At 33.9% G+C, this 144179-nt stretch overlaps 12 protein-coding genes across 18 annotated transcripts in view; 3 read left to right on the plus strand and 9 right to left on the minus strand.

Moving 5' to 3' along the window:
• Positions 1-10477: 10477 nt before the first annotated feature.
• On the plus strand, positions 10478-11731 carry LOC140889983 (uncharacterized). Its single transcript, XM_073297728.1, has one exon. The coding sequence runs from the start codon at positions 10478-10480 to the stop codon at positions 11729-11731; it is 1254 nt and encodes a 417-aa protein (XP_073153829.1).
• An 11593-nt stretch (positions 11732-23324) lies between these two features.
• LOC140888291 (uncharacterized) lies at positions 23325-28837 on the minus strand. The gene is made up of 10 exons (XM_073295976.1): positions 28697-28837; positions 28237-28278; positions 27939-28076; positions 27696-27854; positions 26717-26808; positions 26136-26200; positions 24319-24356; positions 23996-24124; positions 23721-23908; positions 23325-23596 (listed from the first exon to the last, which is right to left on the minus strand). The coding sequence occupies exons 2-10, from the start codon at positions 28264-28266 to the stop codon at positions 23590-23592; spliced, it is 846 nt and encodes a 281-aa protein (XP_073152077.1). The 5' UTR covers positions 28267-28278; positions 28697-28837; the 3' UTR covers positions 23325-23589.
• A 4189-nt stretch (positions 28838-33026) lies between these two features.
• LOC140889502 (uncharacterized) lies at positions 33027-38538 on the minus strand. Its single transcript, XM_073297219.1, has 10 exons — positions 38398-38538; positions 37938-37979; positions 37640-37777; positions 37397-37555; positions 36416-36507; positions 35837-35901; positions 34021-34058; positions 33698-33826; positions 33423-33610; positions 33027-33298 (listed from the first exon to the last, which is right to left on the minus strand). Exons 2-10 carry the CDS (start codon positions 37965-37967, stop codon positions 33292-33294), a joined length of 846 nt encoding a protein of 281 aa, XP_073153320.1. The 5' UTR covers positions 37968-37979; positions 38398-38538; the 3' UTR covers positions 33027-33291.
• Positions 38539-42725: 4187 nt separating this feature from the next.
• Positions 42726-48240, minus strand: LOC140890200 (uncharacterized). The gene is made up of 10 exons (XM_073297957.1): positions 48100-48240; positions 47640-47681; positions 47342-47479; positions 47099-47257; positions 46119-46210; positions 45538-45602; positions 43720-43757; positions 43397-43525; positions 43122-43309; positions 42726-42997 (listed from the first exon to the last, which is right to left on the minus strand). Exons 2-10 carry the CDS (start codon positions 47667-47669, stop codon positions 42991-42993), a joined length of 846 nt encoding a protein of 281 aa, XP_073154058.1. The 5' UTR covers positions 47670-47681; positions 48100-48240; the 3' UTR covers positions 42726-42990.
• A 4189-nt stretch (positions 48241-52429) lies between these two features.
• Positions 52430-57943, minus strand: LOC140888903 (uncharacterized). Its single transcript, XM_073296605.1, has 10 exons — positions 57803-57943; positions 57343-57384; positions 57045-57182; positions 56802-56960; positions 55822-55913; positions 55241-55305; positions 53424-53461; positions 53101-53229; positions 52826-53013; positions 52430-52701 (listed from the first exon to the last, which is right to left on the minus strand). The coding sequence occupies exons 2-10, from the start codon at positions 57370-57372 to the stop codon at positions 52695-52697; spliced, it is 846 nt and encodes a 281-aa protein (XP_073152706.1). The 5' UTR covers positions 57373-57384; positions 57803-57943; the 3' UTR covers positions 52430-52694.
• Positions 57944-62127: 4184 nt separating this feature from the next.
• LOC140887940 (uncharacterized) lies at positions 62128-67640 on the minus strand. Its single transcript, XM_073295559.1, has 10 exons — positions 67500-67640; positions 67040-67081; positions 66742-66879; positions 66499-66657; positions 65520-65611; positions 64939-65003; positions 63122-63159; positions 62799-62927; positions 62524-62711; positions 62128-62399 (listed from the first exon to the last, which is right to left on the minus strand). The coding sequence occupies exons 2-10, from the start codon at positions 67067-67069 to the stop codon at positions 62393-62395; spliced, it is 846 nt and encodes a 281-aa protein (XP_073151660.1). The 5' UTR covers positions 67070-67081; positions 67500-67640; the 3' UTR covers positions 62128-62392.
• A 4741-nt stretch (positions 67641-72381) lies between these two features.
• LOC140892248 (ycf3-interacting protein 1, chloroplastic) lies at positions 72382-75233 on the minus strand. 2 transcript variants are annotated; one of them, XM_073301083.1, is made up of 7 exons: positions 75085-75233; positions 74570-74852; positions 74430-74474; positions 74095-74208; positions 73550-73630; positions 72856-73017; positions 72382-72573 (listed from the first exon to the last, which is right to left on the minus strand). In XM_073301083.1, exons 2-7 carry the CDS (start codon positions 74843-74845, stop codon positions 72484-72486), a joined length of 768 nt encoding a protein of 255 aa, XP_073157184.1. In that variant the 5' UTR covers positions 74846-74852; positions 75085-75233; the 3' UTR covers positions 72382-72483. The 2 variants fall into 2 exon arrangements, with proteins under 2 accessions (XP_073157184.1, XP_073157183.1); XM_073301082.1 differs by lacking the exon at positions 75085-75233 and having other exon boundaries at positions 74570-75001.
• Positions 75234-75422: 189 nt separating this feature from the next.
• On the minus strand, positions 75423-80600 carry LOC140892247 (probable purine permease 4). 3 transcript variants are annotated; one of them, XM_073301081.1, is made up of 3 exons: positions 80470-80600; positions 76613-77821; positions 75423-75567 (listed from the first exon to the last, which is right to left on the minus strand). In XM_073301081.1, exons 2-3 carry the CDS (start codon positions 77796-77798, stop codon positions 75518-75520), a joined length of 1236 nt encoding a protein of 411 aa, XP_073157182.1. In that variant the 5' UTR covers positions 77799-77821; positions 80470-80600; the 3' UTR covers positions 75423-75517. The 3 variants fall into 3 exon arrangements, with proteins under 3 accessions (XP_073157182.1, XP_073157180.1, XP_073157179.1); XM_073301079.1 differs by lacking the exon at positions 80470-80600 and adding an exon at positions 79441-79585; XM_073301078.1 differs by lacking the exon at positions 80470-80600 and adding an exon at positions 78457-78958.
• A 4940-nt stretch (positions 80601-85540) lies between these two features.
• Positions 85541-87134, minus strand: LOC140889984 (probable purine permease 4). The gene is made up of 2 exons (XM_073297730.1): positions 87080-87134; positions 85541-86760 (listed from the first exon to the last, which is right to left on the minus strand). Exons 1-2 carry the CDS (start codon positions 87093-87095, stop codon positions 85541-85543), a joined length of 1236 nt encoding a protein of 411 aa, XP_073153831.1. The 5' UTR covers positions 87096-87134.
• Positions 87135-94196: 7062 nt separating this feature from the next.
• On the minus strand, positions 94197-101145 carry LOC140886535 (uncharacterized). Of its 2 annotated transcripts, XM_073293141.1 has the most exons (21): positions 100872-101138; positions 100411-100490; positions 99928-100014; positions 99755-99805; positions 99559-99676; positions 99410-99466; positions 99236-99300; positions 99068-99151; positions 98634-98684; positions 98469-98531; positions 98340-98386; positions 98167-98236; positions 98020-98082; positions 96916-97005; positions 96766-96804; positions 96424-96651; positions 96236-96321; positions 95189-95237; positions 95015-95095; positions 94823-94916; positions 94197-94646 (listed from the first exon to the last, which is right to left on the minus strand). In XM_073293141.1, the coding sequence occupies exons 1-21, from the start codon at positions 100987-100989 to the stop codon at positions 94459-94461; spliced, it is 1809 nt and encodes a 602-aa protein (XP_073149242.1). In that variant the 5' UTR covers positions 100990-101138; the 3' UTR covers positions 94197-94458. The 2 variants fall into 2 exon arrangements, with proteins under 2 accessions (XP_073149242.1, XP_073149241.1); XM_073293140.1 differs by having other exon boundaries at positions 98020-98236; positions 100872-101145.
• Positions 101146-130420: 29275 nt separating this feature from the next.
• LOC140893236 (uncharacterized) lies at positions 130421-137020 on the plus strand. The gene is made up of 3 exons (XM_073302301.1): positions 130421-130652; positions 131152-131357; positions 136554-137020. Exons 1-3 carry the CDS (start codon positions 130563-130565, stop codon positions 136810-136812), a joined length of 555 nt encoding a protein of 184 aa, XP_073158402.1. The 5' UTR covers positions 130421-130562; the 3' UTR covers positions 136813-137020.
• Positions 137021-139001: 1981 nt separating this feature from the next.
• The window catches only part of LOC140887408 (uncharacterized), a 5778-nt gene continuing 600 nt past the window's right edge, over positions 139002-144179 (plus strand). The window contains exons 1-7 of one of the 3 annotated variants that reach the window (XM_073294639.1): positions 139002-140849; positions 141708-141798; positions 142500-142657; positions 142781-142832; positions 142919-143001; positions 143199-143292; positions 143803-144179. The exon at positions 143803-144179 is cut by the window's right edge and continues 51 nt beyond it. In XM_073294639.1, the coding sequence (XP_073150740.1) occupies positions 139281-140849; positions 141708-141798; positions 142500-142657; positions 142781-142832; positions 142919-143001; positions 143199-143292; positions 143803-144179 (2424 nt within the window). In that variant the 5' untranslated portion in view covers positions 139002-139280. Of the gene's footprint in view, positions 140850-141707; positions 141799-142499; positions 142658-142780; positions 142833-142918; positions 143002-143198; positions 143293-143614 lie in introns of all 3 variants that reach the window. The other 2 variants (XM_073294640.1, XM_073294638.1) reach the window with 2 other exon arrangements.

A 144179-nucleotide genomic window follows, 5' to 3' on the forward strand; every position in this document is an offset into this window, starting at 1 on the left:
TAAATAAAATAAATAAAATGTGTGCATGCACTAAAATATTTAATAAAATATTCCAACAACCTCAACCACTAAAAATATTAAAATATTTCATGACACTCATGCACGGTGACTCAGAAGCTGTCACGGTCACGGGGCTACTGCAGCGCTGCTCATACGTCCTCACCAACGGTAGGAGTAACCTGCTCCTCTACGTACTCACCTGCACCATATCTGTGTAGTGAGCCTAGAGGCCCAACATGCATACTAACAAGGGTTCAAAATAATTTAAAACACTTTAATACTAATACATACATATACATGAATGAGCATGCTTAAAAATTACATAACATAACTTACATAAATAAACATACATAACATACATAATATCATACATACTAGAGTTGTTGAGCATTTATTTTCTTAACATCGAATGGTCCTATCCGTAAGTGTGACCCATACTTATAGTGCGACTGATCAGTCTAAGAAACCATCGTACGAGGCTGGTGGCGAACCACCCATACATAAATGGCAGAAACTGCCCATACATAAATGGCAGAAAACTGCCCATAAATGGCCACACTACTTCAATTTTCACCTAAAATATTTTATTTGCTCAACCATAGAAATTCAATCATAGCATAAAAATTGATTTCATGAATGCATGTACTTAAATAAATTGTGTGTCCTTCATATATTTAATTTAATTTTCTTACTAACATATAAATATTAAAATAACTTAAATGCATAAAAATAATTAAATATATAATCAGGACACGTGCAATTTTCTCATGGATGGTTCTGGACTGCTGGCCCTACACTCAAGCCCATTAACTTAAATCTGGCCCATTAACATACTTAAGCCCAATATCTTAAACTTTAAGCCCAATTAATTAATCTAAGCCCAATTAAATTAATTAAGCCCATTAAATTTACACTAAGCCCAATAACACTGAAACTGGCCCATTGGGCCCAAAAACCCAAAGACTGGCCCAATAACTTTCATGAGCCCAAAAGCCCATAAAATTAATGGACTAACTTAATTAAAATTTTAAAAGTCCAAATAAAATTATTTGGGAGTCCAAATAATTTTATTTCAATTAAATTGTCTCAAAAACCCATTAATTTATAAAATATTTTAAAAATAAAAAGACTCGAGCCCGGCCCACCAAACTCGGACCCGGACCCACCCGACTTGACCCACTACTTCCTAGACCCAACCCAGGCCCTTGAACCGACCCGGATCAGCCCCCCCAAAGCCCAACCCGATCACCCTCTTCCCTGCACTGCTGCGGCCACGAGCAGTTGCAAAGAACGCCGGCGGCCGCCATGCTCCGGCCACCCACCGGCCGGAGAACCACCCCTAGGACCTAGCCCACATCTAGACCTTTCTAACAAGCCAAGAACCAGCCCAATCCGTTGTCCATAGAGGGAGAACGAAGCTTGGCAAACCAGCCTACCCGCAGCTCGCGCACAGACAGGAGTAGCGGTGGAGTTTTGCTTCGTTCTCGAGACACGGACCACCTAAAATCGTGAAACCACTTGCAAAACTCAGAAAACTTCAAGGGGGTTCTAACCCAACCGACCTTACCCAAAATAGTGGCCTGAGGAAGAAGATCTCAGCCTTCTTCCCCAGAACCCTAAACCTGCGCGACAGGAGCATCAGAAGTGAAGCACTTCGTTTCCTGCCTTCCTTAGCCTCAAGCCCTGACTTGACTCGATTCTTAGGCACCCTAGGACCTTACCTGACCGAACCCTCAGCCCCGAACCAAGCATGGAGAGGAAAAACGTGAGTTATGCATATGAAATCGAAGCACAAGGCACAAACAACATCATAAAAATCGATTTTCTGAAAAATACTTAAAGGATTTGAATGTCTACCATAATTTACATGATATATACACTGATACGGCGTAAAAGTAAGAAAAAGATCATGCCTTTCACCGTAGATATAGATTTAACGCGTGTAGGAAGGACTTCGGGACGACGGGGCGACGACGGGATGCCTTGGCTTGCTTGGAACCTTGAAACCGACCTCCTATGGAGTTCCTAGGGTTGAAGATCGATGAAGAAGAAGGTGGAATGAAGGTGACGGCTGATGGGGGAGGAAAAGTGATCGGCTAGTTGTGTTTTAGGTAGATTAGGGTTTAATTTTTTGGTGTTAATTAAATATAGGTTAAATAATAAAGATAAAAAGGTTTTAAATAATTAATATACAACTTAAACTCTTAATTGAACATTTAAAAATCTGATAACATAAAATAAATCTCGAATTATTAATTTAGGGGAATTTTAAAAATACTAAAAAGTCAATATTTTGACTAATTTTGGATAAAAATGACCCCTAAAATTAAATAAAATTAAATACTTAAAATTTTGAGATAATAAAACTCAAAATAATATTTTAAGGCTCCAAAAAGGCTCATAAAATAATTTGGATGGAAAGTCGTCATCTCGTCCGTCCACGGTCCCGTCTACGCGATTAAATAATAAAAATACTAAAAATCATAAAAAATTACTAATTATGGGTTAAATGCTTAAAATAAATTTAAATCATGCATAAATAATTCACATAATTATTTAACCCATAAATCATAAATTTAAATAATTAAATATCCTAATTATGCAGGCGGATTTATGTAATTAAAAATACCGGGTGTTACAGATAGCCTCAACACAAACACTTGCCTTCGCACGCAAGTGCTTACAACGATAGAACAACACACTTGGCTTCACACCCAAGTGTTTACAACAATAGCACAACCAACTCACAAACTATTTTTACAAACACTCTCAAATATATCACACAAACACTTTGATAGTGAGAAATTGCTTGCAAAGGAGAGAAGAGATGAGTTGAGATGTCTCCAAATGAGCTTGGATAGCCTCTATTTATAGTTGGCAAAGATTTGAATCTGATTTGAGTGCATGGAGCATGTGTTGAGAAGTCAAGGAGTGACAAAAAGTGTTCGGCGCCGCTGCCTACTTTTTCCCAGCACTGAGCGGATTTTGTGGAAAAATCATATATCATAATGAAACCGTTGGATTGATCTGAAATTTACACAGAAGCTTTAAAACATCTGGATATTCATTCTGAACGGTAAAGATTTGATTTTATCAAGTCAAACATTTCCAGTAATTTTTGGAAGTTGCTTCATCAAGTTTTCGAACTTGTTCTGTGCAACAAATTTGAAAAATTTATATCTCCATATCCATTCGTTGGATTGATCTGAAATTTGGACATAGGTTTTAAACCATCCTAAATTGGAATCCAATAGGTGGAGATTTGATTTTGATGTCTCAATCATTCCCAGTTATTTTTTGAATTTGATTCTTCATCATTTGCTTCATGTTCTGTAGAAATAGGTACTGTGCAACATTTGTGGAAAAATCATAGCTCCATATCTAGTCGTTGGATTGATATGAAATTTTGATATAAGTTTGAAAACATCGTGATATTGATTTGGATTGGTGGAGGTTTGATTTGGATGTCTCAAGAACTTCCAGTAATTTTCATAAGTTGATTCTTCATCTTTCGCTTCAAGTTTTGCAGAAATAGGTACTGCACAACTTTTTTGGAAAAATCATACCTCCATATCTAGCCGTTGGATTGCTCTCAAATTTGGATAGTACATGTAAAAATTTCTCATCAAGATTATGACCGGTGGAGATTGGATTTCAATGCCTAGAAAATGCCCAGTAATTTTTGGAAGTTACTGCTTCATACTTTGGCTTCTTCTTGTCCCTTTCTTCATATCCTCATAACAATGTTTCATGGCATCCACATAACATTGTGTCCATTATATGAGCAATATGAGACTTCATAAATACATTGATAGCTTCAAAATAACTTCTAATAATTTATTTGTCAATAAATTTAATCTGCAAAATCTCACTTTAAATGGTTAGTAACAATTAACCGAGTTTTGTAATCATCAAAACATAATATTATAAGACTTGTTAATGCATTAAAAACATTAATCTCATCACACGAGATTTGTATGCGTTTAAGGCGTAACAGCTCCGTTGTTTATTCCCGCCTTATACTTATTCTCAAACTCATAACCCATCAATTTCGCCAACCAGTGTTTTTGGTTGAGTGTGGTGATTCGTTGATGTAGCAATGATAGCAACGATTTATGATCAGTCATAACCACGAACTTGCGACCCAACAGGTAGGGACGTCAATGTTGAATAGCCAATACCAAAGCAATCATTTCTTTTTCATATATGGATTTGGCTAGGGCTCTTTCAGCTAATGCTTTACTGTAAAAAGCTAGGGGTTTCCCCTCTTGGGATAGCACAGCCCCAATACCCCTCCCAGAAGCATCACATTCTATTATAAAGTCCTTGTCAAAGTTAGGTAACTATAGGACAGGAGCAGAACTGAGTACCGCCTTCAATTCTTCAAAAGCATTCTCGGCCTCCGTGTTCCATCTGAAATTATTTTTTTTGAGTAGCTCTGTCAGGGGTTTAGCTATCTTACCATAATTCCTGATGAATTTTCGATAGTACCCTGTTAACCCTAAAAATCCTCGCACTCCTTCACATTCACGGGTCGAGGCCAAGTGCAAATACTCTCTATTTTCCGGGGATCAACCGCAACGCCCAAAGCTGAGATAAGATAACCCAAGTACTCCACTTCCTGAAGCCTTAACCCACACTTTTTCATGTTCAATAGTAGCTTCTCTGCCAACATTACCTCCAACACCACTTCGAGATGACTCAAATGCTCCTCCCATCCCTTGCTGTAAATTAGTATGTCATCGAAAAAAACCAATACGAACTTCCGCAAATATGGGTGCAGTACCTCATTCATAGTGGCTTGAAACGTTGAAGGAGCATTTTTAAGCCCGAAGGGCATCACGAGGAATTCGTAATGTCCCATATGAATGCGAAATGTTGTTTTTAGCACATCGGAGGGTTGTACCCTGATTTGATGGTAACCAGATCGCAAATCCAATTTTGAAAAGTAGGCAGCCCCATGCAATTCATCCATCAGTTCGTCGATCACCGGAATGGGAAATTTATCAGAAATGGTGATATCATTGAGTGCTCTGTAATCCACGCAAAACCTCCAACTCCCATCTTTCTTTTTTACGAGGAGTACAGGGCTGGAGTAGGGGCTCTGGCTTGGTCGTATCACCCCTGCTGCCAGCATTTCTGCCACGAGCTTCTCGATCTCATCTTTTTAGCAGTGTGCGTATCTATAAGGCGCACTTGAATTGGCCCATATCCCTCCTTAATTCGAATGGCATGGCTTTGGCTCCTCTCTGGGGGTAGCTCTCTAGGGAAGTCAAACACCGTCGCGTACTTCTGTAAGAGGCTTTGGACCATTGCTGGCCCGGCAGATCCTGATTCGTCCATTGTTGCCTCCGTCTCTGTGTTTTGTAGAGAGTACAAAACAGCACAGAACTCAACATCCATGGTCTTAGCGAGTGAGCGAAGAGAGACCAATGATCGTTGAAGGGTTGGGTCCCCTTGTAAAACCACCTCTTTCCCATCCTGCTGAAACTTAATCCGCATCTTCCCCCAACCCACAGTAACTTCTCCCAAGGTCCGCAGCCAGTCCACGCCCAATATCACATCCACACTGCCCAGTTCAAATAAATACCCCACGATTGACAACTTGCACATACCTAAATCCACCCCCAGCTGAGGACAAATACCTTGGCAAGCAACCCGGCACCCATCACCTAGCAGCACCCCAAATCGCACTGAATTATCAATTTGGAGTCCTAATTTCTCGAGCAGCTGCCTCGAGACAAAGTTGTGGCTAGCACTACTGTCAATCATCACCACTACATGTTCATTGGCCACTGTTCCCCGTAACTTCATCGTTTGGGGATGGGAGAACCCGTTCAAAGAAAAAATGGTAACTCCAAAGTCCCATACTCTTTGCTAGGTTCTCCCCCAACCTCACTTCCGTCGGCGCCAGCCCGCTGTTGGTCGTCGCCTAACTCGTCGTCTTCATCCTCGGCCAATAATGTAACACGTAGGGATTTGTGAGTACATTTATGGAGGGGATGAAATGGTTCGCCACATCTGAAGCAAAGCCCCTTCTCACGACGATGCATATACTCCTGGTGTGAAACAATTTTACCGTGATTGTCCGCCTTTTGAACAGAACCACGATCGACGATTACACTCCCACCATCCGATGATGATTGTCGAGAGACGGTGTGAGAGAATTGGGGCTGCGGTAATGGATTTAACGCTCCAGGCCCCTTTTCATATTTTGGGCCCGGGCCCAAAGTGGGACTAAAAAAAGAGTTGGGTTTAGGCCTGTTTTTATCCCAAGTGTTGGAACGGCCTGAAGGCCCATTCCATGACTCCCCACTTCTGTTCCAACGGGAGCCCATTGCCGGCAACCAGACGCGATGGTTCCCCTGATATCCAAACACCTCTCTTCAATGGCCCTTGACAAATCCATCGCCTTCAGGATGGTGCGAGGGTCGAGGATGCCGATCCGCCTATGGATTTCCTCTCGCAACCCTGACAGGAAATATCCTAGGCATTGATCCTCCGGAAGATCACCCACCTGAGCAAGTAACATCTCAAATTGCTCAATGTAAGCATCAACCGATTGGGTATCTTGTTTTAGGGACGATAGTAAAACAAAAGGGTTCGCCGATTTTCTCCCTCCGTATCGGCGAGTCAATTCTTCTGAAAATCTTTCCCAAGTGAGGTTTGGAATCTTCAGGCGAAGCCACTGGAATCAGTGATAAGCGGGCCGTTCCATGTGAATGAGAGCCAATTTGAGGCGATTTTGCATCGGTGTGTCATGAAGCTCGAAATATAATTCTGCCCGGCCGAGCCAAGCCCGAGGATCAATCCCCTCGAATCCAGGAATGTCCACTTTCCGCAACGCCATACGCATTTCATAATACACAAATCCTTTGGTTTCACCACAAGAGCCACGAGCTTCCTCCTCGTGCACCCCTCCATCGTCCTCTCTCATTTTCTGCTGTTTCTCAGGGATAAAGGAGACGTCGCGATCCTCTATGGTCTTCGCTAACACCCACTGCTCCAATTGGGTATGTGAGTCGGCCATTTTTGCTTGTGATTCTGCGATCATGGCCACCGCTTTCATAAGGGAACTAATACTCTCCTGTATGTCGAGCACCGATTTCTCAAGAACTTCAATTCGGCCATCTCTTCAAGGGCTGGTCGGACCAATTGTTAGGCTGGTTCTCTGGATTCCAACAATAAAAATAAAGAGAAGAGATGGAGCGATAATGAAAAGATTGTATTAACTGAAATAATTTTGAAGAACAAAGAACTCCCAGATTTTGGAATCTGTAACCCCCTAGCCAAGCTAGTAGTACAATGAAAAAATACTGATAACTAACTCAACGCAATCCTCATGTTGACTTTTATATTTCCTCCTATACACGTGTTAACTAAATGGGCTTTTTATGCCGTCTGGAATAAACAAACTTGACATTGGGCTTGGGTTGGTCCTCCAGGCCTCTAACACGTTGAAGAAAGGTAAAGTGGTATAACTGTGACTGTGGGTGTTGCCTTTTTTAAATTCTAGAAGATATCGTGCTGTACTGCTGGACTCACCTGGGCATAGAGATTTTGTTCCGAACATGATATATGGAGCAAGCCAGGCATATGCCGCCATCTTGTAGTAGAATCTTCAATGGGTTCCTTTGAAGCAGGTGTAGATGTTACTGGGGGGGCAAACAAGTGAACACGCACAGCTAATTAGAAGCTTTGGTGTGAAGACCGTAATTTTTCCTTAAGGTTAAGATTTTATTTTAATTATTATTTTGTCTTGTGTTGATTATTAATGTATTTTTAATAATTAGTATTAGATATTGTTGGAGATAGAATATAATTTTGGGTATCTTGATAAAATATTATTAAGATAGGTAATCAAGATCTAGGTGTGGTCAAATCTTGGGAGATAGATTCCTATTCAAAATTTGAAAGGCATGATCCTAGTCTATCATTATTTATTTTGTGTGCCTATAAATACAGACTCAAACTTCACGATATTCACGTTCAGAAATCTGCCAAATCCTTCTCTCTGTTTTCGACACTGGAGCCTAATTTTTCCTCCATATTATTTTCGTCAGATAGCCTAGCAACTTTGATCTGTATTTTCGTCCAAAAATTTAGTCCCTTTACCTTGATTTTCTCGAAGTTATCTTAGTCCAAAATGTTAGTGTTCCAAATTATGTCAGAAGGATTCCCAAAAGCAATTTGTGTCAGAGGGATTTCCAAAAGCAATTTAAAGATTTGGGTCATTCTTCTTACACCTTCACGTGACTTACAAGGAAATTGTTGGGAAATTGGTAGTAGAGTACGCCCAATCAGATCAGCCTAGTTCGAGAGTTTGCTTCGGAATTATTTTTGGTTCAAGCCTTGCCCAATTCAAGTATTTGATTCCGTACAAGTTATTCGGTAAGTGGGCTTGTGTTTTAAAATTATATGTATGTTTTACAAAATTCGATCGCTCATGTTAATCGTTGGAATTTTGTTATTTAATATTGTTCATGATGATGATTTGCTAAAAATATATTTTGACACTGTTATGACTCGAATTAGGAGTGGAAATGGAATTTCCGAACCATGTTATGTTATGGCCCTAATACGGTGGGTATAATAACCGTTCTATGACCTCACCCCTTAGAGGGATTACATATATGAGACTGATAAGTTAGCCACGAATAATGAGAGGAATTTCAGTGTCTTGTCAAAAATTATGTTATGCCATGTACAATATGTTATGATATTGTTTATGCTATGCTATGTTGAGACATGATATAAAATGTTTATGATTTGAATTAATTTATGAGTTTTAATATAAATATATATATGTATATATTTTGGTATGATCGATTGGCCCCCACTTGCTGAGTGTTTCCCAAAACACTCACCCCCTTACTTTTCCCTCCCAGATGATGATGCAGATGATGATTTAGAAGAACGTAAACAAGATATGTTTTGGGGATGGTGATAGAAGAATTTTTAAGAGTTTATTTGGTTATTTTATTTTGGGATTAATACATTAATATTTTGTTATTTAAGTTTATAGACGCTTCCGCAATTTTTATTAGTTTTGGATTATCGAGTTGTAAAGACAATATTTTTGGAGCATTTATTTATGATAAAAGACTGGTTTGCATATACTGTACTACGAGACTTGTTGTTTTATAATTTGTGTGAATTTGAAACAACGCCGGTGGCACGTCTCGGTCTCGGGGCGTGACATTTTAGTGGTATCAGAGCCCGCCAGGTTCATAATCCGGATGGGTTTCGTCCCGAAAAATTTGACGTTGTCAAATTTTGATCCAAGCCCAATGTATCCTAAGCCTTTCCATTTGTACTTTCAGGAAATGACACTAAGTTTTCCTCGTACTTGTTCCCATGCCATCTTTCGCATGAGGCAGCGTGTCATTGATAATCAGAAGCTAAAGATCACCCGACTTTATGTTAAATTGGCGGACGCTAGACGTGAGCATAAGGATTGGGAGAAAAAGGCCAACAGATACTTCAACGTCTTGGAACAAGTGAGGGGTGATAACCTTTACCTCCGAGATGACCTAGATTTCAATCACTTCCAACAGGAGGCTCTGCGTAACCAGGTGTCTAAATCTGAGACGGAGCATGGAAAGACAAAAGAAAGGATGGAGACGTTTGTAGTAGAGCACAAGAAGTTAGAAGAAAGGATGGCGGCATCGCATAACACCATATATGAACTCATCGGTGTTGTGAGTCACTTGACAAAACAGGCGGATCATAAGAAGCGCAAGAGGCCGCAGTTCGATGCTGAGCAGGTGCTGGTCCGTCAACAAATGCGAGTTCGCATCCAACAATTAGAGGTTCAAGTCCAGCAACTACAGGACACTGTGGCCGGCTTGAACACTCAAAATTCTATACTACTCAATGCTGTTAACTAGCTGCAAGTAGATGACCCGGAAGAAGATCCGGATGAAGAACCGGAAGAGGATCCGGAGGAAGCAGAGATTGAAGGCCCGGTGGAAGCCGTGGAGAAGGAAGAAATTATAGCTTAGGCAGTCATCTAGCTTAGTTATTCAGCATTGTTTTGATAATTTTGTTTAGCATGAATATTTTGGTATTTTGATTTGATATTTGGTTTCTTTCATGTTCATTTTTTAGAATCAATGAAATAAATTATTCTTTTGGTAAATTATTGATTTGTTTGTTCCGCTATTTCCTTCCTTCATTAAATATCCTATTTCGACAAACTCTTAGAACTCCTTTATTGTAGGAAATGGCCGGAGCACCCCTTAGAACTCGCAACAACAACAACAACAACAACAACAACCAGGGGGATAATTCGAACCCACCTCCAAGAATCAATCTTACTAGAGAAGATCTTGCGGCTATTGCAGCAATAGTTGCGACAACTAAACAAGGGATGGGAAACATTAACGGAAATGTCAATGGCAATCCGCCACCTCCACCATCTACCCAGAATGGAGTCAAATTTCATTACGAGGCTTTTCTCAAGAACTGAACTGAAATGTTCAAGGGGGATGCCGATCCAGAAGTGGGGCGAAATTGGATGAAGAAGATGGAGGACCAACTTCGTTTACTTGAAGTTCCTGAAGCACTGAAAGTAGAGGTGACGATTCCTTTCCTGGAGGACAAAGCAAGGAAATGGTGGGAAGCCGTTTCACCTGCTATGTTAGCTGTGGGAGCAATCACATGGCAGCAGTTTTGTACCGCATTTCTGAAGCAGTACTTTCCAGCTGAAGTTAAAATGCAAAAGCTGAGCGATTTTGATAATCTCACGCAAACACCAGACATGATAGTGAAGGATTACACTTCCAAGTTTAATGAGCTTAGGTCCTATGCCCCAACAATTATGGGAGATGATGATCTAAAGTTGCATCGTTTCAAGAAGGGGTTGAATAGCCATATACAGTCGACATTAGCAGTTTATCAGCCTGCCAACTTCGCGGATTTGATGGGAGCGGCCATCCGAGCTGAATCGGATATTAAGCGTCGTGATGGTGAATTCAAGAACAAACGACCACCGATCAACCAATCTCCTCAAAATGGTCAAAATTCCAAGCGCCCAAACCTGTCTGGCGGAAATTCCAAGGGAACTTACTCTGCTCCAAGTCGACCACTGATCAAACCGTGTCCTACCTGCAATTTCCGTCATGAAGGGGAATGTCATCGGAAAACTGGCGCCTGTTTCAATTATGGGAAGTTGGGGCACCGAATGACTGATTGTCCTGGACCAGTAAAGCCAAGGATCGGGCCGAATGCTAGTACTGCGCAGGCCCAACCTAAAGAGACAAAGCCCAACGCCCGTGTGTTTGATATCACACAAGAAGAGGCTGATGATGCGAATGAAGTCGTGGCAGGTACCATTCTAATCAATACTAAGCCTGCATATGTTTTATTTGATTGTGGTGCCACTCATTCGTTTATATCTAAGAGGTTTGCTAAAAAGATAGGGCTTATCTCTAAGAAACTAACTGAACCACTGAGAGTAGCAACCCCTACTAACAAGATAATTGAGACACTCAAGATACATAGAAAATGTAAGATGTGTGTCTGTGAACAAATCTTTGATGCTGATTTGGTAGAACTCAACATGATAGAATTTGATGTCATCCTTGGGATGGATTGGTTGTCTAGAAATCATGCAGTGGTTAACTGTCGGGATAAGAATGTTAAACTTCGAACCACAAACCACGAAGAAATTTCATTCCAAGGTAAGACCAAGTCGAGGAAACCTCTCTTGTCGGCTTCCCAAGCTTGAAAGGCGATGAAGAATGGCGAAGAAGTTTATCTGGCTATGGTAAACGAAGTGAAGGAAGAAGTGGAGCTTAAAATGGAGGACATTCCGATTGTACGAGAGTTTTCGGATGTCTTTCCAGAGGAACTACCCGGAATGGTTCCAGACCGAGAGATTGAATTTGAGATTCAGCTAGAACCTGGAGCTACTCCGATTTCGAAAGCTCCTTACCGAATGGCACCAACGAAACTCAAGGAATTGAAAGAGCAACTACAAGAGCTGCTGGACAAGAAGCAAATTAGACCGAGTGCATCCCCGTGGGAAGCCCCAGTCTTATTTGTCAAGAAAAAGGATGGAAGCATGAGAATGTGTATAGATTACAGAGAGCTCAACAAGATCACAATCAAGAACAAGTATCATCTTCCAAGGATAGATGACTTGTTCGATCAACTTAAAGGAGCTACTGTTTTCTTCAAACTAGATCTGCGGTCGGGCTATCACTAGTTAAAGGTCAAGACAGAAGATATTCCAAAGACGGCTTTTCTAACAAGATATGGGCACTACGAATTTTTAGTAATGTCGTTCGGCTTGACAAATGCCCCTGCAGCATTTATGGACCTCATGAACCGAGTTTTCAAAAAGTTTCTTGATAGGTTGGTGGTGGTTTTTATTGATGATATCCTCGTATACTCACCTAGTGAAGAGGATCACAAAGAACATCTCCGTATTATACTGCAAACCTTAAGGGAGAATAAACTCTATGCCAAATTCAAGAAGTGTGAATTTTGGTTGAGAAGCGTGGCATTCTTGGGACACATTATCTCAGCAGCCGGAGTCTCGGTAGATCCCTAGAAAGTTGAAGCAATAACAGACTGGCCCAGACCCAAGTCAGTGACTGAAATTCGAAGCTTCCTAGGGTTGGCTGGCTATTATCGAAAATTTGTCGAAGGATTTTCCTCAATAGCTATACCTCTTACGAAACTCACCCAAAAGAACGTAAAGTTCGATTGGAACAAGGACTGTGAAAAGAGTTTCGGAGTCCTGAAGGAAAGGTTAGCATCTACACCAATACTAGTGCTACCCGAGGGAGGAAAAGATTTTGCAATTTATAGTGATGCATCAAAGGAAGGTTTGGGATGTGTGCTAATACAAGAAGGGAGAGTGATCGCCTACGTCTAGACAGCTGAAACCTAATGAGCAAAACTACCCCACTCATGATCTTGAGTTAGCAGCAGTGGTGTTCGCACTAAAAATTTGGAGACATTACCTCTACGGTGCAAAGTGTGAAATTTTCACTGATCACCAAAGTTTCAAGTATTTATTCACGCAAAAGGAGCTGAATATGAGACAAAGAAGATGGATCGAACTCTTAAAAGATTACGATCTAATCATAAGCTACCATCCAGGTAAGGCAAATAAAGTGGCCGATTCCTTGAGTCGAAAGAACATGAGCAAGAATATTCTAGCTTCATTAACGGCACAACCTTGTCTTCGTGAAACAGTCAAGTTGAACCAAGACCTAGATCCGTCGTTGGCTAAGTTCAAGGAGCAAATCAAGGAGGGTAAGTTACCAGACTTTCAAGTGGATGATAAAGGAATCCTATGGATGAAAGGACGTTTATGGGTACCTGACGTCAATGATCTTCGGAATGAATTCATGTCTGAAGCACACAAGTCAAAGTTTTCAGTACATCCGGGGAGTACAAAGATGTATAGAGATCTAAAAGGGAATTTTTGGTGGAATGGAATGAAGAAGGATGTCGCAGAATTCGTCTCTAAGTGTCAGGTATGCCAACAGGTTAAAGCAGAACATCAGCAACCTGGAGGGCTACTCCAACCATTAAAAATCCTGGAATGGAAATGGGAGCACATTTTCATGGATTTTGTAGTGGGACTCCCTGAATCAAAGCAGAGGCATGATGGTATTTGGGTGATCGTAGATAGACTCACAAAATCTGCGCATTTCCTACCGGTACGCATGAAATATAGTTTGGACAAATTAGCTACGCTATATATGGATAATATAGTACGGCTACATGGGGTTCCAGTCAGTATCTTGTCTGACCGAGATCCAAGATTTGTATCGCACTTTTGGAAGAACTTTCAGCAAGCTATGGGGAGTAAAGTCACACTCAGTACGGCTTATCACCCTCAAACTGATGGCCAAACTGAGAGGCCAATCCAAACCCTTGAAGATATGCTGCGGGCATGTGCCCTGGATTTCAGCAGCAATTGGAGCGAACATTTACCTTTAATTGAGTTTTCTTACAACAACAGCTACCATAGCAGCATTGGAATGGCTCCGTATGAAGCACTGTATGGGAGAAAATGTCGTTCTCCTCTTTATTGGGATGAAGTCGGAGAGAAGGCTGTTATCGGACCCAAAATTATTCAGGAGACAGTGGGAAAGGTTGCAATAATCAAGGAGAAACTTAAAGCTGCTCAAGATCGCCAGAAAAGTTGGGCAGACCTGAAAAGAAGACCTGTCGCATTTGAAGTTGGCGACAAAGTTTATGTCAAACTTTCGCCTATGAAAGGAGTCGTACGTTTCTGCAGAGCTGGAAAATTAAACCCGAGATATGCGGGACCATTTGAAATTCTCGACAAAGTGGGGACATTGGCATATCGATTAGCTCTACCACCTGCTATGTCAAGGGTCCACAATGTGTTTCATGTATCACAGCTACGAAAATACATTCCCAATCCAAGTCATATTTTGGAAGCTGAACCATTAGTGTCTGATGGTAATCTGAATGAAGAACTAAAGTATGAAGAAGTTTCTATTCGAATAGTGGATACCATGGATCAAGTCCTTAGGCGAAGGACTATTCCTTACGTCAAAGTGCAATGGTCAAATCACACTGAAAGAGAAGCTACATGGGAGTTGGAGGAGAAGATGCGGGAGAAGTATCCATACTTATTCGAAGAACAATCTGATTCAAGTTTCGAGAACGAAACTTCCAATAAGGAGGGAAGGATGTGAAGACCGTAATTTTTCCTTAAGGTTAAGATTTTATTTTAATTATTATTTTGTCTTGTGTTGATTATTAATGTATTTTTAATAATTAGTATTAGATATTGTTGGAGATAGAATATAATTTTGGGTATCTTGATAAAATATTATTAAGTTAGGTGATCAAGATCTAGGTGTGGTCAAATCTTGGGAGATAGATTCCTATTCAAAATTTGAAAGACATGATCCTAGTCTATCATTATTTATTTTGTGTGCCTATAAATACAGACTCAAACTTCACGATATTCATGTTCAGAAATCTGCCAAATCCTTCTCTCTGTTTTCGACACTGGAGCCTACTTTTTCCTCCATATTATTTTCGTCAGATAGCCTAGCAACTTTGATCTGTATTTTTTTCGTCCAAAAATTTAGTCCCTTTACCTTGATTTTCTCGAAGTTATCTTAGTCCAAAAGGTTAGTGTTCCAAATTGTGTCAGAAGGATTCCCAAAAGCAATTTGTGTCAAAGGGATTTCCAAAAGCAATTTAAAGATTTGGGTCATTCTTCTTACACCTTCACGTGACTTACAAGGAAATTGTTGAGAAATTGGTAGTAGAGTACGCCCAATCAGATCAGCCTAGTTCGAGAGTTTGCTTCGGAATTATTTTCGGTTCAAGCCTTGCCCAATTCAAATATTTGATTTCGTACAAGTTATTCGATAAGTGGGCTTATGTTTTAAAATTATATGTATGTTTTACAAAATTCGATCGCTCATGTTAATCATTGGAATTTTGTTATTTAATATTGTTCATGATGATGATTTGCTAAAAATATGTTTTGACACTGTTATGACTCGAATTACGAGTGGAAAGGGAATTTCCGAACCATTCTATGTTATGACCCTGATACGGTGGGTATAATAACCATTCTATGATCAGTTAGCCACGAATAATGAGAGGAATTTCAGTGTCTTGTCAAAAATTATGTTATGTCATGTACAATATGTTATGATATTGTTTATGATATGCTATGTTGAGACATGATATAAAATGTTTATGATTTGAATTAATTTATGAGTTTTGATATAAATATATATATGTATATATTTTGGTATGATCGATCGGCCCCCACTTGCTGAGTGTTTCCCAAAACACTCACCCCCTTACTTTTCCCTCCCAGATGATGATTTAGAAGAGCGTGAACAAGATATGTTTTGGGATGGTGATAGAAGAATTTTTAAGAGTTTATTTGGTTATTTTATTTTGGGATTAATACATTAATATTTTGTTATTTAAGTTTATAGACGCTTCCGCAATTTTTATTAGTTTTGGATTATCGAGTTGTAAAGACTATTTTTGGAGCATTTATTTATGAGAAAAGACTGGTTTGCATTACGAGGCTTGTTGTTTTATAATTTGTGTGAATTTGAAACAACGTCGGTGGCACGTCTCGGTCTCGGGGCGTGACATTTGGGGTCGATCAAATTATAGTCACTGTTAACAAAATGGATGTTCTTCACTATTCCAAAGAAAGATTTGATGTGGTAAAGCAGAAACTTGGAACAGTTCTCTGCTCTTGTTGTTTTAGAGATTCCTCCATATCTTGAATTCCAGTGAGTGCCTTGGAAAACCAAAACTTAATAAATCCTGATCTTGGTTAGTAACCTGAATCGCTGCTATTTCAATTGTGTTTTTTGTTTTTTTGTTTTTTGCTTTTTGGTTTCTTCTTTGCTGTTATTGTTACGGTGTTACCCATAAGGTGCACATATTTTGGCACCCCCAACTTGTCATGCTATGAAACATGAGAATTAAGGCTTGTGTTTATGATTGACTCAGATTTTCTTCACACTTTGATCCATGCATATATTGGAGGAATAACTTTGTATGCCATGTTAAATCTCAAAGTGCATTTATCCTGGCATTTAAGTTCTGTTCAAATGTTAATATTGAAGAATATTTTGCTGTCAACTATGCAAATGAAAAGTAAGCCTTTATATATTCGGTATCCTTGTAATCTATATTACTCTCCTGACATGAAAAGTAAGCTTTTGTGTATTTTGTGTCCCTGTAACGTGGTGATATCATGAGCTCTCCATCTTCTATGTCATGCATCTGCTTTGATAACTGTCATGTGTGGATGAGGAAAGAAAGTTCAAGATGATATGATAGATTGCTTTGTTTATGAAGCAAAGATTGGACATGCCTGCACATATATTCTGTCACAATTGAATGGAAAAACTACCTCACCAGTTTGCGTCTATCTATTATTATGCTAAACCATTGTAAAATTTATGCATTACAGGCTTATTTAACTCGCGGATCGGAAGTGTAATCGAAAACACGTACATAATATGCTTCCTGAAAGGGGCAATCTCTGCACGTGTCTTCTTTGGTTGCAGGTACTGATCATGCCTTCACGAGAAACAGCGACCATCCGGTCTATGGAACGAGACTCCCAGGTTTGCAACATCGGTAGAGCTGGTGACAATGTGACTGTAACTCTGCAAGGTATCGCGGGCAATCATCTCACAACTGGAGGTGTTATGTGCCATCCTGATTTCCCAGTTCCAGTTGCGAACCACTTGGAACTAAGGTATTTTTGAGCTGGATATATCCACTCCAATACTAATTGGCTCTCAGGTTTAATAGCATGAATGTGGAGTCAAAATTTCAGAGTTTATACTCCTAAGATGTAATGTTTACATTTTTATATTGATACATGCAGTTGGAAAGGTTGTAAAGAAGCTCCCAAGATGTCTTCTAGCTAAGCAGAAGGCAGTGGTAGAGGTTAGTGCACGATTCTTGGATTCTTCCTCTCGATGTTCTCATGATCATTTTCAAGTTGTCGGAATCATTTTTCGGTTCCATGGATGAAAATTGTTGATAAATGCATTGGTGTTTTTTCCTTGATTTGCAGGTGGTTGTGCAGGAGTCCATTTGTGTGGAAGAATATAGTAAATGTAGAGCTCTGGGAAGAGTATCGGAGCTAGTGTCAGGAAGGACTATTGCTCTTGGTGTTGTAACTAAAATAATTGATAATACAAGCGAGGAATGACAAATGAAATAATTACTAATCAAGCATATGTATTTATTTATTTATTAACTTCTCTTTCCCCTTCTTCTAATATAAAATTAAAAATGATTCCAAACCACTTGGATAAATTAATTTGATATATATTAGTTAATATCTATATATTATTATTAGTAAGTACGAGACTTTAGAATAACTATTTTTGAGGTTACGATATATTTTTAACAGGAATATCACTCTCAAATTCCGAAAATATTTTATTTAATAAAAATTATTTATCATAATTATCATATCTTATAATTTAATATATATATATTATCTAAATGTTTTACTTTAGACAGAAATTATCTTACCACAAAATTTAAAATACGTACAAGGATCTATGGATGGACCTAAATGGGCTCCATCTAGGCCCAATCCATATAGAGTACATACACCTAAATGGGGCCCGATGTATCTTGGCCCAATCCATATAGAATTACACAGATTTCGGTTATATATAATTTGGGCTTTCCTTATTTTTATTTATTTTATTTTTTAGTGAATTCGTGGAAAACTCAATTTGAGTTGAACTCTAAGGCCCTGTTTGGTTTCAAAAGTCAGGCCAAAAAAGCACTTTTTTAAGTGCTTTTCATTTAATAAAGTGTTTGACTGACCAGAAAAGTGCTTAAATAAACACTTTTTTAAGTCAAAATTAGAGCTTTTTCAAAAGCAAAAAATTAGCTTAAAAAAGTGCTTTTTTTTAAAAAATGTCTATCAAATCCAAACGGGGCCTAAGTGGTGTAGAGAGTAAGAAATAATATTATAAATATAAATAATAAGTATATACAAATAAGAGTATTTAACTATTCTAGAATAATGAACCTCATTTATCAAGTAAATTAATTATTTTGTCATGAAATATATACATTAAGTAGACAAATTAAACAGATATATTTAAGTGACATACTAATTACACACTTTAAAATAAAGATATTTCTTTATCATTCTTTAATAATTTGAAAATGGATGAATCATTTAAATTTTGATACTGCAGTAAGATATATATATATATATATGAGTTTTGATATTGTGAGCACCTATCATGTGCACTTATGTGTGCACCTGCTGATGTGGCGTTCAGGTATTGGATGTAGAAGATGACACGTCAGCGGTGCACACATAAGTGCACATCATAGGTGCTCACAATATCAAATCTAATATATAACTAGAAAAAAAAAAAAAAAACTTAAAAAAAATGATTTTGAGGCATGGGGTCCACAAAATCTGAGTCCGTTACGTAGCAGAACAATGTCCAACGTCCCGACCTTTTTAGCTTCAGGTCGATGCTATAGCGCCTGCAGAGGCCCGTCCAACAAGCTGAGGTATCTCCACATTTTTAGCTTATTTTCTCATTATCTCTTTTTTGATTAATTCTAATATGCATGCATCCGCCATTTCAGTACATTCGGAAGCTCCATTTCATTCAGAGAAGTTAGCAGTGCCTCTTCGCTCCGGAGTTTGAAGCTTGAGGTATCTCGACCTTTTTAGCTTACTTTCATCTGTAGAAGATGATCTCTTTTTATTCTAATGCATCCGCCATTTGAGCAGATTCCGTTTCATTTAGAGAAGTCGCATGCAGCGCCTCTTCGATTCGGATCGAATTTGAAGTTCAAGGTATATATATGCTTCGAGAACTTGGTTACATCGCACGAGTCTTTTTGTCATTATACATTTAACGTACAATGAATAGAGTTGCTGCGATTCTATGGTTTCCCAGACTGCTTGCTTTATGAAATAGAACCAAATTAGAGATCGATCAACCTTAGAATTTTTTAGTTGATTTCAGAATTGTTGTGGAAATGTAAAGTAACCGAACATTTGCTTTCCTTTTCGCTGCTGTTAGATTGACGTGTAAAACGTGAATGTTTCGACATTTTTTGATCCTTAACTAATTAGGTTTTGATTGGGTTTAACTGAGACTACTTTGAATGTGTTTTCTACCAAGAAACTCACACATTAAGGAGTTTGGGTGGCATTGCCATTGGCTGTGATTTGTTACAATGGACGACAGATTTCCAATGGATAGACAGAGGTAATAGAAAATTTCTTTTTTTTTTAAATCAGTGATTTATTTTATTTGTGTGTGCATGTCTTGTATTATTGTTTTCAGGCTATACACGCACCTGCAACAATATGTTAGCAACTATGGGAAGAGTATTCAATCCTTTTATTTTTTAAGCGACTATCTATCCCCCGTAAGAGATCAAAGAAATGGTGGACAGTGTGCATTTGTGGCGACCATAACATCTGTGGAGATGATATTCAGGATGTCAGCAATCCAAATCTCTGGTTGGTCAGGCCCTTATTTTTTCGACATAGATGATGTGTACAACAATTTCTACGATGTGTATCCAAATCTGCCCAGAGCAAAAAAGAAGAAGCAAGATGTAAAGGGAAAGGAAGGCACGAGAATCAACTTTATCCTCGACTTTGTTAGAGATAAAGGTCTACTGCCGACCAGTTGTTGCTATGATCCAAGATTCAAAAATTTGCTCTCTCAATTCGACAAGAAGGTAAACTATCTTGATTACAGTTTAGATTTATTTAAACGTCTTTATAATTATAAATTGTGAATAAGTGTCACGGTAATCCTAAGTGTTGGTCAATACTAGAGGTAGCTAGCCACTTAAATAATCTTATTGGAAGTTATTGGGGATCAAGATTGTTCCATCAGTTAGCAAGCTGGTATGGTGGTTATCAACTGCCTTTGTTTCACTTTCTATAAAAGGAGAATGCACCTCTAAACAAATCGTGCTCTCTCGCTCTGTAATTACGAAAGTATTTTGATCACTCTGTGAGTTGCTACTGGAGAATCGTTGAACAATGCAAAAGAATTCTGGAGAGTTATTTTTGTTGATCATCGAAGAATGATTGTGCGAATTAGAGTGATTTGTTCTTGCATCTCAAACAACTGGCTAGTATTGAATCAATATTGATAGTGTCTCGGTGAATGTAGGCATCTGTTTTGGCCGAGCGACCTTAAGTCTTCGAGTTCTTTATTCTTCTTGATTGGTTCTTACTGCTGTGGGTGATTGCACGTTGGATTTCTGCACATTGCTTGATATATCTATTTTAGATTTGGTTCCTATAAACACCACACCGAAGAGGCAAATTTCACTACATAAATTATCTTCTTTTGTAGGCTACAAGATGTCAAATTGATTCCTATGAGAAGTTGAGATTGCACGAGGTGGTAGCATGTGCCAAGGTTTCTCCGGTTATTTTCGTCATGGTTTCCTACGTGAGCTTTCTTAAATGCAAAACGGTATGTACACTCCATGCAATTATTTTTAACTAATATTGAACTTTTGTCCATAATTTGCTACTTTTTGCATAGATCATATATGAGGGACCGACCAAGGGTGAAAAATTAATTCCAGAAGAGCTTATAGGATACCATGCGGCGGTAATTGTCGGGAGTGTTGAGATTGTAGCTCCAGGCCAATGTGAGGAATTCGTACTTGTGCAAAATAGTCATGGAGATCCATTTGGCTTCGAAGGATTCACTTTAATGAAACTTGATTATCCCGGTGTATTTAAAGAATTTTGGAAGCCGAAAAAGAACGTCGCGGTACGTGCTTTTTAGAACAATTTATTTTAAATTGTTAGCCCTGTCATTTTCTTTCCACATTAACATAGTATAATAAATCATTATTGAAGCTGACTCGTAAGCGCAAATTTGGGGGGACTTCGCCGTGTCCTTGAGTATGTGTCTTCTAAACATTCTTTCGTTATTTATTATTCTTTTGAGATAGGATGTACTTTGATCATAATTACGTGCACATAATTGATTAAAGGGCTCTTGGAATCTCGGATGCTCAGCAAGGCCTTTGAAATTCTTGGCACTCTGGAATTAAAAGGATGTTTTTCGGATCTGGTTCTATGTAATGTACTGATTGATTGCCTCTTTAAGATTGGATGGTACAATGTAGCATTTAAAGTCTACTCTGAGATGAGAGATCTAAGACTGGCACCTGATGTTTATACTTCATCTTCTCTCTGTCTACCATTTGTTTGTCTAAACAGTATGTGCTTCTACCTTTACTCATCGGTGGACTTGCCATACAACCTGACTTGGTTGTTTGCAATTGTTTTCTATTTTATTTCTGCAAAGCTGGCTATCCATTTGGTGTTGTTGAGTATTATAATGACATGATATATAGATGATTTTGCTGGATTGTTGAGTGCTTTGTGCATATTAGGTAAGACACACGAGGCACTTAATGTTTACCAGGGAATTATTCATATCAATTCAGGTGTAGATGCTCATGTTCATACTTAATGATTCATCGGTAATTTATAATTCAGTCTGTCAAAAAAAAATTTTGTTTAAACTCTCTGGACCCACATGTTTTGTTTCGGATGAAATTTGGTACAAAACATGAAAAATATGGTACAAATACATGATATTTGAGTATAAAATGTGTTAGATCTAGTATAAATATATGATTTTCGAGTACTAAAAAATATTGATATTAATAACACATTTATCTTATTTGGATGAAAATCGGTACAAAACATTGAAAATATGGTACAAATATATGATTTTTGAGTACCCAATATGTTAGATCTGGTACAAATATCTGATTTTTGAATACTCAAACACATGTTGCAAGTTCACATTAATAAAGATGTTTGGATTTTATACTCAAAATTATATTTTTTGTACTCGATCTTGAACAATTAGTGCTCAAATATCTTGTATTTCTACCATATTTTCAATGTTTCGTACTTAATTTTATCCAAAAAAAATAATGTAAGCCCAGGGAGTGCAAACAAATTTTTTTTGACAAAGTACTAATTCTTAATTTGCTTTTGAATTTAAGGACAGTACATCAATTCACCCATGATTCATGACCTTATAAAGTCAGGTTGCTTTAATAAAGCTATTGGATTGGCCAAAAAAGCTGCTGCTGAGAATTTTTCTTGCTTACCTTAGTCAGGGAAAAAACATTAATAACAATTTAGTGTTATTGTACTTTACATTCTAGATTTCAACATGATTTTTAGTATACATCACTATGCAAAGTGCAAACAAAACTCCGAACAATTGTCACCATGGCATCATACAATCTCTATTAATTGAATTATATTAAATGATCCATAAATATTCGATTTTCAATCCTAACTATTTCAGTTTCAGGTTTGATATGGTTAGGTTTTAAATTTAATTTCAGATGTAAAATTAAAGTTGACATCAATTTGAATTTCAAATTAGTCTGACTAATAAAAATTAAAAAGTAAATGTGTTGTAACCGAACTGTGAATGAATCAAAAAGTTAGAGAAATATTATTTAGTAAGAAAAAAAGTAGAGATACAAATGTGCAGTGAATTATAAAGCTAGTTTAGGTACTATCTATTCCCCACCCCTCATTGTATCCCGACAAAATGCATTTCCTCAAAATATATGCAAGGAAATTGTGAAAATAATATTCTGTGCCGAGCTTTAAAATTGTGGTTGAGAAGCAATACTTCAAAAATAACCTATAGTTTTTGGGTTTTGATCTATCATTAATATGATACAAGTTGGTGGCATTCAAAATATTTGAGAACAATTCGTCAAATAACAAGAAAGGATTTCACCCACTCAAAAAAAACAAAACAAAAAAGGCTTTCACAAACATAACATAAATTTTACAATTAGGTTAAATCCAATATAATAGCATCTAAATACAATGCTTAATAACCACTCTCACCAATTTCATACTAGCACCTGCAACCCTATTTTGGACAACAGTAGAATTTAATATTTCAAACTCTCCTCAGCAGCACCAGAACCAACAGCAAGGCCACAATTCATATCAACAGAACCAACTGCGAAGCCAACTCAAAGATGATTTTTCCCATCACTTTCGGGTCAGGGGCTGGGGGAAAGAAAGAAAGAAAGGATTAAGAAAATACCACACAAGCAGTGCTGGAACATAAAAATGACTTGATCAATGACAACAATATAGGTGGATGGTACATTAATCACACACAAAGCAATACCTCATCTTCATCCCATCCTCATCCTCATCCTCATCATACTCATCCTCATCCTCACCCTTAACGCAAACAACGGCTCGAAACAGACGACACTCATCACTTCTACAGTCCCGTGCCCAGAATGTCATGCAGTAAGATGGAGGGAAAATAGCGTAGAGCTTCTCAACCTTTATGAGATTGAAATTCTTCTGCTGTTATTTGCCCAAAAATATGCAGAACAAAGTTAGAAAATATCCTACAATATCGGGGCTGCAAAATAGCTAAATAATACGTCTAACTTCTTTCTGATTGTAGATTTTTATGGCCAATTCCGCGTATTTTTTGACCCAGCCACAGCAGTTGGCATTCACCGCTGTCATCATTCCACAGTTCTTATACAAACAAGGGTCCAAATAGTCATCACATATCTGTCAACAAATTTAAATAAAGTTGAGTTTTTCACATTCAGCAATACAGATTGTTCCGCCAAGTAACAGATCCAATATGTTGGATCCAATTCACGAGTCAAAATTATGGGTCAAAAGAACAATATGATGGTAAGAAACTTGCAATAAGATACAAAGAATATTACCGCTGGAGTAAAAGGAAGAAATTTGCGTACCTTAAGATATGACAATTTATCTCCCATCACATGAAACACTGCAAAATTAGCACAGCAATGAATCTGAATCTAATTTCTTTTGTCAGTACTCGAGTTATATTCACAAATAATCAGATATTTTTTTCGCTGACAAAACAATAATTAATTTGTTTGCTTACAACTAAAATACAACAAGTATGCACAGATCTATACATATAAGGGGCATAATGTGTGCATATAATTTCAGTGAATAACAATAGAGTAATACCTCTGTGTCAATGATTTCAACAAAATATGATGCTAAGAAAGAAACGCACATGCATATATATACATGTGAATGCAGTGTGAGTGTGAGTGCGCGCATGTGTAACAACACGACTATTAGAATAATACATAAGGGATTTAGAGTTAGGATTTTTTGTTTACGACAGGAGAATATGGAAGCGAATGCTTTAGATGCCATGTTGAGCATTAAAGATTGATGCATTTTCTTCAAACAAATTAAATAATTACCATACATATTTGATGGTTTAATGCTCATATTACTCTAAACAAAGTGATCTTTGCATGAGGATTGAGCATCCAACAAATCAATCATACTTCCAAAAGTATTACTATCAGATTTAATTTCAAGAAGAAATTCTTGCACGTCATAATCTTATAGAAGAAAAGGGAAAAAAACCTCAGTGGTATTGACAAAATGATAGCACTCCAGTCTTTATTTGAAGTTAATTATCATATTACAACCTCAATTAAAAATCAAAAGCTGTATGATATTTCTCATTTTCTTTCCTTCGATGTTACGTTTGTGTCTTTGTTTCCCAGTGTGATGCATGTTTTTTTTAGAACACATGTAAAGGGCTTTTAAGAAATGAAGAGTGGCAGGGACATGTTTTTTTGAAAGTTTTATGCTGATGTTGTGTATGTACTAATTTGACTGATTTTGTGCACAAAGATCAAATCAAATACAAATGACAAATATGTGACTGGAATAGAAATTTTATTTTGCGAATAGAACATTCATCATGCAAAAGGGGTATGTCCTCATAAATGATTTTACATCATCAATTATTCAATCTTGATATCCGTCAACAAATATACAGTTTTGTTTTTTTTTTCCTATTTCATCCTCATGAAAAAAATATGTAAGCTTCGTAGCAATGCTAGATATACTTCATCAGGACTTTGTTATAATTTTTTTTCAAAATTTTCATCATCACTCACTCTTCATCAATTTAATAATTTTTTTTGCTTTAATCAAAATTCAATGATGAGAAACCTATCTTTTCCATATGACAACATTTTTGTCGCAAACATGGTAATCATATAGTCATTCCCATGTCCAACATATTGGTTTTATACCAAACATTTAATATAGTTGAAATTCTATTCCATCAATAATCGATCATGAATACCAACAAGCACATGCTTTGATATTGTAACAAATAGTTTGTCAGTTGGTTTTAAAAATATTTCAGATCAACAAACCAGACAAAAAATGATGAATAATTTTATCTGTGAAGTCATATGGCATTTGATTAATTTAAATTATATTGCTATGCAAAGATTCAATTCTTAATCCAAAATATTGTAGTTTTCATGATTATTTAGTTTTTATCTGAGTTTGATCCATCACCAATAAGATACTGGTCCTATGGCATCGAAAAATTTGAGAACAATTCTATCAAACATAAGAAAGAGCTTCACACATATTCAAACGATACAGAACTAAAGGGATGAGCAGGATATAGCAGCACACTTAAAGTTCTTAATTACGCTGAAACTAGCAAATAAAAATTAAATGTAATGAAACACAAATATTCACTACAAATTCTTACTAGTAGGTGAGACAAGAATTACACCATCAGAACCAGCATCATAGCCATCTCCAAGGTCATTTTTACTGGTTTCACATATGAAAAAAGAAAAAGGAAAAAAAAGCTAGTAAGAAATGTTGTACAATCATGAAACTAATCTTAAAAATATAAACACATTTCAATTAAAAGAGAATTTTCATGGAACCAAGATACACCCTAAAGTTATAAAATAAAAGAGAGAGACCAATATATTTGTAAAAAGAAACATTTATTGAACATTTAGTCTTCAGTCATTAATAAAAAAAATGGTAGATCATGAAAATAGGATCGGTAGCACAATGAACACCCCAAAAATAGAGACTAAATAAAGGTGTTTCGATCAATCTGACAACACGGTTCTCATTAATAATATCTGGAAGCAAATAAAGTAAAACTTTATGATTATCAGGCCCAATTAATTACATAGCACCTTCATGAATAGATATAAATACCCTAACAACTAAGATAATCTTAAAGGTAGAAGTTAGAACATACAAATACTCAAATCAATGGCAAAGGAATACAGGAACATGTTAAAACGTAATTTCTAGATAAACTTGTACCATGTGTTAGAGGGCTGATCTTCGCCACTTTCACCGAGTTTTTGGAAATATTCGTCCACATGGTCAATCCGAATTGACATTTCATCATCATTCTAAAAGATAAGACAAAAATCAAACTTCATGCTTCTTCTTCTTCTTCTTTTTTTTTTTTTTTGATAAGAAACGATAATATATTATATATGTGAGAAATAATTACAAAAGGCGGACAAGAGATTCGCAAACGATAAAAGAAACGTTCGATAAAAAAAAAAGAAACCTTCAAGCTTCGTAGTCAATAACAAGTAATAATAAGGATAAAAGGCACAAATTTTTATGGCAAATTTATTCCTCTTTCGCCTATTTAAAATATACTCCAAATTTTACACTTCAAGGATGTTGACATTTATGTCACGCTCCATTTTAGGTTTCACTCCAGCTCAGAGCCTCAGACCATTGCAGCAGAACGCAACAGCCAGAAAATCGAGAAAAGATTTCAAGCATTCACTTAAATCCACCCTGACATAAGCATAGAACTCCATTTGGCAGGCTACATTTAGAACTTGCTAACCAGCATGCACCATATCTCTACTTTGTCTTCATAAAACCTCTCCCCCATTTCATATCTTATGGCTATGGACTTTGAGAGTTGAAAATTTAACAAAAAACAAAAAAATACACGCTACTATCATACAGTTAAAATGACCCAACAACCCGTAGTTAAAAAGCTAAAATCAACTAACTTGTACATCCAAACTTCTTCATGACAGATTGAGAATTTTATTTTGTTTAAGTTGATTTGAATCGGCGTGCCAAGCCTTTGTGCCTTTGCCGACGATGGAATTTTTAATACTGTTGACAAAAAGATTTGGTTTGACACGGATGCATCCAGACAGCACACCACACAAACCATCGAACATTCATATATACCAATAACAAAGATTACAAAAACTCTAATAAAATATGCACCAAAGTAACTAATACATCATGGCGAGGATGGTACCTTGATCTCACAAAGGTATACCTTCTCCTTCACTGCACAAACAACAGCCCGAAAAATATGGTGCTGATCGCTTACATCATCCTGTGCCCACAAAGTCATGTTGTAATATGTACCTATTCTGTTGAGCTTCACAACCTTCACGAGATGGAATTTCTTTTGCTGAAAAAAAAAAAAATTGCACAATAAGATTTTTATGTGCATTAAATAATCAGGGCTGCCAGTAGATCAAATAATTTGTCTAACTTTTTTCTTTTCGTAGAAGTCCAAGGCTAGATTGGAGTACTCGTCGACTTTAAATATTTTGGTGTTGATGTTCACATGTGTTCTACCAGCACCGACATCAATTTCGTGTGGGTCATACCCAAGATAATCATCACACCCCTGCCAGTGTCCGAGGAAATGGTGTCAGATATGAATAATACAGGACATACTGCAATTCCCAATCAATGAGTCCAATATTTTTAGATCCAATTCACGAGTCTATAAATTGCGGGTCAAAAAAAATAATACAAAGCTAGCAGCTAAGGATGAAACAACATACATTACGAAGCAGTGACAGATTATAGGCCATCAGATGAAAGCCCTGCACAAATTAAATTCGCAATTCAATTTATTTTATCACCTGCACAAATAGCAGAACTTTTTCCACAGAACAATGCCTAATTCATTTTAGCTTACAACAGAAACATACTACATATATACAAATAAATGTACATTGCTCAAAAAATAATAATAAATCTATACGTAAAGTGAGCAAGTGTGGGAACATAGAAGAAGATAATGATTCTGCCCACATTTTTTACAGAATACCAATTCTTCCTTGCACTAATCCAGAAAATTGTAAAACCTCCCTGTAGAGAATGAGAGCCCAAAACAACAGCTAAACAAAAAACTGAGACCAGAACCCTAACCACCCGCGCCCTGATCCTTCCGGCAACCATCGACGCCGCTCTCATCCAATATGGAACTTGTAAAGTAAGCATCATCTAAAAATTGATTACCTTGAATAAAATCGTGATCGCTCTTTCGGATGCTTTTCTTCTCCTCTCCTCTCCTCTCCGCGTCGCTTTATAAATCCTTCGCTCTTTGGTTCGTCTCCTTTTGGATGAAAGACAATTTATACGAGAAGGCCTATCGGATGAAATCTATGTTATTGTTAATTGTACGTGATTAATAATTAGAATTCGTTTATATATGTGTTTGACTAATTATTTAATCTAATATAATCAATATATTCAAATTTTAAATATTATATTATTATTATAAAAATATTTATATCATTTGGTACAAAACTAAGCTCAGCTGCAGAAATATTATATTCGATATATTTCGTCATCAATTTGTTTTTTTTTCAATTATATTCGATATTTTCAAATATTATTTAAAAAAATTAAAATCATATATTATTTTATCAATTAAAATTTTAAAAAATAAATTAATATTTTTTTAAAATATAAATTATAGTATTTACTATAAAAAAAAATTTAATTATAATTTTAAACATGTTAAAAATATTTGCATTAAATTAAGACGACGACGACGACAATAACAATAATAATCTCTTTACGAACAATCAATATATCGTAAATTCACGATGAAGCTCTACACTAACAAATTGAAAAACATAATATCATATACAAATGCATGTTAAAAGATATTTAATAATTTGGAGAATAATGAGAACAAAAAATATAAATGTAACATAAAAAAAAGCATAACCAAAATTAAATAAAATGATATAATACAACTTAAATGTAGTGTATGTCTTTCGAAGACATCATAATCAAATTTGAATTTTAAGAAAGAAATTAAAAAATTTCACGTTTTCTGTTACTTGTTTATTTGTTATTTATTTTAAATATATAGGAATAATATAAAATTTAAAGATGCCTGAAATAAATAAAATAATATAATCAACCATTTAAATTTAATTTATGTTTTCAAATAACGTTGTATCAAAATTTGATTTAATTTTTTTTTAAAAAAAACTTCTTATTTTTTTTAATTATGTATTTATTTGTTATTTGTTTTAAATATATAGAAATAATATAAAATTTAAAGATATCTGAAATAAATAAAATAATATAATCAATCATTTAAATGTAATTTATGTTTTCAAATAACTTGGTATCGAAATTTGATTTAATTTTTATACGAGAAGGCCTATCGGATGAAATCTATGTTATTGTTATTGTACGTGATTAATAATTATTATAATGAATATATTCAAAATTTAAATATTATATTATTAATTCTAAAAAAGATATATTATATTATTATAAAAATATTTATATCATTTGATATAAAGTTAAGCTTTGCTGCAGAAATATTATATTCGATATCTTTTGTCATCAATTTGTTTTTTTTCAATTATATTCGATATCTTCAAATATTGTACCCTAAAGTTCAGATTTGGCATACCTCGGACAGCATCATATTTACACAAATTCTTCAATGTCTTGAAGTTTGCATGTCCCAACTTTTGATGTCATAAATCATGATCATTCTCTTTCCTGTGTTTGCAGACAATATCTTTTTCAAGTTGATATAAGTTATCCACATATCTTTTACGTGAAATAACACATGAATTATTTTTATCAAATACTTCACAAAGATTCTTATCAAATTTAACATAGAGATTATCATCACAAAGTTGGCTAATGCTAATAAGATTAGCGTTTAATCCTTCAACATGTAGAACATTGTGAAGATTGGGCAGTCCTTCGACATTCAAATTGTTTTTTCCAACAATCTTTCTATTTGTTCCTCCTCCATATGTCATTTTTCATTTATCCTGTTCAACATAGTCTAAGAGATACTTCTTCAACCCTGTCATGTGGCGTGAACTGCCACTGTCGAAGTACCAATGACCTGCAACATTAATATTCAAGGAAGTATAAACAACATTACAGTTGGATTTAGCTTTTGGTACCCAAAACTTTTTCTCAATTTTTTTTCTCCTGACAGTGTTCTGGTTCAGTGTTGGCAACACTAATGGCAACACTTGCCTGGTATTCCAGTACATATAGTCATACCTGAGCTTAAAACAATAAGGCTTGATGTGACCTTGCTTGTGACAGTAATGACAAACAAACCTACGCTTCTTTTCTTTGGTTCTCTGAACATGAGATTGTGCTTTTGATGGAATTGGTTTTTTCTTAGGAGTTGCACTTGGAACACTAGCAGAGTTACTGTTCTCCTTGACAAAAACAGCTTTTGACGACTCCCCTACTTCAAACTTCTTGTTCTCAAAGCCTAGACCAGCTCTGTCCCTCATCCCTCTAAGATAATCACCAAACTTTCTGGTAAGCAAGACTATGGATTCATCCCCTAAATCAAAATCATTGACATCCTGCGTCAATTCAACAAGTTCATCCTGTCAAAACACAAAAACCAGAATCACACTTAGTATCGTCAAGTGAATGTCTCTGATGCCACTTGTAAAGGTTTTGACAGTTTCGATTACCAGAAATACCAGAAATAAACTTCAGAGTAAGTGTTATCTCTCAGTGCTGTCAACACTTCAAGACATATGTTACGCCTTAAACGCATACAAATCTCGTGTTATGAGATTAATGTTTTTAATGCATTAACAAGTCTCATAATATTATGGTTTGATGATTACAAAACTCGGTTAATTGTTACTAACCATATAAAGTGAGATTTTACAGATTAGATTTATTGATGATTAAATTCTTGGAAGCTATTTTGAAGCTATACATGTATTTATAAAGTCTTGTATTGCTCATTGAATGGATGGAACATTGATTAAGAGATATGAAGAAAAAGACAAGAAGAAGCCAAAGTATGGAGCAACAACTTCCGAAAATTACTAGGCATTTTTTAGGCATTTAAATCCAATCTTCACCGGTCATAATATTTATGAGGAAGTTTTACATGTAATATCCAAATTTTAGAGCAATCCAACGGCTAGATATGGAGTTATGATTTTTTCACAAAAGTTGTGCAGTACCTATTTCTGCAGAACTTAAAGCGAAGGATGAAGAATCAAATTATGAAAATTACTGGACGTGCTTGAGACATCCAAATCAAATCTCCACCGATCAACATCAAGATCAGGATGTTTTCAAACTTATATCAAAATTTCATATCAATCCAACGGCTAGATATGGAGTTATGATTTTTCCACAAAGGTTGCACAGTACCTATTTCTGCAGAACATGAAGCAAATGATGAAGAATCAAATTCAAAAAGTAACTGGGAATGATTGAGACATCCAAATCAAATCTTCACCAATCCAATTCAGATTTAGGATGTTTTACAACCTCTGTCCAAATTTCAGAGCAATCCAATTAGGCTCGCAGAAACAGAACCCACAAACACATGTTGCAAGTTCACATTAATAAAAATGTTTAGATTTTATACTCAAAATTATATTTTTTGTACTCGATCTTGAACAATTAGTGCTCAAATATCTTGTATTTCTACCATATTTTCAATGTTTCGTACTTAATTTTATCCGAAAAAAATAATGTAGGCCCAAGGAGTGCAAACAAATTTTTTTTGACAAAGTACTAATTCTTAATTTGCTTTTGAATTTAAGGACAGTACATCAATTCACTCATGATTCATGAACTTATAAAGTCAGGTTGCTTTAATAAAGCTATTGGATTGGCCAAAAAAGCTGCTGCTGAGAATTTTTCTTGCTTACCTTAGTCAGGGAAAAAACATTAATAACCATTTAGTGTTATTGTACTTTACATTCTAGATTTCAACATGATTTTTAGTATACATCACTATGCAAAGTGCAAACAAAACTCCGAACAATTGTCACCATGGCATCATACAATCTCTATTAATTGAATTATATTAAATGATCCATAAATATTCGATTTTCAATCCTAACTATTTCAGTTTCAGGTTTGATATGGTTAGGTTTTAAATTTAATTTCAGATGTAAAATTAAAGTTGACATCAATTTGAATTTCAAATTAGTCTGACTAATAAAAATTAAAAAGTAAATGTGTTGTAACCGAACTGTGAATGAATCAAAAAGTTAGAGAAATATTATTTAGTAAGAAAAAAAGTAGAGATACAAATGTGCAGTGAATTATAAAGCTAGTTTAGGTACTATCTATTCCCCACCCCTCATTGTATCCCGACAAAATGCATTTCCTCAAAATATATGCAAGGAAATTGTGAAAATAATATTCTGTGCCGAGCTTTAAAATTGTGGTTGAGAAGCAATACTTCAAAAATAACCTATAGTTTTTGGGTTTTGATCTATCATTAATATGATACAAGTTGGTGGCATTCAAAATATTTGAGAACAATTCGTCAAATAACAAGAAAGGATTTCACCCACTCAAAAAAAACAAAACAAAAAAGGCTTTCACAAACATAACATAAATTTTACAATTAGGTTAAATCCAATATAATAGCATCTAAATACAATGCTTAATAACCACTCTCACCAATTTCATACTAGCACCTGCAACCCTATTTTGGACAACAGTAGAATTTAATATTTCAAACTCTCCTCAGCAGCACCAGAACCAACAGCAAGGCCACAATTCATATCAACAGAACCAACTGCGAAGCCAACTCAAAGATGATTTTTCCCATCACTTTCGGGTCAGGGGCTGGGGGAAAGAAAGAAAGAAAGGATTAAGAAAATACCACACAAGCAGTGCTGGAACATAAAAATGACTTGATCAATGACAACAATATAGGTGGATGGTACATTAATCACACACAAAGCAATACCTCATCTTCATCCCATCCTCATCCTCATCCTCATCATACTCATCCTCATCCTCACCCTTAACGCAAACAACGGCTCGAAACAGACGACACTCATCACTTCTACAGTCCCGTGCCCAGAATGTCATGCAGTAAGATGGAGGGAAAATAGCGTAGAGCTTCTCAACCTTTATGAGATTGAAATTCTTCTGCTGTTATTTGCCCAAAAATATGCAGAACAAAGTTAGAAAATATCCTACAATATCGGGGCTGCAAAATAGCTAAATAATACGTCTAACTTCTTTCTGATTGTAGATTTTTATGGCCAATTCCGCGTATTTTTTGACCCAGCCACAGCAGTTGGCATTCACCGCTGTCATCATTCCACAGTTCTTATACAAACAAGGGTCCAAATAGTCATCACATATCTGTCAACAAATTTAAATAAAGTTGAGTTTTTCACATTCAGCAATACAGATTGTTCCGCCAAGTAACAGATCCAATATGTTGGATCCAATTCACGAGTCAAAATTATGGGTCAAAAGAACAATATGATGGTAAGAAACTTGCAATAAGATACAAAGAATATTACCGCTGGAGTAAAAGGAAGAAATTTGCGTACCTTAAGATATGACAATTTATCTCCCATCACATGAAACACTGCAAAATTAGCACAGCAATGAATCTGAATCTAATTTCTTTTGTCAGTACTCGAGTTATATTCACAAATAATCAGATATTTTTTTCGCTGACAAAACAATAATTAATTTGTTTGCTTACAACTAAAATACAACAAGTATGCACAGATCTATACATATAAGGGGCATAATGTGTGCATATAATTTCAGTGAATAACAATAGAGTAATACCTCTGTGTCAATGATTTCAACAAAATATGATGCTAAGAAAGAAACGCACATGCATATATATACATGTGAATGCAGTGTGAGTGTGAGTGCGCGCATGTGTAACAACACGACTATTAGAATAATACATAAGGGATTTAGAGTTAGGATTTTTTGTTTACGACAGGAGAATATGGAAGCGAATGCTTTAGATGCCATGTTGAGCATTAAAGATTGATGCATTTTCTTCAAACAAATTAAATAATTACCATACATATTTGATGGTTTAATGCTCATATTACTCTAAACAAAGTGATCTTTGCATGAGGATTGAGCATCCAACAAATCAATCATACTTCCAAAAGTATTACTATCAGATTTAATTTCAAGAAGAAATTCTTGCACGTCATAATCTTATAGAAGAAAAGGGAAAAAAACCTCAGTGGTATTGACAAAATGATAGCACTCCAGTCTTTATTTGAAGTTAATTATCATATTACAACCTCAATTAAAAATCAAAAGCTGTATGATATTTCTCATTTTCTTTCCTTCGATGTTACGTTTGTGTCTTTGTTTCCCAGTGTGATGCATGTTTTTTTTAGAACACATGTAAAGGGCTTTTAAGAAATGAAGAGTGGCAGGGACATGTTTTTTTGAAAGTTTTATGCTGATGTTGTGTATGTACTAATTTGACTGATTTTGTGCACAAAGATCAAATCAAATACAAATTACAAATATGTGACTGGAATAGAAATTTTATTTTGCGAATAGAACATTCATCATGCAAAAGGGGTATGTCCTCATAAATGATTTTACATCATCAATTATTCAATCTTGATATCCGTCAACAAATATACAGTTTTGTTTTTTTTTTCCTATTTCATCCTCATGAAAAAAATATGTAAGCTTCGTAGCAATGCTAGATATACTTCATCAGGACTTTGTTATAATTTTTTTTCAAAATTTTCATCATCACTCACTCTTCATCAATTTAATAATTTTTTTGCTTTAATCAAAATTCAATGATGAGAAACCTATCTTTTCCATATGACAACATTTTTGTCGCAAACATGGTAATCATATAGTCATTCCCATGTCCAACATATTGGTTTTATACCAAACATTTAATATAGTTGAAATTCTATTCCATCAATAATCGATCATGAATACCAACAAGCACATGCTTTGATATTGTAACAAATAGTTTGCCAGTTGGTTTTAAAAATATTTCAGATCAACAAACCAGACAAAAAATGATGAATAATTTTATCTGTGAAGTCATATGGCATTTGATTAATTTAAATTATATTGCTATGCAAAGATTCAATTCTTAATCCAAAATATTGTAGTTTTCATGATTATTTAGTTTTTATCTGAGTTTGATCCATCACCAATAAGATACTGGTCCTATGGCATCGAAAAATTTGAGAACAATTCTATCAAACATAAGAAAGAGCTTCACACATATTCAAACGATACAGAACTAAAGGGATGAGCAGGATATAGCAGCACACTTAAAGTTCTTAATTACGCTGAAACTAGCAAATAAAAATTAAATGTAATGAAACACAAATATTCACTACAAATTCTTACTAGTAGGTGAGACAAGAATTACACCATCAGAACCAGCATCATAGCCATCTCCAAGGTCATTTTTACTGGTTTCACATATGAAAAAAGAAAAAGGAAAAAAAAGCTAGTAAGAAATGTTGTACAATCATGAAACTAATCTTAAAAATATAAACACATTTCAATTAAAAGAGAATTTTCATGGAACCAAGATACACCCTAAAGTTATAAAATAAAAGAGAGACCAATATATTTGTAAAAAGAAACATTTATTGAACATTTAGTCTTCAGTCATTAATAAAAAAAATGGTAGATCATGAAAATAGGATCGGTAGCACAATGAACACCCCAAAAATAGAGACTAAATAAAGGTGTTTCGATCAATCTGACAACACGGTTCTCATTAATAATATCTGGAAGCAAATAAAGTAAAACTTTATGATTATCAGGCCCAATTAATTACATAGCACCTTCATGAATAGATATAAATACCCTAACAACTAAGATAATCTTAAAGGTAGAAGTTAGAACATACAAATACTCAAATCAATGGCAAAGGAATACAGGAACATGTTAAAACGTAATTTCTAGATAAACTTGTACCATGTGTTAGAGGGCTGATCTTCGCCACTTTCACCGAGTTTTTGGAAATAATCGTCCACATGGTCAATCCGAATTGACATTTCATCATCATTCTAAAAGATAAGACAAAAATCAAACTTCATGCTTCTTCTTCTTCTTCTTTTTTTTTTTTTTTTGGATAAGAAACGATAATATATTATATATGTGAGAAATAATTACAAAAGGCGGACAAGAGATTCGCAAACGATAAAAGAAACGTCCGATAAAAAAAAAAGAAACCTTCAAGCTTCGTAGTCAATAACAAGTAATAATAAGGATAAAAGGCACAAATTTTTATGGCAAATTTATTCCTCTTTCGCCTATTTAAAATATACTCCAAATTTTACACTTCAAGGATGTTGACATTTATGTCACGCTCCATTTTAGGTTTCACTCCAGCTCAGAGCCTCAGACCATTGCAGCAGAACGCAACAGCCAGAAAATCGAGAAAAGATTTCAAGCATTCACTTAAATCCACCCTGACATAAGCATAGAACTCCATTTGGCAGGCTACATTTAGAACTTGCTAACCAGCATGCACCATATCTCTACTTTGTCTTCATAAAACCTCTCCCCCATTTCATATCTTATGGCTATGGACTTTGAGAGTTGAAAATTTAACAAAAAACAAAAAAATACACGCTACTATCATACAGTTAAAATGACCCAACAACCCGTAGTTAAAAAGCTAAAATCAACTAACTTGTACATCCAAACTTCTTCATGACAGATTGAGAATTTTATTTTGTTTAAGTTGATTTGAATCGGCGTGCCAAGCCTTTGTGCCTTTGCCGACGATGGAATTTTTAATACTGTTGACAAAAAGATTTGGTTTGACACGGATGCATCCAGACAGCACACCACACAAACCATCGAACATTCATATATACCAATAACAAAGATTACAAAAACTCTAATAAAATATGCACCAAAGTAACTAATACATCATGGCGAGGATGGTACCTTGATCTCACAAAGGTATACCTTCTCCTTCACTGCACAAACAACAGCCCGAAAAATATGGTGCTGATCGCTTACATCATCCTGTGCCCACAAAGTCATGTTGTAATATGTACCTATTCTGTTGAGCTTCACAACCTTCACGAGATGGAATTTCTTTTGCTGAAAAAAAAAAAAATTGCACAATAAGATTTTTATGTGCATTAAATAATCAGGGCTGCCAGTAGATCAAATAATTTGTCTAACTTTTTTCTTTTCGTAGAAGTCCAAGGCTAGATTGGAGTACTCGTCGACTTTAAATATTTTGGTGTTGATGTTCACATGTGTTCTACCAGCACCGACATCAATTTCGTGTGGGTCATACCCAAGATAATCATCACACCCCTGCCAGTGTCCGAGGAAATGGTGTCAGATATGAATAATACAGGACATACTGCAATTCCCAATCAATGAGTCCAATATTTTTAGATCCAATTCACGAGTCTATAAATTGCGGGTCAAAAAAAATAATACAAAGCTAGCAGCTAAGGATGAAACAACATACATTACGAAGCAGTGACAGATTATAGGCCATCAGATGAAAGCCCTGCACAAATTAAATTCGCAATTCAATTTATTTTATCACCTGCACAAATAGCAGAACTTTTTCCACAGAACAATGCCTAATTCATTTTAGCTTACAACAGAAACATACTACATATATACAAATAAATGTACATTGCTCAAAAAATAATAATAAATCTATACGTAAAGTGAGCAAGTGTGGGAACATAGAAGAAGATAATGATTCTGCCCACATTTTTTACAGAATACCAATTCTTCCTTGCACTAATCCAGAAAATTGTAAAACCTCCCTGTAGAGAATGAGAGCCCAAAACAACAGCTAAACAAAAAACTGAGACCAGAACCCTAACCACCCGCGCCCTGATCCTTCCGGCAACCATCGACGCCGCTCTCATCCAATATGGAACTTGTAAAGTAAGCATCATCTAAAAATTGATTACCTTGAATAAAATCGTGATCGCTCTTTCGGATGCTTTTCTTCTCCTCTCCTCTCCTCTCCGCGTCGCTTTATAAATCCTTCGCTCTTTGGTTCGTCTCCTTTTGGATGAAAGACAATTTATACGAGAAGGCCTATCGGATGAAATCTATGTTATTGTTAATTGTACGTGATTAATAATTAGAATTCGTTTATATATGTGTTTGACTAATTATTTAATCTAATATAATCAATATATTCAAATTTTAAATATTATATTATTATTATAAAAATATTTATATCATTTGGTACAAAACTAAGCTCAGCTGCAGAAATATTATATTCGATATATTTCGTCATCAATTTGTTTTTTTTTTCAATTATATTCGATATTTTCAAATATTATTTAAAAAAATTAAAATCATATATTATTTTATCAATTAAAATTTTAAAAAATAAATTAATATTTTTTTAAAATATAAATTATAGTATTTACTATAAAAAAAAATTTAATTATAATTTTAAACATGTTAAAAATATTTGCATTAAATTAAGACGACGACGACGACAATAACAATAATAATCTCTTTACGAACAATCAATATATCGTAAATTCACGATGAAGCTCTACACTAACAAATTGAAAAACATAATATCATATACAAATGCATGTTAAAAGATATTTAATAATTTGGAGAATAATGAGAACAAAAAATATAAATGTAACATAAAAAAAAAGCATAACCAAAATTAAATAAAATGATATAATACAACTTAAATGTAGTGTATGTCTTTCGAAGACATCATAATCAAATTTGAATTTTAAGAAAGAAATTAAAAAATTTCACGTTTTCTGTTACTTGTTTATTTGTTATTTATTTTAAATATATAGGAATAATATAAAATTTAAAGATGCCTGAAATAAATAAAATAATATAATCAACCATTTAAATTTAATTTATGTTTTCAAATAACGTTGTATCAAAATTTGATTTAATTTTTTTTAAAAAAAAACTTCTTATTTTTTTTAATTATGTATTTATTTGTTATTTGTTTTAAATATATAGAAATAATATAAAATTTAAAGATATCTGAAATAAATAAAATAATATAATCAATCATTTAAATGTAATTTATGTTTTCAAATAACTTGGTATCGAAATTTGATTTAATTTTTATACGAGAAGGCCTATCGGATGAAATCTATGTTATTGTTATTGTACGTGATTAATAATTATAATGAATATATTCAAAATTTAAATATTATATTATTAATTCTAAAAAAGATATATTATATTATTATAAAAATATTTATATCATTTGATATAAAGTTAAGCTTTGCTGCAGAAATATTATATTCGATATCTTTTGTCATCAATTTGTTTTTTTTCAATTATATTCGATATCTTCAAATATTGTACCCTAAAGTTCAGATTTGGCATACCTCGGACAGCATCATATTTACACAAATTCTTCAATGTCTTGAAGTTTGCATGTCCCAACTTTTGATGTCATAAATCATGATCATTCTCTTTCCTGTGTTTGCAGACAATATCTTTTTCAAGTTGATATAAGTTATCCACATATCTTTTACGTGAAATAACACATGAATTATTTTTATCAAATACTTCACAAAGATTCTTATCAAATTTAACATAGAGATTATCATCACAAAGTTGGCTAATGCTAATAAGATTAGCGTTTAATCCTTCAACATGTAGAACATTGTGAAGATTGGGCAGTCCTTCGACATTCAAATTGTTTTTTCCAACAATCTTTCTATTTGTTCCTCCTCCATATGTCATTTTTCATTTATCCTGTTCAACATAGTCTAAGAGATACTTCTTCAACCCTGTCATGTGGCGTGAACTGCCACTGTCGAAGTACCAATGACCTGCAACATTAATATTCAAGGAAGTATAAACAACATTACAGTTGGATTTAGCTTTTGGTACCCAAAACTTTTTCTCAATTTTTTTTCTCCTGACAGTGTTCTGGTTCAGTGTTGGCAACACTAATGGCAACACTTGCCTGGTATTCCAGTACATATAGTCATACCTGAGCTTAAAACAATAAGGCTTGATGTGACCTTGCTTGTGACAGTAATGACAAACAAACCTACGCTTCTTTTCTTTGGTTCTCTGAACATGAGATTGTGCTTTTGATGGAATTGGTTTTTTCTTAGGAGTTGCACTTGGAACACTAGCAGAGTTACTGTTCTCCTTGACAAAAACAGCTTTTGACGACTCCCCTACTTCAAACTTCTTGTTCTCAAAGCCTAGACCAGCTCTGTCCCTCATCCCTCTAAGATAATCACCAAACTTTCTGGTAAGCAAGACTATGGATTCATCCCCTAAATCAAAATCATTGACATCCTGCGTCAATTCAACAAGTTCATCCTGTCAAAACACAAAAACCAGAATCACACTTAGTATCGTCAAGTGAATGTCTCTGATGCCACTTGTAAAGGTTTTGACAGTTTCGATTACCAGAAATACCAGAAATAAACTTCAGAGTAAGTGTTATCTCTCAGTGCTGTCAACACTTCAAGACATATGTTACGCCTTAAACGCATACAAATCTCGTGTTATGAGATTAATGTTTTTAATGCATTAACAAGTCTCATAATATTATGTTTTGATGATTACAAAACTCGGTTAATTGTTACTAACCATATAAAGTGAGATTTTACAGATTAGATTTATTGATGATTAAATTCTTGGAAGCTATTTTGAAGCTATACATGTATTTATAAAGTCTTGTATTGCTCATTGAATGGATGGAACATTGATTAAGAGATATGAAGAAAAAGACAAGAAGAAGCCAAAGTATGGAGCAACAACTTCCGAAAATTACTAGGCATTTTTTAGGCATTTAAATCCAATCTTCACCGGTCATAATATTTATGAGGAAGTTTTACATGTAATATCCAAATTTTAGAGCAATCCAACGGCTAGATATGGAGTTATGATTTTTTCACAAAAGTTGTGCAGTACCTATTTCTGCAGAACTTAAAGCGAAGGATGAAGAATCAAATTATGAAAATTACTGGACGTGCTTGAGACATCCAAATCAAATCTCCACCGATCAACATCAAGATCAGGATGTTTTCAAACTTATATCAAAATTTCATATCAATCCAACGGCTAGATATGGAGTTATGATTTTTCCACAAAGGTTGCACAGTACCTATTTCTGCAGAACATGAAGCAAATGATGAAGAATCAAATTCAAAAAGTAACTGGGAATGATTGAGACATCCAAATCAAATCTTCACCAATCCAATTCAGATTTAGGATGTTTTACAACCTCTGTCCAAATTTCAGAGCAATCCAATTAGGCTCGCAGAAACAGAACCCACAAACACATGTTGCAAGTTCACATTAATAAAAATGTTTAGATTTTATACTCAAAATTATATTTTTTGTACTCGATCTTGAACAATTAGTGCTCAAATATCTTGTATTTCTACCATATTTTCAATGTTTCGTACTTAATTTTATCCGAAAAAAATAATGTAGGCCCAAGGAGTGCAAACAAATTTTTTTTGACAAAGTACTAATTCTTAATTTGCTTTTGAATTTAAGGACAGTACATCAATTCACTCATGATTCATGAACTTATAAAGTCAGGTTGCTTTAATAAAGCTATTGGATTGGCCAAAAAAGCTGCTGCTGAGAATTTTTCTTGCTTACCTTAGTCAGGAAAAAACATTAATAACCATTTAGTGTTATTGTACTTTACATTCTAGATTTCAACATGATTTTTAGTATACATCACTATGCAAAGTGCAAACAAAACTCCGAACAATTGTCACCATGGCATCATACAATCTCTATTAATTGAATTATATTAAATGATCCATAAATATTCGATTTTCAATCCTAACTATTTCAGTTTCAGGTTTGATATGGTTAGGTTTTAAATTTAATTTCAGATGTAAAATTAAAGTTGACATCAATTTGAATTTCAAATTAGTCTGACTAATAAAAATTAAAAAGTAAATGTGTTGTAACCGAACTGTGAATGAATCAAAAAGTTAGAGAAATATTATTTAGTAAGAAAAAAAGTAGAGATACAAATGTGCAGTGAATTATAAAGCTAGTTTAGGTACTATCTATTCCCCACCCCTCATTGTATCCCGACAAAATGCATTTCCTCAAAATATATGCAAGGAAATTGTGAAAATAATATTCTGTGCCGAGCTTTAAAATTGTGGTTGAGAAGCAATACTTCAAAAATAACCTATAGTTTTTGGGTTTTGATCTATCATTAATATGATACAAGTTGGTGGCATTCAAAATATTTGAGAACAATTCGTCAAATAACAAGAAAGGATTTCACCCACTCAAAAAAAACAAAACAAAAAAGGCTTTCACAAACATAACATAAATTTTACAATTAGGTTAAATCCAATATAATAGCATCTAAATACAATGCTTAATAACCACTCTCACCAATTTCATACTAGCACCTGCAACCCTATTTTGGACAACAGTAGAATTTAATATTTCAAACTCTCCTCAGCAGCACCAGAACCAACAGCAAGGCCACAATTCATATCAACAGAACCAACTGCGAAGCCAACTCAAAGATGATTTTTCCCATCACTTTCGGGTCAGGGGCTGGGGGAAAGAAAGAAAGAAAGGATTAAGAAAATACCACACAAGCAGTGCTGGAACATAAAAATGACTTGATCAATGACAACAATATAGGTGGATGGTACATTAATCACACACAAAGCAATACCTCATCTTCATCCCATCCTCATCCTCATCCTCATCATACTCATCCTCATCCTCACCCTTAACGCAAACAACGGCTCGAAACAGACGACACTCATCACTTCTACAGTCCCGTGCCCAGAATGTCATGCAGTAAGATGGAGGGAAAATAGCGTAGAGCTTCTCAACCTTTATGAGATTGAAATTCTTCTGCTGTTATTTGCCCAAAAATATGCAGAACAAAGTTAGAAAATATCCTACAATATCGGGGCTGCAAAATAGCTAAATAATACGTCTAACTTCTTTCTGATTGTAGATTTTTATGGCCAATTCCGCGTATTTTTTGACCCAGCCACAGCAGTTGGCATTCACCGCTGTCATCATTCCACAGTTCTTATACAAACAAGGGTCCAAATAGTCATCACATATCTGTCAACAAATTTAAATAAAGTTGAGTTTTTCACATTCAGCAATACAGATTGTTCCGCCAAGTAACAGATCCAATATGTTGGATCCAATTCACGAGTCAAAATTATGGGTCAAAAGAACAATATGATGGTAAGAAACTTGCAATAAGATACAAAGAATATTACCGCTGGAGTAAAAGGAAGAAATTTGCGTACCTTAAGATATGACAATTTATCTCCCATCACATGAAACACTGCAAAATTAGCACAGCAATGAATCTGAATCTAATTTCTTTTGTCAGTACTCGAGTTATATTCACAAATAATCAGATATTTTTTTCGCTGACAAAACAATAATTAATTTGTTTGCTTACAACTAAAATACAACAAGTATGCACAGATCTATACATATAAGGGGCATAATGTGTGCATATAATTTCAGTGAATAACAATAGAGTAATACCTCTGTGTCAATGATTTCAACAAAATATGATGCTAAGAAAGAAACGCACATGCATATATATACATGTGAATGCAGTGTGAGTGTGAGTGCGCGCATGTGTAACAACACGACTATTAGAATAATACATAAGGGATTTAGAGTTAGGATTTTTTGTTTACGACAGGAGAATATGGAAGCGAATGCTTTAGATGCCATGTTGAGCATTAAAGATTGATGCATTTTCTTCAAACAAATTAAATAATTACCATACATATTTGATGGTTTAATGCTCATATTACTCTAAACAAAGTGATCTTTGCATGAGGATTGAGCATCCAACAAATCAATCATACTTCCAAAAGTATTACTATCAGATTTAATTTCAAGAAGAAATTCTTGCACGTCATAATCTTATAGAAGAAAAGGGAAAAAAACCTCAGTGGTATTGACAAAATGATAGCACTCCAGTCTTTATTTGAAGTTAATTATCATATTACAACCTCAATTAAAAATCAAAAGCTGTATGATATTTCTCATTTTCTTTCCTTCGATGTTACGTTTGTGTCTTTGTTTCCCAGTGTGATGCATGTTTTTTTTAGAACACATGTAAAGGGCTTTTAAGAAATGAAGAGTGGCAGGGACATGTTTTTTTGAAAGTTTTATGCTGATGTTGTGTATGTACTAATTTGACTGATTTTGTGCACAAAGATCAAATCAAATACAAATTACAAATATGTGACTGGAATAGAAATTTTATTTTGCGAATAGAACATTCATCATGCAAAAGGGGTATGTCCTCATAAATGATTTTACATCATCAATTATTCAATCTTGATATCCGTCAACAAATATACAGTTTTGTTTTTTTTTTCCTATTTCATCCTCATGAAAAAAATATGTAAGCTTCGTAGCAATGCTAGATATACTTCATCAGGACTTTGTTATAATTTTTTTTCAAAATTTTCATCATCACTCACTCTTCATCAATTTAATAATTTTTTTGCTTTAATCAAAATTCAATGATGAGAAACCTATCTTTTCCATATGACAACATTTTTGTCGCAAACATGGTAATCATATAGTCATTCCCATGTCCAACATATTGGTTTTATACCAAACATTTAATATAGTTGAAATTCTATTCCATCAATAATCGATCATGAATACCAACAAGCACATGCTTTGATATTGTAACAAATAGTTTGCCAGTTGGTTTTAAAAATATTTCAGATCAACAAACCAGACAAAAAATGATGAATAATTTTATCTGTGAAGTCATATGGCATTTGATTAATTTAAATTATATTGCTATGCAAAGATTCAATTCTTAATCCAAAATATTGTAGTTTTCATGATTATTTAGTTTTTATCTGAGTTTGATCCATCACCAATAAGATACTGGTCCTATGGCATCGAAAAATTTGAGAACAATTCTATCAAACATAAGAAAGAGCTTCACACACATATTCAAACGATACAGAACTAAAGGGATGAGCAGGATATAGCAGCACACTTAAAGTTCTTAATTACGCTGAAACTAGCAAATAAAAATTAAATGTAATGAAACACAAATATTCACTACAAATTCTTACTAGTAGGTGAGACAAGAATTACACCATCAGAACCAGCATCATAGCCATCTCCAAGGTCATTTTTACTGGTTTCACATATGAAAAAAGAAAAAGGAAAAAAAAGCTAGTAAGAAATGTTGTACAATCATGAAACTAATCTTAAAAATATAAACACATTTCAATTAAAAGAGAATTTTCATGGAACCAAGATACACCCTAAAGTTATAAAATAAAAGAGAGAGACCAATATATTTGTAAAAAGAAACATTTATTGAACATTTAGTCTTCAGTCATTAATAAAAAAAATGGTAGATCATGAAAATAGGATCGGTAGCACAATGAACACCCCAAAAATAGAGACTAAATAAAGGTGTTTCGATCAATCTGACAACACGGTTCTCATTAATAATATCTGGAAGCAAATAAAGTAAAACTTTATGATTATCAGGCCCAATTAATTACATAGCACCTTCATGAATAGATATAAATACCCTAACAACTAAGATAATCTTAAAGGTAGAAGTTAGAACATACAAATACTCAAATCAATGGCAAAGGAATACAGGAACATGTTAAAACGTAATTTCTAGATAAACTTGTACCATGTGTTAGAGGGCTGATCTTCGCCACTTTCACCGAGTTTTTGGAAATAATCGTCCACATGGTCAATCCGAATTGACATTTCATCATCATTCTAAAAGATAAGACAAAAATCAAACTTCATGCTTCTTCTTCTTCTTCTTTTTTTTTTTTTTTTGATAAGAAACGATAATATATTATATATGTGAGAAATAATTACAAAAGGCGGACAAGAGATTCGCAAACGATAAAAGAAACGTCCGATAAAAAAAAAAGAAACCTTCAAGCTTCGTAGTCAATAACAAGTAATAATAAGGATAAAAGGCACAAATTTTTATGGCAAATTTATTCCTCTTTCGCCTATTTAAAATATACTCCAAATTTTACACTTCAAGGATGTTGACATTTATGTCACGCTCCATTTTAGGTTTCACTCCAGCTCAGAGCCTCAGACCATTGCAGCAGAACGCAACAGCCAGAAAATCGAGAAAAGATTTCAAGCATTCACTTAAATCCACCCTGACATAAGCATAGAACTCCATTTGGCAGGCTACATTTAGAACTTGCTAACCAGCATGCACCATATCTCTACTTTGTCTTCATAAAACCTCTCCCCCATTTCATATCTTATGGCTATGGACTTTGAGAGTTGAAAATTTAACAAAAAACAAAAAAATACACGCTACTATCATACAGTTAAAATGACCCAACAACCCGTAGTTAAAAAGCTAAAATCAACTAACTTGTACATCCAAACTTCTTCATGACAGATTGAGAATTTTATTTTGTTTAAGTTGATTTGAATCGGCGTGCCAAGCCTTTGTGCCTTTGCCGACGATGGAATTTTTAATACTGTTGACAAAAAGATTTGGTTTGACACGGATGCATCCAGACAGCACACCACACAAACCATCGAACATTCATATATACCAATAACAAAGATTACAAAAACTCTAATAAAATATGCACCAAAGTAACTAATACATCATGGCGAGGATGGTACCTTGATCTCACAAAGGTATACCTTCTCCTTCACTGCACAAACAACAGCCCGAAAAATATGGTGCTGATCGCTTACATCATCCTGTGCCCACAAAGTCATGTTGTAATATGTACCTATTCTGTTGAGCTTCACAACCTTCACGAGATGGAATTTCTTTTGCTGAAAAAAAAAAAAATTGCACAATAAGATTTTTATGTGCATTAAATAATCAGGGCTGCCAGTAGATCAAATAATTTGTCTAACTTTTTTCTTTTCGTAGAAGTCCAAGGCTAGATTGGAGTACTCGTCGACTTTAAATATTTTGGTGTTGATGTTCACATGTGTTCTACCAGCACCGACATCAATTTCGTGTGGGTCATACCCAAGATAATCATCACACCCCTGCCAGTGTCCGAGGAAATGGTGTCAGATATGAATAATACAGGACATACTGCAATTCCCAATCAATGAGTCCAATATTTTTAGATCCAATTCACGAGTCTATAAATTGCGGGTCAAAAAAAATAATACAAAGCTAGCAGCTAAGGATGAAACAACATACATTACGAAGCAGTGACAGATTATAGGCCATCAGATGAAAGCCCTGCACAAATTAAATTCGCAATTCAATTTATTTTATCACCTGCACAAATAGCAGAACTTTTTCCACAGAACAATGCCTAATTCATTTTAGCTTACAACAGAAACATACTACATATATACAAATAAATGTACATTGCTCAAAAAATAATAATAAATCTATACGTAAAGTGAGCAAGTGTGGGAACATAGAAGAAGATAATGATTCTGCCCACATTTTTTACAGAATACCAATTCTTCCTTGCACTAATCCAGAAAATTGTAAAACCTCCCTGTAGAGAATGAGAGCCCAAAACAACAGCTAAACAAAAAACTGAGACCAGAACCCTAACCACCCGCGCCCTGATCCTTCCGGCAACCATCGACGCCGCTCTCATCCAATATGGAACTTGTAAAGTAAGCATCATCTAAAAATTGATTACCTTGAATAAAATCGTGATCGCTCTTTCGGATGCTTTTCTTCTCCTCTCCTCTCCTCTCCGCGTCGCTTTATAAATCCTTCGCTCTTTGGTTCGTCTCCTTTTGGATGAAAGACAATTTATACGAGAAGGCCTATCGGATGAAATCTATGTTATTGTTAATTGTACGTGATTAATAATTAGAATTCGTTTATATATGTGTTTGACTAATTATTTAATCTAATATAATCAATATATTCAAATTTTAAATATTATATTATTATTATAAAAATATTTATATCATTTGGTACAAAACTAAGCTCAGCTGCAGAAATATTATATTCGATATATTTCGTCATCAATTTGTTTTTTTTTCAATTATATTCGATATTTTCAAATATTATTTAAAAAAATTAAAATCATATATTATTTTATCAATTAAAATTTTAAAAAATAAATTAATATTTTTTTAAAATATAAATTATAGTATTTACTATAAAAAAAAATTTAATTATAATTTTAAACATGTTAAAAATATTTGCATTAAATTAAGACGACGACGACGACAATAACAATAATAATCTCTTTACGAACAATCAATATATCGTAAATTCACGATGAAGCTCTACACTAACAAATTGAAAAACATAATATCATATACAAATGCATGTTAAAAGATATTTAATAATTTGGAGAATAATGAGAACAAAAAATATAAATGTAACATAAAAAAAAGCATAACCAAAATTAAATAAAATGATATAATACAACTTAAATGTAGTGTATGTCTTTCGAAGACATCATAATCAAATTTGAATTTTAAGAAAGAAATTAAAAAATTTCACGTTTTTTGTTACTTGTTTATTTGTTATTTATTTTAAATATATAGGAATAATATAAAATTTAAAGATGCCTGAAATAAATAAAATAATATAATCAACCATTTAAATTTAATTTATGTTTTCAAATAACGTTGTATCAAAATTTGATTTAATTTTTTTTTTAAAAAAAACTTCTTATTTTTTTTAATTATGTATTTATTTGTTATTTGTTTTAAATATATAGAAATAATATAAAATTTAAAGATATCTGAAATAAATAAAATAATATAATCAATCATTTAAATGTAATTTATGTTTTCAAATAACTTGGTATCGAAATTTGATTTAATTTTTATACGAGAAGGCCTATCGGATGAAATCTATGTTATTGTTATTGTACGTGATTAATAATTATTATAATGAATATATTCAAAATTTAAATATTATATTATTAATTCTAAAAAAGATATATTATATTATTATAAAAATATTTATATCATTTGATATAAAGTTAAGCTTTGCTGCAGAAATATTATATTCGATATCTTTTGTCATCAATTTGTTTTTTTTCAATTATATTCGATATCTTCAAATATTGTACCCTAAAGTTCAGATTTGGCATACCTCGGACAGCATCATATTTACACAAATTCTTCAATGTCTTGAAGTTTGCATGTCCCAACTTTTGATGTCATAAATCATGATCATTCTCTTTCCTGTGTTTGCAGACAATATCTTTTTCAAGTTGATATAAGTTATCCACATATCTTTTACGTGAAATAACACATGAATTATTTTTATCAAATACTTCACAAAGATTCTTATCAAATTTAACATAGAGATTATCATCACAAAGTTGGCTAATGCTAATAAGATTAGCGTTTAATCCTTCAACATGTAGAACATTGTGAAGATTGGGCAGTCCTTCGACATTCAAATTGTTTTTTCCAACAATCTTTCTATTTGTTCCTCCTCCATATGTCATTTTTCATTTATCCTGTTCAACATAGTCTAAGAGATACTTCTTCAACCCTGTCATGTGGCGTGAACTGCCACTGTCGAAGTACCAATGACCTGCAACATTAATATTCAAGGAAGTATAAACAACATTACAGTTGGATTTAGCTTTTGGTACCCAAAACTTTTTCTCAATTTTTTTTCTCCTGACAGTGTTCTGGTTCAGTGTTGGCAACACTAATGGCAACACTTGCCTGGTATTCCAGTACATATAGTCATACCTGAGCTTAAAACAATAAGGCTTGATGTGACCTTGCTTGTGACAGTAATGACAAACAAACCTACGCTTCTTTTCTTTGGTTCTCTGAACATGAGATTGTGCTTTTGATGGAATTGGTTTTTTCTTAGGAGTTGCACTTGGAACACTAGCAGAGTTACTGTTCTCCTTGACAAAAACAGCTTTTGACGACTCCCCTACTTCAAACTTCTTGTTCTCAAAGCCTAGACCAGCTCTGTCCCTCATCCCTCTAAGATAATCACCAAACTTTCTGGTAAGCAAGACTATGGATTCATCCCCTAAATCAAAATCATTGACATCCTGCGTCAATTCAACAAGTTCATCCTGTCAAAACACAAAAACCAGAATCACACTTAGTATCGTCAAGTGAATGTCTCTGATGCCACTTGTAAAGGTTTTGACAGTTTCGATTACCAGAAATACCAGAAATAAACTTCAGAGTAAGTGTTATCTCTCAGTGCTATCAACACTTCAAGACATATGTTACGCGTTAAACGCATACAAATCTCGTGTTATGAGATTAATGTTTTTAATGCATTAACAAGTCTCATAATATTATGTTTTGATGATTACAAAACTCGGTTAATTGTTACTAACCATATAAAGTGAGATTTTACAGATTAGATTTATTGATGATTAAATTCTTGGAAGCTATTTTGAAGCTATACATGTATTTATAAAGTCTTGTATTGCTCATTGAATGGATGGAACATTGATTAAGAGATATGAAGAAAAAGACAAGAAGAAGCCAAAGTATGGAGCAACAACTTCCGAAAATTACTAGGCATTTTTTAGGCATTTAAATCCAATCTTCACCGGTCATATATTTATGAGGAAGTTTTACATGTAATATCCAAATTTTAGAGCAATCCAACGGCTAGATATGGAGTTATGATTTTTTCACAAAAGTTGTGCAGTACCTATTTCTGCAGAACTTAAAGCGAAGGATGAAGAATCAAATTATGAAAATTACTGGACGTGCTTGAGACATCCAAATCAAATCTCCACCGATCAACATCAAGATCAGGATGTTTTCAAACTTATATCAAAATTTCATATCAATCCAACGGCTAGATATGGAGTTATGATTTTTCCACAAAGGTTGCACAGTACCTATTTCTGCAGAACATGAAGCAAATGATGAAGAATCAAATTCAAAAAGTAACTGGGAATGATTGAGACATCCAAATCAAATCTTCACCAATCCAATTCAGATTTAGGATGTTTTACAACCTCTGTCCAAATTTCAGAGCAATCCAATTAGGCTCGCAGAAACAGAACCCACAAACACATGTTGCAAGTTCACATTAATAAAAATGTTTAGATTTTATACTCAAAATTATATTTTTTGTACTCGATCTTGAACAATTAGTGCTCAAATATCTTGTATTTCTACCATATTTTCAATGTTTCGTACTTAATTTTATCCGAAAAAAATAATGTAGGCCCAAGGAGTGCAAACAAATTTTTTTTGACAAAGTACTAATTCTTAATTTGCTTTTGAATTTAAGGACAGTACATCAATTCACTCATGATTCATGAACTTATAAAGTCAGGTTGCTTTAATAAAGCTATTGGATTGGCCAAAAAAGCTGCTGCTGAGAATTTTTCTTGCTTACCTTAGTCAGGAAAAAAACATTAATAACAATTTAGTGTTATTGTACTTTACATTCTAGATTTCAACATGATTTTTAGTATACATCACTATGCAAAGTGCAAACAAAACTCCGAACAATTGTCACCATGGCATCATACAATCTCTATTAATTGAATTATATTAAATGATCCATAAATATTCGATTTTCAATCCTAACTATTTCAGTTTCAGGTTTGATATGGTTAGGTTTTAAATTTAATTTCAGATGTAAAATTAAAGTTGACATCAATTTGAATTTCAAATTAGTCTGACTAATAAAAATTAAAAAGTAAATGTGTTGTAACCGAACTGTGAATGAATCAAAAAGTTAGAGAAATATTATTTAGTAAGAAAAAAAGTAGAGATACAAATGTGCAGTGAATTATAAAGCTAGTTTAGGTACTATCTATCCCCCACCCCCCATTGTATCCCGACAAAATGCATTTCCTCAAAATATATGCAAGGAAATTGTGAAAATAATATTCTGTGCGGAGCTTTAAAATTGTGGTTGAGAAGCAATACTTCAAAAATAACCTATAGTTTTTGGGTTTTGATCTATCATTAATATGATACAAGTTGGTGGCATTCAAAATATTTGAGAACAATTCGTCAAATAACAAGAAAGGATTTCACCCACTCAAAAAAAACAAAACAAAAAAGGCTTTCACAAACATAACATAAATTTTACAATTAGGTTAAATCCAATATAATAGCATCTAAATACAATGCTTAATAACCACTCTCACCAATTTCATACTAGCACCTGCAACCCTATTTTGGACAACAGTAGAATTTAATATTTCAAACTCTCCTCAGCAGCACCAGAACCAACAGCAAGGCCACAATTCATATCAACAGAACCAACTGCGAAGCCAACTCAAAGATGATTTTTCCCATCACTTTCGGGTCAGGGGCTGGGGGAAAGAAAGAAAGAAAGGATTAAGAAAATACCACACAAGCAGTGCTGGAACATAAAAATGACTTGATCAATGACAACAATATAGGTGGATGGTACATTAATCACACACAAAGCAATACCTCATCTTCATCCCATCCTCATCCTCATCCTCATCATACTCATCCTCATCCTCACCCTTAACGCAAACAACGGCTCGAAACAGACGACACTCATCACTTCTACAGTCCCGTGCCCAGAATGTCATGCAGTAAGATGGAGGGAAAATAGCGTAGAGCTTCTCAACCTTTATGAGATTGAAATTCTTCTGCTGTTATTTGCCCAAAAATATGCAGAACAAAGTTAGAAAATATCCTACAATATCGGGGCTGCAAAATAGCTAAATAATACGTCTAACTTCTTTCTGATTGTAGATTTTTATGGCCAATTCCGCGTATTTTTTGACCCAGCCACAGCAGTTGGCATTCACCGCTGTCATCATTCCACAGTTCTTATACAAACAAGGGTCCAAATAGTCATCACATATCTGTCAACAAATTTAAATAAAGTTGAGTTTTTCACATTCAGCAATACAGATTGTTCCGCCAAGTAACAGATCCAATATGTTGGATCCAATTCACGAGTCAAAATTATGGGTCAAAAGAACAATATGATGGTAAGAAACTTGCAATAAGATACAAAGAATATTACCGCTGGAGTAAAAGGAAGAAATTTGCGTACCTTAAGATATGACAATTTATCTCCCATCACATGAAACACTGCAAAATTAGCACAGCAATGAATCTGAATCTAATTTCTTTTGTCAGTACTCGAGTTATATTCACAAATAATCAGATATTTTTTTCGCTGACAAAACAATAATTAATTTGTTTGCTTACAACTAAAATACAACAAGTATGCACAGATCTATACATACAAGGGGCATAATGTGTGCATATAATTTCAGTGAATAACAATAGAGTAATACCTCTGTGTCAATGATTTCAACAAAATATGATGCTAAGAAAGAAACGCACATGCATATATATACATGTGAATGCAGTGTGAGTGTGAGTGCGCGCATGTGTAACAACACGACTATTAGAATAATACATAAGGGATTTAGAGTTAGGATTTTTTGTTTACGACAGGAGAATATGGAAGCGAATGCTTTAGATGCCATGTTGAGCATTAAAGATTGATGCATTTTCTTCAAACAAATTAAATAATTACCATACATATTTGATGGTTTAATGCTCATATTACTCTAAACAAAGTGATCTTTGCATGAGGATTGAGCATCCAACAAATCAATCATACTTCCAAAAGTATTACTATCAGATTTAATTTCAAGAAGAAATTCTTGCACGTCATAATCTTATAGAAGAAAAGGGAAAAAAACCTCAGTGGTATTGACAAAATGATAGCACTCCAGTCTTTATTTGAAGTTAATTATCATATTACAACCTCAATTAAAAATCAAAAGCTGTATGATATTTCTCATTTTCTTTCCTTCGATGTTACGTTTGTGTCTTTGTTTCCCAGTGTGATGCATGTTTTTTTTAGAACACATGTAAAGGGCTTTTAAGAAATGAAGAGTGGCAGGGACATGTTTTTTTGAAAGTTTTATGCTGATGTTGTGTATGTACTAATTTGACTGATTTTGTGCACAAAGATCAAATCAAATACAAATTACAAATATGTGACTGGAATAGAAATTTTATTTTGCGAATAGAACATTCATCATGCAAAAGTGGTATGTCCTCATAAATGATTTTACATCATCAATTATTCAATCTTGATATCCGTCAACAAATATACAGTTTTGTTTTTTTTTTCCTATTTCATCCTCATGAAAAAAATATGTAAGCTTCGTAGCAATGCTAGATATACTTCATCAGGACTTTGTTATAATTTTTTTTCAAAATTTTCATCATCACTCACTCTTCATCAATTTAATAATTTTTTTTGCTTTAATCAAAATTCAATGATGAGAAACCTATCTTTTCCATATGACAACATTTTTGTCGCAAACATGGTAATCATATAGTCATTCCCATGTCCAACATATTGGTTTTATACCAAACATTTAATATAGTTGAAATTCTATTCCATCAATAATCGATCATGAATACCAACAAGCACATGCTTTGATATTGTAACAAATAGTTTGTCAGTTGGTTTTAAAAATATTTCAGATCAACAAACCAGACAAAAAATGATGAATAATTTTATCTGTGAAGTCATATGGCATTTGATTAATTTAAATTATATTGCTATGCAAAGATTCAATTCTTAATCCAAAATATTGTAGTTTTCATGATTATTTAGTTTTTATCTGAGTTTGATCCATCACCAATAAGATACTGGTCCTATGGCATCGAAAAATTTGAGAACAATTCTATCAAACATAAGAAAGAGCTTCACACATATTCAAACGATACAGAACTAAAGGGATGAGCAGGATATAGCAGCACACTTAAAGTTCTTAATTACGCTGAAACTAGCAAATAAAAATTAAATGTAATGAAACACAAATATTCACTACAAATTCTTACTAGTAGGTGAGACAAGAATTACACCATCAGAACCAGCATCATAGCCATCTCCAAGGTCATTTTTACTGGTTTCACATATGAAAAAAGAAAAAGGAAAAAAAAGCTAGTAAGAAATGTTGTACAATCATGAAACTAATCTTAAAAATATAAACACATTTCAATTAAAAGAGAATTTTCATGGAACCAAGATACACCCTAAAGTTATAAAATAAAAGAGAGAGACCAATATATTTGTAAAAAGAAACATTTATTGAACATTTAGTCTTCAGTCATTAATAAAAAAAATGGTAGATCATGAAAATAGGATCGGTAGCACAATGAACACCCCAAAAATAGAGACTAAATAAAGGTGTTTCGATCAATCTGACAACACGGTTCTCATTAATAATATCTGGAAGCAAATAAAGTAAAACTTTATGATTATCAGGCCCAATTAATTACATAGCACCTTCATGAATAGATATAAATACCCTAACAACTAAGATAATCTTAAAGGTAGAAGTTAGAACATACAAATACTCAAATCAATGGCAAAGGAATACAGGAACATGTTAAAACGTAATTTCTAGATAAACTTGTACCATGTGTTAGAGGGCTGATCTTCGCCACTTTCACCGAGTTTTTGGAAATAATCGTCCACATGGTCAATCCGAATTGACATTTCATCATCATTCTAAAAGATAAGACAAAAATCAAACTTCATGCTTCTTCTTCTTCTTCTTTTTTTTTTTTTTTTGATAAGAAACGATAATATATTATATATGTGAGAAATAATTACAAAAGGCGGACAAGAGATTCGCAAACGATAAAAGAAACGTCCGATAAAAAAAAAAGAAACCTTCAAGCTTCGTAGTCAATAACAAGTAATAATAAGGATAAAAGGCACAAATTTTTATGGCAAATTTATTCCTCTTTCGCCTATTTAAAATATACTCCAAATTTTACACTTCAAGGATGTTGACATTTATGTCACGCTCCATTTTAGGTTTCACTCCAGCTCAGAGCCTCAGACCATTGCAGCAGAACGCAACAGCCAGAAAATCGAGAAAAGATTTCAAGCATTCACTTAAATCCACCCTGACATAAGCATAGAACTCCATTTGGCAGGCTACATTTAGAACTTGCTAACCAGCATGCACCATATCTCTACTTTGTCTTCATAAAACCTCTCCCCCATTTCATATCTTATGGCTATGGACTTTGAGAGTTGAAAATTTAACAAAAAACAAAAAAATACACGCTACTATCATACAGTTAAAATGACCCAACAACCCGTAGTTAAAAAGCTAAAATCAACTAACTTGTACATCCAAACTTCTTCATGACAGATTGAGAATTTTATTTTGTTTAAGTTGATTTGAATCGGCGTGCCAAGCCTTTGTGCCTTTGCCGACGATGGAATTTTTAATACTGTTGACAAAAAGATTTGGTTTGACACGGATGCATCCAGACAGCACACCACACAAACCATCGAACATTCATATATACCAATAACAAAGATTACAAAAACTCTAATAAAATATGCACCAAAGTAACTAATACATCATGGCGAGGATGGTACCTTGATCTCACAAAGGTATACCTTCTCCTTCACTGCACAAACAACAGCCCGAAAAATATGGTGCTGATCGCTTACATCATCCTGTGCCCACAAAGTCATGTTGTAATATGTACCTATTCTGTTGAGCTTCACAACCTTCACGAGATGGAATTTCTTTTGCTGAAAAAAAAAAAAATTGCACAATAAGATTTTTATGTGCATTAAATAATCAGGGCTGCCAGTAGATCAAATAATTTGTCTAACTTTTTTCTTTTCGTAGAAGTCCAAGGCTAGATTGGAGTACTCGTCGACTTTAAATATTTTGGTGTTGATGTTCACATGTGTTCTACCAGCACCGACATCAATTTCGTGTGGGTCATACCCAAGATAATCATCACACCCCTGCCAGTGTCCGAGGAAATGGTGTCAGATATGAATAATACAGGACATACTGCAATTCCCAATCAATGAGTCCAATATTTTTAGATCCAATTCACGAGTCTATAAATTGCGGGTCAAAAAAAATAATACAAAGCTAGCAGCTAAGGATGAAACAACATACATTACGAAGCAGTGACAGATTATAGGCCATCAGATGAAAGCCCTGCACAAATTAAATTCGCAATTCAATTTATTTTATCACCTGCACAAATAGCAGAACTTTTTCCACAGAACAATGCCTAATTCATTTTAGCTTACAACAGAAACATACTACATATATACAAATAAATGTACATTGCTCAAAAAATAATAATAAATCTATACGTAAAGTGAGCAAGTGTGGGAACATAGAAGAAGATAATGATTCTGCCCACATTTTTTACAGAATACCAATTCTTCCTTGCACTAATCCAGAAAATTGTAAAACCTCCCTGTAGAGAATGAGAGCCCAAAACAACAGCTAAACAAAAAACTGAGACCAGAACCCTAACCACCCGCGCCCTGATCCTTCCGGCAACCATCGACGCCGCTCTCATCCAATATGGAACTTGTAAAGTAAGCATCATCTAAAAATTGATTACCTTGAATAAAATCGTGATCGCTCTTTCGGATGCTTTTCTTCTCCTCTCCTCTCCTCTCCGCGTCGCTTTATAAATCCTTCGCTCTTTGGTTCGTCTCCTTTTGGATGAAAGACAATTTATACGAGAAGGCCTATCGGATGAAATCTATGTTATTGTTAATTGTACGTGATTAATAATTAGAATTCGTTTATATATGTGTTTGACTAATTATTTAATCTAATATAATCAATATATTCAAATTTTAAATATTATATTATTATTATAAAAATATTTATATCATTTGGTACAAAACTAAGCTCAGCTGCAGAAATATTATATTCGATATATTTCGTCATCAATTTGTTTTTTTTTTCAATTATATTCGATATCTTCAAATATTATTTAAAAAAATTAAAATCATATATTATTTTATCAATTAAAATTTTAAAAAATAAATTAATATTTTTTTAAAATATAAATTATAGTATTTACTATAAAAAAAAATTTAATTATAATTTTAAACATGTTAAAAATATTTGCATTAAATTAAGACGACGACGACGACAATAACAATAATAATCTCTTTACGAACAATCAATATATCGTAAATTCACGATGAAGCTCTACACTAACAAATTGAAAAACATAATATCATATACAAATGCATGTTAAAAGATATTTAATAATTTGGAGAATAATGAGAACAAAAAATATAAATGTAACATAAAAAAAAGCATAACCAAAATTAAATAAAATGATATAATACAACTTAAATGTAGTGTATGTCTTTCGAAGACATCATAATCAAATTTGAATTTTAAGAAAGAAATTAAAAAATTTCACGTTTTCTGTTACTTGTTTATTTGTTATTTATTTTAAATATATAGGAATAATATAAAATTTAAAGATGCCTGAAATAAATAAAATAATATAATCAACCATTTAAATTTAATTTATGTTTTCAAATAACGTTGTATCAAAATTTGATTTAATTTTTTTTTAAAAAAAACTTCTTATTTTTTTTAATTATGTATTTATTTGTTATTTGTTTTAAATATATAGAAATAATATAAAATTTAAAGATATCTGAAATAAATAAAATAATATAATCAATCATTTAAATGTAATTTATGTTTTCAAATAACTTGGTATCGAAATTTGATTTAATTTTTATACGAGAAGGCCTATCGGATGAAATCTATGTTATTGTTATTGTACGTGATTAATAATTATTATAATGAATATATTCAAAATTTAAATATTATATTATTAATTCTAAAAAAGATATATTATATTAAAAATATTTATATCATTTGATATAAAGTTAAGCTTTGCTGCAGAAATATTATATTCGATATCTTTTGTCATCAATTTGTTTTTTTTCAATTATATTCGATATCTTCAAATATTGTACCCTAAAGTTCAGATTTGGCATACCTCGGACAGCATCATATTTACACAAATTCTTCAATGTCTTGAAGTTTGCATGTCCCAACTTTTGATGTCATAAATCATGATCATTCTCTTTCCTGTGTTTGCAGACAATATCTTTTTCAAGTTGATATAAGTTATCCACATATCTTTTACGTGAAATAACACATGAATTATTTTTATCAAATACTTCACAAAGATTCTTATCAAATTTAACATAGAGATTATCATCACAAAGTTGGCTAATGCTAATAAGATTAGCGTTTAATCCTTCAACATGTAGAACATTGTGAAGATTGGGCAGTCCTTCGACATTCAAATTGTTTTTTCCAACAATCTTTCTATTTGTTCCTCCTCCATATGTCATTTTTCATTTATCCTGTTCAACATAGTCTAAGAGATACTTCTTCAACCCTGTCATGTGGCGTGAACTGCCACTGTCGAAGTACCAATGACCTGCAACATTAATATTCAAGGAAGTATAAACAACATTACAGTTGGATTTAGCTTTTGGTACCCAAAACTTTTTCTCAATTTTTTTTCTCCTGACAGTGTTCTGGTTCAGTGTTGGCAACACTAATGGCAACACTTGCCTGGTATTCCAGTACATATAGTCATACCTGAGCTTAAAACAATAAGGCTTGATGTGACCTTGCTTGTGACAGTAATGACAAACAAAACTACGCTTCTTTTCTTTGGTTCTCTGAACATGAGATTGTGCTTTTGATGGAATTGGTTTTTTCTTAGGAGTTGCACTTGGAACACTAGCAGAGTTACTGTTCTCCTTGACAAAAACAGCTTTTGACGACTCCCCTACTTCAAACTTCTTGTTCTCAAAGCCTAGACCAGCTCTGTCCCTCATCCCTCTAAGATAATCACCAAACTTTCTGGTAAGCAAGACTATGGATTCATCCCCTAAATCAAAATCATTGACATCCTGCGTCAATTCAACAAGTTCATCCTGTCAAAACACAAAAACCAGAATCACACTTAGTATCGTCAAGTGAATGTCTCTGATGCCACTTGTAAAGGTTTTGACAGTTTCGATTACCAGAAATACCAGAAATAAACTTCAGAGTAAGTGTTATCTCTCAGTGCTATCAACACTTCAAGACATATGTTACGCGTTAAACGCATACAAATCTCGTGTTATGAGATTAATGTTTTTAATGCATTAACAAGTCTCATAATATTATGTTTTGATGATTACAAAACTCGGTTAATTGTTACTAACCATATAAAGTGAGATTTTACAGATTAGATTTATTGATGATTAAATTCTTGGAAGCTATTTTGAAGCTATACATGTATTTATAAAGTCTTGTATTGCTCATTGAATGGATGGAACATTGATTAAGAGATATGAAGAAAAAGACAAGAAGAAGCCAAAGTATGGAGCAACAACTTCCGAAAATTACTAGGCATTTTTTAGGCATTTAAATCCAATCTTCACCGGTCATAATATTTATGAGGAAGTTTTACATGTAATATCCAAATTTTAGAGCAATCCAACGGCTAGATATGGAGTTATGATTTTTTCACAAAAGTTGTGCAGTACCTATTTCTGCAGAACTTAAAGCGAAGGATGAAGAATCAAATTATGAAAATTACTGGACGTGCTTGAGACATCCAAATCAAATCTCCACCGATCAACATCAAGATCAGGATGTTTTCAAACTTATATCAAAATTTCATATCAATCCAACGGCTAGATATGGAGTTATGATTTTTCCACAAAGGTTGCACAGTACCTATTTCTGCAGAACATGAAGCAAATGATGAAGAATCAAATTCAAAAAGTAACTGGGAATGATTGAGACATCCAAATCAAATCTTCACCAATCCAATTCAGATTTAGGATGTTTTACAACCTCTGTCCAAATTTCAGATCAATCCAATTAGGCTCGCAGAAACAGAACCCACAAACACATGTTGCAAGTTCACATTAATAAAGATGTTTAGATTTTATACTCAAAATTATATTTTTTGTACTCGATCTTGAACAATTAGTGCTCAAATATCTTGTATTTCTACCATATTTTCAATGTTTCGTACTTAATTTTATCCGAAAAAAATAATGTAGGCCCAAGGAGTGCAAACAAATTTTTTTTGACAAAGTACTAATTCTTAATTTGCTTTTGAATTTAAGGACAGTACATCAATTCACTCATGATTCATGAACTTATAAAGTCAGGTTGCTTTAATAAAGCTATTGGATTGGCCAAAAAAGCTGCTGCTGAGAATTTTTCTTGCTTACCTTAGTCAGGAAAAAAACATTAATAACAATTTAGTGTTATTGTACTTTACATTCTAGATTTCAACATGATTTTTAGTATACATCACTATGCAAAGTGCAAACAAAACTCCGAACAATTGTCACCATGGCATCATACAATCTCTATTAATTGAATTATATTAAATGATCCATAAATATTCGATTTTCAATCCTAACTATTTCAGTTTCAGGTTTGATATGGTTAGGTTTTAAATTTAATTTCAGATGTAAAATTAAAGTTGACATCAATTTGAATTTCAAATTAGTCTGACTAATAAAAATTAAAAAGTAAATGTGTTGTAACCGAACTGTGAATGAATCAAAAAGTTAGAGAAATATTATTTAGTAAGAAAAAAAGTAGAGATACAAATGTGCAGTGAATTATAAAGCTAGTTTAGGTACTATCTATTCCCCACCCCCATTGTATCCCGACAAAATGCATTTCCTCAAAATATATGCAAGGAAATTGTGAAAATAATATTCTGTGCGGAGCTTTAAAATTGTGGTTGAGAAGCAATACTTCAAAAATAACCTATAGTTTTTGGGTTTTGATCTATCATTAATATGATACAAGTTGGTGGCATTCAAAATATTTGAGAACAATTCGTCAAATAACAAGAAAGGATTTCACCCACTCAAAAAAAACAAAACAAAAAAGGCTTTCACAAACATAACATAAATTTTACAATTAGGTTAAATCCAATATAATAGCATCTAAATACAATGCTTAATAACCACTCTCACCAATTTCATACTAGCACCTGCAACCCTATTTTGGACAACAGTAGAATTTAATATTTCAAACTCTCCTCAGCAGCACCAGAACCAACAGCAAGGCCACAATTCATATCAACAGAACCAACTGCGAAGCCAACTCAAAGATGATTTTTCCCATCACTTTCGGGTCAGGGGCTGGGGGAAAGAAAGAAAGAAAGGATTAAGAAAATACCACACAAGCAGTGCTGGAACATAAAAATGACTTGATCAATGACAACAATATAGGTGGATGGTACATTAATCACACACAAAGCAATACCTCATCTTCATCCCATCCTCATCCTCATCCTCATCATACTCATCCTCATCCTCACCCTTAACGCAAACAACGGCTCGAAACAGACGACACTCATCACTTCTACAGTCCCGTGCCCAGAATGTCATGCAGTAAGATGGAGGGAAAATAGCGTAGAGCTTCTCAACCTTTATGAGATTGAAATTCTTCTGCTGTTATTTGCCCAAAAATATGCAGAACAAAGTTAGAAAATATCCTACAATATCGGGGCTGCAAAATAGCTAAATAATACGTCTAACTTCTTTCTGATTGTAGATTTTTATGGCCAATTCCGCGTATTTTTTGACCCAGCCACAGCAGTTGGCATTCACCGCTGTCATCATTCCACAGTTCTTATACAAACAAGGGTCCAAATAGTCATCACATATCTGTCAACAAATTTAAATAAAGTTGAGTTTTTCACATTCAGCAATACAGATTGTTCCGCCAAGTAACAGATCCAATATGTTGGATCCAATTCACGAGTCAAAATTATGGGTCAAAAGAACAATATGATGGTAAGAAACTTGCAATAAGATACAAAGAATATTACCGCTGGAGTAAAAGGAAGAAATTTGCGTACCTTAAGATATGACAATTTATCTCCCATCACATGAAACACTGCAAAATTAGCACAGCAATGAATCTGAATCTAATTTCTTTTGTCAGTACTCGAGTTATATTCACAAATAATCAGATATTTTTTTCGCTGACAAAACAATAATTAATTTGTTTGCTTACAACTAAAATACAACAAGTATGCACAGATCTATACATATAAGGGGCATAATGTGTGCATATAATTTCAGTGAATAACAATAGAGTAATACCTCTGTGTCAATGATTTCAACAAAATATGATGCTAAGAAAGAAACGCACATGCATATATATACATGTGAATGCAGTGTGAGTGTGAGTGCGCGCATGTGTAACAACACGACTATTAGAATAATACATAAGGGATTTAGAGTTAGGATTTTTTGTTTACGACAGGAGAATATGGAAGCGAATGCTTTAGATGCCATGTTGAGCATTAAAGATTGATGCATTTTCTTCAAACAAATTAAATAATTACCATACATATTTGATGGTTTAATGCTCATATTACTCTAAACAAAGTGATCTTTGCATGAGGATTGAGCATCCAACAAATCAATCATACTTCCAAAAGTATTACTATCAGATTTAATTTCAAGAAGAAATTCTTGCACGTCATAATCTTATAGAAGAAAAGGGAAAAAAACCTCAGTGGTATTGACAAAATGATAGCACTCCAGTCTTTATTTGAAGTTAATTATCATATTACAACCTCAATTAAAAATCAAAAGCTGTATGATATTTCTCATTTTCTTTCCTTCGATGTTACGTTTGTGTCTTTGTTTCCCAGTGTGATGCATGTTTTTTTTAGAACACATGTAAAGGGCTTTTAAGAAATGAAGAGTGGCAGGGACATGTTTTTTTGAAAGTTTTATGCTGATGTTGTGTATGTACTAATTTGACTGATTTTGTGCACAAAGATCAAATCAAATACAAATTACAAATATGTGACTGGAATAGAAATTTTATTTTGCGAATAGAACATTCATCATGCAAAAGTGGTATGTCCTCATAAATGATTTTACATCATCAATTATTCAATCTTGATATCCGTCAACAAATATACAGTTTTGTTTTTTTTTTCCTATTTCATCCTCATGAAAAAAATATGTAAGCTTCGTAGCAATGCTAGATATACTTCATCAGGACTTTGTTATAATTTTTTTTCAAAATTTTCATCATCACTCACTCTTCATCAATTTAATAATTTTTTTTGCTTTAATCAAAATTCAATGATGAGAAACCTATCTTTTCCATATGACAACATTTTTGTCGCAAACATGGTAATCATATAGTCATTCCCATGTCCAACATATTGGTTTTATACCAAACATTTAATATAGTTGAAATTCTATTCCATCAATAATCGATCATGAATACCAACAAGCACATGCTTTGATATTGTAACAAATAGTTTGTCAGTTGGTTTTAAAAATATTTCAGATCAACAAACCAGACAAAAAATGATGAATAATTTTATCTGTGAAGTCATATGGCATTTGATTAATTTAAATTATATTGCTATGCAAAGATTCAATTCTTAATCCAAAATATTGTAGTTTTCATGATTATTTAGTTTTTATCTGAGTTTGATCCATCACCAATAAGATACTGGTCCTATGGCATCGAAAAATTTGAGAACAATTCTATCAAACATAAGAAAGAGCTTCACACATATTCAAACGATACAGAACTAAAGGGATGAGCAGGATATAGCAGCACACTTAAAGTTCTTAATTACGCTGAAACTAGCAAATAAAAATTAAATGTAATGAAACACAAATATTCACTACAAATTCTTACTAGTAGGTGAGACAAGAATTACACCATCAGAACCAGCATCATAGCCATCTCCAAGGTCATTTTTACTGGTTTCACATATGAAAAAAGAAAAAGGAAAAAAAAGCTAGTAAGAAATGTTGTACAATCATGAAACTAATCTTAAAAATATAAACACATTTCAATTAAAAGAGAATTTTCATGGAACCAAGATACACCCTAAAGTTATAAAATAAAAGAGAGAGACCAATATATTTGTAAAAAGAAACATTTATTGAACATTTAGTCTTCAGTCATTAATAAAAAAAATGGTAGATCATGAAAATAGGATCGGTAGCACAATGAACACCCCAAAAATAGAGACTAAATAAAGGTGTTTCGATCAATCTGACAACACGGTTCTCATTAATAATATCTGGAAGCAAATAAAGTAAAACTTTATGATTATCAGGCCCAATTAATTACATAGCACCTTCATGAATAGATATAAATACCCTAACAACTAAGATAATCTTAAAGGTAGAAGTTAGAACATACAAATACTCAAATCAATGGCAAAGGAATACAGGAACATGTTAAAACGTAATTTCTAGATAAACTTGTACCATGTGTTAGAGGGCTGATCTTCGCCACTTTCACCGAGTTTTTGGAAATAATCGTCCACATGGTCAATCCGAATTGACATTTCATCATCATTCTAAAAGATAAGACAAAAATCAAACTTCATGCTTCTTCTTCTTCTTCTTTTTTTTTTTTTTTGATAAGAAACGATAATATATTATATATGTGAGAAATAATTACAAAAGGCGGACAAGAGATTCGCAAACGATAAAAGAAACGTCCGATAAAAAAAAAAGAAACCTTCAAGCTTCGTAGTCAATAACAAGTAATAATAAGGATAAAAGGCACAAATTTTTATGGCAAATTTATTCCTCTTTCGCCTATTTAAAATATACTCCAAATTTTACACTTCAAGGATGTTGACATTTATGTCACGCTCCATTTTAGGTTTCACTCCAGCTCAGAGCCTCAGACCATTGCAGCAGAACGCAACAGCCAGAAAATCGAGAAAAGATTTCAAGCATTCACTTAAATCCACCCTGACATAAGCATAGAACTCCATTTGGCAGGCTACATTTAGAACTTGCTAACCAGCATGCACCATATCTCTACTTTGTCTTCATAAAACCTCTCCCCCATTTCATATCTTATGGCTATGGACTTTGAGAGTTGAAAATTTAACAAAAAACAAAAAAATACACGCTACTATCATACAGTTAAAATGACCCAACAACCCGTAGTTAAAAAGCTAAAATCAACTAACTTGTACATCCAAACTTCTTCATGACAGATTGAGAATTTTATTTTGTTTAAGTTGATTTGAATCGGCGTGCCAAGCCTTTGTGCCTTTGCCGACGATGGAATTTTTAATACTGTTGACAAAAAGATTTGGTTTGACACGGATGCATCCAGACAGCACACCACACAAACCATCGAACATTCATATATACCAATAACAAAGATTACAAAAACTCTAATAAAATATGCACCAAAGTAACTAATACATCATGGCGAGGATGGTACCTTGATCTCACAAAGGTATACCTTCTCCTTCACTGCACAAACAACAGCCCGAAAAATATGGTGCTGATCGCTTACATCATCCTGTGCCCACAAAGTCATGTTGTAATATGTACCTATTCTGTTGAGCTTCACAACCTTCACGAGATGGAATTTCTTTTGCTGAAAAAAAAAAAAATTGCACAATAAGATTTTTATGTGCATTAAATAATCAGGGCTGCCAGTAGATCAAATAATTTGTCTAACTTTTTTCTTTTCGTAGAAGTCCAAGGCTAGATTGGAGTACTCGTCGACTTTAAATATTTTGGTGTTGATGTTCACATGTGTTCTACCAGCACCGACATCAATTTCGTGTGGGTCATACCCAAGATAATCATCACACCCCTGCCAGTGTCCGAGGAAATGGTGTCAGATATGAATAATACAGGACATACTGCAATTCCCAATCAATGAGTCCAATATTTTTAGATCCAATTCACGAGTCTATAAATTGCGGGTCAAAAAAAATAATACAAAGCTAGCAGCTAAGGATGAAACAACATACATTACGAAGCAGTGACAGATTATAGGCCATCAGATGAAAGCCCTGCACAAATTAAATTCGCAATTCAATTTATTTTATCACCTGCACAAATAGCAGAACTTTTTCCACAGAACAATGCCTAATTCATTTTAGCTTACAACAGAAACATACTACATATATACAAATAAATGTACATTGCTCAAAAAATAATAATAAATCTATACGTAAAGTGAGCAAGTGTGGGAACATAGAAGAAGATAATGATTCTGCCCACATTTTTTACAGAATACCAATTCTTCCTTGCACTAATCCAGAAAATTGTAAAACCTCCCTGTAGAGAATGAGAGCCCAAAACAACAGCTAAACAAAAAACTGAGACCAGAACCCTAACCACCCGCGCCCTGATCCTTCCGGCAACCATCGACGCCGCTCTCATCCAATATGGAACTTGTAAAGTAAGCATCATCTAAAAATTGATTACCTTGAATAAAATCGTGATCGCTCTTTCGGATGCTTTTCTTCTCCTCTCCTCTCCTCTCCGCGTCGCTTTATAAATCCTTCGCTCTTTGGTTCGTCTCCTTTTGGATGAAAGACAATTTATACGAGAAGGCCTATCGGATGAAATCTATGTTATTGTTAATTGTACGTGATTAATAATTAGAATTCGTTTATATATGTGTTTGACTAATTATTTAATCTAATATAATCAATATATTCAAATTTTAAATATTATATTATTATTATAAAATATTTATATCATTTGGTACAAAACTAAGCTCAGCTGCAGAAATATTATATTCGATATATTTCGTCATCAATTTGTTTTTTTTTTCAATTATATTCGATATCTTCAAATATTATTTAAAAAAATTAAAATCATATATTATTTTATCAATTAAAATTTTAAAAAATAAATTAATATTTTTTTAAAATATAAATTATAGTATTTACTATAAAAAAAAATTTAATTATAATTTTAAACATGTTAAAAATATTTGCATTAAATTAAGACGACGACGACGACAATAACAATAATAATCTCTTTACGAACAATCAATATATCGTAAATTCACGATGAAGCTCTACACTAACAAATTGAAAAACATAATATCATATACAAATGCATGTTAAAAGATATTTAATAATTTGGAGAATAATGAGAACAAAAAATATAAATGTAACATAAAAAAAAGCATAACCAAAATTAAATAAAATGATATAATACAACTTAAATGTAGTGTATGTCTTTCGAAGACATCATAATCAAATTTGAATTTTAAGAAAGAAATTAAAAAATTTCACGTTTTCTGTTACTTGTTTATTTGTTATTTATTTTAAATATATAGGAATAATATAAAATTTAAAGATGCCTGAAATAAATAAAATAATATAATCAACCATTTAAATTTAATTTATGTTTTCAAATAACGTTGTATCAAAATTTGATTTAATTTTTTTAAAAAAAAAACTTCTTATTTTTTTTAATTATGTATTTATTTGTTATTTGTTTTAAATATATAGAAATAATATAAAATTTAAAGATATCTGAAATAAATAAAATAATATAATCAATCATTTAAATGTAATTTATGTTTTCAAATAACTTGGTATCGAAATTTGATTTAATTTTTATACGAGAAGGCCTATCGGATGAAATCTATGTTATTGTTATTGTACGTGATTAATAATTATTATAATGAATATATTCAAAATTTAAATATTATATTATTAATTCTAAAAAAGATATATTATATTATTATAAAAATATTTATATCATTTGATATAAAGTTAAGCTTTGCTGCAGAAATATTATATTCGATATCTTTCGTCATCAATTTGTTTTTTTTCAATTATATTCGATATCTTCAAATATTGTACCCTAAAGTTCAGATTTGGCATACCTCGGACAGCATCATATTTACACAAATTCTTCAATGTCTTGAAGTTTGCATGTCCCAACTTTTGATGTCATAAATCATGATCATTCTCTTTCCTGTGTTTGCAGACAATATCTTTTTCAAGTTGATATAAGTTATCCACATATCTTTTACGTGAAATAACACATGAATTATTTTTATCAAATACTTCACAAAGATTCTTATCAAATTTAACATAGAGATTATCATCACAAAGTTGGCTAATGCTAATAAGATTAGCGTTTAATCCTTCAACATGTAGAACATTGTGAAGATTGGGCAGTCCTTCGACATTCAAATTGTCTTTTCCAACAATCTTTCTATTTGTTCCTCCTCCATATGTCATTTTTCATTTATCCTGTTCAACATAGTCTAAGAGATACTTCTTCAACCCTGTCATGTGGCGTGAACTGCCACTGTCGAAGTACCAATGACCTGCAACATTAATATTCAAGGAAGTATAAACAACATTACAGTTGGATTTAGCTTTTGGTACCCAAAACTTTTTCTCAATTTTTTTTTCTCCTGACAGTGTTCTGGTTCAGTGTTGGCAACACTAATGGCAACACTTGCCTGGTATTCCAGTACATATAGTCATACCTGAGCTTAAAACAATAAGGCTTGATGTGACCTTGCTTGTGACAGTAATGACAAACAAACCTACGCTTCTTTTCTTTGGTTCTCTGAACATGAGATTGTGCTTTTGATGGAATTGGTTTTTTCTTAGGAGTTGCACTTGGAACACTAGCAGAGTTACTGTTCTCCTTGACAAAAACAGCTTTTGACGACTCCCCTACTTCAAACTTCTTGTTCTCAAAGCCTAGACCAGCTCTGTCCCTCATCCCTCGAAGATAATCACCAAACTTTCTGGTAAGCAAGACTATGGATTCATCCCCTAAATCAAAATCATTGACATCCTGCGTCAATTCAACAAGTTCATCCTGTCAAAACACAAAAACCAGAATCACACTTAGTATCGTCAAGTGAATGTCTCTGACGCCACTTGTAAAGGTTTTGACAGTTTCGATTACCAGAAATACCAGAAATAAACTTCAGAGTAAGTGTTATCTCTCAGTGCTGTCAACACTTCAAGACATATGTTACGCCTTAAACGCATACAAATCTCGTGTTATGAGATTAATGTTTTTAATGCATTAACAAGTCTCATAATATTATGTTTTGATGATTACAAAACTCGGTTAATTGTTACTAACCATATAAAGTGAGATTTTACAGATTAGATTTATTGATGATTAAATTCTTGGAAGCTATTTTGAAGCTATACATGTATTTATAAAGTCTTGTATTGCTCATTGAATGGATGGAACATTGATTAAGAGATATGAAGAAAAAGACAAGAAGAAGCCAAAGTATGGAGCAACAACTTCCGAAAATTACTAGGCATTTTTTAGGCATTTAAATCCAATCTTCACCGGTCATAATATTTATGAGGAAGTTTTACATGTAATATCCAAATTTTAGAGCAATCCAACGGCTAGATATGGAGTTATGATTTTTTCACAAAAGTTGTGCAGTACCTATTTCTGCAGAACTTAAAGCGAAGGATGAAGAATCAAATTATGAAAATTACTGGACGTGCTTGAGACATCCAAATCAAATCTCCACCGATCAACATCAAGATCAGGATGTTTTCAAACTTATATCAAAATTTCATATCAATCCAACGGCTAGATATGGAGTTATGATTTTTCCACAAAGGTTGCACAGTACCTATTTCTGCAGAACATGAAGCAAATGATGAAGAATCAAATTCAAAAAGTAACTGGGAATGATTGAGACATCCAAATCAAATCTTCACCAATCCAATTCAGATTTAGGATGTTTTACAACCTCTGTCCAAATTTCAGATCAATCCAACGGATGGATTGGGAGATATGAATTTATCACATTTGTTGCACAGAACAAGTTCGAAAACATGATGAAGCGACTTCCGAAATATACTGGGCATGATTGATTTGTTCAAATCAAATCTCCACCGTTCAGAATGAAGATCCAGATGTTTTAAAGCTTCGGTTTAAATTTCGGATCAAACCAACAGTTAGATTGTGAGATATGATTTTTTTACAAAATCCGCTCAGTGCTGGGAAAAAGTAGGCAGCGGCGCCGAACACTTTTTGTCACTCCTTGACTTCTCAACACATGCTCCATGCACTCAAATCAGATTCAAATCTTTGCCAACTATAAATAGAGGCCATCCAAGGTCATTTGGAGACATCCCAACTCATCTCTTCTCTCCTTTGCAAGCAATTTCTCACTATCAAAGTGTTTGTGTGATATATTTGAGAGTGTTTGTAAAAATAGTTTGTGAGTTGGTTGTGCTATTGTTGTAAACACTTGAGTGTGAAGCCAAGTGTGTTGTGCTATCGTTGTAAGCACTTGAGTGTGAAGCCAAGTGTTTGTGTTGAGGCTATCCTTGGAGCCCTTAAGGCCAAGAGTATCGAGTTGTAACGAGGTATCCTTGGAGCCCTTAAGGCCAAAAGTATCGAGTACTATTTATACCTTAATTTGCACTCTAAAGAACATCGAGGTAGGATCAAGCGGTTTTTAATCCTCTTAGTATCAAACAATATTTAGGGAATGTTTGCAATCACTAAAAAAAAATGATTGTTAGCTTTTGGCTTAAAAAAATCATTTTTATGTGTTTCTTAAACCTAGATTATGTGTTAGCTTATGCTTAAATTAATTGAAATCCAAAAGCTAGTCATGTGGTGATTATGATTCTCCAAAAGTGATTCTAATTAAAAGGTCATTGTTAAAATCTTTTTAATCACTTATTTATCAAAACTACCAAACTTTGATTTTTAAATTTTCACATTTGTTTCCAAACACTATCAACTTTTGATTTTTCTTAACTTTTTTATAATTTATAAATTAATCACTTCTACAAAATCACAATCTATTGCAAACACTCCCTCAAATGTTGCTAGATTTCATATCCTTTTCATTATCGATCAATAAGCAGAGCATAAGCACGGATATATTGGGATTCACTGGGGATGAAGCTACGAGAAGGAACTTGAAGTTGCTGATCAAGTCTCTCAGCAGGATGCTGTGAGACAATAAAAGAGGGGGGAAATGGCCAACTTCAATTTTTGAATCCAAAGTTATTTGCTGGGAATTACAGACTAAAGTGGTGATCATACGGGATGAACAATTTTCAAATATCATCGTATAGATTAAGTTGTAAACTTTGGATAGGATTTTATTTTAAATAAATTAAAATTATATTTTAATTGATGGATTTTAACTTTGAAGGCTGAAGCTAAGGATTTCAAATCCATAATATAACAATTTTTTTGTTTTGTTTGGGTAAATTCACTTGATAATGGATTTCAAATTTCCAACTAGTTATCTTTTAGCAGTAATTATGTTTTTTTAATGTTAAAAGTTTGTTTGAGCTGCAGACTTTACATATAACAGTTCGTATTTACAAAAATTCCATTTAAATGAATAATTTGCGCAAATTAAAAATATACCCGAACTTAGAAGATGTAATTTGCATTAAGCCTAAACAGGTTATCACCGTCTCTATTGAAGAGAGTTGTAAAATAGAATCAACACAACAGAGATACCAATAATGACAGGAAACGCCGTAACCAGGTAAAGAGCTCCGTATCCCTGCAACAAGTACATGGTCATCAGTGTGGATTCCAATTAGCTCCGAGAATTATTGCAAAATTTTCGAGAAATTTGTTGCGAGCAAGGCACAGAAAACACAGACATGAGATTTTTTATGGCAAATTGTTTGAGGCTAGCGATGTTCGTGAGCAAATATCGTGGAATTTGCCCGTATGGCTCGAGCAATCACCACCATGCTATGGACCAGAAATATTCAGTGTAGCAGCAACAGCCTAGCCCATGTAGGCTAGATGTTTTAATGTTGAGTAAGGAAAAACCTACCACTGCAGGTGGCACTTCCAAATCATCTGTTTCAGCATTTTCAAACTCAGCAGCTGAATCCCAATCTATATTCAGCCTCTTAGAAGCCTCTTTCAGATTCACACCAGTATCTGTAACTTTTGCATATAAAGATTTGCTAGGTTTTTTCTTTGGTGCTTCAACCTACCAAAAAATCATGGAAAATGAAATCAATTTCTGCTATTACTTAACTATTTATAATTGATCCAACTCATGGTTTTATGATCGCTTCAAGAATTACATATATGATCAGAATCCGTTAGACTTGACTTTGAACATTTCTTTTAACACAGTTATCATACAAATCAATGGACAAAAATAAAATAACATAACAGGATATGTAGGGAATAGAGTAGTAACTAGTGTTGAAATAATGAGAGATTATTAGGCCACAGTTGAAGTTTATATTAGGGCCAAAATAATGATATCAACATGTATTGGTGAGCTATTAACGCTCGAGGAAGTGGATAGAGATACAAACTATGACTAAGCATATTCAAACATATATCACATGGAGAAAAGATAGAAATTTATAGTCAACCTCAACTAGTTAGAGAGAGTGAGTGTATGATGAAAACACTGAAGCTTCTACTATAGATTGACAAATTTAGGTACTACATAACTACATAAGACACAACTGTTCCGCAGTTCAGAATCACTTAAAGGTGCTAGTTACCTCCAAATCAGGCCACTGAATCATTTCCTCAGCTAGCATTTGCAAAGCAACACGATTTTTTGGAATTTTTCCTTCATTTACCTAGAATATAATCAAATTCATGTAAAGACTCAAACTCGGGCATATCCACAACTCCAGTATAGAGAATTACCAATTCAAATGACCTTCCATGATCCATCAACCTACCTTTCTTTGTCTGGTTGCACAACCATATATAGTATGTATTAAAAAAAACACATTACACGTCATCTACATGCGCACCAGTGCCGGGAAGCGTGGATAATAGATGCCTAAATTGTTTTGTGTGTGTGCCAACATAAGGATACTAGCTTTCAAGTGAAACCATGCGTCAACCTATGAATCATATGATCTAAAAAGAAAAGAGAGTATATATGCTTCAGACAAATTTCCGGCAATACAAAAATAACAAAACATTCGACCGAAAAGGATAACAAACGCAAGATATACATCCACCCCATTATGGAAGAGATAGGAAGCCACTGATAATACCGGGCATAGCAACTCAAACTGAAAAGGGAAGATACCTGTACTAAAGCATCAGCCAGATCATCCCTGGTTGGAGCATTTTCGTCATCAATGCCCAGCAGACGCCTCCGCTCAACATCTCTGGGATCTTCTATCATAATAGTCAATTTAACCTTAAAAAGTAATACCATTTCGGATTAAAAAAATGTTCGAAATTGACTAGAGCAAGAAGAGGAAGAGGGTTCAGACGCAAAATTCAGGAGCCAATCAACGAAAACAGATAAGATTCTGGAAACAATAGTTAACATTGAGAAGACGAGATGAAGCCACTACGGGTACAAATTACAATTCCAAGGGCGATAAGCTAAAAAAAGAAGAGGAAAAGAAATATAACCTCGTTGAAGAGCATGTCCCTGTTTTTCTTGAGAAGCTCCAAAGCCTAAATAAGGAATTTCGTAAGTAACAGGTAAGCAGAACAGAAAACAAGTAAACATTTGTTCGAATTGATCAATGCGAAAGAAGAATTGTCGCAACTGATTTAATTTGGGAGACATATTCAAGGTCCTGAGGATCTGGGTCGCCATCTTCTTCTTCGGTTTGTTCTTCGGCGGGTACAGAAGTGGAGGAGATATCTTCTTTGTTGACGAAAACCAACCCAGAAATGGAGCGGTTTCTCCGCCTCGAGACATCTATGCTTCTGCGAAAGGGAAGGTTAAACAAACATACAGACGAGGTTCTTTGGTTGAAACGTGACGCCACCGTCAGAGGCGGCGGCGGCGGCGGCGGACGCGACACACCGTAAACTCCCATTGACGTCCTTAAATACAAGCGAGATTACGAATTCAGTTTGTATGGATATGATAATTTTCTGTTTCATATTCTCTCTGTGTCTTGTCATCACGTTTAGAATTACCATTATCTCAAGTGAAGATTCACTGAGAGTTAAATTATAATAATACACATATTTTTATCCAACTTTTTATTTATGTGTAGTAAAAATATAAGATTAAAAATACAAAAAGGTAGTTATGTTATTAGCTAAAGCTTACTCAGACTGGCAATAGTCTTGAAGTTAAGGTGATTCAATCTCTTGTGCCATAGCCAGTTGCGCTTAGAATTGAAAGCTACGAGGCAAACTGGTTTTCTAGACTGATCATTTCAACATACTTTGTATGTATTTCCATATCTGTTTTCTGTTAGGATAATATGACCAAAAATATTTTTAACAAGGCATAAGTGTTTTTGAAAGTCAACTATATGCTTATAATCACATAGTTGACTGATACTTATTAAATTATAAGGGCGTTGCTATTCCAATTAATACTCAAATTATTGGTTTTAGAATAAAATAAATGGTAATAAACACTGAAACCAACATATATCGATCAAGATTTTAGCAAGAAACATCTGAATATCGGATCTCCAAACTTACCCGACGTTACTCCTCCTGATCACTATTCGCTTCTTCCCTTACAAAATGTTTTATGTTTCAGCAACAATCTGTTGGTAATCCCAAGGTTTTCTCAGAATCTCTGTTCCATCATTTCAGAAGAAAATCGTATATATATTAGATATGAATTGATGATGCACACATACATTGTGAATTCAGTAAATAAGCTTAAGTGCACCCCGAAATTGGGTTGAATGCAAAACTATTAATTATATAATAAATAATTGGAGATGGGATTTTATATATATAGTTACCCAAATTGTGTGATATCATGGTTTAATATCTTATTATTTTCTTATTTGACATTTTTTTTCCAGCTGTGAATTATGTACAAAAAATTTAGTTTTCACGTGGCTCCTTCCGACGTGCTTTTTACTAGTCGTGTTGCAAGATTTACTAGTTTTAGATTACTCACTTTAATTAGATTGTTCAAAATTCTTTGGTTCATATTATTTATATAATTTTATGCATGGAGGAAAAACATGATCTTAGGCTAATTTTCTTTAAAAAAAATCAAGATCCCCAATTTTTTTAATTCCATATCGGTTGACAGTTAAGTATTTTCCATGGTCAAACCAAAAGAGGAATTGCAATTGGGAAAAAGAATTTGCATGTTTTTTTTTTTTTTGAAATAATAGAACTCGTCATTTAAAAATAATAGTAACAATAATTTCGTTGCTTTTGGAATGAGTATATCACAACTTTCGTGTGATGACTAGAAAAATGCGTCACTTATGGGTGACAGTTTTGATCAATAATCTACCAACATTTTCTTAAATAAATCTATTGTATAAGGTGTTTTCGTGTGATTTATGCTAATATGATTTATAAGATATTGTGTAAACTCAGAATTTATCTAATGCACACACAAAAATAATGATTCTCGTAAAACTAAAAATAAAAACTAAAAAAAAATAATACAATAAAAAATGTTGAATGACTATTTTTTTAACCGAATAAAACCCAAAAAAAAAAAAAAATCGATCCAAACAATTAATCAAGAATAGTTTAATATAATATCCATGTGCGCGAGCGCGCACATCACAAAATTTATTTGATTTGCCTGAGATTAATTAATTAATTAACACTAACTAATTATTTCTTCGAATCATTATCAGATTGGTTACCTGGTCTTTTAAATAAAATCTTCTTGTTCTTCTTCTTATACATCCCGTAGAGATAAGAGCAGAAACCCCAGACGCAGAGCACCGTCGACACCGCCTTGATCCCGCCGAACTTATCCCCGTAAAAGATCACGCCGCCCACGACGTTCGCCCCCATAAGCGCCGTCATGCATATCCCACCCGTCAACGACGTCGTCAAGAACACCATCCCCGCCGTTCCCACGAAGCACAACTGCCACGCAACCAACGTCGCCGCCACAGTCACCCAGTACGCCGCCGCACCTTTATCGAACACCCTCGTGCTCTCCACCTTCATAACCGAAAACCCACCATGCGAAGCACCCATGCCCACAGTGGCCAAAGCCGTGGCCGCCATTTCCATAACCAGCTGCATCTCCAGCACCATACCGTAGCAGTCCACTTTCCTGTATATAAGCTCCATCACAGGGAGATACAAGGCGAACAGCAATCCCGCGCCTATGGTCGACAAGAATCCCACCAAGTACTGGGAACCAGTCAAACCAGGGGGCTTGTCGTGGCTGGAACCCAAGGCTATAAGCACCGAACTCACCGTCAAAAGCAGGACGCAGTTGAGGTTCGTGAAGGAGGCCTTTTGTTTCACCAGAAGCATGGAGAGCACGAGATTGAAAGCCAACTGGGAAGACAGGAGAAGGGAATTCGTGGAGACGGGTAGATAAGAAGTCCCCCAAGAAATCAGAAGATTGTTGAGACCCATGAACAAGCCCACAATCACAGACAGAAGGAAAAGCTTGAGAGTGAATCCAGAGAAAGGTTTCCTCTTATGGGAAGATTTGGAAAGATAGTAAGGGAGATATATAGGAAGCAGCAGCACAGGAAAACCTGCGGACTGAACCCATGTGGAGACCCATCTGCTGGAACCTTTGTGGATGAAGTAGTATTTGGTGATTAGGCTCGCAGAAACAGAACCCACAAAAAGACAGGCGTAATTTATCAGTAGAAGAAGAGTGTTTTGGGCTTTTTTAGCAGTTCCAGCTTCTTGTGCTTTTCCTGCTTGTTCTTCAGGCACTGTGGTTTCTTGGATCTTGATGAACACCTCGTGATCTGCTTCGATTTCTGGTTTACTCTTTTCATATTTGATAATTGGTGAAAGTTGAATGCCTTCTTGATTTGCTGCTTTTGGCGTCTCCAGTGAAGTTTGGCCGGACATGTTTATAATAATGTCTGTGTCACCTTTGCAAAGCCAAAAGAATATGATAATTAAGAATTGTTGCACTAATTGGTTTCAGGTCTATGATCATATTTTATGGGAGCATCATGCATGAACAAAAAAGTTGCAACAAATTATAAGCAAAATTTCTCGCACCTAGGAACATAAAACTATGTTGTTTAACAAACAAATTCAAAAGAAGCAGCATTATTTTCGATAATATGACGATTTAGTAGTTACCAGCTAGATTTTCGAGTCCGAGTTTTAAAGGAAAATAGTTTTTTTTGAGAACTTAATTCATTAGCGGAAACAAAACATCAGAAATCAAAGAGGAAGGAGGCATAGCCCACCCCTCTTCATCAGACATAAAATCAGTCGCCCTTGCATGGACTGCTTGATTCAATGATCTAAGAACAAAAGCAAAAGTATACTTAACTAAATCTGATGATAAGATCAGTTTACGATAATCCATAATCAATCCAAGTATAGAAGGATCTGAATTTAATCTTTGGAGGGCATCCATTATAAGTTTGGCACCAGAATATTCCAACTACGTACAATTTTCTATCTATTTTCAAAGTTTGGTTTTTGTAAATGGACAAAAATCCAAAAAACGAAACGATCGAGTTAATGAATCAAAAAATAATAATTTTCGTACCTTTTAATTGTCTACTCATCTTGTTAGGAAAACAATTTCTATTACTCGCCCACGGCAGTCATAATATATAATAATGTGTGTTCTTGTGTGTGTAGTTCTTTAACGAATGTGTTAAAAACACAGGACTGCGCGCAGTTTTCAACTCTGTGATCCCGTATTGTTGATTTTGATTTTTTTTATTGATATCTATCTAACTATCTAGAAAAATGTTATATGTATAATGGAGATTGCACGTTATCTTTAAAATACAAAATTATTTTAATGAAAAAATCTTTATTTTTAAATATTTAAAGTGCTTACTCTTCAATGTAGATATTATGTTTTCATAACCGGACCGGTGATCGAACCGGTTTACCTTAAAAAAAACGGTCCAACCGGTCGGATCGTTTTAACCGGTCGGACCGGAAAACCGTTTATATAATACAATATAATTAATAATATATTTTAAATTTTTAAAACCTAAAAGATGTATATAAATAGAAAAATATATAAATTTATTATAGTTTGAAAACTAAATAACCATATAAATATATTCAAAATATTAATTTTAGTTATATATTTTTTAAAAATTAATTAATTAATTAAAAAATCTAATATCACTAAAATAATATTTTTCATGAAGTACAAATTCCAAATAATGTTGTATATATATATTAAAATATTAAATTAAGATTTTAAAATTAAAAATATATTTTTTCAAAAAAAATTAAAAAAAATGGGAAAACCGGTTGAACCGTTTCTTGACCGGTTGTGGGCCGATTTTTTGACCGGTTCGATCGGTTCTTGACCGGTTTTGACCGGTTCTGATCGTAAAAACGGGTTTTAGGAGCAATCCGGACCGGACCAGTGACCGGTTCCTGGTCGAACCGGTTGAATCGGCCGGTCCGGTCCGGTTTTGAAAACATGGAGATATAGCATAACCATCTAGCTATTTAGATATACTACATATATATAACAGAAAAAATTCGTAAGATTTTCACCTACATTTGTTTTCAGAAAAGACCCCAATCAGATGGATGCGTATGATGTAGATCTAGCTTTGATTTGCCTGATAATATCACCGCACTCCCAACCCTTATTTTATGAATAAGAGAGAGATTTGGAGAGAGACAACTATTATTTGGTGGGTGTATTATGGCCTCTATATATAGTTCAATAAGATTTCTGAAATGTAACAAAATCTAGCAAATAAATATTCACACAAAATCCTCGTGAGATTATTAGATAGGAATTAGCTTAGATAGAGGGGGAAGAGAACAAGATAGATGTGCTGCAATACATCACGATATTGTTTTATGATGCATTTGAATTATAAAAAGACCTTATATTCAATATTGATATGATAAGTTAAATTAAATATTCAAAATTTTAGATTAAAATAAAAAATATTTAATGATTAAAGTTTTTTAAAAACAGATAAGATATGATAATTATAAATAAATTACAAATAAGTTAGTTACAATCTATTCTTTTAACATTATTAATATTGTATAACTAGAGATATAATTGTAAGACTTCAATTGTTTGTTAAAAAACTACCCTAGGAAAAAAAATTTAAAATATTTGTGAAAAACGTTTTACAAAGATCTTATACAAATATATTCTTTAATTCAAGTTATTTTCACTTATAGTTATAAAATATTAAAAGGGTTTTTAGAGTACTTGGTAAAATGGAGCACATATTTTCATGAGTATATCTCTTGTTAGACGTCTGACGGATCTTTATTCGTAACACGGATCAACATTGTTCATATTTACATTAAAAAATAATATTTTTTTATGAAATTTTCATTCTCGTGTATACATTTATGCAATTATCATTAGACAAAAACTCCTCTCTTGTGAGACGAATTTTCTACTTGACCCGATGTACTACTTTTTATGTCAAATGAATTATTTTTATTCTATATATATATATCCCAAAAGACCTACCCTTGTGTGTGTGTGTGTGTGTGTGAAATTAAAGCATGAAACCTGAATTTTTTTTTCTGGATGAAAAAAATATGAACGTACCTTTGTAATTCCTTTGCTGATGGTGTTTATTGTAGTTAAATATCAAAATTTTATGATCGTAACTTCATAAGAATGATTGAAATTTTTTTATGATTTGGGGAAAAATAAATATTTGTTGAAGTCGATACTTCACATTAAACATTCATTTGAACCAAAATATTAATAGCAAAGGTAAACAATGAAAGTCAAAAAGCAAAAGGATATTTAATGCTTTGCGAAATAATCCTTAATTTGCAAGATTTACATCATTATAATAACTTTTTCGTAGGCAATCTGTAATAATTGACATAACCTCTTCTTCATTTACGTTATATAATGACAATATATGATATATTATTAGCGTCTCTTACCCGCGATATATCAATATAGGTAAAAAAAAAAATTGAATTCATGCATTTTTATGTTAATTAATTTTTTTCTAATCTCAGAATTGAAATAATAAATTAATTAATATTGATTAATTAATATTCAAAAGTTTAGATCAAGATAAAAAAATATATTTTAGTAATTTAAAAATTATAAAATAGATAAAATATGATAAACCATATAAGTGATGAGAAATTTTGGAGATAATTTTGAGGAAAGGTGAAAAGAAATGAGGATTTAATTGTATTTCTATAAAATGAATTAAGGCTTTACCAAACTGATTGGAAATTTGTTAGTAAATGGGGTGGATTTTTAATTAAATATCAAGACAGAAAGATTATATATTTAAAACTTCCAAAAAAAATAATGTTTACTTTAACAAATATTGTTGCGTTATGATTTTTTGAAGTAATATTGTTGTTGTGATACATATTATGTTTTCTTAAACTGTATAAATTATATTACTTGTGGTGATTGACATGTGATAGGCCTATTAATTATCATAATTCATATCATGTTTACATTTGACAAATAAAAAAATCATAACAACAATATTTGTTAAAGTAAACAACAATATTCGTCAACGACTTTTAACTTGTGACCCCGAGATGCCAGTCAGCCCAGTGGTAAGCTAACAAAAGTACAAAACATTGAAATATTGAATCCGATCAAATCTTTTTTCATTTTTGATTTTTTTTTTCCAACAATCACTAGGAATACCAAACCATTTAGATTCCAGTTATCAAAATGCCGATATCACGCAACTCTTGACATCAAAGTTTCAAGTATATATGGAACGAGATCTCGAATTTGAGACTCAAATGTCACAATTCCCCAACTCAAAAAAAAATTGAAATTGAAAGTGAATAATCAGATTCACAATTCTTTTCCTATTTCTCGGCAAGTTAGAAACACTAAATTTTGTCCGAAAACATTATGTACACACCATTTTCATAATCAAAAAACAAAAGTTCAAAGATGATGAGGGTCCGTCTGTTTGCTTCAATATAGAAAACTTATCAGCAGATGAATGACATTAATTTCTTGATCCAAGAAAGGCTAGACTAGCACAACAATAGCAAAAAGCACGCTCCTAATAGGGATTTGTAATTAACTATTTAGCAATAATGAGACCAAAGGCACAACACTTCACAATTTAATTACCAACAATGGGATCAATCCCATTCAAACTTGCAAAAGTATCATATTTAATTTCTAGCTAATATCCCAAATGTATCCAAAGAATTGACCTTGTCTGATATACCCACAACAAGTTCCTTTTATATTGTTCATGGAGGGAGTGTCCATGCACCACGCCACTGCCTTCAGGGGATATGTAAATAATTGATGCTAGCTAGCTAAGATATTTAACAATATTGGAAGGTTTTTCATAAAATGTATTTCAAGCACATGAGATATTCATATGTTGACTATATACTGACCAAGAAACTCAAGGTTGCAATTAAGGGATCATAGATTTTTTTTTTCCTTATGACTTCTTTATTTTGGATTTTGATTTACTAATTAAGTTTTCAAATTTTGGTATGGTGAAATGATATTGAATGCTTTTATAGAAAAATACGAACACCAATTATCACTGATAATGTATGATATATAAATTCGATAATTTTTTTATTAATTTTCATATATTTCGATTTTTTAGAAATTTAGATATTTTTTCAGAAATTAGTGTATGATATATTGTACACGTAAATTTCATGCCACATCATGTGTGCATCACGTCTTGTTCAAAAAAAAAAATGTGCGCATCACGTCGGGAAAGAAAACGAAAAGTTGAAGGAAAAAAAAAAACATACATACACTGATACACCCACGCAAATAGCGATTAAGATCGAAATTTAAAAATACTAAATAACAAATAGATATCCAACACGAAAGTTGCAATTTTCTATTTCTTTTTTTATTCCTAAAAAGCTATACCCACAGTTTAAATTTATATCTTATTAAAAAAACTATTGCCCAATTTCTTTCTTTTTCACTAACATTTTTTATGCTAATTTTTAATTTTTTATTCATATCATAATCTGAAACTTATTTTTCTGTTTTCCTAAAATTTCACTTTTTTAATCTTATAATACTATATTCTATATGCAACCATACTTTTATCGATATTTTTAAAATTTTAGGTTGTAGTATATCGTTCATAAAATTTTGAAGATTTCATTATTATGACGGGTCTGAAAATAATATGAAAATTAATTATTTAAAAAATTATTTTCAAAAAATGTATGCGTATGCACGTATCGTGATTGTATTTAGAAAACATTTCTACGTTTTGTAATTGAAGCAACGAATATTGTTGCAAGAATTCTAAATTTGAATTGTTAAAATTTTACCAATATATCCTTTATATTTACACAAAACATAACATGAAACAAATTTCGCTCACAATTCACAATTTCGGTGATTGAATGGCAAAGATCATTGATGATGTCGAACAGACATTTTGTTCGTCTCGAACAAAATAGAGATTTAATTTTTGAAATTAAATAGAGATTATTTAAGATAGATAGATATATAGATAGATATATATATATATATATATATCCTAGTACTCCGCTGCACACGTTGCGTTTTCGTACATTCTGAATTTTTTAACGAAAACAAAAATAAAATAAAATTTTAAATTTTAACAAATACAAAAAAATATATTGTTTCCTAAATAAATAATCACAAAACGCGATAAATATATTAATTTTACAAAGTGAGTTTCATTTTGATGCATAAAAAATTATCTAATGGCTAAAAAAGAGCAGGCTATATAAAATGATAATTTTGTTTAATAATTTTGGTTCTATTCAAAATTAAATTAGAATATATATATAATGATAATTCAAATCAAACTTCATCAATTAATTGAAATTTAGTTACTTAGAGGATTTTTATTCTAACAATAATATATATATGTATATATATACTAGTAAAAATAAAAATAAATTGTAAAATTTAAAAAATACAAAAAATGTAGCGTTTTCCTAAAAAAATATTTACAAACATGCAATAGATATATCAATTTTATTAATTGAGTGATATTTTTGTAAATAAAAACATCAAAGAACACAAAGTGAATGTCATTTTGGTAAATAACAAAATATCTAATGACCTAAAAAAACAAATAAAATGTCTAATTTGCCTTATAATTTTGGTTTTATTGAAAATTAAGTTAAGATATAATGATAATTTTAAATCAAATTTTACCAACTAATTGAAAATTAGTTAATTAAATAGTTTCTGTTACGATAAAAAAAATATAATATATATGATTACATAAACCAATAAAATAATATATATTTTTATGTGATCGAAACCAACGGTATCCCTCATCGCTTGGGAAGAGTTGAATACACACTCTTTAGTGTTAGCAAAATCATTGCCCTATTACTTTATTTATTAAAAAAAAAACATTGCTCTATTACTTCAAAAATAATAAATCATTACCCTATTAATTGATATTGAGAAGAGTACGTATATATATTAAATATGAATTATGTTTCCATACAAAAAGTAAAAAGAGTACAGGAAAAAGAAGAGTACGTACAAGAATGTAATCGACCGTGAATCAGCTGAACTCCTGAAGGTTTGAGTTTGGTTCGTTTAGATTTGAACCAGGTTCGAACTTTGTTTAATTGGTGGGCTTTTGCCTTTTGTACTAAGCTAATTCATTATTAACCAATTTTCTTCTCATTTCATTGGAGTATGCTCTCATTTTGTACTTTAAGTTTTCCTACTCTTATTTTCAATTGCGAGACTACTAGTTACTACTGCTTTCATATTTTATATTCGACTTTTTTATCTGTAAAAATGGGTTTTTTGAAAATATCTTATAAAAATATTGATATCGATAATGATATAAACGTGTATTCATAAATCATGTCATTCATATATAGAATTTATTTTACTCGACCTTTATTGTGTTGGTTAAATTTCGGCTACATAACTTACATTGCATAAAATTATATCCGAACGACCGAATATAAATCTTAACTCACAACGCCTTGTTAAAAGCTAGAATTCCCACTTTTTTAAATCACATTTCGTGTATTTGTCTTGGACGCCTGCCCGTAAAAAAAAATGCGCAAACTCCTACCAAAATTGTACAAATACTAAAAATAAATAAATAAAACCATTGAAGTTAAGGGTACAACGGTCAAAACGAGCCGATGGGACGGGCAAACCCGCAATCCACTAAAACCTGTCAGTCGGCGGGCCGGTCCATTATTTAGACGGATTGAGAAATTATAAATCAAATCCGTCTATTTGGCGGTGCGAGGCGGACCGACCCGCCAATTTTTAGTTATATTTGACGGGTTGGGGTGGGTTATCCCGTAATTCACCACTTGGCGAAGCGGGGCAAGCCGGCCCACAATTAAGACGAGATGAAAATTTGTCAACCTTAACCTACATATATATACAATGGAATGGGACGGACCAATCCAACTGACCAACCCGCTATGACAGCCCTAGGATTGTCACCTAATTCGTCTCTGCTAATTGATGAACGTGACTGCGATGTTTTACTACATCTCATGCACCAAACCAAAAGGTTCCGATGAAAATGAATGATTAACACAAATAAAAATAGTCTTGAATACCTATATATATATATATATATATATATATATATAATAGATTCATATTGGAGAACATTATACCACAAACGATTTGTCTGAGATTAATTAATCAATTAATTTAAACCAATCTCCTCCATCGAATCATCACTAGATTGATTACTGATTGGTTTTTTATGGTTCTTCTTATACATCCCGTAGAGATAAGAACAGAAACCCCAGACGCAGAGCACCGTCGACACCGCCTTCATTCCGCCGAACTTGTCCCCGTAAATGATCACGCCGCCCACGACGTTCGCCCCCATCAGCGCCGTCATGCATATCCCTCCCGTCAACGACGTCGTCAAGAACACCATTCCCGCCGTTCCCACGAAGCACAACTGCCACGCAACCAACGTCGCCGCCACAGTCACCCAGTACGCCGCCGCACCTTTATCGAACACCCTCGTGCTCTCCACCTTCATAACCGAAAACCCATCATGCGAAGCACCCATGCCTACAATCGCCAACGCCGTGGCCGCCATTTCCATCACCAGCTGCATCTCCAGCACCATACCGTAGCAGTCCACTTTCCTGTATATAAGCTCCATCACAGGGAGATACAAGGCGAACAGCAATCCCGCGCCTATGGTCGACAAGAATCCCACCAAGTACTGGGAACCAGTCAAACCAGGGGGCTTGTCGTGGCTGGAACCCAAGGCTATAAGCACCGAACTCACGGTCAAAAGCAGGACGCAGTTGAGGTTCGTGAAGGACACCTTTTGTCTCACCAAAAGCATAGAGAGCACGAGATTGAAAGCCAGTTGGGAAGATAGGAGAAGAGAAGAAGTGGAGACGGGTAGATAAGAAGTCCCCCAAGAAAAGAGAAGATTGTTGAGACCCATAAACACGCCCACAATCACAGACAAAAGGAAAATCTTGAGAGTGAATCCAGAGAAAGGTCTCCTCTTATAATCAGAAGATTTGGAAAGATAATAAGGGAGATATATCGGAAGCAGCAACACAGGAAAACCTGCGGACTGAACCCATGTTGAGACCCATCTGCTGGAACCTTTGTGAATGAAGTAGAATTTGGTGATTAGGCTCGCAGAAACAGAACCCACAAAAAGACAGGCGTAATTTATCAGTAGAAGAAGATTCTGGTGGGCATTAGCAATAGCAGTTTCTTGGATCTTGATGATTATCGCATCATGATCTGCTTCAATAACTTCTAGTTTACTTGTTTGATTACTGATTTGAGAAAGTTGTATTCCTTCTTTAGCTGCTTCTGGTGGGGTCTCCGGTGAAGTTTGGTCGTGATCGGGCATGGCCATGTATTGAATCAAACAACGTTGTTCTGCATGTCGTCGAAAAAGAAGTAATAAAAAAAAGAAGAAAGGAAACCAAAAAGTTGGGTCAGAGCTGCTGTACGTATTAATTCATGGGAAAATCATGAACAAAACCATGCATCGGAAAGTTACATGTAGCACGAGAATTATATAGGGAGTACACCAAAAGTTGGTAGCATGGAATTTAATGTAAAGTTGATTAAACATAAAATAAAATTAAAAACCAATCGAGTCAAACAAGATGGAACTAATATAATATTGTTGAGACAAAAGAAAGAAATAGGAGCGGAAATTCATTAATTAATTAGTTCAATCAGAAAGTAGTACTTGTACGTGGAGTCATTGAATTTGACTTCTTGGAAAACGTTACAAAATCGAACCTCTGTTTATTTTCTGGTCTGCTCTTTCTCCAATTCTAGCGAAAAAGGCACTCACTCTCACCCTTTTAAACCCAACACTTGAAAATTGAATGAAAATAATTTTACTTGTTTTGAATCACATTCAATATCCAAATTTTCACAAAGCTAGTAATATTTCTCACCAATTAGAAATATATATATATAGAAGTTACTGAATGCTGATGGGGGTACATATATGCAGTAGTCACTGTTGAGGTAAAAATAGCCAAACTGAAGGAACGAGTGGGCTTTTGAAGGCTTGCCAAGTTCTAAAAAGCAAGGAACATGCAGCCATGCACCACGACAAATGGCATTTGCAATATTGAAAACTTATCCAAATTCATTATTATATACTAGAATCTTCTGCACGCGTTGCGTGCTCATACATTTTATTTTTTTAAAAAAAACAATAAATAATAAATTGTAAAATTAAAAAATAATAAAACAATAAATAATAAATTTTAAAATTAAAAAATAATAAAAATATAACATTTTCTTTAAACAAATATTCACAAAAAATATATATATCTTATAAAGTCAATGTCATATTTGTAAAGAGGAAACTGTATAAAATGACTATTTTGCTCTATAATTTTGATTTTATTGAAAATTAAGTTATGAAATAATGGTGATTTCGAATCAAGTTTCACCAATTAATTAAAAATTTGTTAATTAGAGGATCTCTATTTTAATAATATAGTATAGTATAGTAAAATACACCTTTTCACCAACCGATTTGGTACGATGGTGAAACATTTTTTTTAAAATATTAATCCATAAATATCTTGTAATATCTACGATTTACAATGTATTTAACTCAAATTTTAGTTTGAGTTATCCGATATCATATCCCCACAATCTATAAATTCTTTTGTTATATCATATCAATCAAAATAATCCTTGTAATCGGCAAGCACGCGCGTATTTATAAAATTAAAGGAAAACACAAAAAAAAAAATGGATATATATATGGAAAAAAATCAAATTAATTCTTTAACTTTACGCATTTTTTTTCTTTTAATCCTATAACTAATAAAACTTGGGTATATACTGGTCCTCTAACTTTGACCTGTTGGCTATTTTGATTTTTTTTTTCGTAGTGTCTAATTTTAACGAAAAATTGTTAATTAAACTATAAAATCGAATGAGATAACAACAAATTGAGGATTTTCAATTAGGTGAGAAGTAATCTTAGTGAAATGTTATCTAAAATTCCATCAAATCAAATCGAAATTATAAAATTTTACTTTTAAAAAAAGAGCAAACTCAGAAAACGGGACGATTAACACAAAAAATAGAAAAAATTCCCCAAAATTTGATGCGGTATGATCGGAATTTTTAGCTTAATCAGCGTTTTCCAACCGAAATTGGATATTTAGGTTAAAATATGACAAAAATAGCCAAAATTTAAAATTTAGCGAACCAATACCCAAATTTGACTTGTTACGCTGACTAAATATGCACATGTTTACATGGATGCAATAATGTGTATCTATTCTATCTATTTTATTAAAATTAAGGTGTTGATACGTTGATATGACTAAATCCCTTTACTTTGGCTTTTAGTATATATTTATTTACCAAAATATCATTTTATAATTTTGTCCATTGATACTACTTATTTACAAAATGACACGTTTATAAAATTAATTAATTAATTTATTACAAAAAACACAATTCAAAATTGTTCTCTATGTTTTTTGATTTTATTTATTAAAATAAAACAGATTACATAAACAAACAACCCGTACTCCTCCGATAATACTAGTATAAACAATGCGACGTAAAATAGTCATACAAAGTGGTGCAAGACAGCAAGAGACAATAAATGTTGGAGATCTACGAACTTAGGCTCGTCCTATAGAGTTACTTACATCTATTCAACGCAGCGTTACACGACGATTTTTATTTGAAAGACTACTCGTTATCTTTCTAGAAAATCCCGTGAAATCAGAAGCATTGTTTCAACAAATAAAACCTTTTTTCTCCTCCTATCTCTATCTACACGTAAAATCCCTTGAGAAAAAGGGCTGGATATTTTTTAATTTTTTTTGTCGGTATTATTTTCCATCTTCAAAATAAATAATCAAGAGAAAATTTGAATTAAAAAATTAAACTAATGGTCTGGTAGATGTTAAAAGCAAGGTTCTAAAAAGCGTGAAGCGTGACGAAGCGTCATGGTCAAGCTTCAAGCTTTAGAAGCTTAAGCGAGTTTAGAACAAGTTTAAGTGTGAAAAAACGTTTTTCATTTTTTTATAATTTTAATTCTATTAAATTAATTAATAGAATAAATAACATATAAACTTAAAGATTTTAAGAATAAATAAACAAATTTTCAAGTTATAAAAAATAAAGTCTCAAAATAACAAATTATCTATAGTAAAATGTTTGCGTTAGATCATATTTCATCTCTTAGTCGCAAAAAAATTGGAAATATACGAAACAAATTTAATTTTGATGTTTTTAAATGTTTTTTTAAAAAATATATATTATTAAATATTTATCATTTCAAATAAAATTCAAATTTTAAAAATATTGAATTAAAATTAAAATTTTAATTAAATATTGTTAAAAAAAATTATATTTTTCACGCTTTTTTGCGCTTAATATGGTCAACCAAGAGGTTGACCGTTTTTTCCACGCTTTTGTCCAAAGCGAAGCTTTTTGCTCACGCTTCACGCTTAATCGCGCTTAATCGGCGCTTTTTCGCGCTTTTTAAAACACTGGTTAAAAGAGTTAATTAATATTTTAATTGATGGCGTAGAAATTAAACAAAACCTGCATGCTCCTAGGGATGATAATTTTCACCGCGAGTACGGGTATCCGCGGGAAAACCCCGAAACGAAACGGTTTGGGAAAGTATTTTCGGGTATGGGTTCGAGTTCGAGGATTTTTAAAAATCCCCGAAACATATTGGGACGGGTATGTGTATGCTATCTTCATCTTTGAACCCGCCCCGATAATAATAATAATATACAAATATTTTAATTATCAAATTTTATTAAATCTAAAATATTATTAAAAAATTAAAATTAAAAGTATTATTATTATTTCGTTTATATATATTTTTATACATTATATATAATACATCCGTTTATGATAGCGTAATTTTTTATAATATAAAAATATTATTTGAATCTCATTCATGTTATGTACACATATAAAATATTTATATTAGTCTAAATATATATATTATTTATTTTGATAAATTTAAAACAATATATAATCTTAATAAATTTTTGATACATAATATTTTTTTTTAAATAATAATTTTTATTTATAGAAATATTTTGTATTTAAAATATTTTTATTAATTTTAAAAGTTAATATAATAAAAAATTTGACCCAAAATATTTTATGTCTTTTATTATAAAATTGAATAATAATTTTTATATTTTTATATAATAAAATTTAATAATCGGGGATGGGTACGAGGAATCCCGATAAGAATTAATAGGGATCGAGGCGGGTATGGAGATCGGGTTTGAATTCGGGGACCATTGACATCCCTACATGCTCCGACTAAATACATTTTGGACTCTTTTTAATTTCTGGTCTTTACCACTTCAGCTCAATTCTATATTTGGTTTGAGTTTAATATACAAATCAAATTAATAAAAATATTTCTGTTCGAAATTGGGGGGTTTCTAAAAATTCATTAAATTTAAAATTGAGTGAAATATTTCCGTATGGAAAAAGAATTTTCAAAATAATGCAAAGTGCTCTAAATATTTATGACAACCATCACGTGGTGTTGGAATATTACCTATTATCAAACGTAGGATTTCTTTTGCAGACCTACATATACTGATATACATCTCGTCAAAATATGTAAAATGGAAAAAATTTGTCTGAACAATATATAGAAAGATTTTGAGAATCTTTAAGAAATTTTGAAGTGGTATTTCAATATAGTATTAATTAGTGTGTGTATACAAAAATATATATAGAGAGAGACACACACCGGCTTTGAATCCACGCAACATATTTAGAGACTCTTTTGATTAAAAAGCTAGAGGAGAAAAAAATGATTTTTTTAAAAAAAAATGATTTTTTTTTTAAAAAAAAGTGTTTTTTTTTAAAAAATGCTTTTATTTTTTCAAATGTGTTTGAATAGATCTGCAGTGATTTTAAAAGCACTTATTTAAGCCAAAATAAGTGATTTTTTAAAAACGCATATTTATAACTTTTCAAATATTTTTTTTAAGACTCAACTAAAAAAAATTATTTTCAATCTATTTATCCAATTAAACACAAAATTATTACAGTTTTTACTTAAAAATTACTTTTAAAAGTCAACTTAAAGAAGTACTTTTTAAAGCAAAATGCTTCTATAACCAAAATGATCTAAAAATTTGTTTGAATATGCACTTATAAAATGTTTTTTTTTTTTTTATAAAATTGGTTTTTAAAAACTTTTTATAAAATGTTTTAAAAGTTGTTATAAGAATAAATATATATTTGGACAACTATTCTATAAAATTCATATTAACATTTCAAAAGTAATGTTGTTCCTCTTTGCCTTCCATTGTTCCATACTAAAACATCTTTCAAGCGTTCTTTAAAAACTATACTTGGTAAACACTTTTTAAAAAATATTTTTTCAAAAAAAAATTACAAAAATTTTATCTAACACATATATACCTTGAGTATTTTTTCATATAAAACTCTAAAAACATTTTTAAACTACATATCCCTTAATTGTTGATTCGCATTTTCTTTTGGATGGAAAAAGTGTAACTTGTGACACAGGCAATTATTACGTACAGAATTTTCGTACAATGAAATGAACACACTAATGGAGGGATTTGTTCAAAGCATGTTTAATTACTTACACATGTTATTATAATTTATAAGACTACATAAACATAACTAAAATTTTAAATATACTAATATATATTCCATAATAATAATATCTTATACGATATTCCAATTTTTTTGTTTCGTCACTACATTAACCAACGTTCCGAGAACATCCTCCCAAGTCCCAACCGACCAACATATATATCATGACTCGCAATAAGAAATTCTATTCTACGCTGCTACACACCATTTCAAGCACTTAAGTGCATAATGCGCGTTTAGCTGAGTTAATGCTACGCTACACCGAGTGATTTTCACCTGATCACCCGGTGCAACATCTATCATATATTTTGTATGGACGCCATGTCCATGGATGATCCAAGCAGGGACGGAGCCACCCAAAGGCTGGGGTGGGCTCCAGCCCTGGTCAGTTTTTTTATTTTTAGTTTTCAAAAAATATTTTTTTATTGGATTTGATGTGCTTTTTTTTAATTTTTATTGGGTTACAGCCCTAGTTAAAAAAAAAATCTGGGTCTTTAGCCCGTTAAATTTATGTAGCCCATTAAATTTAATTAGCGCATTAATTTTTTTTATCCCATTAAATTTAATTATTCCATTAAAAATAACATTCATGTTTAATCAATTTCTCTATTTCTCCCTCACCTCAAAATAATAGCCATGATAGTTAAATTTAAATATCTCCTTAATGACCAAGTTTATTGTTGAAAATTTGTTAATTTTTTATTTTATTTGTTTGGATAAGTCAATTTTATTTATGTTGATACATTTTGTTGAATTTTTAGACTATTATTGAGATTATGTTTGTGTTTTGCATTTATTTGTGTTGTCATCGATTTATAGCTTGTACATTGGTTCTATCTCATTACTTGTATAGTTGTATTGTTCGAGGAAATGGTTCCTAGAAATTTTTTTTCATCTTGCATTTTTTTTCTTTTTCGTTGTGCTTTTTGGGATATTATTGTTACATGTTGGATGTAAAAAACCAGTTAGTTTTCTAAAATGTTAATTGTATATTTATTTTATAATAAGCTGATTTTTCTAATGGAAGTAGCTGTATCCATTCTCCCCCTCCCTTCCATTTGTATTGCCAGTGAATAATTGATGATTGCGATTCATATTGCCAAAAAAATAGAATGTAAATTGAGTTTTTGAAGTGCATAATGGAATTTAGAATCTTATCATGTATCGTTAAAATTTAGTTGGTTTGGTCAAAAATAAACTTGAAAAGGACACTTGGTTTAGTATGGTGGTTCCATGGTGTAGAACAAGCTGCTGCTTTTCCTTCAGCAAATTTAACCGAACAGATACTCGTTAATCACACCAACTCTTTTTGGGCAATTTGCTAAAAAAACCCCAAAGCATCCCTAGTCATAAAATGTGGTATAAAACAATATAAGATGTGGTACAAAACCATACAAGATGTGGTATAAATTAACAAAAATTGTGGTATAAAAAAGTAGCTAGGGAATGCAGAGCAAAACATGTTTGCATTTGGGATTTTTGAGCAATTTGCACACTCTTTTTTAGAAAAATATTAATATAAAGAGTATAGGACCCCTAAAAATATATTAACAGGTTAATACTTCAAGTTTTTTTTAAAAAAAATCAACATATTTCAATTTTATACTATAATAAAAACTCATGCACATTCATTCCCTTTGATTGATAATGGTTTTACATACGATTTTTTTTAAAAAAAAAATACAGAAATACATTAATTTCTCAGAAGATTTTTTTCCAAGAAATGTTGAACTGTTGAGGCAATTAACACGATCGAAATGCTTACACTTCGACTAAAATATAGATTTTGTGATAGTTTTAAGGATCTATCAAGCTAATTAACCATCGAAATGCTTACACTTCGACTAAAATATAGATTTTGTGATAGTTTTAAGGATCTATCAAGCCAATTAACCATCATTGTAACCTGAAGTGATTGATTTAACATAAATTTGAGAGAGTTTCTAATGTGAAAAAAACATAAATTGGCTAGCAAAATATCACAAAATGACATAAATGTCCAATTCTAGTGTAACAGCATTCTTGCATCTTTTACTACGTTCTTTCTAAAACCAAACTCAATCCAAGGTTACCCGAAATTCTTCCTCTCTGTAGTCAATGGATTCCTTTCTGCCTGCATGGCTTCCACTTTGGCCATCTTGAATCATCTTTTGCAACTCTTCATCGTGCGTTTCAGGCGAATAATGGATAACAAGGTCATGTTTATCAGCAAAGACATCAGACAGTCGCGCGATTATCAGAAAGTTTCAAGCCAAACTAGCAAGAAAAATCTCAGGGCAGTGTACTTTAACACGATTAGAAACAAAAAAAACATTTGTCCTATTTCACATCGGTGGACTGCAATTATACCCCTTCCATTTGAAAAAACTGGAACGAATCACCATGACACACTATGTAACCTAGACTTATCATACATATAGAAATCAATTTCTGGGCCTGAATGCTACAGACGTTGCTAATCATTCAAACATGCAAACCATTTCCGTTGCGGTAAATTCCATCCAAAGAGCCATTGGCTAACTTAGCTGAGTTCTCGTATACATAAGTTTTTGTTGTTGGGGAACCATTGCACCACTTATGATAGGTAGATCTCTTTGCAGCACCTTTCTTCAAAAAAAGGTCCAGCTGCCCACAGGCTGCTGCTACCAATCCTGTCACGAAGAGTAAAAAAGGTATAATTGTATTTTCTTCCACAGAAATCAATTTTCGCTTTTGTCAGTCTGTGCGAGTGATTCTAGAAATGATTTTGTTGACCTAATATAACGAGATCAAGTCCTTGATTCCAATATGCTGGAATTGAAAGCAGCATTCAACAGTTGAAAAGTACCTAAGAAAAGAGCAGAAGGCTTCCCCGGTCTTGATTTGAATTCAGGGTGAAACTGAACACCGACAAAGTAAGGATGATTCGGCAGCTCGATAATCTGCCATAGAAGTTGATGAAAAAACATGCAGATCAGTACAATAGAGGGCAAAGCTGTAATCAGAAATCAGTGGCCGTAACGATGAAAACAAGAGATACCTCCATACGACAACCACTTTCATCTTTGCCAGTAAAAGTGAGACCAGCATCTTCAAGTTGTAAAACCATATCAGGATTCACCTATGGACAAAATCGATCCAAAGTGCATATCAAGAATGTAATCTGTTTAAAGTTGAAGTAGAAGTGTAACTTCAGAAATTATTGTTCACGCACCTCATATCTGTGTCTATGTCTCTCATCAATAAAGTTTTGATTTCCATATCTGAAATCAACAATTTTTGCTTTTAATCAGATATAATGAAAAAATGCCAAGAAACAAGAGGTTTCAGTGTTTCTCCTCAAACGACTATAGACCTCATTCGACAGATGTTAAGAGTTCAGACAAGGTTGTGATATGGACAATGGGTTTACAAGAGCCCAGATGATCAGTGGACGAAGTAAATAAGATGACGAAAATAGAAGATGACCAGTGGTATGTCAGTGACTATTAGTGTTATAGACGATGACGAAAATCATAAGACATCTATAAGTAACTGGAAATCTCATTTTCACATCATCTCTGAAAGTACAAGGATAAAGTAAAACAAAAGATGTTTTGATAAGTATTTCTGATTAGTTTAAAAATATGATGGTTGGATTGATCAGAAAAATAAATAAACCTTCAAAAACTGAATAGCTAGATCCAACCTCTCTATCCAGATCGCCCTACACAAAAGAGAGCTTTCATGCATTTTAAGTATCTGTTATAGAGGTACTGCGTCAAGGTTTAAAACATTGCACAATTTCAGACCAATGGATAAGTGCTGCAAGAATGCGTTAATGTTCTTTGGACTTGCATGTTCCCATTCACTAGTTTAAGATGCGCGTTTCTAAAATAAATAAAAGAAAAACCAAATTTCCCATAGTTACAATAATATGTTAATTCCTGAGTTAAAGTTCAAGTACTTCTTCACAGCCTTAAACAGCTTGGAGTACTGCTGAAAGCAAAATATCAAGGACGAAGGAAGAATCATATGCAAGCAAAATAAAAATTGTATTCATAGCTTTTAATTGACTGGGGTAATTTATCCATTCCACACCCAGACCTTAACGGATTCTTTCTAGTTATCCCAATTACTTTTCAGTTATCTGTATGAATGACCTACGACATTTCTTGCCACATCTTGAGATCTCATTGTTCAAACCAATAAAACTCTATGATGCCATGTGAGAATGCTTGAAGACTTGTTTCTTTCTCATTTGTAAAAGAAGGAAACTCACAGTTTTGCTGATTTACTTGAGGAACCTTGAAAGTATGTCCTCCTTGATCCAAGCCGCATTGTACCTCCCATATGAGTTTTTGAACCCTGCAGATAGTACAATGAACATTGATATATTAATAAGATCTTATTATATAAAAAAACTTTGGCTAAGCAATATTAAAAGATAATCATAGGATAAGGTGGGACCTCAGGCATAAAAATAACACAAGGGTTCTGAGTGTTTGGATCGAATTCAGTACTGTTCGCATCGGGAAGTCCAAGGACTGATCGTGCAAACTCTATCACAGCAATTTGCATTCCTAGGCATATCCCAAGATAAGGGACCCTATTTTCACGAGCATACTTCGCAGCTAGAATTTTGCCCTCTACTCCTCTGTCACCAAACCCACCAGGAACTAGTATGGCATCAGCCCCCTAGAAGGCAAGAATTTGTCAAATCACCAAAGAGGATCAACAAAAAGATTTTTACAAGGCAATTCACTCCCGGTAATACAATAATATCCAGATTATTAAAGTGGCTAGGCAGACCTTCAATAAATTCCAAGCAATTTTATAACCATCAGGATTCTGCAAGTAGATATATCAACCGAAACTGTAAGATGATACCATAAAGTAATACAAAACAAGCAATACGGTTCAAATATATATATAAGCCAAGCAATTATGCCAAGAGACTACCTCTTCTGCAGTTGCATTTTCAAGATCACTAGCAGGTACCCAATCTATACACAATTTCCTGTTGCAGGCAACAGAGGCATGCAAAAGAGCCTGTAAACAGTAATAAAACATTGTTAAAACATAACCTGATTGTCAGCCTGTACCATTAGCTACAGATTCCGGGAAATTTCTGACACCTTAATCAGAGTCAGGAATTCACAAGTTGTAGTTCTCTGATGCATAATTCTCTTTTGTTTAATAAATCGTATTGAGAAATAACATTTTCAGGGTATTATTGCTCAATACCTTACCAACATGCAAATCAGTAAATGTACCAGTTTTGAGCTTATGTTCCCCCTTCGCTTGCTTAAATGTGAGGGACGCGTTAAAAGTATAATTTGTAGATCCACCTCTCATGGGCTTGGTTTTGTGAAAAATAGTTTCTAGCAAGTAGCCGATGATTCATCTAATTTCAGCAGTTGTGATCCATATGAATAAATTATTTAGTAGTCAATAGGCATTGAAGACATTAATCTAATAATGGCATCAAACATTCTTAGCTTCAAATTAGACTCTCCTGACTTCTCGCCTTTCACAAAGTCTCACAAAGATCTCAAGTTTTGTAAATAAACCCTACACATCGATTAACAGAAAGTATCTTGAAAACACGGCCTAGGAGGCAGCATAAACAAAACGGAATACAATTGGATACTAAAGGAACATATCAAATGAGTTGTTTTTTGTCATTGACATTTGCCTCATTGGTTCAACCAAATTAAAAAGCAATATGTGGTCACTTGGACAGATCGATAACTAAATTGCTAACAACTGAAGAATTCACTCGGATTATCCACGAGTTTAAGTTAAATTTGAACGATAGACATAAGAGATAACTAAGCTGTCCCAAGTCCTTGTCGCATGATTTTCCAAGATATAGGGAATACATTCATAATTTGACGACGCTTGGCAAGGCAATGAGTTTTTGTCAGATGACAAGATTTTGGGGGTATTACACGTATGAAAGTCTCGGTCTCCCAAGCTTCTCTCAATCCTGTACCGTATGCACACTATAACATAGAATTAAACCTGCACAGAAGTTCTTCACTAGAAAATGCAAGAGTTCACCTTCAGCACAGAGAGATAAGAATCTGCAAGTCCAGTGTATTTTCCGACCATGGCAACTCTAACCTGTATAAATGGGCATGGACAGTCAAAAATCTCAAGACAAAGAAAGTTTATTTCATCCCATACTTGAACAATGACAAAACCTACAGGGTCACGCAACCTATCACATAGACTAGCCCTGGATGTCCATTCCTCCAAAGCAGGTTCTCTACCATCACTACACAAAATACAAAATAAAAGTTTTCAAAAATATGATGTCGATAATGGAATCCTAGCCATTCTTATCCTCGAGGAAGAAAGTTGAAGGTTGCATGACGAACCCATTGAGGTTCAAGACCTTCAAAATTGCCTCATGAGCTTTCTGGTCCTACATGAAAGATAAAATTTGTTACAGTCGTTGAATTAATATAATAAAAAATTTATTCGACCAAAGGTGCAGAAATACTCACTCGCAAAAGCAAAGGTATATGCCAAATGTTAGAAACGTCGTAGAGCGTGATAATGTTGTCAATCTGGAAGAACACTATACTCATCAGGTTATTGTGTAGCATATTAGCATATAAAACTGTAATTTTATCAGAGATGAGCCTGCAAGATTATATCAAACATAATACCGGAACATGGCAAAAACGAGAGAGTTTTTCCTTGACATTTCCATCAAGTTCCTGTAGAACAAAATAATAAGCGGATGATTTAATAAATATGACATTAAATCTACAACTACGTAATGAAACAATATGTGGAAGTTTGGGCACCAGTCGATGGCTTGAACTGACCTTGGTCAAACATTATTTTTTTATTTGTGATCTTAAAAAAAAAATTTTTGCGAAATAACCTTCAAACATGTAGAAAAAACATGGACCAAACAAAGGTATTTTTCACTATTTCCTCATAAAAAAGTTACAACATTCAAGAACAAAGCTCTCATTTGCTCAAAAAATGATACACTTCAGTCCCCAAGCATATGCAACATCGAACATCCAAAGCTTGGTTAGGCTAAACTCACGCACGCACGCACACACGCACAGAGAGAGAGAGAGAGAGAGACCAATGTGCTGCGGCATGCCAAAATATTTGGAGTCAGGCCCAAGCTTCTCAATCCCCTAACACTATGTTGAGTTGGCTTGGTTTTCTGAACAGATAAAAACCATTGTCATGCTTAAATCATAAAAAGAAATTAACAACATGAAAAATAATGATATCATGAGAACTTCACCTGCTCGCCAACTACGGTGAGAACAGGCACTAAGCTAACATGAATCAAGCAAAAATTTCCATCACCTGAGAATATCAAGAGTCGTAGCACAATTAACCTCTTAAAGACGATCGATATCACTAAAAACATTAGGTGCTGTACATTCTTGAGAACGAGAAGCAAACATGATCTTACCTACACGATACGAAAATTGTCCAAGAGCCTCCATGTAAGGCATTGATTCAATATCACCTGCATCAAGCAAAAAAAAAAAAAATCAGTTTAAATGATAATTAAAATATCAGTAACAACTGATCTTATTGCAGACAAGATATCATGTTTACCAATAGTTCCACCCAACTCTATGACACAGACATCCGCCGGACCTTCTTTTCCATCTACTGATATTGCTGCCGCACGTTCAATCCATTCTTGAATGGCATCAGTTATATGAGGTACAACCTTCAGGGAAAACATGTAAGTCGAACCCCAAGCTACCAAGAGTGATCATAAAAACCAGATGTGTCGAAACGGACGTACCTGAACTGTTCGTCCCAGATAATCTCCCCTTCTCTCCTTCTCAATAACAGACTACATAAAGAAATTGGAGCTATTATCAAGTTAAAATTTATTGTTCATGGGTAGCCAATGGAGATCTGAAGAGCATGGCACAACATAAATGTATCAAAAATATAAATAGTCTGGATACTTGCCTGGTATATTTTTCCAGTTGTTATATTATTATCTCGTGTCAATTTTATATCCAAGAACCGCTCATAGTTTCCAAGGTCCAAGTCCACCTTAAAAAAATTAAGCCACAGTTTCCTTGTCAAGTAATAAGGACTGGTTCAAATAAATCTCAGATAAATGATTCATGCTGTAGAGAATATTTAGCACCCCAATAATTTTTCAAGACAGGAAATATTAAGTGCCTCCAGATTGTTTCAGCAAAAAGCGCTTATAGGTCTCATTCTCAATATTCAACAGTTGAAATACACCCAGATCACCACCCAGAAACATCTCATGGAAGATGTTGTCGCCAAATCTAGGCTTTTTCCAGAAATTCACGAGTACAAAACACACCTCCCAACCCCATCAGAAAATCCAAAGCCCAAATGCGACCCACATTATTATTGACAAAAAGTTCTCAATAGACTAAATAGGGATGATTATGTGTATAAAAGATGCTTCCTAACCTCTCCACCATCATCGAGGACAAATACTTCACCGTGCTCGAACGGAGACATTGTTCCAGCATCAGTATTCAGGTAAGGATCTGAATACACAAAGCCAGAGAGAGAGAGAGAGAGAGAGGAAAAACCCACATTAGTCCGTGTTCAGAAAGCAATACGGGATAAGTTACAACTCCTCCTCTCGCCTTGCACTCCACAAGGCAGAGAAACCTCGACAAATACAGAGAGAAAAGACAGGATGAAGGTATCTTGGGAAAAAAAGGGTAACAACCCACAATGTCCCCAGTAGAAAAAAAAGATTGAATCTTTTTCTCCAAACAACGGCGCTAAAACCATACATTACATCCACACTCACACTTAGCATTACATAGACAAAGAACAAGAAGAAAAGGATGGAACGGGAACAGAATCAAGAACGGCGAACGAAAAAATAAAAAATAAAATCCATAAAAAATAAAACCCACCAATTTTAATGGAAGTAACTCGGAGTCCACAGGCCTTGAGGATGAGACCTATACTGCTGGCGGTGACCCCTTTCCCAAGACCGCTCACAACTCCTCCCGTCACCAAAACGTACTTCATTTTGTACCTACTCTTGGGAAAGCCTATCGAAAACAGTAGTGAAAGCCGGGGAGTGAAATTAGGAGGAGGGAAGGGAATGAATGAGAGTGGATTTGAGGAGGCAATGGCGGCTTTTTATGCTTGCGAGACGAGGCGAGGCAGGTAAAAATATCAAGGGCACACACACACTTCAATTGTTGATCGACACGTCGTTCAACATGCACATTATTCTCCCCTTTTTCGGTTTCTCCCAATTTTTTTTCATTCACCTCGTCCCGCATCCTTCACACTTTACAACGTCAAAATTACAATATTATGTCATGTAAGACAACAAATATATTAATATTAAATATTCACATCATATAAATATTTTAAATTAATATATTTTTATTGTTTAAAAAAATAAATAATAATCTCGAGTACACATCGTTCATTCATTTTTATGTAGTATTTTCGTGTTAAATTGATGATTTTAAGTTCATTCAATATCATTGTCATTTGAAATCCATTATTCTGATATATAAGAGCTAAAGTATAAATAAGTAAAATATGGATTTACTCACTGAATAATAAAACATTGATTCAGTACTCATCTTTATTTCGTCCGATTCTTCGTTCAATTTCTTCGAAAAACTCAAGTGACGTACCGTTATTTTTTCCAAATACATTGATGTATAATCCCGTGTATTACGTATCATATATCATTTCATTCACGAGACGAGTGACACTTAACATAAATCATATGTGCATAATAACTCGAAATCAAGATAATATAGGATAGATAGTTGATATTATGTATAAGAAAAAAGAGAAAAGAGCTTTGGATTGTATTCGCTTTCGGAAAGGTATCGGAGAGAGGGCAAAAAAAAAAGGGTAAAAGGAGTGGAAAAAGAAAGGATGGGAGGATGAGGTCAAAGATGGAACGGATAAAAGTGGTTATATTTCAAGAAAAGGCACCTAATAGTGTACACCAAAATGGCCCCCATTACATGACTTATCAATCGAGGCAGGATAGGATAACATGATGATATTACGGTTCGTTGTTTCCCTTTTTGTTTTATACCAACGGTCTCGGGGTCCCATGTGCTTCCGGTTTACTCCAATCCTACGTGTCTCGATTCTCCGGATTCCAAGTCTTGGGGCCTCCACTCCACCTAATGTATGTTTACATTTTCCCACTTTCTCTTCCTCTTTACATTTTTTTTTATTTTTTTATTTTTACTTTTTGTATCCATTTTTTCCTTCAAAATCTACCGACAATCTATTGTTATCATTATCCAACCTATTTGCTCTGTGTGTGTGGGGAACAAAAACGACTATTGTTGTATCTATGCTCGAGGGCTAATATGGAAGTTTGCAATGTCGTATATCATCAACCCTTTTTGTACGAAAAACTCTTTGAAAATATATGTTTGGATAACTACTTATGACACTTTTTGTTGTATATAAAAGTGTTTTTTTTTTCCAAATTTTGTAATGTAATTGTTTTAAAAGCCGTTTTAGGAATAATATGTATCCGGACAGTTATTTTATAAGAAAGTTATTTTATAAGAACATTTTTACGATTAGAATTTAATATGTTTTGGTTTTCGTCATTGTTTTTAATTTTAAAAATATCAAAAAACATTTCAATTGTTTTTCAAAAATTATATTTGAATTATAACAATTTTAAAAAACGGTTTACAAAAATGTTGTTCAAATAAATACTTTCAATTGTTTCATTTATAAAACACTAAAATCATTTTTAAAGTAGTTATCAAAATTGCGACTTATAGTATATTGCATCATTCATGTTTCGTACAAAAAATCAAACATACGCATATGTTATAAAACTTTACCCCGTTTGGTGGGAGTTTAGTTTTACGCTTGATTTTTAAAAATAAGGTATCTAAAATGCTATTTATTTTAAAATTCAGTGTTTTTTTTGGGGAATTTTTACCTTAAATATACATATTAGTTATTTTGTGAGATGAAACACGAATTTTATGTGTGAGGTGTGTACGTAATACAAGATATGGTTGTTGGGAAACAATTTTTCTTTCTCTATGGATTTATCCGAGTTCAAATAGCTAGATTCTATGATTCCAAGATCTAGACAAAACAAAACCAAAAAAAATTGTTTCGAGTATCCCACGAAATAATTAAATGAAAACAATAAACAAAGTTTGGAGAAAAAGTGACCCGAAAAAAACAAAAAAGAATAGTAAATAGAATGAGAGGGATACGAAGGGAAGCGACTTTGGGGAGTTTTGACTGAATTTTCTAGAGGGCGGAGATGTACGAGTAGCTCCAACATTTGCGCCGCATGGATGTAATCGTAGCCGTCGATTCCGACGTTACATACATAGGCTACTATTTTCCTTTGCTGGCTTCTTGCCTTGTTCCGAGGCCGTTACTAACATTGGTTAATCACGACATTTTAGTTTGGATTGGATTGGATAACATCACTTACCTAGTTGGGGACCCCATTCTTATCACGCCTTTATTTTACATTAATTGCATCGTATCCCATTACATATGGCTACAATTGTAGCTGACTCATTACCAATTAGATTTTCACTCTCCGCATCGATACGATCGACGTGTCTTTTGAGAGATAATTTCATAGTTCTTTATTATCTGTTAAACAAGTTAGTCAAATTTCTACATAATTTGGTTAAACAAAAAGAAATAAGAAATTTATAACATAAAATTGACGTCCGTTTCAGATGATTTAAAAAAAAAAAATCAAATACTGTTAATTGTAGAGTGCGGTGCTTTTGCCGGCTTCGATCTTGAATTATGTTAATTAATGAGAGAGTGTGCATCCGTGGTTGGGAATTTGGTACGGTGGGGGCCACATTATGAGATAACGTGCCTCACCAAACCCCAATTCCTGTCTTTGTCAATCGAACCAAAGGAGGAAAATAATATGGTATTTTGAAATTATTGTTTTTATTATTATTCAAGTCAATGTGGGGAAAAAATTTAACAGAAAGCGAGAGAAAGAAACTTTGGTTATCGATGGGAGAAAAAAAAAATTCCCAAAAAAATTAAAAAGAAAGTAGAGAAATATTTTTGTATTTTATAATTGAAATATCCACGTGTACACGATTGTTGGTTGGTCGATTCATTTAACTTGACAAAAACGAGAGAGAGGAGAGGAGCAGCGTTGTTTTTTGAATTCTAACATTTGACAAATTTAATGTCAAACAACTGTCTGACCAAGAGCGTATGTGGCACTGAGTCACGCATTTTATCCAGTCCGCAACTGTTGCCATTCACAGACATGTTTTTCGAGAAAATAACTATTATTATAAATCTTGGAAACTTTATGACTGGGTGACACGTAGTGATCCAGTCACCGGTGATCGTTTTATTCGGACAATACCACCTCCAGTACACCCTTTCTTTTATGCCGAGATGGTGATGTTTCACTCCGTGCTGAGGTCAACATTAATTTTCTCGTGAATGTATATCACGACTCACGTCTTGCGTGTTTGTATCATTTTGTTTTGGCTTTTATTTTATTAAAATAAGGATAAAGATGAGAAAAATATCGAAATATGTGAGAGTAACATTGATATGGAATAAAAAGACTTATATGAATATGATTCACAACGAACATTTTTTTGAATGTGATTAGGAACATGTGTTGTATGCAAGAGTGTGATTAATAAACCGAATCGAATGTTTGCACAAATTTAAGATTTGAATGATTTAGATTCGAGTTCGATTTGAAGTCTGAGAAAACCTTAAATTTTTTGGTTCGAGTTTACATTCGAGACTTGAAATATGTGGGTGTTTATATATATATAAATTATTAAGGTTTATGAACGCTTCACGTACTATAGAACAGAATAATTTTGGTTCAATTTTTTTTTTGAACATAATAATTCTGTTTCAAATTGGATAACTTAGAAGAGTTTTTTTTCGCTCAGAATTAACTTAGAAGAGTGATAACGTAATCGAAACAAAAAATCGAATGAATTCATCTGAATTACGTGAAAAACATAGTACGACGGCCGATAAACTCGCGAGTGCAAAGTTTGCGAGTATTTGGGGTTTGCAGTTCAAAAGTTGAGACAAAGAATAGCATTCATGTTAGGGGCAATTTCATTCCCACGGTAGAGGCAAAGGATATTCCAAATGAAAATTGTGATGGGATATACTCAATATATGTCGATTGATGCAATAAGAGAAAATGAGATGAATCACAAATTTTTTTTTTTATGTTCGTCTTATTCTTTAGTTAAATTAATTTAATCTCACGGCTTGTGATGTTGTTGCACATGAGTTTGATGAGACATCACTCCAACTCTTGTGATAAACACATTATTTATTTTTTCCCACCACCGTACGTTAGCAATTAACAAGGACATTTAATACATTATATAATATAAAACATGATAATCTCACAAAATTAAAAACATGCAAAACAATATATTATTCATCATTTTTATATATTACTCATCTATGATGTACAAATTCGTCATTTATCCCGTCTAAAACACCAAATGGTGATATAAGTTCATATAACCCAATTCAGCAAGCTGAAACAAACTGTTTTTTTTTTTTTTGAGTGAAAACAAACTCGATTTTGATCATTAGTAAAAACTATATATATATATATATTCTAATTTTACAAACGGTGCCCGGAGAATTGAAGGACAATTAAATGATATATGTGAAACATATTTCTTCACCTTTTAAGTATTCGTTTGGTAGGTAGAGTACGTGGATGCCTAACAAATCAATTTGTGGTTATAATATTTTGTGATATATATCTTTTAATTAATAATGACTTTTTTGACGCTCTTTAATTGTGTGTCCACTCTTTCGTACAACCAAAGATATTATAATTCAAGAGATCAAGTGTAGTTGTGATGCACACGGTGATAATCATGGAGTTCATTTCTTATTGATTGTGTATTTTTAATTTAAACTTGTTCCTGGTCAATTAGCAACTTATTTTTTTTTTAAAAAAAAAAAAATACTCCATGTATATTTTAGGTAATTACACACTCAGGACGAAATTTATATTTTTTTGGAGTAACAGATAATAAAAAAAAATAGAAAAGATTTAATTGAATTCAAGGGCACACTTTTAATTTATCACGCAAAATGTAAACACGAGTATAACCTAATTAGAATGTACACCCCATAATTTTCCTAAAAATTAATATTAGCATGTTCACTAGCTAGAGATCAATATTTAATATCTTGTTCAAATCAAGTGCTAATTAGAAAATGCTACATGTACACATTGATTTACACATTGAGTTACATACTACACATGAAATTACAAAATTATCCCTCTACTTGATTTGAAAAAAATCTTTCCAAAATACATAAAAGATATTTATGTAATTTCAAGTGCAACGTATAACCCAACATGTAATTCTCCGTGTACACGTAGCATCACCCGTGCTAATTATTCGAGTTAGATTGATCTATTCAGTCAATGTATTATATATATATAATCGGTGGATCGAGTATACAATAATTAATACCAACGAAGTTGTATAGTTGCATGCATGATACGAGACATATACAATACATGAATTCATCTGCAACATAGCACCATCCATGGTGAGCGTGTATTTAATTTTCACAAATATTTGGTTTTTTCCCCTTAAAAAAATATAAGAAGATGTGTACTTATATTATGACTCACACGTGATTAATCCTAGAATATTAATCGAGCGAAAATGCTTAACAAAAGTTATTAAGAATATATCTTATACTAATATATTCATGTAACGTGTGCATTCATAACTCGAAACATGTGGTCAAATTAAGACTTTTTTTTTGTTAAAAGAAATGTACTACCTTCATATATAAAAATAATTAACAATAATATCCTTGAACAATTGTTGAAAAAACAAGAAAAGGAAAAAGAAGACAAGTCAAACTGAATTTCGAATTTTCCATTAAATATCAACGCAACCTAAATTAAACAAATACAAGTTGATGTGAATCACTTTCACCGAATTGCAGAAAATCCCAAGCGAAAGCGAGAGAACGTGTATATGTATTTTATATTTATTGCGTCATGTTTCATACACATGGGAAAACAAAAACACCAAAGAAAATGTAAACGTAGGCGTAAAATATATATATATATATACATATATAGTTTTTTTTATGGTGCCCAACAACTATGCCCAACTCCGTGCTCACTATATACAATAGGTGAGTTGACCAGCACAATTGGTGAGTTGATTTATACATGGTGGGCACGGAGTTGGGTATAGTTGTTGGGCACCATAAAAAAACTTTATATATATAATAATATTAATAAGAGAGGACATGCATGAAAATTATATTTTTGGATATGTATGTAATTTGCATGTTTTTTATTTTTAATTAGGTTAATTCACTAGCTTATCTTTAATTATATATCGATAAATATCTACCTTTAGATGCAACATTTTGGTGATATCCTAAGGGTGCATGAAGTTTTTCATGCAAGCTAGTCCATTAACTTGCAATGTTTTTTTTGTTTTTTGATTATTTTTTCACTTTTAGTATTTTCACCATATTGGTGACATGATATCGGACATACACCAATGTTCGTCGCAATGTAAGTACTGTGATGAAAAATGATTATTTTTATTAAAAAAACACACACAAAAATTAGTGCACTAAAAGACTGTAAAAATTTTCTGATAACATAAGAAAAAATGAAGTCTTCATGATTTGAGAATTCTTCCTTAATATTTCTTCACCAGAGTGCTAACATGATATTGAATATATCACCAACGTCCGTCGCAGTGTTGATGAAAAATTACTAATTTTTTTTTTAAAAAAAAACACACACACAAATTAATACACTAAAAACCCATAAAATTTGACCGATTACATAATAAAAAATACAAAAACTCTCGAAAATAATTATGAAAAATATAATATATAAAGGAATCTCGTAGTCTTCAATTCATTTGGGAATTCTTCCTTATATTTTTGTTGAATGGTAAAAAAAAATGGAGAATTGAACGAGCCCATAGGGACAGGTTGCCCCTTTGGGCGGTTTGGCATGTTGCGGGGACACGTGCTTTTTGGTATCAACTGTGGCCTACTCGGACCGTTGGTCGGTTGATAGAATACGATGTTTCGGGTATTGACCCACCCAATGCCGACAAATATATCTCTTTACAATTTTTTTTTCCCATGTGACCAACTTTTCTCTCTTTTATATATATTTTTCCTTTCCCGCTTCAGCAGCATAGAGCTCTGTGCTTCTTTTGGAGGGAAGATTCCAACTACCACAACAATATATAATTAATCCAATTAATGCCGTCGTGCTAGCTAGCTAGGGTTACCCTTTTTACTTGTTAGTTATAATTTAAATTAAGGAGCGGATCCAAGATTTCAAATATATATATATATATATATATATATATATATATATATATATATATATATATATATATATATCTTCACTCTAATTCCAATGTCTCGGGAAATGAAGTAATTGAAATTTGAACATTAACCAATATCGTTAATGGATTACGCATGCATGCATGCACGCACACTAGGAATAATTAATTAAGACACCTCCAGATCGAAAAGTACGTTGCGGAGTGCGGACTATGTCGCTTCAGCCTCAACTTTGACATGAATCCTAGACTCGAGCCGACGTCAAACATATTTGTATGTGTTAACCCGGAGATTTTCAGTCGTCATACTAATTATTAGATCGATATCTTGATCAGAATTAAGACATGGGATTCTATTTACTATTTACACGCGCGCCATCTATATATGTATCGTAGATATATAATTAATACATATCGCTGCATGCATGTGTTGGATAGATTCAATGGGTATATATATATATAAGCGGTGCCATGAAACTAGGGAAATTTGCCACTGATCCAACTGGGAATGAACCGAGTATATATTAAAACAACTTAACGACTAAACGGCAAGCCCAGCATGAAAGCTAGCTAGCTCTTGCAAGCCTTTTGTACATGCATGCAGCTAGCGATGCGCTGCCTGCACGTCTTTCATACATAGCTAGCTAAGCTAGCTCATAAGTTCATAACTTCCGGCAAAAAACTCTTTTCATGTACCAAATGTTCTTTATTTATATAAACTATCTAGATGAAAAGCATGCTACTATATGATGAAAATTTAAGTAAATCATGACGTTCGAAAAGATATACAATCAGATTATTAATGGTTTCAATTATTTCAATGAAAGCTATAATTGGGATAGAAATTCAACTTTACTGATATATATATATACAAAAATGATACCTTGCACATCCTTACCCTGCACACCTGTGCGCACTTGCCAACGTGGCGCGCCCACAACCACACAATTTTTTTTATTTTTTTTTTTACAATAAATAGCTGACCAATCATGGATAAATTGTTAAAAGAGCAGGACATATGATATTTAATATGTGAACTAAACTATATAATTGAGACAAATAAAAAATAAATGTTGTTTAAATAAGTGAGACATAGAGAGTATGACTATAACTAAGTTTCATGTTGATATTTGTATTACAATATAATATTTGGCTAATAGAATCAATTAATGTTAATTCTTATGAAATCCTAAAAAGTTGCGTGACAAAAAGTAAAAAATCACACTAATTTTCAAATCGATTTTAAGTTAGACAAGTTATTTTTATATCTAATTTACTTAAATCCTAGAAATGATTGAGTGTAAAAAATTTTAACTTGTTAAAAATATGATTGTTCATTCTCTAAAAAATATTTTTTCTTTACATTTTTTTGTCTACTCAAATTTTTATTGCAAATAATATATTTAACATACTATTCTTAAAAATTATACATTAATTCAGTGTTTTCATAACCGGACCGGTTATCGAACCGGTTTACTTAAAAAAATGGTCCAACCGGTCGGCCGTTTTAACCAGACGGTCGAACCGGTAAACCGTTTATATAATTTAATATAATAAATAATATATTTTGGAATTTTAAAAACTCAAAAATTATATAAATAGATATAAAATATATATTTAACATAGTTTAAAAGATAAATAAATATGTAAATATATTTAAAATATCAATTATAGTTATAAATTATTTAAATAATAAATTATTTATTTTTTAAAAACCAATAATTATTAAAAAAAAATTAAATGAAGTAGAAATTTCAAATAATAATGTATTTATATATAAAAATATTAAATCTAAGGTTTAAAAATAAAAAAAATTTAAATTTTCAAAATAAAAAAATCAAAAAAATTCGAAAAACCGGTTCAACCGGTTGAACCGGTTTTCCGGTTCTTGGACCGTCCAACCGGTTCTTGACCTGTTTTGACCGGTTCTGACCGGTTGGACTGGTTTTCCGGTTTTTGGGGTCGGCCTGGACCGGTCTGGCGACCGGTTCCCAGTCGAACGGTCGGTCGGGTCCGGTTTCGAAAACACTGCATTAATTATCACACTCCATATAAATGCTTTTTATAGCATATACATCAACATGTGTTTTATATGTATATCAAATTTAAAACAACTCAATTGGATTATTATTGAAGAAAATTAAGAATAAAAACATATTCAAGTCAAAAACTGAGATCGAACATTGTTGAATTGTCAAAAACCACGTCAGCAATTGGAATAACAATAGTCAAAAATTAAATGTTAGTATACCAAAACCAAATTTGACAACTCAAGGGACTAAAACTCAAATTTGGACAAGTTAATGAATCAAAAAACCATTTATCTGAAAAAAAATTAATGTAGCAAGTCAAGCTACAACAATTTGTCTAATGATTAACATGGTTTATTAGAGAAAAAATAATACGCGATTTATATTTAATTTATCAATAGAAGATCAAAATTCATCTCTAAATAAAGAAAAAATAGTTTTTTTGTTTACTAATATTTAATATTTTGATTTGGTCCACTAAGTTTACAAAGTTTATTGTGATACGCTAAATTTTAATTCGGCTATTTTTGGTCTAATTGGGAGACGCGAAACTGGAAAATGCTGATTTATAATATAAAAAAAATACTGACACGACGTAAAAATGCTGAAGTGAGATCGAACATTGTTGAATTGTTAAATATCTCGTCAGCAATTGGACTAACAATAATTGAAAATTAAATGTTAGTTCACCATAACCAAATTTGACATCTCAATTGACTAAAACTCAAATTTGGACAAGTTAATGAATAAAAAATCATTTCTCAGAAAGAAATTACTGTTTTTTCTTAAAAATTAATAAAAGTAAAATTATCATTTAATATAAATTGTTAATGCTGGGGTGCAATAATAGTCTCTCAGAGCATTAATCGAAACATGACACATGAGATTTTGTATTGTGTAATGCCCCAAAATTATTTAATTTTGATCCGAGATTATTTAATTTGGGAATATATGGAGTTTAGATTTAAATCATAATATTCTTAAATTATTTAGGATTGAAATTGAATTAAAAGATTTGTCGAAGACTGAATTGCAAATCGCTGGAGTTATGAAGGACTAAACTGCAATATGCTTATATATATCATCTTCCACTTGCTTTGTTTGCATTCCAATTAGAGAAGGAAAAAGAGCAAGAAGCCGAGATCATCACCTACACGCCATTTTCATCTTTTAAAAGCTCCGATTCTTTGATATCCGGCCGTCAGAATTCAGAATCGCTTATATTTGTGATCACGGCGTTGAGAGCTTCGTTCTGGTATATATTTTTTGAAGTTCTATTATACTTTGAATTGTGACATAAAGATGGGATTTGAAAAGTATTGCGTAATTATGTATATGAGCTAGCATCGATTGTTTATTCGAAGACGGATCGAAAAAAGAACGTCGATTGAATTTGTTATGATTTATTGAAGATATTTTCGAAAATATGCATTTCTGAATTCTGGTTTGGGACGTGTTTATGATGATATGATTATGATTATGAGTTGTCTGAGGTGATATCTTGATTTAGATATAGTTTGGATTGTCTATTTTCAGTCGTTACGCCGCCGGTTTAAGATTTGAAGCAGTTTTGATGTCTTATGATTGAGCTGAAGATTATATGATGATGATTGTTGATATTCTTGTTTATAAACACTTCATTTGCAGCCTTGTTAAAGGTTTGTCGAACTCGAGATTTTAGCCTTCGAATTGGAGAAGATTTGAAGCAAGGTTTGAAGTCTTTTGTAGTTGCAGATTGAATGTTGACCTTGAGCAGATTTTTGATATGAATTCTTGATGTTATGTCTCAGATTTGAAGTCTTCAAGAACGAGAATAAGAAGGTATAGAGTCAGAGATTTGAAACTTGAGAATGAAGCTTTTTGAGTTATCCCGATAAACCACATACTTGTTTTATTGTTTATTATTGATGTTGTCGATCCATTTCAGGTAGTGGATCTTTATTTGATATGATATGATATGTTATATGAATTGATTCTTGCCAAGGTCAGATGGACCTTATTTTCTAGTCTGATGAGATGACGATAGATGGATATCCATGTCAAGATCGTATACGAATCTTGATGGCAATGACGTGTTATGAATCAATTATATATATATATATATATATATATATATATATATATATATATGTGTATGTGTGTGTGTGTGTGTGATTAATCTATTCTTGAGTCGAGATGTTTAGAGTTGATATGATTTTATTTAACGCATGTATATGTTGATTATACTGAGAATTGTATTCTCACCGGATGTTTCCGGTTGTTGTCTTGTTTTGTATGTGTGCATGACAACAGATGGGGCAGGAGCTGGCCAGAATCGACGTGGGTAGCTCGAGAGAGAGTCTAGAGGTGTGAACTCGGGTTGTTTGTAGAGGAATGATGAACTTGAGATAGTATCGAATTTGTTAAGGAACTTATGGCATGTTGTAAATGAGTTTACTTTGGACATGTTTTGTATGTTATGCTTTGGCTAAACTTTGAACTTGTAGTTGGTTGTAAGAAAGCTATAATCTTGTGCTTAAACTTGACTCATATGTTTTTACATGCTTTTGGATATTGATTTAGCATGTTTTGGTATTGAATAGGAAGACAAAAATAGGATTTGTATAGCTTTTGACAGCAACTGTTTTCTGCATAATTTCGAGCAGAGTGTGCTCGCTCGATCGGTAAGATTTGACCGATCGAGCGAGGCCTGGTTTTTCAAAACAGAAAGTTGGATTCTTCTGCTCGCTCGATCAGTAAAGTTTGACCGATCGAGCGAGGCCATTTTTGCTCAAACCCGAGAAATGGGATTTTTTGCTCGCTCGATCGGTGATCTTTAACGGATTGAGCGAGATTCTTATTTTTTTTAAAAAAATTAGTTGCTTGAATGTTCTTGATTTATTTATTTAAGCTTCTATTAATTGCCCTAATTTAAAATTAGCAACCCGAGACCCCACATATTGTTTAAAATTTTGATTCGTATTGTTACCATCAACGGTAAATTTGGGTAAAGCGAGACATGTTCGATCATATAATTAATATTAGAGTTAAGCTCGTAGTTTTGATTCATATTGATTGAAAGCACAATTTAAGGTGATTGTTTGAGTGCAATAATTGTCTTCTTGGATTGAACAATTGAAATATGTGTTTGTTTGAACTGCGATACGATCTAAATGATTTGCGTTACACAATTACCACTAACTATAGCTTTTAGTAAAACACAAATCTCTTGATCCTACAGTTTGTAACAAATATATATATTTTACGTTTTTCAATAAATATATAACATATATATGTTATTGTTTTAAAATTTTTAGCTAGAAAATAAATCAAACTCAATTCATAAATTAAACATATAATATCACTACAAAAAATCGTCGATCAGAAACCGATAAATATAACAAAAAAGAAAGTTAAATAGGTCATATGACCACTTCAATAACTAATTAGATATTGAATTATTGTGACTGAAGTTTGAACTTGTCCGTAAAAAAGTATAATACTTGATTTTAATAAAGCTAAACATTCGAAATTTGATAACTTCGGTCTCAATCAAATAAAATTGTTGTTACGTGCAACACATATATTTTTCTTGTACATATATAAATATGCATGTGAGTTGAATTGTGAATTTACTCATATGTCATTCTCTCATTAATGCCTTCAATTTAATGTTTTCTTTATTTTATTATTATTATTATAATTATATCTATTATCTATCTATTTCTATTATTATACATATATAATTATATTATATTATATTATTATTTATATACATATACAAACACACACACACACACACACACACACACATATATATATATATATATATATATATATATATATATATATATATAACTTGACTACCTTTTTTCGTTATCAAATAATTAATGTGTTTCATCTTTCAATAATTTATTTATGTGACTCTTTATTTAACTAATTTATTTAAAAATCATATCATGCACTCTTTCAAATATAAAAATCTATCACATATATAAATATGTAAGATGAATTGTGAATTTATTCATATGTCTTTCTCTCATTAATGCCTTCAATTTAATGCGTTCTTTGTTTTATTATTATTATAATCATAATGATAATTTATTACATGTACATATTCTATCTATTATCTATCTATTTCTATTAGTTACATCTATTATCTATTATAAATATGTGAGTTGAATTGTGAATTTAATCATTTGTCCTCTCATTGATGCCTTCAATTTAATGTGTTCTATGTTTTATTATTATTATAATTATATCTATTATCTATCTATTTCTATTACATATATAAAATGTGAGTTCATTTGTGAATTTACTTGACTATCTTTTTCTCATTATCAAATAATTAATGTGTTTTCCTCTTTCAATAATTTATTTATGTGACTCTTTATTTAACTTATTTATTTAAAAAGTATATCATGCACTCTTTCAAATATAAAAAAATACTAATAATATTATCTTAAATTTTTTTACCATACTTTCTAATTTATTTTAGGGGATTTTATAATTCACATATGAACAAGTTGGATTACTAATAATACTCTTATAAGATAGTATATGAATACTTAAAATAAAAGTTGCATAGTGTACTTTAATTTTTCTAATCTATCTAATATCTATTTTATTTTAATTTTTATAATCTATCTAATATCTGTTTTATTACTATTATAAACATATTAGTAAAAATTGTAAATTAACTTAAATATTTTTATTTTTTATAAACTATTTTTTTATTGTACACTTTCATATTTTTGCATCTACTATTTATTATTTTCTATTTTTCTTATTTGATATTTTTATTATTTGCTCTTTTTTATTTGATTTAATTTTTCCTACAAAATATATTTAATCATTTATTACACACTATTTTCTGTTAATATTACAAGATAATCGTAAGACCGAATGCTTGTCTCTTTACCAAAATCTATAGCTGGTGTAATGAAGCAACTCAAATATTTTAAACCGTACAGCAAGTAATTTCTTTATTCTACACGTGGCAATTAGCTACAAATTATATGTTTAAATAAAATTATATGTCTTTTTTCAGATCTTTTAATTTTATAATTTTTTTATTCTACTTGTAATCAATATTAACCATAAATTATATGTTTAAATTATATATTTAAATAAAAATGTTGGGATCGGTTCAGAGGGTAGAGGGGGGGTGAATACACTCTGAAACTTTTCTTCTTCTTCTTCTTCAAAATGATCAAGTGAGGTTTAGTTCACTTAATCTGTTTTCTCAACTTCTAAAACGGTTTGAACAACTTAAATAGTGCGGAAATAGTTCAGAGGTTTTAGTGATGCAAAGTTTATAATGCAATGTATGAGCAGAATGTAAGATAAATAGCAGTAAAGACTAAGGCACGATTTATGGAAGTTCGAAGGCTTAATCCTTCTACGTCTCCCCTTCTTCCACTTAGGAAGGAATTCACTAGAAGACTTTGGTTATTACAACGTCTTGTAATACACCCACTTCAGACTTAGGACTTATCCAATGCCTAATCCGAAACTCCTAGATTTACACAGATAAGATTCTCAGTTCTTATCAGACTGGTGGAAGCTTTCAGAGTAGCTTCAATTCTCTTCAACAATGAGTATAGTTGAGTTGAGCTTCTCAAACTGCAGAGCGGTCGAGAGGCTTGAAAACCCTAGGATGATCCTTGACGATCAGATATGTGAACTGTAGGCGAGGGTTTATTTGAGCAGCAAATGAATGATCTTGTAAGTGTGCTCAAGTATATCAGATGAGGACTTCTGATATTATTCAAGTGATTGAGTTGATTGAGATTTTTCTGAATTGCTTGTCTCTCTTTGTTGTCTACCCCTTTTTTTTTTTTTCACTTCTTGAGCAATCTTCCCTTTATATAGGTCAATCATCAACGTCTTTATTTTGAACGTTCTGATGCTGCATTGAATGCACATTTAATGCTCATAAATGCATTGATGATTCTGCATGAAGATCGTACACTGCAGACAACTTCCAGGGTCCAAAACTGGAATAAACGGTCGAATGCTTTATCTGTAGTCATTCTGTGTTTTTGCCATTTTGGTGCAACCTGTTGTCTCGATTGCAGGAGTCAACATATCTTCTGACACGCCGGTTCTGCTTTTAATAAAAGATCTTGCAAAGAACATCTTGTCACATGTACTTGTCTTGAGATATCCTGAAAAGCAGTTGGCATTCTACCTGTAGAGATATTTGTCCTCTGCTGGTTTGAATAACCAGTCGATAAGCTTGTGACTTCAACCGGTCGAGAGACAAAGGCGGTTGACAAGCTTCCGGTAGATAGATTTATCCTCTGCTGGTTTTGATAGCCAGTCGATAGGCTTGTGACTTCAGCCGGTCGAGAGCAAAGGCGGTTGACAAGCTTCCGGTAGAAGTTGTAGTAGATTCCTGAAATACAATGGTTGGCAGCACATTTCTATACAATGAGTTTTTGTTTGTTATCACCAAAATATCGGATTCAACAATTTCCCCCTTTTTGGTGATGACAAAACTTAAGTGCTCCAAGAACAATATGAAAGCATTAAAATGAACTTCATTGAGAGAATGAATTTCATTAAGTACAATAAGCATTTTTATTACACCTACAGAAAAAAAATAAGATGCAGCTGCGATAAGTAAAGAAGAAATAAGTTGTTCATCTTTTGAACCAACTGGCTCCTCCTGACCTATCGCCTTCTCTTCTTCTTCTGTCGGCTTCTTCTTTTCTTCTGGACTCTTCTTCACGTCTTCTTGCCTCTGCTGCTCTACGTTGCTCTTCTTCCCCCTTTTTGGCATCACCTTGGTTGAGTCGAAGGATGACCTCAGTGAGTTGAGTGCCAAGGCAGGCTTGCATAGTGTCTATTTTTGCATCGATTTGAGCAAGTAGAGTGGCTTGCATAGTGTCCATCCGATCATTCAACTACTTATGAAGGCGGTTTTTGGATCGGATAACTTGTTCGGAGACGGTAGAGAGCGTGTTGATTTGAGTGCGATGATGATTAGTGATCTCTGTGGACAGACGAGCAAGGTCTCGAGACACGGTCTCGAAATGCCGAATCATCGTCTGGCGTGAATTATCGACCGATAAGGATGAGTTTGTTATGTCTTGAGAGAAGGACCTAACCGTTTGTATGAGCTCATGAAGCCGATTTATCAAGGTATGATCTAGAGCTGCGGCCATGGCTTCAATTAAAGAATCATCAGTCTGAAGCATTTGCCCTTCTGGGTCATTTCTTGGTGAAACCGGGCTAGACTCACGATGATGTGGTGCGGGTGAACTGGCTGGAGAGCTACCCGATGGACCTTCCAATAATGGTACAGTTGGAGATGTAATAGTTTCGACTGCAGCCAATATGGTTGGTGGAGTACCAGGATCAGCACTTGGTTCATCCATAATGAGATCTTCCATAAACTTTTCAGTAGATGGAGACGGTTGAAGTGCTGGATCAGCATCAGTCACTTGCTGTTCTGGAGATGCAGGTGATACAATAGTGCTTGATATCTCCGTTGGGGGCACTGTTGCTTCACTACTGCAAGGAGCCTCTGTCACAGAGGTGACAGGTATCTCTTGTGCAACCACTTCTAAAACATCTTGTGAATGACCGGGAGAAGTGTGAGCGGTCGTCACTGGAGAGGAGTGAGCAATCACAACTGCTTCCGGTTGAGTAACTGCTTGGACTGCGGTTGAGGAGGGGTCGACCGATGAAGATGCTGCCATACTCGATCTTAGAGCAGATGATTGAAAGAGGTCAGCAGTGATGAGATCGGTCAGAATCCCATCTGAAGAAGGGAGAGCATAGACGTCTTCTTCACCCTGATCTTGAGTGAGAAAGGTTTTCATCATCACTTGTGCTTCCAGCACATAAGCTTGTAAACAGGCTGCTGAAGCTGGTGTTTTGACATTGTTGAGAGCTTGGAAGTGCTGAAGTAGTTGAGTGATTTGACGTAGACTATCCTGTAGTCCAGTCAAAATCACAAAGTCATCGGCAGCGGTAGGACTCTTGGATTTGAAATTCTTGACACGCTCATTAATTAGCAGAGATAGCAGGCTTCCTCGAAGCTTCAAGTCTATGAGATGTCTTCTTCCCAGAGCCTCCACGATGTCTTCAGTATCAGCAAATAGAAGCATCTTCTGCTCAATGACGTTTAGAGATTTCCATTTAGGAAATATTTGAGCGAGTGTCAAGTGAGTGCGGGAGTGATGCCATCTGTCAAAACGTTGTAGATGACGCTTGACAGTACGGAGCACGTGAGAGATGATCACATTGAGTTCTATCGTAGCTGCTGGTTGAGCCTTGGGTGTGTAGATCATCACACCTTTCCCTTTGTCTTTGGGATCAGCTAGAGTGACCTCAGGAGCTGATGAGGCACCTTCCCGGATTATCACACCCTTTGTAGGACGAGGAGCAGTAGAAGCAACAACGGTAGTAGTCTCGACCGTTGGCAGGGTAGGAGCAAGTCCAGAAAGAGACTTTAGCTTCTTGTGCTGCCTCTTCTTCTCGCCTGCAGGCGTGGATGACACAGCTGCTTTGGAGACCGAAGGGGATGACTTGCTGAAAGCTTGAATCAGTGGAACATTCTCACGTGATTCATCTTCAGAGTCAGATTCGATGATCAGTTGACGCTTGGCAGACTTTTTGGTATGGACTGGTTTGGCCACGACCGGAACCGTTGAAAGCGGTTGAGGGATAGCAATAACCTTTGCGGTTGAGGGCAAGGTGTCGACCGCAGTCTCTTTCTTGTTCAGGAATTTGAGAATCGTAGACTTGTTGAGCCATTTGGTGGGATGCAGAGGCTCAGTCTTGGAAAAGTCCACTCCAAGGACGCCCAAGATGTGGCAGATTTGCAAAGCAAATCCCTCGGATTGCCCTTTGCCCCTGATCATTTCACATAGAATATTGAACAGAATGTCTGACCAGTTTATGTTGATCTTGGAGGCAATACAAGCCATGTATTGAAATTTCTCCAGCGTCACCTTGTCGTAAGATCCAGCCTTGGCCAGAAGATTCTTGGCCACGATATTAGTCAGTAGCCTGAATGGAGCTTTGAGAGATGTCTTCTGGGCCGGCAGTTTGATCGGAGCATCAGTAGTTGAGAACTTCTTCAACCAATAAGAGCAGTTACCATCTGGAAGATCCGTGCATTTTGTCAAACCCCTGGAGGGCAGATCAAATGTGCTGGCGAAGAACTTCTGATTGAAGGAGTAGACCTCTGTCTTGATCAAGCATTTGATAGTTCCATGCTCGATTTGAGCGGTTGCGAAGAACTCCTTCAAAACAGGCAAATCGCAGATGGAGCGGCATTCCAGAAATTTCTTCAGTCCAGAGGCTTCAAGCATGGTGAAGACCTCAGATATTCCTGCGTTGTTTGCCTTAACAACGGAATCAAAGTTGATTGCGAGGCAAGTCTTCTGGATCGACATGATAGCTGTAGATAAGAACTCGAGCAGAGAGTAAGCAAAATCTAGAGAGTAATTCGATGATGCGTTTAATACAATATGAAAGCTTTTAACAAAGGTGAAAGATTGATATACGAGTGTAAAGAAGTATATATAGGAACCTATGGGCCATAGGGTGACGTCATGAAAAGTATTTTTGAAATTCAAAAAGTTTTGAAGAGCATAGTCACGGCGCCCAATTAATGTCATTTGGTTCAAAGCACCAAGCTGCTAGTACGAAGCCTGTCAGAGACTAGTTAAAGGCGGATGATATGCCAATATTTATGGCAACGTAACAGCTAATCTATTAATGTCATATTGACAATCATTCCCCCTAAACACATGCATACTAACTTAAATCTACTAAGCCAAGAATATTTCGAAAATATGAAAACTTAGCGTCCGGTAGAGGCTTGGTAAATATGTCTGCTGCTTGCTGATCGGTAGAGATGTATTCCAGCCTGATTTCCTTCTTTAAGACATGATCTCGGATAAAGTGATGCCTGACATCAATGTGCTTTGTCCTAGAGTGCATCACTGGATTGTGAGTGATGGCTATGGCACTTGTATTGTCACAGTAGATTGGAGCTTCACTCGACCGAATCCCATAATCATTAAGCTGCTGTTGAATCCAGAGTATTTGAGCACAACAGCTGCCAGCAGCAAGGTATTCTGCTTCGGCGGTCGAGGTAGCAATTGATGTCTGCTTCTTACTTGACCACGAAATTAGTCTATCTCCAAGGAATTGACATGTGCCACTTGTACTTTTGCGATCAATTCTACAACCTGCATAATCTGCATCTGAATAGCCAATAAGATTGAGATTTGAATCTTTGGGATACCAAAGACCCACATTAGTAGTTCCTTTAATATATTTAAGTATTCGTTTGGTAGCAATGAAATGAGATTGCTTAGGTGCAGCTTGAAATCTAGCACATAAACAAACTGAATACATGATATCCGGTCGACTGGCAGTCAAATAGAGCAGTGAACCAATAAGGCCTCGATACATGGTTACCTCGACCGGAATTCCCCCTTCATCTTTATCAAGCTTAATTGATGTACTCATGGGGGTAGATACAGTTGAGCATTGTTCCATTCCAAACTTCTTTACCAATTCCTTGGCATACTTGGACTGATTGATGAATATTCCAGTTTCAAGTTGCTTCACTTGAAGTCCAAGAAAGAAGTTTAGCTCGCCCATCATGCTCATTTCAAACTTCTCACCTCTTCTTGAAGTAGACCATTGAGGAATGCAGACTTCACATCCATTTGATAAACTTTAAAATTCTTGAAGGCTGCATAAGCAAGAAAGATGCGGATTGCTTCTAGTCTTGCAACTGGCGCGAAGGATTCCTCAAAGTCTATGCCTTCTTCTTGTCTGAATCCTTGAGCAACAAGTCGAGCTTTGTTACGCACAACAGTGCCATGTTCATCGAGCTTGTTACGAAACACCCATCTAGTTCCAATCACATTTTGATTTTTCGGTCGAGGAACTAGATGCCAAACATTGTTGCGGGTGAATTGATTCAACTCTTCTTGCATAGCTTCAATCCAGCTGGCATCTGATAGAGCTTCATCTATTTTCTTGGGCTCTACCTGAGATATGAAAGCTGCATGCAAGAATTCATTAATCATTTGACCACGTGTTTTTCGAGGAGCAGAAGGGTCACCTATGACCAACCCAGGTGGATGATCTTTGTTCCACCTAAAATAATTCCCTAAAGGGTTGTCATCAATTGGTTGATGAACGTCCTCGTTTACTGGATCATCATTGGCTGGAGGATTGTTATCAACCGGTGGATCCACTTCTGGACTTGTTTGATCACACCCGGTAGAGGGAACTGGATCATCCTTCTTTGGAGGATATAGATCACTGTCACTCTCTTCCTGTAGATTTGTGTTTTCCAGTCTATGACTCAGATCATTTATGCTCCCTTGAGTTTGTTCTGTACAAAGAGTAGATTCATCAAAAACAACATGAATGGTTTCCTCGACCGTTAGTGATCTTTGATTGAACACTCGATAAGCTCTGCTAACGGCTGAGTAACCAATAAAAGTTCCTTCGTCTGCTTTGGCATCGAAGGCTGTCAAATGGTTTTTGCCATTGTTGTGGATAAAGCATTTGCACCCAAAAATTTTGAAGTATGAAATATCAGGTTTTGTGCCATTCCAGATCTCATATGGAGTTTTGTTAAATCGTTTATTAATCATAGATCTGTTTTGAGTATAGCAAGCTGTGTTAACTGCTTCTGCCCAAAGCCTTTGAGAAACATTTGAATCAGCAATCATAGTTCTGGCTGCTTCTTTTAAAGTACGGTTCCTTCTTTCAGCCACCCCATTTTGCTGTGGGGATCTAGCAGCTGACAACTCATGCTTGATTCCCTGATCATCTAGATAAGTCATAAGAGTGGTGTTTAAAAATTCAGTCCCTCTATCACTCCTGATTCTATCTATCACAGTAGATTGTTCATTTTGCAAGCGTTTAAAAAGCTTAATCAGGTGAGGTGCAGTTTGATCTTTTGAAGAGAGAAAGATGACCCAAGTAAATCGAGAAAAGTCATCTATAACAACAAGAGCATATCTCATTCCCCCTATGCTTCTTACTGGTATAGGACCAAATAGGTCCATGTGAAGTAAGTCTAAACATTTGGAAGAAGACATACACCCTTTATTTTTAAAGGTTGCTCTCACCTGCTTTCCTAGTTGACAAGCAGGACAAACTTTGTCTTTTATAAAATCTCCTTCGGGCAGAGCAGAAACCAAATGATGCTTCCTCAAGTTAAAAATGGACTTAAAATTTAGATGATTTAACCGCTTATGCCACAACCAATGTTTATCATGATGAGCAGTAAGACAAGTAGGTGAAGAAATATGTGAGCAAGACCAGTTTACCTTGTAGGTGTTTAGGTCTCGTACACCGGTCATAAGAGTCTCACCTTTGTCATTTTTTATGAGGCAAGTGTGTTTGTGAAACTCGACCGAATGATCATTGTCACATAGTTGACTAATACTTATCAAATTATAGCATAGTTTGTCAACAAGTAACACATCTTTAATAATGATGTTACCATGGATAATCTTACCCTTACCCACGGTTTTACCTTTGGAGTTGTCTCCAAAGCTGATCTTTGGTCCTTTGCACAACACCACTTCTGTTAGAAGTTCTGGATTCCCTGTCATGTGTCGTGAGCAACCGCTATCTAAATACCAGGTAGTGTCCTTGATAGAAGTGGTTTTCTCGCCCGTTTGGACTTTTAGTACCTGCAAAGAGTGAAGAACTTTTGGTACCCATATCTAGTAGGGTCCAGGTCGGATTAGCCCTTTCGGGACCCACACCTGGAACACCCTTACAGGTTTGCCCGTGTGTGTGTCCAGAAATCTGTGCGGTCGATAGGCAGTAAATGTGTGTGCTTGTGAGGTTGCTGTGTGCTGCTTGCCTTTTTGATTTTCATCAGTTAGCCTGTACCTCTTTTGAACTGGCCTGCAATTAAAGTACTGGTAAGGCTTCTCCTTTGACCATCTTTTCTTAGAGTAGTTAGACTCATTCCATGGCCTTTTGAAATTAGATTGGTTTCCCTTTCTTCTTTCATTAGGTTTTGGTTTGATCCAAGTTCCTCTTTGATTAGAGGTCTGGGGATCCACATATCCCAGCCCTCTATGCTTAGAGCTTCGTTCGTTAGATACTTTCTGATTTTTGTCAAAGCTGCACTTATCGTGTTCATATATCATGCTGGACCTGACAAATCTTATTTTGTTAAGATTGCCTTTGTCCAGGCTTGACTGAATACAGGATTCCATAGACTGTTCATTTGTTCCAAACCCTAGACCGGTTTTATCATGTACCGGTCTTTGGATTTCTTGAATCTTGTCAATGGTTACAGAAGATTTATTCCAAGCCTTAATGGTTTCAAGTAGTTTTTTATTCTCAATCAAGGTAGCTTGGAATACTCTTTTCAAGGTGTCGTTCTCAGTAGCCAGCAGACTTAGCTTGACCTTAAGACCATCAAGCTCTTTTTGCTGCATGCAGCTTGATTTGCTTGACTTATCTTTTAGGTCAGCTCTTTCTGCCTTTACTTCCTCGAACTCCTTGGATAATGCTTTGTATTCATTAGCCATTTCGTGTAAAGCAGTAACTAAATCACTGTGAGTAAATTCAGGTGAGCCAAAGTCAAATACCTCCTCAGCTTCTTCTTCGATGTCGGCCATAAGGCATTCCACTTTTTCATCATCGCTGTCATCTGAAGAGCTTCCGGTATTGGAGTTGTCAGAGTCAGACTCAGCCCACTTGCTTTTGCTTTCGTCTGCTACTAGAACCCTTTGGTCTCTTCCTTTTCTAAACGTCCTTTTATCCTCCTTACCCCTTCTTCTTTCGGAGAATTGCTTCTGATCATTGTTCTTAGGCTTGGTGCAGTCTGCAATGAAGTGGCCTGACTTGCCACAGTTAAAACAAGTAGGACCATCCTTTGTATGGTCCGATTTATTATAATTTTTAAATTTAGAATTGTTTTTACGCATAAATCTACCAAATTTCTTGACAAAGAGTGTCATGGCTTCATTGCTGATTTGCTCAGCTGATCTCTTTGGAGCTTCCTCGACCGGTGGACATATCACGGTTGAGGTTAAGGCCTTGGTTGGTTGAGAAGTAGATGGTTCATCTTCTGTTCTCATGTTGAGCTCGAACTCGTAGGCTTTGAGATCTGCAAAGAGATCATGCAGTTCAACCTTGCTTAAGTCTTTTGACTCTCTCATGGCCACTGTCTTGATCTCCCATTCTTTGGGTAAAGCTCTCATAACCTTCACAGCAATTTCACGGTTAGTATAAGTTTTACCTAAAGCAATAAGATCACAGATGATACTACTGAACCATTCATCAAATTCAGCCATGGTTTCCCCTGGCTTCATTTTGGCGTTGTCATATTTTTGAATGGCCAAAGTGAGCTTGTTTTCCTTTGTCTGGTCATTCCCTTCACATAGCTGAGTGAGCTTCTCCCAAATCTCCTTTGCTGTGGAACATGACTTGATTTTGCTGAACATATTCTTATCCAGTGTTTTGTATAGGATGTCCCGGGCCACATTGTCAAGATTGGCCTTCTTTTTGTCCTCAGTGGTCCACTCAGCTCTTGGTTTCTCAATCATTTGTCCTGCACCATCGGCTAGAGCTGGGTTGACCTTCATAATTTTGATAGGACCGTCTGTTATGACATATAGCATGTCATCATCCTGTGCTGCAAGATGTGCCTGCATGCGAATTTTCCAGTCATCATACTCTTCTTTAGAAAACATAGGAATTCTATTGAAAGAAGTCATGATTTTAAAACTTCAGATCAGCAGTTGAGAAAGGAACCCGCTCTGATACCACTTGTTGGGATCGGTTCAGAGGGTAGAGGGGGGGTGAATACACTCTGAAACTTTTCTTCTTCTTCTTCTTCAAAATGATCAAGTGAGGTTTAGTTCACTTAATCTGTTTTCTCAACTTCTAAAACGGTTTGAACAACTTAAATAGTGCGGAAATAGTTCAGAGGTTTTAGTGATGCAAAGTTTATAATGCAATGTATGAGCAGAATGTAAGATAAATAGCAGTAAAGACTAAGGCACGATTTATGGAAGTTCGAAGGCTTAATCCTTCTACGTCTCCCCTTCTTCCACTTAGGAAGGAATTCACTAGAAGACTTTGGTTATTACAACGTCTTGTAATACACCCACTTCAGACTTAGGACTTATCCAATGCCTAATCCGAAACTCCTAGATTTACACAGATAAGATTCTCAGTTCTTATCAGACTGGTGGAAGCTTTCAGAGTAGCTTCAATTCTCTTCAACAATAAGTATAGTTGAGTTGAGCTTCTCAAACTGCAGAGCGGTCGAGAGGCTTGAAAACCCTAGGATGATCCTTGACGATCAGATATGTGAACTGTAGGCGAGGGTTTATTTGAGCAGCAAATGAATGATCTTGTAAGTGTGCTCAAGTATATCAGATGAGGACTTCTGATATTATTCAAGTGATTGAGTTGATTGAGATTTTTCTGAATTGCTTGTCTCTCTTTGTTGTCTACCCCTTTTTTTTTTTTCACTTCTTGAGCAATCTTCCCTTTATATAGGTCAATCATCAACGTCTTTATTTTGAACGTTCTGATGCTGCATTGAATGCACATTTAATGCTCATAAATGCATTGATGATTCTGCATGAAGATCGTACACTGCAGACAACTTCCAGGGTCCAAAACTGGAATAAACGGTCGAATGCTTTATCTGTAGTCATTCTGTGTTTTTGCCATTTTGGTGCAACCTGTTGTCTCGATTGCAGGAGTCAACATATCTTCTGACACGCCGGTTCTGCTTTTAATAAAAGATCTTGCAAAGAACATCTTGTCACAGGTACTTGTCTTGAGATATCCTGAAAAGCAGTTGGCATTCTACCTGTAGAGATATTTGTCCTCTGCTGGTTTGAATAACCAGTCGATAAGCTTGTGACTTCAACCGGTCGAGAGACAAAGGCGGTTGACAAGCTTCCGGTAGATAGATTTATCCTCTGCTGGTTTTGATAGCCAGTCGATAGGCTTGTGACTTCAGCCGGTCGAGAGCAAAGGCGGTTGACAAGCTTCCGGTAGAAGTTGTAGTAGATTCCTGAAATACAATGGTTGGCAGCACATTCCTATACAATGAGTTGTTGTTTGTTATCACCAAAATATCGGATTCAACAAAAAATATCAACTATATATATATATATATATATCATATTCATGTGTTTTGGTTTTCAATATCTAAATTGATACACATAGACGATATACAAATCTACTTCAACAATTTTACCTTTGACTACTGAAGCTCCTAGCTAGCAAGCAACACACTATGATAATCAATATTGAAAATTTTGGCAAATATTATTTCCTCATATAACAATTTTTTGCACGTTACAAAAGATACAATAATTGTTTATGAAAAACAGTAGCGCAAGCAATATTCTGAATTTGATCAAACGTTCTTTGAATGATGGATCCAAGACTTGAGATAAACTATTTATGTTTGAGTCTTTTGAAGATGATTTATTTCAAAAATGGTGATCACAAAAATAAATGCTTTTGTACGATCCAATGAATGAATTGTAATGAAAAAATAAACTGACTCGTAATAGGAGCATTATATAACAAATAATACACATGAGATATGCAAAGCAGTCTACTGAATTTATTCGTTATCTTTTGTAACAGGTGAATATTTGTTAATGATTATTACTTCTCTTTTAAAAGTCATCTGACATATTATGTTGAAAAAAATATTACATTGCATTTACTACTGTCTACTGATATTCTTGAAGACATCAAATCATCAAAACTAAAATGTCTAACATGAGAGCTACAATATAAATCAATATATTTTTAGTGAATTTTTTGATATTAAGATGCATAATAAATTTTATATATTATCATAATATATAAAATTTTGACCTTATAAATATTTTAAAATATCGCACAACAACCCAACCGTTATGCAGTTCAATCGCTCTACCAAATAAGGATAATTATTGCACCCCAACAGTTTTTTACACATTATTTATTTTGCTAATCTATTATTTATTATTGATTTTATATATATATATATATATATATATATATATTACTATTATAAATATGAGCTCAAATTATCATTAATTTAAATCATTGTTTTGTATACACTATTTGAGTTGTTAATATGAATTTTAATAAATATTCTTATTTTTTATGCAATGTTTTCAATAAATTTTACAAAACAGTAATGAATAGTTAAATAAAAAAAAGTTGCATGATATACTACTTAAATGTACGTTTATGTTTTTTACACACTATTTTTTACTAATGTTAAGGATGATACTTGATCTAACTGCGATTGAAAAAAGTTTTTCTCCACACAAATAGTGATTTTGAGATTCATGTTTTTACAACTTGAAAATTTATGCATTTATTCTCAATTTAATTTATATATTATTTAATCTATTAATTACTTGATATAATTAGAATTATAATAAAAAAAAATTCAATGCATAATTATGTATGAAGCTCGCTTAATTTTCTAATGCTTAAATCTTTCGTGATGTTTCATCACAATTCATGATTTTTAAAACCTTGTTTTTAAGTCATTTATATCAGTATAGTGAGAAGTTAACACATTTATGGTAAGTTTGGTGTGCTATAAGTTTTGACAAAAGGAAGAACGATAAATTTAATTAAGCGAATTCACAAAGTCTGGGGCAAAGAAAATTTATTAAAAGAAAAACTGCGTCATATAACAAGAAAATCGCTGCTGCTTGAACAATCATACAATAGAAACGTTAACATGTCTCGTTTATAAATAAATACTCATATAATTTTTGTTCTATTATTTCTCATTTTTTTTGCCTAAATTCAACTATTGTCTTTTTCAGTTGAATTCAATATAGAGTTGACCGATTTATTTCTTTTTATGAAGACCCGAAACTTGGCCTACAAGTTTACTTAACTATGGAATAAATTCCCTGCATGGAAGCCAAACCAGCAAGAATATAGCTGCTAAACCAGCACAAGATTTTCGAGAATCAAGGCAAATTCCATGAGGATTTCGTACGGATTTATTCCGGATTTTATGCAGATTTATTTTGAATTTGATGCAAATTTGATCTCCGTAATCAGAGCAACAAATCACCCCAAAATCCTAGCCTAAAATCTCGCCCCCTCCTCCTATATAAACCCCAAGACCCCTTCACAATTTCCACACCATTCTACAAGCAAATTTCGAAATTCAGTAGGCTGCTAGGTTCGAATTTCTCCAAGGTGTGGTGCTGCTGGAGTTCGAAGTGCGCAATACGACACTCTGCTGAAATCGTCCAAAGTCAGTAAGGCTTTCTACCATCTGTACCTATTTCTTAGAGGAGTTAGTAGATAACTCACTGATCTGTAAACTTCTTCCTTGATTTCGAAGGTTAGAGCAAGGAGTTAACTACCTAAGTTTCGAAAATCAGTAGGCTGATTTTCGAAAGTTTCTGTCCAAACTTCAACTTTCCTCGTCTGATTCAAGAACGACAGCGGTAAGTGGGCTTATATATATATTTAAAATTTATATACGTTTTAAAGATTCGATCGTCATAATATGTTTAAACCTTGCTATGAATTCTGTTACACGTATGAACTTGAATATTTTAAGACACTGCTTAGACTCGAGTTATGAGTGGAAAGAAAATTTCCGAACTTTGTTTGTTATGGCCCTGATACGGTGGGTAACAATAACCGTTCTATGACCTCACCCCTTAGAGGGATTACATATAGAGGACTGATCAGTTAGCCACAAGTAAAGAGAGGATTTGCAGTGTTTTTTGTCAAAATGTTATGAATTATGATATGTCATGCTATGATGAGTTTTTGTTCAATCATTTTTTTTTTTGTATATATGTATATGATCGATCAGCCTCCATTTGCTGAGTGTTTCCCAAAACACTCACCCCCCTTACTTTTCCCTCACAGATATCGAAGAAGACTTAGAGGAGAAAGAGCAGGACATGTTCTGGGGTTGGTAACAAGGAAGACAGTGAAATTCTATTTTTTTGTTCGATTATTCCGGATTTATTTTGGGTTTCAGTACTCTGATTTATTTTGTGTAATAAACGCTTCCGCATATTTCGCTAGTATTTTCAAATTCATATTTTTCATAAGTTTTTCTGTTAGGTTGTAAGACATTTTATTTTGGGATTTTTATGAAAAAGATTGGTTCGGTATAGACTATACTGCAAGGCTTGTTGTTTCGAATTTTTTTTTTTAAATTTATAACAACACCGGTGACACGTCTCGAATACGGGGCGTGACATTAAACTTTTAACATATAATATAATTATTAATATAAAATATCGGTTTCATTGCTTTGTCACGTGCAACGCACGTGCTTAATATATATATATATATATATATATATTTATATATTTGCAGTATTCTATAATTGGTTTGCACGGCATTGAAAATGATTTTTTTTTAATCATAAAATCAGAAAATCAGAAAATGATTATTAGTTACCTTAAACTTGCGTAAAACATACTATATATTGATCACAATAAACTTTGTTTTAAATCATTGAAATAATTTTTTGGAGCTTATGAAAGTTGCTTTGGATAAAATAAAATATTAAAAATTGGGGTGCTGTAAGCTACGAGCAGTTGAAATATATATAATATAAGACGAGTATTGTTCTAATTTTTTTTTTTTGAAATACGCAAAAACTCACAATCATTATACTCCGGACATACGTGTAGATAAATCATGAATAGAACCGGTCGCAAATCACAGTCATATATCAAATAAACCTTCGGACAGACATTATTTTGAAATGACAAATTAAAGGGGTGATTGATCAACTAATTTTATTTATGTCGGTTGCAAATTCTAATTAAGTCCACTAAAAAATGTAATGCAAGGTATAATTTATAGTTTGGCCTTCATTAGTTATCACACACAGATGAACATAAATGGGGAGTACTGTACGAATAATATAAATCCTAGCTAACGGGGTCCGCCATATATATACCAAAATAATAATAATAAAAAAAAAGGAAAAAAAAACAAAAACAAAAAACAAATGCACCCCAGGCCAGTATCAGTTTTGGTGGTTAGTAGGTATCTTTGCTTGATGGTGAACAATGGTTGAGGTATCGCCATCACTGGTCGATACCCAATCTCCCTCTGTCGTGTAACTTTCCCTTACTTCTTCTTCAATTCACTCGAGCCAAATACATAAATATAGCCCCTCGATATATAGAAGTTTACAAGTGATCATCGGAGTTCGCCGAACCGAATCGAAATGGCTTCGAAAGTCGTGATGATCATCGTCCTGGTTCTGGATCTCATTGCTTTCGGGTTGGCTGTTGCCGCTGAACATAGAAGAAGTACTGTAAGTTCTTATTTAATATTCCCTATAATTCCTTTCCGTTTGGATTTTCTTGAAATCACTTTATTTAATATCATGTGTTGTATTTTGTAGATGCACATCATATTTAAAATGTCTCACAATATGAAAAATGTAGATGCATATTATATGTATCCCAAGGCTGATCGAGCACGTAAACTAATTCTCAAGTATAATCTTTAAAAATATATATATTTTAAATAACTATAGTTAATACTGAACTTTAATTTTCATCTTTCTTGAGATTCCTTTCTGGAACTTTTCCCATTAATGGCTTGTCCTCGTATTTACTAGTCATGAAGATTAACCGAGCAGTTTTGTTCTCAAATTATGTTCAATATAATGTGCACGAGCCTGAACTGCATAGGAATTAAACAAAATATATACATATATAATGTAATGCACTGGCTCAGGCTTAATTCAGATGTAACACTACTGGTATCGATCGCTGCTTCTAATGGCCGAAACCTTTAACTTTTGACAGGGAATATCCAAGTCTGATAGCGATATCAATTACAACTACTGTGTTTATGACTCGGACATCGCGACCGGATACGGGGTCGGGGCATTTTTGTTCCTCATGGCCAGTCAAGTACTTATCATGGTCACAACCAAATGCTTCTGCTTCGGAGATACACTCAAACCAGGCGGTTCAAGGGCTTGCGCCATTATTCTTTTCGTCGTCTGCTGGTACGCATACACTCCGGTCCTTGCGTACTTTGATATGAGTGAGCAACCACCATGAGCACTGTTAGTTTAATTCACGATCTCCAATCTCTTGATCTCCAGAAGAAACTCACTTACAAGCACCTCTCAGTGAACACAAAATAAGAACACACAAGAAGACTCAATCAATTACGTGGTTCAACTTTTGTGAAGAGTCTACATCCACGGGAGGAATGATAATCACTTTATTGATCAAAGACAAGTATACAATTACAAAGCTTCTTTGATCCAAGATCAATCACAGAACAACTCTAAGAAAAACTTAACTACTATGACTCTTCTCTCAAATCTCTAATTTGCTTTCTCTTGTAACTGTTATCAAAATCACTTAGAATGAATGCCTGTTGAAGTATTTATCCAGATTAACAGCAGCTGTCTTTTAAGCTTCAAACTCCAATAACCAACTCTAACTGTCAAACCGTTAGAAGGCTTTCGGTTATCTCTGATTTGTGGCTTCCAGCTAAGACTTCTAGATCCACTCTTATCCAACTTTGATAGACACCTCTAACAAATCTACACCTTGTCTTCATAAGTTGATTACCCTCCTCTACTTATAGACCTACGTTATTTCACCTATGTTAACCAAGTCTTGGCAGTGTCTAAACTTAGCTTGAGGCAATGACTTGGTTAGCATATCAGCATGATTCTCACTTGTATGTATCTTTTCAACAATGATCTGTTCCTTACTCAGAATATCTCTTACATAGTGAAGCTTGATGTCAATGTGCTTACTCCTCTCATGATAAGCTTGATGTTTGGTGAGGTGAATGACACTTTGATTATCACAGTGTACCTTTAGTTGTTTCTGATCAATTCCAAGCTCTGCCATAATTCCCTTAAGCCAGGTAGCCTCTTTTGTAGCTTCGGTTAAGGCAATATACTCAGCCTCGGTGGTAGATAAAGCCACAACTGACTGAAGTGTTGCCTTCCAGCTAACTGCTGAACCAAATAGAGTGAAGATGTACCATGTAAGAGATTTTCTTGTGTCTAGGTTTTCTGCGAAATCAAAGTCCACATAGCCTTCCACAAGCTGCTCACAATCATCTTGTCTTCTAAATATCAATCCAGTGCCTTCAGTTCCCTTTAAATACCTCAAAGTCCACTTTAAAGCATCCCAATGCATTCTTCCAGGATTTGCCATAAATCTTGATATAACACTTATGGCATAGGCTAAATCTGGCCGACTGCATATCATTACATACATTATGCTTCCAACAGCATTTGCATAAGGAATACCTTTCATGTCTTGAGCCTCTGCCTCATTACTTGGGGACTGATCTATAGACAGTTTGAAGTGTTGTCCTAATGGTGTACTCACTGTTTTAGATTCATGCATGCGGAATTTGATCAACACTTTTCTTATATATGAAGTTTGATTCAAGTATAACAACTTTCTGTCTTTACTTCTCTGAATATCCATTCCTATTATTCTCTTTGCTTCACCCAACTCTTTCATTTCAAACTCAGAATTCAATTTCCTTTTCAAACTCTCAAGATCTTCCATGTCTAAGCTAGCAATCAGCATATCGTCTACATACAGCAGAAGTATGATTTTAATCTGATCTCCAGCCTTTTTCACATACACACAGCTGTCAAAGTTACTTCTTTTAAACTGAATGCTCGTTATGAATTCATCAAATCTTCGATACCATTGCCTAGGACTCTGTTTGAGACCATAAAGTGACTTTCTCAAAAGACATACTTCACTTTTATGAGCTGAAACCTTATATCCTTCAGGCTGTTCCATGAAGATTGTTTCATCAAGATCTCCATGTAAGAATGTTGTCTTAACGTCTAGTTGTTCCAGTTCCATATTCCATTGTGTGGCTAAGGCTAGCACAATCCTAATTGAGCAGTGTTTCACAACAGGTGAATATATTTCATGGAAATCTATTCCTTCCACTTGAGTGAACCCTTTTGCAACTAGTCTTGCTTTGTGTTTTACTTTAGTATCCTTACCAGTGACATCCTTTAACTTGAACACCCATTTGCATCCTATTACTTTCTGATCCTTTGGTTTAGGTACCAGTACCCATGTTTTGTTCTTGATGAGTGAATCATATTCCTCTTTCATAGTTGTGATCCAATGATCATTTTGTTTACTGGAAATTGCTTCTTGGTAAGAGGTTGGTTTTGAGCTGTCTATTCCAGTAGATACATTCAGAGCGAAGGATACTAGATCATCTTGTATGTAATGTTTAGGCATTCTGATTTCCCTCCTTGGTCTATCTCTTGCTAGCATATAGGAGCTAGTATCTTCTTCATCCTCTTCCTGCTCTAAGCTTGATTCCTCTGTCCTTTGATCATCTTTTCTGTTCTCAACATCCTTTTCCTGCTCCACCTCAACTTGTAATTTGTTGTTTGCTCCTTCATTTGATACAGACTGATTTTATTTTTTTTTGTAAGTCATCTTGTCTTCATCAAAAGTTATGTCTCTTGTCACAAAGCATCTTGGCCCTGAGGTTTCTAAATTCCATACTTTGTAGCCCTTTTGACCATCAGGGTAACCTATAAAAATACATCTTAATGCTCTTGGATCCAGCTTTCCTTGTTTGACATGAGCATACGCTAAGCAACCAAACACTCTTAGTTGTTTGTAATCAACAGGAGTTCCTCTCCACCTTTCTATGAGAGTTTTGAAATTTAATGCACTTGAAGGACACTGATTTATCAGATAACAGGCAGTGGAGATTGCTTCACCCCAAAATGACTTTGGAAGTCCATCACTAAGGAGCAGACACCTTACTCTTTCTAATAAGGTTCGATTCATGCGCTCGGCTATTCCATTTTGCTGAGGATTACCAGGTACAGTCCTATGCCTTGTTATCCCTTTATCCTTACAAAATCTATTAAATTTCTCAGAAACAAACTCCAAACCATTGTCTGTTCTAAGATGTTTAAGCTTTCTATTCATCTTGTTTTCCACCGTGACTAGCCAATCTTTGAACTTAAGGAAAGCTTCATCCTTTGTCTTAAGTATATAAACCCATGTCCTTCTGGAATAATCATCAATGATTGACATGAAGTATCTTCCACCTCCATGAGTTGGTGTTGAAGTTGGCCCCCAAAGATCAGAGTGAACATAATCTAAAGGTCCTTATGTTGTGTGTCTTGTTGTGTGAAACTGAACTTTCTTAGCTTTGCCTAATATGCAATATTCACATGATTCTAGCTCTCGAATCTTATCACCACACAACAGATTTTGTTTAGCTAGTTCAACTAACCCTTTTTACTAACATGGCCCAATCTTTTGTGCCATAGCCGAGTCATATCGGCCTCACTTTGTATAGCTGCAGATCATCCAATAACATTGTTTCCCATAAGGATATATAATGAATTTATCCTCTTGGCTTTCATGATCACAAGTGATCCCTTAGAATTCTTAAGTTTCCATTTTTTGATTTGAATGAATAGCCTTTCGATTCCAAGGTACCAAGAGAAATTAAGTTCCTTTTAAGCTCAGGCACATATCTCACCTCTTGGAGTACCCTGTCTTTACCATCATGCATTCTCAGATTTACTGATCCAATACCTTTGACCTTGCAAGATTTATTATTTCCCATAATAACTAGGCCTTGCTCTGATTCAATTAGTTCTTCAAACCAAGACTTATTAGGAGTCATATGAAATGAACATCCTGAATCAAGGATCCATTCAGCTGATGAGCTATTTTCAGTCACTGCTAAAGCTTCTGCAAATTCATATCCACCCGATATCATAGACGCTTCTCCATCACTCTCATTTCTGTCATTGGACTTCTTCTTCCTTTCTGGGCAATTTCTTTTATAGTGTCCCTCCTTATGACAATGAAAACATTTAAATTTGGATTGACTCTTGGACCTTGGTCTTGGTTTATAATTCTTTGGAGTTCTCTTCTCAGTTCTCCCACGTGTGATCAGACTTTCACCTTGTGGTTGATTATCCAGATGCAAATTTCTTTGGAGTTCCTTTGCTCGTATAGCCGATTGTACTTCATCAAGAGATATGGTCTGCTCTCTGCCATACAGCATGGCATCTCTCAGATTTTCGAAAGATTTTGGAAGAGCATTTAGCAGAATCAATGCCTTGTCCTCATCTTCCAATTTCACTTCGATGTTTTCCAAATCATCCAGAATTTTTATAAAATCCTCAATATGCTCTGATAATGACTTGTCTTCACCAATCTTGAAAGAGTACAATCTTTGTTTCATATATAAACGATTTGCCAATGATTTGGTCATATAGAGGCTTTCGAGTTTGGACCACATAGAAGCTGGAGACGTCTCTCTTGCTACTTCTCTCAGTGGCCTGTCTCCTAAGCACAATATGATTGCGCTTAATGCCTTCTGAAGAATCTGAGTCTTCTCTTTTGAGTCTCCGGTTATCGATTCTTCTCCCAAAAGAGCATCTTGAAGCCCCTGTTGAATCAAGATGGCTCTCATCTTGACTCTCCAAAGCCCAAAATCATTTACGCCGGTGAATTTCTCGATGTCGAATTTCATTCCCACCATTTCCGATCAAGAACTCAAGGAATTTGTTCGTTTCCCACAGATGGCGCCAATTGTTAGTTTAATTCACGATCTCCAATCTCTTGTTCTCCAGAAACTCACTTACAAGCACCTCTCAGTGAACACAAAATAAGAACACACAAGAAGACTCAATCAATTACGTGGTTCAACTCTTGTGAAGAGTCTACATCCACGGTAGGAATGATAATCACTTTATTGATCAAAGACAAGTATACAATTACAAAGCTTCTTTGATCCAAGATCAATCACAGAACAACTCTAAGAAAAACTTAGCTACTATGACTCTTCTCTCGAATCTCTATTTTGCTTTCTCTTGTAACTGTTATCAAAATCACTTAGAATGAATGCCTGTTGGAGTATTTATCCAGATTAACACCAGCTGCCTTTTAAGCTTCAAACTCCAATAACCAACTCTAACTGTCAAACCGTTAGAGGGCTTTCGGTTATCTCTGATTTGTGGCTTCCAGCTAAGACTTCTAGATCCACTCTTATCCAACTTTGATAGACACCTCTAACAAGCACTTATATGAATATTGGCTGAGGTGGTTTCACCTATTGGATGTAAATGATGTCACGTCAGCGGTGCTCATATTAAATGCTCATTATAACTTAACAAATTAATATTTTGGAAGTAATTTTGATCTTGGTGCAGGGTAACATTCTTCATTGCCGAAGTTTGCTTGTTGGCTGGTTCGGTGAGAAATGCTTATCACACCAAATACAGGACCGACTTTTTTGAAAACCCGCCCTCGTGCGAGACCGTTCGGAAGGGAGTCTTTGCAGCCGGAGCGGCTTTCGTTTTCTTCACGGCCTTAATCTCGGAGTTCTTCTACTATAGTTACTCGCGGGCTCGCGGAAGTTTCGGTCCTTACGGAGGCGAAGCAGGAGTTGGTATGGCAGCTTATAAGTGAGCCAGATTAGTATGCTAGCTGCTGATAAGGGGCATCGATGCTGATCATTTTTCTTCATTCAAATAAGATTACTTGGAGTATTATGGGGAAAAAAACAGAGAGATTAATTACTTTATCTATACGTTTATTCTTGTGTCACATTTTTATAGATGTTGTATGCAGTCTACTATTTTCATTGTTTGATTAAAGGCAAATCATGTACTCGTCATTGATTGTGGCTCTGTCTTCTTGGGTTGACACTAAAGTAATCCGCGATGTGTATGATGATGTTTTGATGATATTTCAAAGAAAAATTCATGTCTTACAACTCAAAAATCATAGTACTTGATTAGTAACATGGGCTAATGGGGCCTTTGAACGTGAATAATGTCCCACAATCGATTGTCCATTTGATTAAAATGTCCAAATTTATAAGGTAGTTATAGTGTTAGGCGTTGTTAATTATATTAATGCGTAGATTGATATTTAATTTATTTTAAAATTTTTAAAGTTATTTGACATAATATTTGTGAATTAATCAATTTGTATTGGATGAGAAGGATAAAATATGTCATGTATTTTGAGTTTGATTGTGCTACGGGTTGAATTATTATTGGAGAAAAACATAGATAAACAAAAAAATAGATATTTAGGCTAAAAATTATCGCTTTCTAAACCAAATTGTGAGAGTTAATTAATACCTCGAAACTATCAATGTATCTAGAATTTTTAGGTATCTATTACTTTCATGGTTACGAACTCAACGTCAGAGTGTTATGAAGTTGTGATGCAGATGGGATAGGAAAGGAGATGCAAGAAGCAGGTGGTGTGTTTGCCTTGTTCAAGAAAGGAGGATATTGAAGGAGAGTAAATAGTTGAAAACTAAAAGTTTGAAAAAGTAACTAGTACTTCATGTTTCCCCAATGTCTGATATAAATTGGCTTATGGAAAGTGTTGGTTGCACTTTTCTGGATGAATGAGCTAATTTTGTATTGAATCTAACCACAAACATCATTTCATCAACTGAGAGATCGATTGCGATCGATCGAGGGAAACTAACTCTAAATTCATCCACGTGATCCTACTTTTTCTATTTTCAATTTAATTTATTGCACAAATTCAATTATATTTCATATGTATAACAAGGGTAATAACTCAATTTTAATAAAAAGCAAGTTTCTCATTAGACATATCACAAATTTTTATCTGTGAGACGAGTCAACTTTACTCATATTTAAAATAAAAAATAAAGTATGTCTATATTTACAATAAGAAGTAATATTTTTTGCATAAAAACAATATTTTTTCATTAGTGATCAATAGGAGACTTCGTCTCATAAAAATAACCAATGAGACCGTCTCATAAGAATTTTTGCCTAAAAAATAATATTTTTTAATGAGTTATTCAAATAGAAGATTCATGTCACAAATTTGACACATGACAAAAACTTTTGTGTTTAAGAAATTATCCCAATTCTAAAAAGTATAAACCACAAAAATTAAGATTCAAGTCCATATAAAACCAAAAGGATTTATTTACTTTAAACTCATCAAGAGATATATGAATATACTTCTTCTTTCATTTCAAAGGAGAACAATCCACCCATGGTTCTACCATTATCTATGGAGGCAACTGTTGATGATCGAACAGATCCGATCATGACTCTATTTTTTCAGCATAAAGGGTAATTTTGAGAAACAAAAAGTTATACCATGACTTTATTATGTAAACATAAGATGCTCATGTATTATTGATAATGATAGATATAACATAGATATTTACGTGCATGGGGGAGATCTTGGGCAACAACCCCTCTCGGTATATAGCTAGCAAGGAAAAAAGTTTCAAGCACAAACAACAAATATTTGAAGGGAAACACAAGTAAAAATTTTTAATAACAACATACCAACTACTTGGAATATTTTAGTTATTTTTTTCCCTCTCGAAACAAAACAAAGCCGAACCGAACCAAACATTGAATTCCAAAACGACCAAATCCCCAAAACAAATAAATCATCAGTCACATTGTCATATCATTACCAACTTCTTTCTTTTCCCACCATTCATTTCTCTAACTTATTATTCCCCATATTTAATCAAATTGGCATGTTGCCTAATTACCGTTACTTTTATTTATTTGTTTGTTTATTTATCGATATTATTGACGATTAAATTAATCATTACCCCAAATTAAATTAAATCCCATCTAATTGTATTATCATATGTTTCTTTATTATTAGTATTAGCGATTAGCGGGCAGATCACCCCGCTACACGACGCCGTTCCTTGTCTTCCCGCCGCGCTCATCATCCTCGTATCCGAAAATCATAACCTTTCTTTCCGACATCGTTTTGATCTTCCGTTTCTCCATAAAGACTGTAACTTTGAGCATTAGGGAGTGCTGAATCGGTGTTCGGGCGTAGGCCCGGACCGGGTTGGGGGAATGGGTCGGGTTTCGTGAACCGGATTTGATGGAAGAAGGTGCGCCATGAGCCAAGCTGGGGAGGAAGAAGGCGACGAAGAAGAGGAGTGCTTCCATGACTCCCTCGACCGCATCCTTTCTTCTTCCAACACTTCTTGCTCTGGCTCCACCTCCGAAGAAGAAGATCACGATCCCAATGAACCGGTTCCCGTTCCCAACTACGATGTTTGGTTCTCGCAACCCACGTCGGTGGAGGAGCGTCGTTTCCTGCTGCTCCGCAAAATGGGTCTCAATGGCGACCCCTCCATCCGTCGCCGCCGTCATAGGCCCTCCCTCTCTCTCTCATCCAATCATTTGAACCTCTTGAGTGAGAAATCTTACATTTTTAAACACGGGACTTCGGAAATTCTTGGTGATAGTGGCGATTATGTCAATTATGATGATGGGATTCGGATATCTGGTATCGTTCGATCCAAGTCGGATGGGGACTGCAATTCTTGTGAGAGTTCGGACGTTAAAAATTCTGTAGCTGGTGTGCGTGATATTACTGTAAAAAGCGATAGTGTTAGCTTCATACAAAATTATTGTCTTACGGAGAGATCGAGTAGGGGCCTTGAGTCGTCAGGAAGCAGTACGTTGTCTCTAAACAAACCGCCAAAAGGAAAGCTTAAAATGGATTGTACACGTAATGGGAGCTTGTTGCCCGTTTTGGGGAATGGAATTGGCGAGGGCGTGGAGTGCGATGGATCAGCTGATAGCAATGCGGTGTGTATGATCAAGAATCTGGATAATGGGAAGAAGTTTGTGGTGAATGAGGTGCGTGAGGATGGGATGTGGGAAAAAATTAAGGAAGTGGGAACTGGGCGTCAGTTGACCATGGAGGAGTTCTCATCTGAGATGTGTGTTGGGACTTCTCCGATTGTGCAGGAGTTGATGAGGAGACAGAATGTTGAGGATGGAAACGGGGAAGGTTTGAATCCTATTGCTGATGGAAGCTCCGGTGGTGCATCTAAGTTGATGAAGAAAGGGAACTGGTTCAAGGGTATTAAAAATGTGGCGAGTTCTGTAGTGGGGCATAAAGAAAAACGAAGTAGTGATGAGAAGGATTCATCATCTGAGAAGGGCGGGAGGAGATCAAGCTCAGCTACAGATGATAGCCAGGATGCTTCCTTCCAAGGTCCGGCGAGGATACGAGTTAGACAGTATGGGAAGTCTGTTAAAGATCTGTCGGCATTGTACAAGACCCAGGAGTTACAGGCCCACAAAGGATCAATTTGGACAATTAAGTTTAGTTTGGATGGAAAGTATCTAGCCAGTGCTGGTGAAGACCGTGTGATTCTTGTTTGGGGGACTGTGGAAGCAGAGATGAAGGGAAATTTCTCATTTGACAAGCCAGAAGATGGAAATCTCAATATTCTGTTTGTACACGATGGATCACCTGAGCCCTTGTCATCACCTAACTTAGATGACCACTGGGAAATGAAGAAAAGAGGGAGGTCCTCTTTAGGTAGAAAATCTTCGTGTCTTGAACAGATTATGGTGCCGGAGAAAGTGTTTGCTCTTTCAGAGAAGCCTATCTGTTCTTTACAAGGACACTTAAATGATGTACTGGACCTTTCATGGTCCAAGTCTCAGGTCTATGATCTTTTTTCGTCAAGCATGGCGTTTGGTTTTCCTGTGCTTCTGCTGGCCTATAAAAATTAGATTGCATCATGTGACATTTGAATAATGAGATTGCACTTGATTGTGTCAATGTTAAATGTTCTTCCGTTGACCTTATACGGGTGTATGCACTATGCAGCCATAGAAAGTAGTTTGTTGCATTGCTCTTTCACCTTCTTTAGGTGTGTGCCAACATTCTGCAGGACTGATGATAATTTTTGTTGAATAGAAGACTTCAGTTACCTATATTAGTTTAGTCGAGCACAATAGAGCAGGGAGTGTCAAATACCCTTCACCAAATTCCCTACTGTTTTTTTTTTTTAAAAAGAGACAATCTGGAGAGGAAAGAGTATTACATGTTTTCTTGAGCATAGAACTATTTGTCCCATGAATTGGTCTAGTATTTCCTTGTAATGCAATTGGTAAATAGTGATAAAACGGAACATGCCATCACATGCAAAGAGTTAGATGTTTATGTAAAATTTTTTTCTAGTTTCCTTGTGTAAAAGCGGATTAGAGGGAAGTTTCACGAGGGTTCTAGATGGCTTATAACTCCTAAATATAATAAAAATGCCACGAACATTTATTTCACGCTTCATGTTTTTGGTAGTATGTACGAGATTCAGGTTTTGGGTTTGGATGTTAACGAACATAATAAAATCTTGTCCCTCTCTTGTTCAACATAGTATGAGCAACTTCCACTATTGCTGGATTGGCCAATATACTTGAGAAAACTATTTTCTTTTGTCTTATTTCATATATGTTCCATGAAGTTTGTTATAAAAATCATCAATCACTTGAAAATTTACTTACATTCTCTCTCTTCTCCAGCAACTGCTTTCATCTTCAATGGACAAAACAGTGCGGCTCTGGGACTTGTCTAGCAAATCTTGTTTGAAGATATTTTCACATAGTGACTTTGGTAATCATGTAGATTCTGTGTACTTTCATCTGCTAGAATTTCTTCTGTTTGAGGGGTGTCCCTCCAAAAGTGGGGTTGGTGCTGAGGGTGGTAACTTGTCAGATTATCCCGTTATTCGTCAAACTCTAGGTTTAGCATGGTTGGAGCTGGCACTTTTAAACCTTGTTAGTTGCCTATGGCTAGCAAACATTGACGTCTGTGAAGGTACATCAGGTTGGAACCTAGTGTCAGAAAATGGAAGTAGGAATGAGATCGGGGCTTAGTAAGGTGAATTGATCGTTCAAAATTGTAAAAGATGGACCCAGGGCTTTAAGTGGGGTATTTAGAGAGGTAGGAGAGAGGAAATATGGAAGGGTAAAAGAAAAAAGAGGTGATGCTTTTTGCAGTTTGTTACTTGAAAAGGTTGTATATCTAGGCATTTGATGTGGGCGAACTTATATATGAAGGAATGAAAATGCTATACATATCCTGAGAGTTAGTTAAATTAGTTGCCTAAGCCTTGTATACTATGTAGCAATGGGGTTTCAGTGGTTTAGTCAGACTACCTTATATCCTCCCTTTATTCCCATTTCAGTTTACTTGCATATATACAGTAATACATCTATTCCACGTTCTTTGGTGCATTTAGATTTTAGGTGATTGCTCGAATGAATAACATAAGATTGTTTACTGATAAAACTACCTGATTTCATATGACACAGTAACCTGCATACAGTTTAATCCTGTTGATGATAGATACTTCATCAGCGGATCTCTTGATGCTAAGGTGCGGATATGGAGCATTCCCGATCGCCAAGTTGTTGATTGGAGTGATTTGCATGAAATGGTCACTGCAGCTTGTTATACACCGGATGGAAAGGTCAGGCATGGGTTGCATGTTACTGAAACTAATTTGGCATCGATGTTTTAATGCATGTTAAAAAATAATCTTTCCAGCACACGTGTTGAGATTTGTCAAAAATCTATTTGTACATGTCAATAGGGCGCGCTTGTTGGTTCGTACAAAGGTAGCTGTTGCTTATACTACACATCAGGTATACATGGGGCTTCATGACGCGAAATTTGCGTCTGTGATTGAGTGATAATTTATTAATTTACTTTTGTGATGATTTATTTCCAGAAAATAAAATGCAGCAGAAAAACCAGATCAATCTGCAGAACCAGAAAAATAAATCTCATCAGAAGAAAATAACAGGCTTCCAGGTAAGTTCATTGGCTTATTTTTTGTACACTCTATGGGAGGAGGGCGGCGGCAATGGTGAGTTGGTGGGTTGTTGAAGTTTGATATGACCAGTACTACTTTTGCTATGTATCAAAGCCATTTGGCCTGTACCTGGTTCTTCTTGAAAACACGATATATTTTCCACGTTATGCAATTTCTGATAGTTTTTATGGCACAGTTTGCTCCTGGAAGTACATCAGAAGTGCTTATCACAACTGCAGATTCTCGAATTCGAGTCATAGAAGGTGTTGATATTGTTCACAAATTCAAAGGTATGGAGATGGGGAATGGATCCTCTACTGTGGCCCTTGCCACGGTAGAGGATGCTGTGGTGTAAAACGGTTTCGTTTTACACCACAGCACAATGGAGGATGCGTGGTAAAAGAATTTGATTTGTTTCATGGAATGATTGATCTTTTTTAGTTGCTTGATAATTTTTTTTACTTGGGATTTAGTTACTCTCACATTTTCCCACGCCCTTACGCCCTTTTCTGTTTGGTGAATTTGAAAGATTATTTATTTTCTAGTTTCTTCAGTGCCGAAGAAGATAAAATACGTCTGATCAGAGTAATATTGCATGTTTCCACTGCACAGGTCCATTTCTTCTTGGAGGTCAATTTAATATTTCAGTATTTAGAAATTTTCTAAAGGAAACTTCCCCCATCTAGGATTTGGCATGCGATTTATTTTTAATGGTTGCATTTACCCAATTCTCACAATGTTATATATTTCCAAGATCTTGGAGAAATTTTATAGACATAGTTTAACGTAAACTTCTACAGGGTTTCGTAACACGAACAGCCAGATTTCAGCCTCCCTCACTTCTGATGGGAAGTATGTAATCTCTGCCAGTGAAGATTCTAATGTTTATGTATGGCGACACCATGGCGACTCTCGACCAAACAGAAGTAAAGTTGTTACAGAGACTCAGTCCTATGAGTTTTTTCATTGTCAAGATGTATCTGTGGCTATCCCTTGGCCTGGCATGTCAGACACTTGGGAGATTCACAAATCTTGTGCCCGGTCGCGAAATAGTGCCATTGATGACTTTGAGATCTCATCAGCTAACCATCCTACTGCACCAGTCGAAGAAACTAATGGCAGTGAGAGCTTGCCATTAACGTCTGGATGTAGAGGTAATAGCCCTCTCAACGGAACT

Source organism: Henckelia pumila, chromosome 3 (assembly GCF_033568475.1).
Source record: "Henckelia pumila isolate YLH828 chromosome 3, ASM3356847v2, whole genome shotgun sequence".
NCBI lineage: Eukaryota > Viridiplantae > Streptophyta > Magnoliopsida > Lamiales > Gesneriaceae > Henckelia > Henckelia pumila.

Bases quoted from the DNA above. Each gene is read 5' to 3' on its own strand.
- LOC140888903 (XM_073296605.1), bottom strand. From the start codon at position 57,372: ATGGCCTATAATCTGTCACTGCTTCGTAAT. The intron at 55,914-56,801 runs GTACCATCCTCG...CTTATCTTTTAG, and splicing joins TATACCTTTGTGAGATCAAG to AATGATGATGAAATGTCAAT. The intron at 53,462-55,240 runs GTAAGAATTTGT...CTAATTTTGCAG, and splicing joins AATTCTTGTCTCACCTACTA to TGTTTCATGTGATGGGAGAT.
- LOC140887940 (XM_073295559.1), bottom strand. From the start codon at position 67,069: ATGGCCTATAATCTGTCACTGCTTCGTAAT. The intron at 65,612-66,498 runs GTACCATCCTCG...CTTATCTTTTAG, and splicing joins TATACCTTTGTGAGATCAAG to AATGATGATGAAATGTCAAT. The intron at 65,004-65,519 runs GTACAAGTTTAT...ATGTGAAACCAG, and splicing joins GATCAGCCCTCTAACACATG to TAAAAATGACCTTGGAGATG.
- LOC140889983 (XM_073297728.1), top strand. From the start codon at position 10,478: ATGTTCAAGGGGGATGCCGATCCAGAAGTGGGGCGAAATTGGATGAAG.
- LOC140890200 (XM_073297957.1), bottom strand. From the start codon at position 47,669: ATGGCCTATAATCTGTCACTGCTTCGTAAT. The intron at 47,480-47,639 runs GTATGTTGTTTC...GGACACTGGCAG, and splicing joins ATCTGTCACTGCTTCGTAAT to GGGTGTGATGATTATCTTGG. The intron at 46,211-47,098 runs GTACCATCCTCG...CTTATCTTTTAG, and splicing joins TATACCTTTGTGAGATCAAG to AATGATGATGAAATGTCAAT.
- LOC140886535 (XM_073293140.1), bottom strand. From the start codon at position 100,989: ATGAAGTACGTTTTGGTGACGGGAGGAGTTGTGAGCGGTCTTGGGAAA. The intron at 99,677-99,754 runs GTACGTCCGTTT...TTTTCCCTGAAG, and splicing joins ATCTGGGACGAACAGTTCAG to GTTGTACCTCATATAACTGA. The intron at 96,805-96,915 runs GTAGTCTCTTGG...ATCTACTTGCAG, and splicing joins AAAATGCAACTGCAGAAGAG to AATCCTGATGGTTATAAAAT.
- LOC140892248 (XM_073301083.1), bottom strand. From the start codon at position 74,845: ATGGGAGTTTACGGTGTGTCGCGTCCGCCGCCGCCGCCGCCGCCTCTG. The intron at 74,475-74,569 runs GTTGCGACAATT...TTCCTTATTTAG, and splicing joins ATGTCTCCCAAATTAAATCA to GCTTTGGAGCTTCTCAAGAA. The intron at 74,209-74,429 runs GTTATATTTCTT...TTACTTTTTAAG, and splicing joins GGGACATGCTCTTCAACGAG to GTTAAATTGACTATTATGAT.
- LOC140893236 (XM_073302301.1), top strand. From the start codon at position 130,563: ATGGCTTCGAAAGTCGTGATGATCATCGTCCTGGTTCTGGATCTCATT. The intron at 130,653-131,151 runs GTAAGTTCTTAT...AACTTTTGACAG, and splicing joins CTGAACATAGAAGAAGTACT to GGAATATCCAAGTCTGATAG. The intron at 131,358-136,553 runs GTACGCATACAC...ATCTTGGTGCAG, and splicing joins ATTCTTTTCGTCGTCTGCTG to GGTAACATTCTTCATTGCCG.
- LOC140889502 (XM_073297219.1), bottom strand. From the start codon at position 37,967: ATGGCCTATAATCTGTCACTGCTTCGTAAT. The intron at 34,059-35,836 runs GTAAGAATTTGT...CTAATTTTGCAG, and splicing joins AATTCTTGTCTCACCTACTA to TGTTTCATGTGATGGGAGAT. The intron at 33,611-33,697 runs GTTAGACGTATT...GGCAAATAACAG, and splicing joins AAATCTACAATCAGAAAGAA to CAGAAGAATTTCAATCTCAT.
- LOC140892247 (XM_073301078.1), bottom strand. The intron at 75,568-76,612 runs GTAACCAATCTG...ATGATGGAACAG, and splicing joins GATTTTATTTAAAAGACCAG to AGATTCTGAGAAAACCTTGG.
- LOC140888291 (XM_073295976.1), bottom strand. From the start codon at position 28,266: ATGGCCTATAATCTGTCACTGCTTCGTAAT. The intron at 26,809-27,695 runs GTACCATCCTCG...CTTATCTTTTAG, and splicing joins TATACCTTTGTGAGATCAAG to AATGATGATGAAATGTCAAT. The intron at 24,357-26,135 runs GTAAGAATTTGT...CTAATTTTGCAG, and splicing joins AATTCTTGTCTCACCTACTA to TGTTTCATGTGATGGGAGAT.